General features: G+C 41.4%; 4 protein-coding genes across 7 annotated transcripts in view; 2 read left to right on the top strand and 2 right to left on the bottom strand.

The window, feature by feature from the left end:
* LOC141949061 (ubiquitin carboxyl-terminal hydrolase 12-like) overlaps positions 1–28,046 on the bottom strand; it is a 32,375-nt gene extending 4,329 nt beyond the window's left edge. Inside the window, exons 1-9 of one of the 3 annotated variants that reach the window (XM_074882229.1) lie at positions 27,896–27,923; positions 26,612–26,699; positions 13,918–13,998; positions 9,602–9,675; positions 8,416–8,642; positions 7,091–7,167; positions 6,069–6,152; positions 5,227–5,424; positions 3,111–3,189 (exon numbers count right to left, since the gene is read on the bottom strand). In XM_074882229.1, coding sequence (XP_074738330.1) covers positions 3,111–3,189; positions 5,227–5,424; positions 6,069–6,152; positions 7,091–7,167; positions 8,416–8,642; positions 9,602–9,675; positions 13,918–13,943 — 765 coding nt within the window. In that variant the 5' untranslated portion in view covers positions 13,944–13,998; positions 26,612–26,699; positions 27,896–27,923. Of the gene's footprint in view, positions 1–3,110; positions 3,190–5,226; positions 5,425–6,068; positions 6,153–7,090; positions 7,168–8,415; positions 8,643–9,601; positions 9,816–13,917; positions 13,999–26,611; positions 26,700–27,895 lie in introns of all 3 variants that reach the window. The other 2 variants (XM_074882228.1, XM_074882230.1) reach the window with 2 other exon arrangements.
* Positions 28,047–33,918: 5,872 nt separating this feature from the next.
* On the top strand, positions 33,919–44,951 carry LOC141949178 (ras-like protein family member 11A-like). Its single transcript, XM_074882448.1, has 4 exons — positions 33,919–34,374; positions 35,806–35,862; positions 38,261–38,343; positions 42,307–44,951. Exons 1-4 carry the CDS (start codon positions 34,230–34,232, stop codon positions 42,772–42,774), a joined length of 753 nt encoding a protein of 250 aa, XP_074738549.1. The 5' UTR covers positions 33,919–34,229; the 3' UTR covers positions 42,775–44,951.
* Positions 44,952–81,113: 36,162 nt separating this feature from the next.
* On the top strand, positions 81,114–112,443 carry LOC141949090 (ligand of Numb protein X 2-like). Of its 2 annotated transcripts, XM_074882306.1 has the most exons (11): positions 81,114–81,254; positions 94,050–94,512; positions 97,119–97,345; positions 98,748–98,944; positions 100,296–100,664; positions 102,978–103,157; positions 104,239–104,413; positions 104,583–104,793; positions 107,209–107,367; positions 108,580–108,745; positions 111,437–112,443. In XM_074882306.1, the coding sequence occupies exons 2-10, from the start codon at positions 94,112–94,114 to the stop codon at positions 108,713–108,715; spliced, it is 2,055 nt and encodes a 684-aa protein (XP_074738407.1). In that variant the 5' UTR covers positions 81,114–81,254; positions 94,050–94,111; the 3' UTR covers positions 108,716–108,745; positions 111,437–112,443. The 2 variants fall into 2 exon arrangements, with proteins under 2 accessions (XP_074738407.1, XP_074738405.1); XM_074882304.1 differs by having other exon boundaries at positions 108,580–112,443.
* Positions 112,444–113,715: 1,272 nt separating this feature from the next.
* Positions 113,716–143,134, bottom strand: LOC141949091 (uncharacterized). The gene is made up of 16 exons (XM_074882307.1): positions 142,646–143,134; positions 141,801–141,840; positions 138,722–138,806; positions 137,325–137,431; positions 136,185–136,243; positions 135,016–135,126; positions 132,893–133,023; positions 132,013–132,137; positions 129,873–129,978; positions 128,232–128,430; positions 126,209–126,235; positions 123,653–123,710; positions 121,970–122,025; positions 120,403–120,601; positions 118,832–118,990; positions 113,716–115,034 (listed from the first exon to the last, which is right to left on the bottom strand). Exons 1-16 carry the CDS (start codon positions 142,737–142,739, stop codon positions 114,902–114,904), a joined length of 1,689 nt encoding a protein of 562 aa, XP_074738408.1. The 5' UTR covers positions 142,740–143,134; the 3' UTR covers positions 113,716–114,901.
* Between the last annotated feature and the right edge of the window lie 1,045 nt (positions 143,135–144,179).

Here is a 144,179-nt window from a genome sequence, read left to right as displayed (position 1 = left end):
TCACAACTACTTTTGGGATTTTGCAGTCTCACCTGGCATTAAGATGATTTTTCCTGTTAACTGAGCTTAAGTATCCTTTACTCATTTCCAGACAACTACTCTGGTTCCTCAAACCAAATGCTTTTCTTGCATACCATTCATAGCATTCAACTGAATGCTGCAAATCTCTGGACAAATATTTAAGCAAAGACATTCTCCCCCTTTTCTCAATTTGGAGAGCTCCCTGGATGGACACTTATCCCTCTCTGTTTCAGATAAACATTGTCACTGTGATGTATCACTTAGCTGCTCTAATGACAACATGTCAAATTAGCCAGAGATCATTTACTCAGGTTTCTCAATTAATTTTGCTTGGCGCAGTATACCATTTGGACTGATTTGCCTCCTGGATTTGACGCAGTTGCTTTTCACATATGCTGTAGTATGTTTGATTATCATCTGTCTTCAATTTAATTGGAAGTTGGCCTTCCAAGCAAATCTAAATAGATAAATAAATATGACTTCACCACCTCTGACATTTAGTGGGTAATAAGGATAAACTACTTCCTATTGACAGTTCAGAGCTATTAATTCATATCACTTGCCAAAAATGCAAGAAAGCTTTTTAACTGTATTTGAAGGGAAAAAGCTTTCTCCTGTGTTCTCTTTCAGTTGCAGTATCTGTATACAGGTACAGGGGCTCTGGACTCATCTTCTGAAGTCGGATGACTAATACCTGTTCTGTTATGTAGCCAGTTCACACCTAGAATGTTAAATGTCCAACCTCAAAAACAAAAACAAAAAAAAATAAAAAAACCAACCTGCTTTCAGATTCTTAAGACTCTCTGAAGAGTAGAAGACTCCTGTGGTTAGCCCGAAATCCAGAAACTTACGCAGAATTCACGTTTTAGGGGATTTGGGGCTTTGGGGTTTTTCTGCCACTCCATTTTTGAGGACAACTTCTGTAATGTCATACACAGCAATATATTTGCTGTAGTGTCGCCTTATGGCCAGTCACAAGAAGGTTGAAAACAGTAAGTTCAGAGTAGATATTTAAACCTCTTTAGGCAGCAGATGGAACTGACAAAAGTGGTTGCGGCTTTACTTCACTTTTTCAGTGAATAGCCTACAGCACTAGTAAGGAACTAATTCTCAAGAGCTGATGACTAAGCAGGGAGAGAGAACAGATGAGTAAAACTGCAGCTACTTCTTCCAGCAGCCTGTAGCATCAGGAAAGGAAGAACAGTCTCCACTATCCTGTTCTCCTTGATCACTGAATCACCAGAAATGCAGGTGAGTTCTAGAAGGTTGAGAAAAGAGAAAGGGTGGTACTTCCTAGACAGAGGGAGGTAAGAGGTAAGTTTCATGTTCATCACACTCTTACAAGGCAGGAGCAGCTACAATGGACAGTCAGTGAAGAGATCCTCACGGACAAACCCTGCAGGAATCCTTATGCTACACTCCTCAAAGCAGGTCATCAGAAAGGGCCAATGATCTCAAATAGCTTGTGCAAAACTCATCTGCAAATTTTCATGCCCTCCACCAGCAGAAAAAATAAAGCCTGAATTTCACAGAAAACAAATACCACGTGCAAATGCCAGCCAGGGAGAATCTTCTAGCAGGAAAAGGAGTCTTAAACTTCTGGATCCACAGCTGGGGCAGAGGTAGTGCTACAGGACAGGGTTACACTGCTAATACTAATCAAGACAGTGAAAACTCAAAGAACCATGGAAGACACAAAAAGTAGAAATTTCAGATCAAAGAGCTTTATTTTTACAGCATTTAGATAACCTCTGTAAAAGATGAACTTAAAAAAAAAAGCCATGATTAAAGTTAGAAAAGCAACTTAAAGGAAAAAAAAGCATCCCTCCACGAGAGAGGAACTACATTCTAGCTTACTTGCGACAGCTCCTTGAATTTATTGTCCAATAACAGACAGTGCATATTTAAAAGCTATGTTTTGGCACATCTATAAAAGTGCCAACAGCGTTTGCAGATAAAAAGAAATTCTGCTTTGACCTAAAAGCTAAGATACAACACAGAAGTGACTGAAAGAAAACAAATATAGAACAAGATGGTTATTTCACATCTACTTTTAAAATGTAAAGTTTATCTCCTGGATGGAAAACACAGTGAATACTTGCATTTAAAAATATTGAAGTGAACACTATTTCCAAAATTAGTTGACACAATTATGTACTTCATCCATGACAGAAACAGAGGAAAATAACCCTCAAAAATACAATAACGGGGGAACGGCAACTGTTCATAGTCATACAAGCCATCCAAATCACAAGGAAGTCACCCCTGATGCTCAAAGCTAAGCAAAGATTTAAAAAAATAAAACTGGAGAGCGCACTACATCATCTTTATTTCAACACAAGCAAGGATTTTGCTGTACCTATTTAAACACTTAGCATCAGGCCTTAACCTTGACCATGAGATCTCAGAGGAAAACAGTACGTTTTCATCTTTACAAAAAGCAGTGCTACTGTGGTATTTGTTCTACTGTTTGATATTTGCTTAATTATGTGAAATACATGGATATATAAATATTTTGGATATTAGTCTTTACAAATATGCTAGTAGAAAAGGTAAGGAAAAATTTGCTTGAGCAGACTGTTGAAACGTTAACACAAATAGCCCAAACATCGTTGTACACTCTCAGGACCTTACTACAGTCTCCCAAATCTTTTCTTACAGTGTTTCTACACTTCAGTTTGTTGGGGAAAACTGCCTACAAAAAAAGATTAGAAGTTCTTAAATGCAGCAATGAAATGCAACTAGCACAAAGCAAGTTAGCAACAAAAAGGAGCTCAAAAGGTGGGCTGAAATAAGAGCATTTCAGATCTTGAATAAGACAGTTGTGGTATTTCAGCCTGAACAGGCGTACACCACCACATGTCTGAGGTGTCCAAACAGCCCTCATGTTCCTTTGCCCTTCTCCATACTACTTCTATAACAATGACGCACAAAAATGCTGAAGTTTACTTTTGAAATGTTCAGAATTAGTCTGTGCACAGATTTTGCTGAAATACTTTCACAGGTGCAAAAGCTAATCCCAGACATAAAAACAGAGCTGGAGAGTGATGCTGTCTACACATGTTCTCACCATGTAATAGCATACCCACCTCTACAATGTCATCATCAAACAGCAACCAAAAGCCATGGCTCTTCACAATGGTGATATAGTGTCCACGATTTGGACCACTGCCAGAAAAAAGGATTGAAGACTTATTACTCCTGTGCCTACAAAGGCAGGATCACTGCTCTCCCACACGATTCTAACTATTATTGGCAGAGTTAGATTTCCTGGCTCTTAATGTTGTCTAATACTACTCATAACATTATTTAGGTTCTTAAGACTTTGCCAAATTGCTTTAATTAAAATTTCTGTCTTTGCTACTTGCCAAATACAATATATTCAAAATACAGAATTTCATAAATATTTCACACAGTCATTCATATATTTCAAAAAACAAAATTAAAAGCCAGTTATTTCAATCACTGTTTTGTTATATTCATCACTCCTAAATATTATGACCACTGTTCAAAAATTTTAATAATTGTCTGTCTGATTTTATTTGCACAGGAGATATTTTTTTTAATTCTCAGTGTGGTTTAGCCTATGGCTGACTGCAGACAGGCTTTCTGCAACTGCTGTTCCCACTTTTCGGGTTTCAATTTCCCAGTCCGATTCCATCACGTGTATCCTGAACACTTACCTTGAAGGGAAGGGACAACAAAATGACCTAACTCAAAGGGAGGTGGATTTGCAGAGTAAAGGCAGGCGGATTTGCAGAGTAAAGGCAGGCAGACTGCCCTGAAAAGGTAGCGGTTTGAGATAATAAACTACATGGATGGAAAACGATGAGCTATCAAGCTACTAAGCTCAAATTCTGAGAGAACAGTCCAGGGACGCAGTGAGGGAAAAAAAAAAAAAAATTACCTTCCCCCTGGCTTTAGTTTTTTCTTAGGATCTACATAAGGCTTTAAAACGACCTATATTCATATCAGTTTTAGGCAAAAGAAAGTAATTCTCTAGTCCTTCCAGAATTACTGATACACACTACCTGTCACAAAATGAAACTTCTTCGTTTAGAGCAATTAAATGAAAAGTAAAACTATAAGGGCAAAATGTTTAAAACAAATGATGAGAACTCAAATATTTTAGAAAATACAGTTTATCTTAACCCTTTGGTAAGTTCCTAGTAAGAACTGAAACCAGGAGAGTCACAGGACTCCTAAAAGCCCTGTATAAATCAACAGGTTTGGGAAGAAAAAGCAAATCTATTTAATACATCTGAATTATTAATCACCATTGTTTAAAACATGTAAGTGTAGTTACTGGTATAGCAAATTAAGAATCTACAGAAGAAAATGCATGAGATCTTAAAATGATAAAAAGAAATTAAAAATAGCACAACTATACCACAACAGAAATCACCTAGAATTATATGTACTTTATTTATCCTAAATCTCTGCAATATTAGTGTGCTGATTATACTGTCTTGCTCCTCACAAAGATGTTTCAAACATTTATGTGCTGTAATAACTTATTACTTTAAAACTCAAACTTCCAGAAGGCAGTTATAAATATTTTTTTGCCTTCCATGACTGATTTTTGCCTAAAAGTGCTTAAAAATATTTCCTCTTTGCTTTTAAGAACAGAATTAAAGTCACTCCAACAACAACAACAAAATAATAAAGAGAATAAGGGTATTTTTAAAATTCAGCAGTACACAGTTTATTCCACATGGTGGCACCAGCTTCTAAAAAAACCTTCAACGGTTTAGCAAGTAGGAATATAAGAACTGTGACTTAATTCTATTTTAGTAAGTGTTTTTCCAAGATTTGGTTTTATTTCATTTAGCTTTCCTGGAAAGTAGGGTTGGGGGTGGGGGTTTTTTTGTTGTTGGTTTTGGTTTTTTAAAGACTGCTCTTACTTTGCTACAGCTCAAAGAAACAACTTGTCTGAATTGCCACCATATTTGAAAGCTGATAAAAGAGCAAACCTTAGACTGTGTAGTCAGAAAGCAAAATTTAAAACGGTAAAAAAGTAGTAAAAAAAGACCAAAACACTTTCTCTAGCTCTGACGCTGCTTAGCATGCTCCCATATTACCCGCCATGAGATATATATATATCTCATATGTCTCATATATTTATAAAATGGCATATGGATGACAGACTCCTTTCAAATTTCAAAAAAAGGCATTTAAAGTCCAGAAAGCAGAAAACCAACATACCTGCCACAGTGAACAACTACAGCCACAAGGTCATACATTCTGTCAGGATTTGTAGCATCTCCTGAAGTGTTAAAGAGCCGGAGCTCCAAGGGAAAGACTACACGGTAGGAGAGTTTGGTGTATCGATGCAGCTGGTCCATGTATTTGAACCTTTTTAAGTGCAGAGCTAGAATCATGGGCAACTTTTTCACTCGCATTCTGAACCACAAAAATATGTTAAACAAAGAACAGGTATTAGCAGATCACCTAAAACAAAGCTTTGTTCAAGAACAGTTTCAATATGAGGAAGCTTCTTAAAAAGCATCCAATATGTTGAAGATTTTCAAAAGGCTTCTTTTCTCATGTATATTCATTGCATTTATTCTGAAAGATTAACTACACAACTGACATCTGAATGCAGGACATCGACAGTTTATGTTTAAAACATTAATTTTTCATCACATCAATGGGAAGAAAGATGGAATAAATCTGTCTTGTTGCTCTGCCTGTGACCAAGTATGAGGTGAGAAATAAGATTTTTGTATATAGTAGTCATACTGAAAACAGATGGGATGGTTTTCAGTGGCTTTAAGCTGATTAATGCTAACTGGGGAAAAAGCGAATGTCTGGAAGCACCAGATACAAGCTCTTCAGGGAGGAATACAAAATTAACCTCTTCATTTCTCTCTGATAAGGTTGTTACAAAGTTACTTGGTCTCTCTACTTTTCCTTACTCCCTTCCCCACCAAACACAGACCAAAACAGTCTTACGTTTTCTTTTCACTGAATTCACAAGGTGTATTTTTCCAACAGCTGCCCATTTTAAGAGAATATTTACATTAGCCTGAGCATTTGAACCTCACCTCTTCTGTGCTTCCTGTTTACTGCGGCACTGCTCACAATAGTATTTATATTCACTGCATAGAGTTTCAGTATTACTAAATCCTCTGTGGAAATTAAAGAAAAGTCGATAAGCAGGGATATTCAGTCAGGCCATCCAATTAAAAGTTACTGCTGCTAATGCTGAAAAAAACCCCAAAATACACACAGAAGATTAAATTCCTCTTATTCATATCACTCATACCTTCCCAACACATTTTAGATGTATTTGTCCCAGTCTTGGGATGTAGTATCAATGTTCAATGTTCAGCTGGAAAAATGTGGAAATTACACCCTCAAGTATTAATGGCATACCTTTCTGGGCAGGAGTCAAACACCATAGGTAATAAACAGCGATAAGGTGATTGTGTTTTGTTTCCAGAGGTAGCCACTCCATGTTTTCTTTGGTGGCACACATTAAGTGTTAAGAGCTATAGCCATTAGCCACTGACTAGCCAAAGTCTGGATTATCTTTCAGCTCCTAGCAATTATACATCCATTATCAGCTATTAAAAAGCCAGATGCTATATGCAACTTGCAGTATCCTAGCAGCTGATAAGCCTTGGGCCTAGCAGTCAAATACATGGAACAAATTTCTGTCAGACAAAAAAAAAAAAAAATCTGACCACAAACATCAGGACCAGACAACTGAAATGCAATAACAGTATTAAAATAAACAATAACTTATTACGATACCAAACATACCATGTTTAGTTTTGATAAAACCTGAATATATGATGTAACAAATTAAAATCCCCATAGAAGGAAGTGAAAATCAATCTTACATACCACTAAGAAATCATCGTACTCATTAACTACTAAAAAACACTAAGAAACTAGCAGCTTCAAAAACCCATGATAAAGATAAAATGAACAGCACTCTGAAAAGAACATATTTTACCATAAGTCAAAGCCTACAGTTGTTGCACAACAGAGAAACTAAGCTAGGCTCTTTTCTTCTGACCAAGGGCAGGTATTTGTCCCATTCTCAAATGGTTTCATTTACCTTAGACAGTGTGTAATTGACGTATTTTGTTCCACATCAACCGATAGATCCAGAAAGTCCTCATCTTTGCTACTAACCTTGAAAAAAATAAGAAAAAATATTTCATAACAGTCTAGAACTGGCAGATTTCTTTTAACCATTTCTGGAATGGTGCAATGTCCTCGTTGCAAGGAGAGAGCTTTGTGATAAAAAACAAATACACACACACAGACACACACAGGCCCTTTCTTGAGGTAAACTAAAACTCAAGAAATAATCTGATGTGTTGTTACAATTCAGAGAGGAATATTGAAAAAATCCAAACAAACAAAAAAATTTAAAAAATCAAAACCCAGAAAAACACTCACAAAAAACCAACCCCAAAAATCTTTCTTGCAAAACATCTCTCCCCCTTGAGACTTCAACACACATCTGCTTACTTCACTGGCAAACCCAAGTTTTTAACCACTTGGAGCTCTCAGAGCTGGAGAAGCTTTAACTGTATTCCACTCTGCTTTGTAGACTGATACAGCTTTCTGCTGCACTTCAGAGTTTAACAGTAAATACTTATAGGAAATGCAGAAACAGGCAGATGGGTTTTCAATTAAATGGGTTAGCAGTTAGGAAAACCATCTCTCCATTTGTGGAACAGTCACATTTAATTTCATAATTCTTGAGACAGAATCTTATTAACGAGATTTTTAGAGCTTCTATTCACCACATAGCCATAATTTTAGATTTAAAATGCCAAGAACAGTCATTTCTGTTGTAATCACTTCTCTTTTTTCCTCTCCCCATCTGGGTTTTCATTTTTTTTTAGAAATATTAAATCAGACATAGCACATGACTAACTACAAATTCCTGGTCTGAAGGTGGTGTGGGTCTTCTAATTCTAGACTTTGTGGCACTTCTTTTGCTTTCAAATAGAGTGGCTATGGACCAGCACCAAGCAGCACAGACTTCCAGTTCAAGAAATTCAGTTAATCCCAGAGTTAAATAAATAGTGAGCAACTCTCATGTAGAAACACAACATAAACTATCAATCACTGACACAGGAAATAACATGAAGACAAAAAGCCAGCTTGTATCAGCCAGGTGCAGACTGCCTTGATGGAAACAGGGAGGAGGAACAGAAAAAACACTACGCTTTTTCTGAGAAACATACCTTAATGAGCATTGGTTTGAACATAGAGGTGATACAGTCATAAAATAGGCTATGTTCCATATTTTAATAGAGAGAGTGCAATTTCATCTATCCTAATAAATGAAAAAGTGTGCTTAGTATTAGGGAAAACGATCCAGAACCTGTGAAAAATCTAAGAGGTTTTGTTTTGTTTTAAACGTACAGCCTCACAGTTAAGACATCTGGTTTCATTGGTTAGTGTTCCTTGGAAGATTTCATGGACCCACGTCAGATCAGTCTTGTCTCCTTCTTCACTCTCAATGCTGCCATTCTGGAGTTTGCCATTCTGCTTCTCCTGCTTTTTCTCTTCTTGTAGTAAGTCAGCAATAGTGTTAAGTAGGTAGTTTAGGAATTCGTGTGCATCCTGCTGCATATAATTATCAAATAATTCTGGAAAGGAAGAGATCAAGGAGAATGAAAAAACACAGATACTTCATAATATCAACTTACTATGCTTTTAGCAATCAGTGTGTGCCTTTCCCCCTTCTCTACCCTATTATACAATTGTGGGTTACACTGTGAAGTGTCTTTGAAGAACTGTACTTTGTTGTTCTCACAATGGATGTTAGGTTACCCTCACCTATTCCTCAGGTTGTAAGAAACAGGCAGCTGAAAAATAACATTAAAGAAACTTAGTCTGGACATTTATTGGAACTGAAGAAAACCACGACTGGTTTTATGTTTTTGGTGTTTTTTTTGGAGAGGGAGAGAAATAAAGACATTTAGATGTGTTGCCTTGGGCCATTAGTTCATCAAGTCCAGCATCAAGAGGCAAAAATCCCCTACTATAAATTTGTTATCTTTACAAGTTCAAGCAGAGATGATAAATCAACATACAGAACTTTTCCTCACAAAGCCCTGGGAAACAACCACTAGTTCTCATCATAAGTTATTTACCCCACCGCAAATGTAAAAAAGCAGGCTAAGAGTGGTTAAGTCTCCTTAGAGAGTTCAACTTTGACCAATTCCATGAGGTCTGTTTAGCCCATGACAGTTTCTAGCAACGACCTGAAGTGTGCTGACTTGCAGCAGACCTCTACAGAACATGATGCCAATGTGGAAAAATTGGAATACTGAGTACTTAGACTGAGTACATGCTCTGTACGTGGTATAAGCAAGTACAGAAACAAAGATATCTAGATAATCCTCTTACAACACAGCATGGTTCTGATATAATCTCTGTTCCTATGCTACAGAGGTGGTGAAATTCACACCACAAACAGGAGTTCAAAAATCTTCCAGAAATCTGTTAAAACTTGACAGTTTGGACTCGCTTAAGAAGGAAGTTGTGTTTACATTTTGTATGCTTAAATCTCCAATGCTTAAATCTGCATAAAATTTTCATTTACCATTTTCTTTCCTCAATCGGGAAATAAATTTCTTGGGTGGGATGACTCCCACCTTCTTCTTTTGCGTAGCAATACTGTTGAAGAGATCAGAGAGGCATGTCAGGAGGCTTTCCTTCTTTCGAGGCTGCACTTTGTATGCCAAAACTTTTTCCCGAAATGGACGACAAAAATAAAGTGCCTGTAAGACTGAGTTGCAGTAGCAGGTATTGCCGAACTGGTTAAAACAGAACAAAAGGAAAACAAATGTTTTCATATTAGGTCTGTTAAAAAGTAATAATAGAAAGAGGTTGCTCATTAAGAATGTCACATACTGAAAATGGAAAAGTTATCTGTCAGAGTTAATTTACTGGGGAAATACTAGTAGGCATGCTGTAAGAGACTCATCCTTCTATCATCGCAGCTGGTAACAGCAAGAAAAGGAAGAGAAGACAACAGTCACAGTGACACTGGGCACACAAAAAAAGCAGGGAAACACTAACAAAAAAAGATCCAGTTGAGGGCTCATCATAAAAATCAAAACTTCTGGAGACACAGCACGATTGGGGAGATCCTGCTGATACTGATGTGGAGGGGTGCCAATGATATAGCAGAACAGAGGGACAAGAAAACATAAAAAGGAAGAGACAGCATCCATCAGCAGCATCACTGCGTCTCAACGGTACGATAGTAACAAAAGCTGCCGGTGTCAGATACGCAAAGTACTTTTAAGAGATAGTTAGCAAGGTACATGTTAAATATTTCCTGCTTATAATGAAATATTATGAGAAGTACATGATGCAGGCAAATTCAAAGAGCAGCTGTTTTACATCTGCCACATCTGAAGGCAGCATCATTTTAGAGAAAGGAAGACAGCGATAACAACTTCCAGAGGCAGTGTTCCACACTGCTTAAAAAGAAGAAACGCTCAGATATTAGCATATCATCCACAAGAAATACACCACGGTTTTTTGAGTTTTTTCTTTGCAATTTATTGTGCAACTGTATTGTACAATGCTATTGCTCAAAAAATGTGAAACAAATACTGGGTGTGCCAATCCCCAGATCTTCTGGTAATGAGATTCTGCATCTCAAGAGCATTGAGAGAAAAATATCTTAAATAAACAAAACAAGCATACAAATCTGACTACAGAACACAGTCTATTTTTTTAAGTGGTACTCAGAGAATACGGCCACTACTGTTCACTAAAATTCGGTGTGATTACTGTAGCAGAATGATTTCAAGTTAATAATCAGTTTGCCGACTGAAACAGAAAATTAACAGTTTAATTGATACAGCTAAAAAGGTTACAGAATTATAGTTACATTAATTTATACCATATACAAACAACACGGAACAACATTTAAAACTTACTGACATGAGGAAGACAAATATGCGAGCTGAACAAACACGTGAATTAGGATAGAACCTAACTCATATGTATGTTAGTGACCTAGGAAAACAAATAAGCATCATGCTACTGAATCTGCATACAAGACAAAATAGGCAACAGAAATACCAAATACTATTGTTTTCAGATGAGGTAGCTAATATGTTTGTCTATAATAATCCCAGAAAATTAAGAGACAGAAGAAACTAAAAATTAGTGATTTAAAAAAAAATGGAAGGTCATGGTTCATCTCAAGTCAAAAAAGTTTACAAAGCAAGTAGTTAATGAGATTTCAGGACTGTATTCATAGAGAAATCATGTCAAAAAGCATGAAGTTAACTGGTTATACATGTCCTGCTCTGATGCTACCCACACAGAGACTATTAGAACCAAACTAAATGGAAGAGTTAAAGGAGTTAAAGAATTAAAATTCCATCCAAACAGCTTTAAAAATTCCTGACAGTAAGATGCAAGATGCTCTGCAGTAGTCAAAGTGAAAAATTCACTTTATGACATGCTTTAAGTTTTTAAAATGTCCTTCTAAACAGTATTTCAACTCTGTTTCCTACCACCTTTACACAAATTAATGTAGAAGAACTTTTATTCCTGAAATCAGCATCTCGCATGTTAGCATTTTAGATATTTTCCTGCATGTCAAGTACTTTACAAAAAGACCACGTGATGCATTTTATTTCAGCAATTCTGACTTTTTTTCATGTTAGAATTAAATCCGTCCAACTTTGAGCAATTCAGGGCCTTGGGGAAGTTCTGAATATCTCAATTATTGATCTACACTTCTATATATTAGAGAGAGTTCTCCGCAAATAAATAGTACTACATAGCAGTGTCACATTTTTGAACTGCAGTCGGTTTGCTTTTAGAAGTACAAAGGAGACAGATCTTTCCAATCATGACCTTAACTTGGCTAGAAATTTTGCCTGAAAAAAAAAAAGAGGGCTCTAAGCATTTGTCTTCAACAGAACCCCAAAAACCAGGTTGGCAAGACAGTTCTCAATGGGCTGATGAATATTTCTAAACCTGGAGCTACATGCACAGATCAAATACACAGATACTGTATAAACTCTAATGTGACCTAGAACACAAATGAAGAACAGGTACAAACACGTAGGTTTTAAAATCTTTTTGTCATTGTTTCTCTTGTATAAATATTTTAAATAGATGCCAAAACAGGTTTTTCGGCTTAAACCTGACTTCATAATCACTTGTAAAATTTTACACTTTCAATGTAAAAATAAAATTTGAAGGCTTTTTTTAAGATAGAAGCTTCTTAAAATGAAAAGTGAAATGAAATTCTGGAACGAGAACATTGTTCCATCCCTCTTGCACTTCAGTTCAAAGTTACACGTAATCTATTTTAACAGGCTGTCAGAAGGAGCAGTCAGACCCTTCTCCCATATATGCTGCGGTGGCTTTAGCAATAGTTTGACTGCAGGCAAGATGGTTCAGCTTACTGATCCAAAGAGAAAATAACTAAAATAAAAAAAATTTTAAAGCCTCCATTGTCCACAGGTTCAACACCTGATTCTATTTGCAGTGCAACCACACATTTACTAGTATTGATGCTGAAGCATCAATATTTCAAATTCAATTTCAATTTCAAATCATGAAAGAACTAGAAATAGCTTAGGAAAAAGCTCTGCAGAACAACAGCACGAAAACGATCATCCTAAAGAAATTGGTTGCAAGGAATAAAACACAGCAGTATTAGTCATATTTTGCCCTTCAAAACAGAGAATGGATGTGGTTATAATTCTGGTTATTTTTAGAATGCTATTTTTCCTCTTCACACTATTCATGGCTCTGCTATTTATATTACAATTGGAGATGCCTTCCATTTTTCTCATTATGGTGCAAACCTCAGCAGCTTTGGAATGGCCATTAACACCATACTTAAGGAATATAACTCAATGTGTTTAGATAGTTTGGTGTCTGAGAACACAAACTGCTAGAAACCCACACAAGTCAGTGAAATGCATTTGTAAGGAGCTGCAACAAAGAACACTTTAGTAGTTATGTTAACCTTATTTGGTGTGTCAAAAGATAGATCATGTTTCAGCTTTCAACAAAACGTACCTAGATGACCAGCTAACAGAAGCATACTTATGTTTCTAGTGAGTTTTGCCAAAATTGTATTTTCACATCATAAATGTGATGCCACTGAATTATTGTTTCTATTAACTAACTTCCTATATTCATTGGTAAAAGATGTCATAGGCACAACAGCTGCCTTTCTCCTCCAGAAGCACTGGCAAGATCAACATCAATGCTCCATTCTCTCCATAGTTAATTTAGGTAGACAACTCTGATTGTCCAACAGATCCCAGACAAGTCAGATCTATACAAACTGACAGATACAAAAAAATACATCTTTTTAGAAGGATTCACTGTTACACAAGGTTGTCAAACAATAAAAAAAAAAGGAGTATTACTACATGCAAGAAAATTATGGACCAAGTCAATGTCATTTATCTCCTGGCTATGTCCTTGCATAGAAGAACTTCCACTAATCCCACAAGTAATGTGTTTTTAGAAAAGCAACACATTTTCATTTTAAAACCTCAAGGCTCCCATACACTGCAGCGTCAGTGTAAAATCAAATCTCTCTTCTCTAGAAGAGAATATGAACAATGTACACACTTTAATAATGTCCTCTCCAGCTAAATATTAAAATCCTATAAATAGAAATGTACCTGAGTAGGAAGGTTTCTCTCTTTATGATAAATATACTTATCTTTCTGTATTTAAGATGAAATTTATATCTTGGTTAATAACAAGGCATAGCACCACATTGCAGGATGTGGTGTCTATGCAGTGTCCCACTTTAAGTTAGAAGTGCTCATAGATGAAGTTTTAACAGAGAATCCTGTTAAATTCAAAATTAGGATATGAATTAAAAAACGTGACTTCAATAACAGAAAATTCACTTACATTGACCAAGCCAAAATAATGCTCATTCACAGGGAACTGTTCAGGACCAATCTCTTTCTCCAAAGCAGAGGCATTGGCGCCCTACAAAGAAACATTATGTTTATGTTAGAAAAAAAAAACTTCCTAAAAAAACCCAACAGAATTCATACTACTCCTATAAAAGCAAAGAAGCTAAGAAAATAAGTTACTTCCATTGAGAATTAGCATTTAATGTTACCTATGTTCTTCAAAATGAAATCAATAGGATGCTTTATTATTATAAAAGGTACCATGGTTACACTTACAAACTCAACTTCATCAGCTGCAGTTAGAGCTATCTGATCTAACAGAAGGGGTTTTTGCATTTGAATTTATTTGAAAGTTAACAACAAGAAATTTGTTCTCACTTAAGACTTCAGGTTAGTCACAGTGACCTAGAAACACCAATTTAAATTTAGCCAAGAATGCATTGTAAAAATAAAGAAACTTGTAACACACAGAGAACTTCTAAACCTAGAGGACGGAAACCATACGGGCTACAAATCCCATGAAAGAAAAAAAGTCTTTGTGATGTGGACAGCACAAAAGGTTTGGTGTGGCTGTTTATTATTTGCACCTCACAGAAAGAATTCTTGAAAAAAATCTTGCCTTTACTGACACTTTACATTAGAAATACTATAATTTTCTAACTTTATTTCTGGAAAGTACTATGGACAAGTGAAGCACGATTACAAAAAACCAAAAAGAACAGAAAGGATTTTATCAGACATTCCTCAAACTCGGATCACCTTAAGGTGCTTTGACTTTGCTATCCTTAATTTAAGGATGATGTATTAAGCTTACAGTGCATTGTGATACATCCTTGATTCTCCAGCAATATAATGAGGATAGAACTTACTATTTTAGATACAACTGAAAAATACCACCATATGGTCTTACTTGTCACATAAAACAAGAACTAAAGCATACCAACATTTTAGTTTTAACTTTGTCTACTTCAAATTCAAAGTGGTTTATGCATCTCTTTCCATTTTTTCCTCTTTTTTTTTAATTCACCAATACCTTATAGCTGAGCTCCCACTTGGGATTTGGTACCTTCCCTCATATCTCCATCTTGTTCTCTAATGTTTCTGCTGATCTTCCAACAGTCCTTAGCTGTATCTGTGCTGTTATCTAAGGAGTTACCATCATTCCATGCAGAATCCAAGCACCTTGGATTCTTGACTTCTGTTTTTAATATTAAAGTCACTCCATCTATAACCTTCTGTAAACAGAAATCCTTCTGCACAGGTGAGCCATCTTAAAACACCTCAGAAAAGCACTAAACAAACAAAAATTACAGTCCAGCAAAATTCAATTCATCTATTTCCCTGAAGCTAGTAATGTCTTTTAATTGCTAAGCAAATATTTCAATCATTTCCCTTCGCATCCTGCTATTAATATAAACCACAGACAAGTAGAGACTGTATAGACAATTCCATCTAGATTGTCTTTAACAAAGAAATAACTAAAAATTTTCTAAGAAACAGGAAATAATTTAGTTTAACAGGACAAATGGAAACTCTGTAGTTGGATCTCCCAGATCAGATTTACAGTGAATTACATATATCCAAAAAAGACAGAAAATGAGGAAGGCTCAAAATTGAGTACTATAAAAAACACAAAAACATTCACTAGGTGCTGACAGATTTACAAGCAAGACTCTTCGCAGACAGCAATTACACTGAAATTTTTTGAGGCATCAGTGCCAGTTCAAGCAGCTCCTCTCATTTGTTTCCCTACATCCATTCCCTGCTTCCAAGTAACCTCTTTTCCCCTCCACTATCTCCCCCCCAAAAACCCAAACCAAACCTAGACATAAGAATATCTATCTGTAAGGAAGAACTGCTGATACAGCTCTCTCCAAATGCTACTTCAGCTCTTCACTCGCATTGTTCTGATCAGCCCTAACTTTGGGTACTAGGAGAATAGAAGATTATAACCTATGTGCAATGTAAATGCACAAGAGGTGATGCTGGTTTTGAAAAATTTTCAGTCTTGAAATCAGAACTGACTGCTAACTGAGGTTCCTTTACTTTTATATTCCACATGTTTAGAGATTAAGGGATATGTGTGAAAATCTGCAAGCTTGTGAAGTACAGTTTAAATTTCTCTGAACAGTCTTCTCACCTCCTCCATGATTGTTCTCCAATGCTGCATTAGAGAAACACTGATGAAACAGACAACTAAAGCAAGTCCCACAACTTACAAAACTAGTGAAACCAGACAACCCAAATACTCCTGTCTGTAAAGCAACATATGGAATAAATATCTGAACAAAGAAATAAAAGCATAAGAATTGTAATTTTTAATAAAACTATGCTATAAAGCAGTTAATAATCTACCATAAACCAGTGATGCAATTCAACTAAACCACCAACCTGTATTCCACATGTATCTACCCCATTTAATCTAACAGGTTACATGCGCCTTTTTTTCCAAGCGCTTCTTTGTATCCACTGCCCAAACTTTGTAAATTCAGGTAAATTAGCTGCAGGGGCAGATAAAAAAATTAAGGTTTCCTTAATAAATGAAATGCTAAAGTCAACCAGCCACAGAAGCTAAATTAACCTAACATTTAGTTGCAATGTTTCTGAAGTTTCTTGTCAGAGAAATTTTAAATTAGCATATCAAAGTCATAAAAACCAAAACAGGAATCAAAGTAATTGTGGGAGGAATCAAAACATCACAAACTAGTCATAAATAGTTCTGAAGATGCTAACTTGCAGATTAAATAATATGTAACATGCTGAAGAAACTCTAGAAAATGTACATGCCTAGCATACCACAATAAAATAACTACATTGCAAACAGTATAAAGTGATCATGGGTGTCCACGTCCAGGAGAACTACACTACACAAGGCAACAAATATGTAGGGAAAGAAAAGCACTTTATAGTGACAGTAGAAATTGGCCTTGGTCACATTTCAGATGGAAATACATGACATGTTTGTGAGTAAGGCTGCATAACTGGAGTCAAAAGTTCAGCTACCCACAATGTGTGATCTTTGCAAATAAATTTGCAAATACAAAATTAATCAACTCGAGATCAGATCCAGTGCAGCATGAACTGGGTCTTGCTGCAATGAAGCCTAATAAGCAGCTTTGTCTTCAGACTGATAGGTGTTATACACATTTTCCCACCCCCCTAAAAGATTTTTCCATCTGGATACTTTGGCCTCAGATCACATAAATATTTGCTCATAAGAAACAATACACACTTCATAACTTCGGAAACATAAAAGTCACATTCCTCGTCTAGAAATAAAATATAACCAAAGTGGCAAGTGTTCAAAGTATGAAAATTTATATTTGATTATTTGGGGAATCAAGAGAGATGCATCTCTTCTGGGGTGCCACAGACAAACTATTCTGCATCTTACAGTACTTCACACATCTAAAACATAAGAAAATCAATAGTGTTTTACTAAACTATGACACACATTGTGGGAGCAATAAAAAACGACAAGAAAAAAAAAAATCACTCACACCAATTGAGTTTGCATGGCATACAAAAGCTAAGCAAATAATGTACACTACAATACAGCTAAATATAAAGCTTAATGCACGAGATTAGATTTGACTTCTCATTGCTAGTGCAAGACAAATAAATACATCTTATAAAAACCCCAGAAGTATATCCTTGAGATTTCTAGGAGGTCCAAGAAAATGCTCTCAAGGAACTGCTCTGCTACTCCAATTCAGGAAGAGATGATAAAACTTTCTGTACACAGCTCTGTGAGCAGGAACAAAAGACAAATTTATACAGTCAACACATAATTACCTGACGAGGAAAATATCCCCCTAGTTTAACTAAAGTGGTAATACTGTTTTACTTATATAATTAGACTCTCAGAGAGATGCGAATTTAACACTTCCATATTGGTGGGGGAGGTGACAACTTATAGCAACTTTCAGCAACTTATAATGAGGATTTGTAATTTTCTAGAAATTACTGTGACTTAAAATGTTGTCTCAGAGGTTGGTTGCACTTTTCAAGACCTCCCCTATTCTGTTCACACCCCCACTAGCAGAACTAACTTTGAATCTGGAGAGCGAGCAACCCTAGCTCAGTGGGTTTCTGAAGTTCCAGCACTATTAATCAAAGAGCAAAATGGAAAGCTGCCTGGCCCATCTGAACTATAACCATTTTAGCAGTACAGAATAATAGGTACAGATAACAATGGCCAGGACAATCCCAACAAACCAACAATAAAATACATTCTGTCATAGCTGCAGTAATTTTACTTTATGCATATTAGCTGATTAAAAAAGGGACTTGAATATTGTTAATATTCAAGTTTTCCTCCATTTTTCATACCAACTCAGTGAGGGACAACACACCAACATTAGACATGTATCAGGTATATGGAAGATAGGATTGAGTAAAACTAGTATTCATCCAAAGAATACCAAAAGGTCTCTAATGCAGGTTTCGCTGAGTTTGGTAACGCAAAAAGCAGTGGTAAAAAGAGATGTGACCAGTTTCAAAAACTCTTACCTGAGGTAGCTGTCTAATCAGGTCATCACAGATGGAAGTGATCCCACAGTACACCTGAAATTTTAACTGAATAACCCATCAAAACCAGAATAGAGATCTACCCGGTCTTCCAACTTGTAAGTTGTGAGTCCTTTTTGCTTAGTAGAGAAGTCTTAAAGATTTATTTCCAGTTCAATACACCATGCAAGTGGAAGAAACAGTAACAGACTTCTATTTCTTAACCAGATTACACTGCTAACTCACTGCATCACCAAAATGAGGTAAGAAAAAAGTATGCTTAGGCGCTGGGGTCTCTTACAAGCTCAACAGTCTGCGACTATTGCTACAAAGAAAGCATTTTGCCTCATCTAGATTTAATTGATTTCAGAAACTGGAAATGTATCAACAGTTTCTAGGGGCTTAAATACTTCTATGCCCTTAAAGTCATTTGAATTTGTAATTATTCTTATAGACAAATGGTTTATAGATTGTATTCACTCATCTGACAGGGATCATAAGAAGAAATTATTGTTGGAAGATGAAGAAAAGTTATCGCTTTTCTATTCACTATACATAAGAAGCTTTAAGGTAGAAATTATAATAGGGCCCAAAGCTGAAGATTTTTTCTGAAGCTACTGATGCACAGACAAACTGCTGGGAGTGACCAGTAACAACTACATAGCTCAGAACATAACTACGGTTATGTAGAAGAGAGAAATCCACATGTCCGGCATCCACACAGCTCTTGCTTCAAGTTAGAACCTTTTCCCTTTTTAGTACTATGAATTTTACCAAGTTTCAGTGAAATCCTGACCCTCTGCAAAACTTGGCTGAGAATAAGTGGACTATTATTACAGACTAACCAACATTACCAGTCAAAATTTTTTATCCTGAACTAACACTTTCACACTTGGAAGGAATTCACACTTCCATTTATAAGTATCTACTGTTTGCTGCTATGAAAGTAACTTTGCAGACGTGGGAATGATTATAAAAGCAATGTCGTACTATCTTGATACGCATGCAAGCAGACCTTAGGAGCATGAAGCAGCTGCTGCTATAGCTTCAGTAAGAAAAGGATCAAAATTAGCACAACATTGGGTCAGTACCCTTGCTGTTATTCAGAGCTCTTGTCAAAAATAATCAGGTCAATGCTGTATTGCTGCTTGAGCAAACAGTGAGCAGAGAGGACTGAAGCTATAAAACAAGGGGAAAAAACCCACAAAGACAACAGGAAAGGGTTACAAGTGGGAAGATCCTACTGTCCTCTTTGCAACAGGCTTGAGATTTGGTGAGGGGAAGCTGAGTAGTTTATGGCATTTACTGTTGTTAAACTGCAATTTGATCAAGGATTAAGACAGCACATGAGTAGGGCTCAGGCGGCTGTCCCACATGTTTTGGAGGGTGCTGGTTTCACATCTGCTTTGACTGAATGGTGGAGTGTCTCACATTAACACAATCCACCACCTATTAGCAACTGGGTGTATTTTCTAAACTGTAGAGGTGGATGTGTGACACATTTATGGGATGGACTGGAAGAGAGTAAGTACAGTAGGAAAACGAGAAGAAACTATGGGGAAAGAAGAGGGGTAGTAAGTGAAGCTACAAAAAATATAACCATTAAAATAGTCATTAAAGGTGGCTACAGTGCAAGCAGTATTTCTGACACATTCTAATTATACAGTGTTTTTGAAATTATGCAGGAAAATCCATGCAACAGCAGATTGTCAACAGATTTATAACCATTCTACAACCACTCATTACTAGCTCAACATAATGAGACAAAATACTAAAGACCTGTTTGGTTTCTTAGAAGGACATGGAAATTTAGAGACACCTAAACGAACAGTATGCTTGCCAAAAAAATGCTACCAGAGTTTTTAAATGCTAACAAGGATGAAGCAGTTACTTAAAGTACAAGAAAAGGAAGTAATTAGAATCTTGAAGTCCTTCTCATCTTTTCAAAAAATACAACCACAAAGTTGCAGTTTGTTTCTTTTTTTAATACTAAGGATTCTGACAAAATCTACAAGAAGTCTGAGTAAATCATTGCTGTGCTTATTCTGAAGCACTTCGCCATTTTAGATGCCCATTTACAGCGCATTTGTAGACAGCAGGAAGGAGACTTTCAGAGAACTCTTAAAATCTGGATGTATATGCATTATGGCTCCCAAAGTTCCAGAAAAATTCCTATCTGTACATTGTATAATGTCTAAACTGTAGTTTCTTATGCTTGCCTATATACTTCAGTTGCTTTAGCCCTATCTAAAATACACACAAGGCTAATCTCATCAGCAGATTACGTTTAACAAGCTAGAGAGAATCAGTTAATTTAAAACACTCTCCATAGTCCATGAAAATCTGAAGATACAGCCTTTCTTCAAGGATAAATTACTATTTTTTTAGCTCAGTGCAAAATATTGATTTCCACATTACATGCTTTTTACACAAGCCTTTTATCCCTCTCTCATTGCAATTAATATCATTCAGTTCAAATGAAGTAATCAAAGCACTGCAACGTAGGATATCTCTAAACTTTTATTACAGCTGCATGCACACACAGAAGCCACATAGTATGGCTGGTATAACAGCCTGGTGAAATAAAAATCCCTTATGATATACTAGCTTGGGCTCAACACCATACTAACTCAGCTTCTGGATTGAAACCAGTTTATTCCCACTGAGTGCACAGCATGCACCTGCCTGCAAAAAACATTTCCCTTAAAGAAAGGCAAAAAAGGGAAAGACAGCTAGGAGATATTGCAGTGTCCAGAACATACCTGGTACACAAGTCTTGCTAAAGTCTCTAATTATTCATTTGACCCTTTCTTTTTAACAAATAGAGTAGGATAAGATCTAGCGTTTGAAAAAAGCTGGGAAGCAGCTTTCAAGTTGTGCAGAAAGGCTCCAAGGGACACCATCATGCAGCCCTCCAGATTAGAAAAGCTGGTTAAATACACTGCATGACTAATGGGTAATTTTTAAAAAGTGAACAAACAAACCAAAGGAAAACACAAAAAAAAAAAAAAAAAGTGGGAAAAAAAAGAACAAGTAGGCCAAGCCAGAGCTATTTAAAAGCTTTCAGGAAAGAAATCTGAATGACATGATGCATTTCATAAAGTCTGCCTGCACTTACTTTGCTGTATTAGCTGTGAGAATAGTTCCAGCTTCAGGACTATTACAATAATTATGTGGGGGAGTGCAGAAAGGAGCTGAACTGGGGTTGTATTTCTGAAAATTTACAAAACATACTGTCACAATTTTCTAAACAGAAATTAGATGTTGCTTCCCCATCTTTTAAAACCCCCTGGTTGTGTAGCACTGAAGTCAGATAAAAAGAGTTGTCAGCTAAGCTATCAGTCACTATGTTTTAGGGTTTGAAATTATCTCTTTTCATGCATCCAGGAAGGCTGCTGTTCTAGGCATAACAAATTACAGTAAATTGAACTTTGGATACTTATGCAGGCAAAACAAACTGATAATCTTGAAAGGAGCAGGTATAACAGTGTCACAGACTTTCCAAGACTCCATGCTTCCAAATACTACAGAATCTTCTTAATCTGCACAGTCGTTCAGTGCACACAGGAAAGTCCGGCTTCGTCTACTCTTCAATAGGAAGCAAAGCTTACAGAGCACTCTGGCTACTGGCAATATCATGAAGACCACAGTGAAATTAGAAAATGTTCTATTTAAAAGTAAGTTTACTACTATGAAGTGTTTAAAACCTGAAGTCTTAATTAGAATGTTTTAAAAGAAATTAATACAGAATGCTTTGTAAATTGTTTCATGTAAATGTTTATTCAATTAGGAGCTGCTCTTGCAAGGTCCACAGGATCTATGCCTCACAAAGGTAAAGCAAGTCAAACACACTCGTGAAATCCTGTGATTTTATGCTTTTTAAAATTAGATTGTAAAGCTAGTCTCCAGTAAAAAGAACATACGGAAAGGATGCTGGATTAAGGGTAGGAAGTACAGAAACTACTGCTTAGTCTCAACCTTTGTAACGTGCTACTGTAAGCAACTTCCCCCTTCTTAACCTCTGTCTCCGAGATCACCAAGTGTTCACAGCTAGTTCATCCAGCTGAGAACAGCTCTGCAAGATTTCTCCTGACCTTGAGTTTCTCTCAAATGACCTAGTAACACATGTAAAAGCAAATGTTTAGCTCTCAGTATTTTACAGCTTTCTGGCCCTCTAAAAGAACAAACACAAACAGATCTACAGTTGTACTCAAGGCCCAGTGTTTACCACTACTGTTTTTTGTGAGTTGATAGTAAGATTTTATCATGGCCTTCACACATCAAACAGCAGAGGAACAATACTGTAAAAAGTGAGGAAGTGGATGCTGACAGAAGGCAAAACATAACACTAGATTTATGAACAGGCTGTAACTTCAGATATTACACATGTACAGGTTAAATAGTCACAGAGGCATGGGAGTAAAATTCAGACACAGGGCCCGTCCATGAATCTGAATGTGTATACATTCACAACTCAGTGCACAAGGTTAAGTGGATAGATCATAGAATGGTTTGGGTTGGAAGGGACCTTTAAAGGTTGTCTAGTCCAACCCCCCTGCAATGAGAAGCGACATCTTCAACGAGATCAGGTTGCTCAGAGTTCCATCCAACCTGACCTTGAATGTTTCCAGGAATGGGGCATCCACCACCTTTTTGGGCAACCTGTTCCAGTGCTTAACTACTCTCACTGTAAAAAATTTCTTCCTTGTATTTAGTCTAAATCTACCCTCTTCTGGTTTAAAATCACTACCCCTTGTTCTATTGCAACAGGCCCTACTAAAATGTTTGCTCCCATCTTTCTTATAAGCTCCCTTTTAAGTATTCACTAGGAAAGGAACTGAAAATATAAAATATGACAAGAAACAAGACATAACGATCTACAGTGCAGCCCTTTATTTTGGCTACAAGTCTAGGCATCTCCCAAATTGACATCTATAAGAGCAAATACCGAAAGCCATTTATTTTTTAATAGGAACAAGATACTAAGTGATGTGCATATAAACACAGAAGAATTCAATGTACTAAAAGCATTTGCTCTAAATCCTGATTAAAGAGCAAAATGAGAAAGATTCAATAATATAGAGCACCTCTTGAACTAGCTAGACTCTGTTATTTTAACATCTTTTCCCAGGTATTCATATGTCATTTTTAAATTCTAACAGCTCTGTAGTAGAGGTCCTCTAGTATAATTAATATATAGTTTCAACTAATGAATATACTGCCCATAGTTTCCTCAGTACTCCATGGCATACCACAGTTAGGATCTCTCATTTTCCCAGGGACAGTGAAGTTATGAAATCTTAAAGCTTATAGACAATCTGGGATCAAAACAGACACCAGAACAGCAGAAAAACTCATCCACGTGGTAGTTCAGGACTTCTGTAAAATCCTAAAAATCATTCAAAGGAAACCTGTGTACTATCCACCTGGGCTGGTTGTTAACTGCAGGCTGGCTGGCTGCTTTGCATAGGCTTACAGCTCCAAACTGCTGCGAGTCCAAAATCTGGAGAATGCATCAGTAACTACCCATCACACTCACAGTATTAAGCTAGAGTACAAATGGCATGTGGAAGAACCTTGCACAAGGTGACCTACCAACTAGTTTGTAAAGGGTTACACAAGGTTCTTCCCCTAAAACAAAGCAGATTATTCTCAACCTGGGTTTTACATGCAAAGATGAATATTTGTTTCCTTCAGCTTAACAAGTCAATCAATAAGCAGAGCACTGCTGGGAACAGAAGTCTGCTTGGCTAGATCTACTTTTGTCCTCCCTTGCTTCTACTTCCTCAGTGATACCTTTCCAGCTCTAAATGCTATTTCTCTGATAAAGCTAAAACAAAGTTTTACAAATATAGGTGAAACAGCAGTAGGGCAAACATTATACAGCAGTGACACAAAAGCCCTGCTTGAACTGAATAGTGTAAATTATTGAGGTGGCAAATGGAAATGTATTACTTACAAATGATTCAGTCACCTCTTCTCTAGCACTGAAGTTAATAATTATATCCACGCTGTACTGATTCAGAGGAGTAGAATAGTAGAATTAAGACTACCACCAATTTGTATACTGGATTTGAGTTCTTCAGGCATGTCTTACTGGTTTAGCAAACACTTAGACATGAATCTAGGGGAAGTGTCCCTAATTGGCTTACCAAGAAACACCAATATTTCTGCTAAGAGCTTACTACAGACTCTTCAGAAAATTAGCTGTCAGAGAGTAAAAGATCAGATCTATGCTTCACACCTCGCTCCATTCTAGTGTTCTGTTTTGCTTCTCCAACAAAAAAAAGTTATTGTCAATGGATCAAAAAACCCCAGACGCCTGACTCAAAAACTCAGTTCTGTAACTGACTGTCTCAGCCCCCCCCAAAGCCAGCAGGCATATTCTGGATTCGATGATGCAGTCAGATCCATGGAAATTCAGCAATCCTTGAGCTCTCTCCTCTGTCCATGACCATGCATATGCCACAGAACTACAAAGACTTTAAATATTTTTGAGACAGGAGCTATGCATTTTTCATGAAGGGTAACAAAATGCCTCAATAGTACTTTCTAATTCACCCTCCCAGTTAATTCTGCAGTTGCTTGCAAAAAGAAAACAAAAACTCCTAAAGTTCATGGTAAAGATAAGGGCTAGGAAACAAAATCAAGTCAAAGGGACACAGCAGAGAACCAGAGCTCTAGTCGGTAGCTCCTGGCTATGGATGTGTCTTGCCATATGGTGTCAGCAGCCTTACCAAGCAATGGATCATATTCAAATGACAAGTATTTTCCTGTGAGTTTCCAATCTTCACAATGCTAGAGTTGCCACATGAATGTTATGCAATCGCTGAAAAAGGGATGGTGCTCATATAAAGGAAATGCAATGATGGCAAGGCACAGGAAAGCTGATCTACAGTACAAAAATCTGGAAATTATTTGGGGCGGGGGATATGATGAAAGTTATAACTACACTACTGTCTACTAATGAGATAGGGCATTGACTTTAATTTTTAAAGAGATATTGCAGAAGAGTGGAGTATCTGAGACAGAAAGTCAGAAACACCAGTCCCTGTGATGCTGACTGACTGAGGTGTCTGAGAATGTCATAAACCTGTGTTTCAGTTTTCTAGCCTGAAGCACAGATGATGACTAGAAGTGCTGGTAAAAACTGTGCATTTTACTAAAAAGATGTACTGTACAATCACTACACAGTAACATAATCCTGAAGAAAGTAGTTTCCCAAAGGGACTTTGTTAATGTAATTAAATGTTTTTATACAGAAATCTTAGGTTTTTCATATTTGCATTACAGCAAAGTGAACAGTATTTTTACTTTCTGGACATTCATTGAAGTAGATGCAAATAAACTGATTCAATTTTAAAATACAGTACCCAGACCTTAATTTTCCTGGGCTAGCTGAAGGAAAAAATAGTGAGATTGACAGTAAGTTTAGCCAAGCTATACATGCACCCAAAACACTGATGCTGAAAAACTCCATAGCATTTGATTAAACAGCTATACAAGAAGTTTGGAATCAAGTTTTATACAATTATTTAGTGCTAGCAGCACTGCTCAACATTTTCTGCAGAGAAATTAAACAGTAAGTTCTCCACTTGAAACAAAAACAGTAAGGTGAACCTGCTTCTACAAAGCTGCAATCTTGCAAAAAGTCTCGAAAAAAACCCACAGTACTTCAGAAGGGACATCAGTAGGCTACAAGTATCTGCTTAGCTTTCTTCTATCATCCCAACCAGGATCAAGGTAAGCGCAGGAGCAAAAATGAATTCAAGATTGAGTAGGTATAGCCAAAGTCTCTAAAATCAAATCACTAACACTGGAATGGCTGTATTCAGGTTTGGCTACATACTCATAGAAAAATGCATTGCTTTACATTTGCCCTCTTAATCTTGAGGGTCAGTCAGCTGCTCTCAGGAATGCATCCAAAATATCATATGAGATTGAGTCAATCACTCGCCTTTGGGGTGCAAAACTCCACAATGAAGTCATGGTTCAACTACCTCTCATGATCTTAATTTCACCTGTGTTTGTGATGGGAAGTTAAAAATACAAATTATGTTGACATCAGTGAAGTATGAAGTTCTGGGAAGCCTGCAATACTTAAAACTTTAAGATCTGGTCTCCATTGCCACAAATTAAAAAAAAATAAAATTAATGTCTCTTGTTAAGAGTATTACTATGAAACTCCAAACACGCAGCTCTGTGCAGCACCACTGTGGTTCAGTTCAGCTGGATCTCAAGTTAATCAAAAGCGGTAGTCAGTACCTACGTGGAAAAGAAACAGAAAAACCCTGCACCCTCTACACACATGTGAAATCAGTCTCGGCAAGCTGGTATGCAAGAGCCCCTTTTGCCACTGCAGCCTGCTCTCTGGTTTGCTACTGTTTCAAATGAGATCTACAACTGAAGTTCGACCAGTTGGAGCAATTAGGGACTATGAAAAACAAAATATCAGCCTGATTCTAAGTGGGATTTTGGCAATTCGAACCCCTGTTATAGTTTATACTGATTAAACTTGTTACAGTAAGAATCTTGGTGAAATATTTAGATGGTGTATCATTAACAAGATGCAATATTTTATAATGAGTCAGCTGTGTTTTAGTGCTAGACAAACCACTTGCTGGCCTCTATTTACGCAGCAACATAACTTCATTAAAAATTCTGCATAATCATGCAATTATCAGTCTCGCTCTTGCTAGATTTTCATTGGTAATATGGATGATACCCTGCTATATACATTCATGTGAAATGATTACAGAGCTTTTATAACTAGTATAACCACCTTTAAATTGAGCTTAGTTATCACAACAAATGACTCTGATCTGAGCCAGAGAAAGAATTGATGTTCAATAGTTTGTTTAGTTCCTCCCTCTCTGAAAGAAAGCATCCACCTGCCCTAGACACATTTCTGCCAGCGGGCCGGCAGCTGACACACCCACCACAAGTGAGCGAGTTGTCGTTTCTGGCAGAGGGCTCCGCGCTCCCCCAGCCACCCTTCCCCACCCGGCATTGGGGCCTAATTACTCCAAAACCGTCAAAACAGCGGCGCTGAGCAGCCAGGCTGGCACTCCCTGCTCAGCTACTACCGCCTCGCTTGTCCCTTCCTTGGCACAGCCCCTCCCGCTGCGGCCCCCCCCGGCGCCTCACTCGGCTCCTAGCGCCGCCGCTGCGGCCCGGCCGTGCCTTCCCGCAGGGGTGCGGGCAGCGGGGCGCCCCGCCACCTCCCCCAGACACCCCTCTGCCCGGACAGGCGGCGGTGCCTCCCAGAAACCCTGTTTTTTAACTACTTTTACTGATTCTTATGGCGCCTGGCCGCGGCGGGGCCCTCCTCAGCCCCTCGGCGCGGGGCCGGGGCCGGGGCCGCTCCCGCCCGCCGGGGCCGGCGGCGGGGTCCCCCGCCGGCCGCCCCCGGCGCCCCCCGGGCCCCGGCACAGCGGCGCCCGGCTGGCCGCGGCTCTCACCATGGTACAGATGGAGGCGAGTCTCCGGACCGTCATCAGTATTTCCATCCGCCCGACGCGGCCCCGCGCCCCGCGGCCGCCCCCGCTGCCGCCGGCGCCATGTTGGGACGCAGCCGCCCAACTGACAGCGGCAGCCGGAGCCGCAGGTGGCGCAACCTCCAAACGGGGCCGGGCGCCGGCGGTGCGGCGCCCAAACGGCGCCGGCTGCGCGCCGCGCCGCGCCCCGAGGGGTTCCCCTGTCTTCCCCCCCCCCCCCCCCTCCCCGCAGCCCTCCGCCTTCCCCGCTCGTCTCCCCTCACCCCCGGGCGGCCGGAGCCTGCGGGGCCTCTTCGCTCCAGGGGCCGAGAGGGCGGCGTGTTGCAGGCCGACGTCCCGGCAAGGCCTACCTCAGGGTCACCGCAGGGCTGGGCTGCGGCTTCCCCCTCAGCCGAAACGGGGCCGGGGACACCCTGCTCCGGGCGGCTGTGGGGGTGGCGGGGGCGCGGGATGTGCTTCGGTTCCCTCGGCCCAGGGAGATGGCTGGAGGCCCCGGCGGGATGGCGGTGAAACTGGAGGAAGGCACCGTCCCCACAGGAACGGAGCTGGGGGACGTTGCCAAACCCCCCAGCGAGGGAAACCACGGCCCCCCCAGAGCCCCAAAACGGCTCGAAGGTGCATGCTCAAACTCTGCAATTCCTGAGACTCTTTTTCAGTGGTTGTCAGCACCCACAAATGGGTTCTTACGACAATGCCCAGTGCGATGATGGAGTCAGACGGTGGTTTTGCACCGAGTAATCCTTTGCTGTTCTGTACCATGCGTCCCCGTTTCAGCAAAATCACAAAAAGGGCTCTTTCAGAGCACAGCACTACAAATGACAACAGTGTCTATTGTAAACCCAGGAGGAAAAGGAGTGAAAAATGTTGCCAACTCACCATATAACACTTCACGCAGTGCTTACCAAAAGCAAATACACGTCAGAGGGAAATGTCCCTCATGAAGCCAGGGATGGGTAGAAATGGTTGTCATCTGTCTGATTAAGATCTACGGAATTGTGTCAAACCTGGAAGGAGCCTGGCTCATATTTTGTATTAACTATAAATTGAGTGCTGTTGAAAAGTGCTGATGGAGGTGGCTGGAAGCCCTCTGTTCATGCTGTGCATGAAGTACACCGTCAGTGGTGCTAGGACTGTTTCCACACACCACCCCTGATTCCAGCCGTGACCTTGTGGGAATATCTGTGGGGACTGGAGGATGGTTCAGTTACCAAAGCACAAACTTTTTTACGAGGCCAAGATGTTTCCATTCTATTTGAGTTGCTCGCCCGCAGCGATGTTCTCTTATGCACATTGTACTTTTCATGTCATCTACTACAGGCTCCCGAGGGAGAGTATTCAGCAACCTAAAAAAAAAAATCTTTACAAAATATGCTAAAAGTGAAAAAGGACACGTGCTTCTTACAGGGTTTCCATGAACGGCAACACAACAAAATTAGGGACAGGAAATACAGAAATAGTGAAATTTGTACCATGTTTAACCAAATTGAACTATATATTTAAATGATCGCCTCCCTTACATCCCAAAATAGAATCAAATATGATTTATCACAGCTGTTGCAATAGCATCTGAGGACACTTCCTTTCCCTCTGGCCTCAGGATCCGAAGAACTTTGTGCTGGGTACAATTATGGTACTAAAATGGCAGTCTTGTCCCCAAACAACATCTTCTGAGGTTACTGCTGAAGCAGACCGCCAAAATTTTATTGCATTTTACCCATGATCAGGCTCCACACAAGGTGAAATCCCAAGCACAGCTGGCTCCCCGTGCCCATCACATTCAAGTTCTGTTCCTTTCTCAACTCCTGCAAAGATGCTTTTTATTTGCCTTTCCCAACTATGAGGGTATTTAGTTACTGGGAGCAAAAAGGTGGTTGAAACACTACTTTTGTTTAGTGTGATGTGAGAACTGGCCTTTGGGGCCCAAGTTTGCAACAAAGAACAAAGACGGTCAGACAAAGCTGCAAAGATCAATCTGTTGTTGTTTGGAATACGTTCAGGAGCGGGGGATGTGTACACAAGCCGCCAGCTACAAGTTTTATCACAACATCTGCCAAAGCAACCGGCATTTCCCCAGCACCACATTTAGCATTTCTGCTCAGAAATGAGCCGTACTTCTCCAGCCATGTCGCCATAATGTCAATATACTGTACAAAACCACCTGAGATACACTGGAGGCAAATGTAACTAACCGTTACAAGTAGATGTTTAGAAGAAAGCTCATTTTTGCCAGTGCTAGGCAGAAGAGCAAAGAGTGACAACAATCATCGTTTCCCCAACATGATGGGATCTTAGCAAGATCACTCTGGCTCTGCTCGTCTGTTACTCCTTTTGTAAAATGTATGAGGAATAATTGTATCCAGTTTTAAAAGCAATTTGACATCCTCATATGAAAAGCACTATGGTAATGGCAAATATTTTTATTTTTAGAATGCTTCATCTCTGAAGATGTGTAGGAATGCCAACAACAATAAAAATAGAAAATCTTATAAAAACTATAGCCAAAAGCAACACAGACCAATAAATAAATCTGCAAAAAATTTGGTGTGGAAATAACACAATCTCTGTGCAACATGCAAAGGCACATATCTTTGCATGGAGCAACCCAAGAAGCAGTTAGTGAAATCTCCAGAATCTTACAAATGTTTTCAAAGTTGCTCTGAGTTTTGCAAACATTCTCCCTTTAATTTAAGCTATTGTTTTTCCAAGAGAATTTGAATTTAAAACATAGCTTTCTTAGCTAAATATAAGTCCATTGTGCACAAACAATGAAAGTGTCTTTTAAAAACAATACTTATTCTACATGCCAAGGGTTATATAATCTCAAATAGTGTGAATCCTTCTGCATGGTTTCACTCAGTGAAAAGGCTATTCTGACAATCTAGAAAATCAGATAAGTATCAGATTTGAAAACCTCTGGCTTTGATTCTACATCTTACTTGAATTCTTTCAGAATTAGAGCCTAAAAGTTATGATTTTGGGGTGGTGGGGAATGAGCTTGAGAATAAATTTAAAACTTTTGGAGAATATGCTGCATTTTTTATTTTTACTAAAACCCATTCTCTCCAGACAGAGGTTTCTGCACACAGTGGAAACAGGCTTTGATTCGAAGCTCAAGAAGCCTGGGCTAGTGCATAAGAAATTTAGACTGAACCATATTAGCAAAGGAACTAGAAATTGATTGGTCTGCTTCCAAGATGCATTCTAAAACTGCTTTCACATTTGTTTTAAACAACCAGAAGCCATCACAGCTGCCAAAAGCAGCAGTTCAACATTTCCCCCACCACTGGTCTTTCACTCCTTTCCCCCACACATCTCCTCTCGTGTCAGCACCAGCATCCATACAGGCACATGGTAAACAGCTTTTCCAGTCTTTCCTGATACAGCAGCTGCTCCAGGCCCATGATCAGTTTTGGTGCCCTGCTCTGTGCCGTCGCAGCCGCCACTATGTTTTTGAGATGCAGAGAACTGCATGCCACACTGGCAATGGGGATGCTCTGAGGGTCTACATAAGCAGCAAAATGGTACCCTATGTCTCCTTCTCCATTCCCCTGCCAAGAATACTCAACATTTTGTTGGCTTATTTTGCTGCTGTTGCACACTGAACTGACAAGTGTGGACTGCCAGTGATGACTCTAAGGTCTCTTTCCTAATTTATGAGTGCCACATCCAAGTTCAGCATCGTTTAAGCATAGTTTATATTCTTTTTCTCTAGATTAACTTACATTTATCTAGACTAAAGCTCACCTGCTGACTTTATGAGCACTCACTCACTTTTGTGAGAACCTTCTGGAGTTCCTCAGCACTGGCACAACATTTAGTTATTCAAAAGGACTTCAACTTTTGTTTCTGTGGATTGTGTTGCCTCTCTTTTGGAGCAAGCCAGCAGATCTGTATTATTCTAGGAAAGTCTTTGCTCATATGGTATATTCTCCAGGATCTTGCTTAACTTACCTGGCTTTTTTTTTCTGGGCTGAAACTCTTCTGGCCACCTAGAAGCTGACAGATATATTACTGTTTGTTTTTATAGAAGGACTATTGTGATGAATACTTTTATATTACTCACTAACATATGCTTTTAATAGCAAATGGTAACAAAGGTTCCAACATCATATACTTAGAGAGGTGGACAGTTACAGACTGCTGCTAGCTAATCCCAAAATTTATTATGTGTCCAGCTCAACAACACATTTCAAAGTGTCCTGTTAATTGACCACAAGATTTTGAGCATTTTCCTATTCCTCCTCTCATTTTGCCTGTTCTTACAAAACTTGTGTGAGATTAAAGCACCCTGGTAATGAAATTTCCTGGAAAAGATTTTTCAGTGTTTGGGTGTTTGCAAAAATCTGGAAGCAAATTTACAGAAGATTTGAAAAACATTCACATAGGAGCCATGTCCCAAAAGACACATGATCTGGTGGCTCTCTCCCAGTACCATGAGCTGGGTAGCCCTCCAGACATTTTGTTCCACCTCTTCATCAGCTGACTGTGATGATGGTCAAAGTAATAACACTTGGTGCTTACACAGCAACTCTGCACAAATACTGCTTCAGAAGTAGTTTTTAGAGGGGAAACAGAGCCTTAGAAAAGTGACACATCTATAAATCTGAATCTTGTGCCTATTTCACTGGACTGCTGTGCACTGAAGCTGGATTTTTCTAAAGCCAGTTCACACTTAGCCTGTCCTCTGTGATGCCGGTATGGAAATTGAGATCATTTGACAACCTGGCCTCCAGTGCTTCGGGAAGGTGTAGTCATCTAGAGACCTGACCTGATTTCTCATTCTCTTGTGCCAGTTCACAACCATACCCCCGGCCTCTAAAACCTGCTGGGGAGAACTTATGTGTGTGCTGTGATTGAAAGCAGTGGCGTGAAAGCAACTGGGCAGAAAAAGTCTTTTTGGTGGCTGCAGCCTCTACATAATGAGCCATGCCTACCTTCTGCCTGCTAGGAGTGTACAGAAGACAGGAAAAATCTGCATCCTCAGGTCTCCATGATCTGTGGGTGGATTAGCTTGTGGTGCCACTTTCCGTTAATATCCACGTCTCCCACACAGCGTGACAGAGTACACGTCTCAGAAGTATGCTGCCTGCACCAGGCTTGTCTCTTGCCACTGCTGCCTAAAGCTGCTCCTGCCCCTTGCAGACCTCTTTTGAGAAGTTTTTCAAAGATGAATGCTCTAACTATATTTTCTGTAGTTTAATTTACATCTGGTTTATATTATTTGCAGTTTTGCTTTATCTGGGTCATTCCCTCCCTACTGCTCTTCCCTTTTTCTTCCCTCCCCATTATCCTTGATAACTGAGAGTTGATTGCAGCTAGTGTACGGTTACATGCTGTCATCCCAACAGACCTTGCAGCCGCCAGCTGTCTTAAAACTATGCTGAGTTTTCCTATAGAAGTCATTCTTTCTTCATTCCTTCTCTCTGGCTCGCTCCACTGAAGGATACGGAGTCCTTCGTCAGCCTTCTCAAGTCTGTCGCCAGCCCGAAATTCACTTTTCCATGTTTGGAGAAACTGCAGTGTCCCAACCCAATGCTAACCCACATTCCAGCGGGCCATTAAGACTAACAATGTGTATAAACCAGCAGATCAAATGTATCCTGGAGGATACACGTGAGCTAGTATTTTGGAATAACCCCCAGCTGCCTAAAAACTGTGGGGGGGTGGAAAATGTGTTTGTTTTCCTGAAGGGGAGTGTCCCATCAGCTTCGGCACTCTGAAGGGGCCCAACTGCAGGACACAATAGGACAGGGAGAACAACAGAGCATGGAGTTGGAGACAATTGAAAATGCAAAGAAACTAGACAGGCAGAATGGGATTATTCAAAGTGGAATTAGAGCAGAGCACGAGGGTGACTGTAACTTGCTGAAAATGCTACCGTGATGACTGTGAAACTGAAGAATCTCGTTTTAGTAAAGAGCCAAGGGGCAGCGCATAAACCAGGCAGTGGGGAGAGATAAAGCAGCGAGCGAGTGAGGGAGCGTGGTTGATGGAGGCACCCGCTTGGTGCCCGGCTGGAGGAATGTCATGGTTTCACTTGTGATTGGCTGGGGAATGGAGGAGTCAGTTTTCACGGGGGCTGATCAAAAAGTTCCCTTTTGCTTTCCAAAGTTGCAGTCTGAGCAGAGGCATCGGGAAGAGGAGGCCAGTCACTCTAACATTCCTCAGGAAAGCTACTTAAATGAAATGAGAAGGCTTCTCTATCCAAGGATATACAGCCAACAACAGACACCGAGAAGCTGTTTTCCTTCTTTTCTCCCCCAACTCCTACCGGAGTTGAACAGCTCTCATTTCTGGCATGCGTCTCATCTCTCAGGATACTATGTCACAGTATTCTACTAACTTTCTCTTGCTCCCCATACCAGAGTATCCTGTATTAGACTGCGTGCCCAACAAAATCATCAAGCTCGTGGTATTGGGTGGCAGTAGCGTTGGCAAGACAGGTAAGTCCACAGGTGTAGTTCCATGCTTTTTCTTGCTGCTGTACTTAAGAGCTCATTTGCAGCTCAGATAGAGCCAAGGCTGTTAAAAGCCTTAACTGCTGTAGCTTGAACATTTTAAGTTACTTTTTTTTTGAAAATGCACTGAATAATTTGTGAGGCAGATTTGCGGTAGGTCTGTGTGAGCAGCCAACGGGAGACGGCAGTTACAAGGAGAGGGCACTGTGTTGGTAGCTCTGTACTCACAAATGATTCTACTTAGCCTTGTGCAAATTATTTAACCATGTCTAAATTTCCACACCCCAAAAAAGGGACTACTAGTGGTTTTTATTCTCCTGCTGTAAATGTTTTATGCTCTGCAGACAAATAACTGTACAAGATGTGTCTTCCTGTATTATTCTCCAAAAGAGAGAAGAAAAGAGGGTAAAGCGAGCATTATTGCTTTTGAAAATATTATTGCTTTTGATTTCAGAAATTATTAAGGCCAGATCTGTTTTACTACATCTGAGGTTCCACAGGACTCAGTAAAATGTTTGATTGCTTTGGATTTGAAGCAGTCACATTTTCATATTATTTTTAAAAGTAGTTTGTTGAAGACAGCTGCACAATCAATTTCATTTAAGGGTACTAAAGAGGTGAGCCAGTATCCACTGCGAGAAAAATTATTGTTTTAAATGAAATCTATGATAGAGTTGTTTGCAGAATAAACCCTTTTATTTAACTGTTAACTAAGAGGCTTTGCAAATGATTAGGAATCTGATGAGATGAGAACACTACAAGAATATAAGTTACTGTTGCCATGATGGGATTTTAAGTGTTATAAAGTGATCAAGAAAAAGGAAAATGTTCTAATCCAACAGTGTAAGAAAGCACCGCAGGTTAAGATGGATAAGAAGGCTCAGGGTGCTGCAGCATGACCCATGTGTGCAGAGCACATGCAGTTTGTTTGCTGGATGTGATTAGATATCACTAATGGGTTTCATGAGGAGGACTGAGGATTTTTAAGGCTGGGAAGAACTATTACATCCATCTGCCTCACTTCTTACATGACACAGAAGTCTTAAATGTGGTACTGGGATTAGTTTCAGTTTATTGGCTTGTTACTCTTTTTCTAAATTATTTCAAACCAAAAGTCAGATTGTTATACCTGCAGTACAACAAACAAACCTCCGTATCCTACACTGAATAGCCACACTGAATTTAAGGGTTAAATTCCAATACAAGTTGTGAAAAACTGTGCATTAGGTATCACAGCCTGACCCCAGATCTTTTTCTGTGAGTGTTGAGAGAAACATTTGCAGAATAATATGTGAGCAGTTCAAAGATTAACTTGGTTCCATATATACTAACTCTTCCAGTAAGATATTCCATGTGTTCTGCAAAGATTGGTTTTGGTTCACATTAAAGACCCATATTTTTTTCATTGTTTTACAGCTCTGGTTGTACGCTTTCTCACAAAGAGATTTATTGGAGACTATGAAGCCAATACTGGTGAGTCTGCTTTCTACTGCAGTACTGCAGATAGCCTGAAAAGAAATCTCCTCTGTTTTGTGACTGGTGCATATTACAGGAAAGCCAAGCAGTGTTAGATGTCCATAAGGTGCATATTTTCAGTTAATAGCCTCAAGCTATGAAAGCAATAAATCAAAGGCTCATTATTTATGATCCTTTTAGCTATTTTTTTTTCCAACTTGATGGAAAAGGATCGGAGTAAAAGGTTTGCTTGGGGAAATACCTATACTAAAATGCAGCCTCAAGGAACAACTTGCATATCGACTAAACGGCAGAAACCCAACGCTGCTCTCTCTGCAACCCCAGGGAAGGCAGAGGAATTCCAAAGTGCGTAAAAGGCAGTTCAGAAATTTTTTTGTGTGCTCCCTTTTTTCAGTGGCTTTTATGACAAGGGAGACTTCCAAATTGAAGTCTTCTTTCTATAAGATAAGCAAAGTCACCATGCAAACTGTTTCTACTGCATTTCTTGTTTAATCCTGACACCTCAGAGGATGTGTTCATGTGAACTGTTTAATTCACAGCCTCTGTTCTAAGAAAGTGCCAACTGTATTGGCCCATGTTGTACAAAGGATCTATGTACACCGTGCTCATATCTACTAGCACATTCCACACATAGGCCATCTCACAGTTTTTGGGTGAAGGAGGACAGGATTCAAAGCAGTGATTGCTTCACTTTGGAGGTGCATGCTGAATTTAGAATGATGAGTTAGGAAAGGAGATGGCAGTACAAGGCACCTTTGATCTCTGCCTGTCTGATGAAATACAGTCTGAAAGCTCCTCCTTACAGCTCCCTCTCACTGACCCTAAGTAACCTTGATGGTTGGCTGCACTACTTCTCTTTCTTTTCCTTCATCTCTTCTGTGGGAGACTGTATATCAGTTAGACTTCTGAGCTTTGCAATGGATTGCTGCCAGAGACATTGCTGAGAACCACATGCTTTTCTCATTAAGCTACTAGTCCAACAACCACGCTATAGAAGAAATAAATATGCCAGAAATAAGAAACAGGTGGCAGTGTATTTGTGATCATTCAACCATGCTTCTCCTTCAGTTGGGTATAAGGCAGAGCACAGACAGTGTCTGGAAGTACCTGCTCTTTTTTCTGCAGTGCATTAGAGTAGGAATAATATGTTGTCTCATATTGGTTCAGGGGTGCAGTATCTTCCCACAAAACAGTAACATCTTTTCAGCTTAAAATCTGATATGTTTTCAAAAAAAAAAAAAAAATCCCAGAAGGGCTAGATCACTTCACAGAGTCAATATTAAAACATAATATGATAATGTTGGATTCAGATGCAGCAAACTTTGCCATACTAAATTTCCTTATATTGTAAGTGTTTCTATGAGCTCAGAGACTTTTCCACTGGAATCAAAACACCTGTTTCCTTGAACCAAAGACTATTTTCAGAAGTGATGGCATTATTGTCATTAACTGACCTTCCTGTTAATCTGAATTCCTTACTCTCCGATAGACAGGTTTTCTCTATGTTTGAGATGAAGTACATTGTTTTAGATGCAGCGGTGACAATTGTATTTGGACAAGACTGAAAGGCTGTATACAACAGCTATGGACATAGCATTTCTTCACATATCCATGTGACTGCTATTAAGTCCTAAAGAAAAGTGATAATGGCATCTATCTCTGAAGCTGTCCTTATCACAACCACAGATAGCTTGTAAGATCAAAACTTAAGTTTTCATTGTCACTTAACCCACATTCCAGTAACAAAATCAAGTTAAAGCCCAGAATGGTGATGGTTTTATTAGGGCTGGATCAGTCCTAGATGGTTTGAACTAGCATTTGGCCCTGAATATGTGTCATTCAGATTAACCAAAGTCAGATTCAAGTGTCCAGTCTTTGGGGATTTCAACCAAACTCTGACTGCTAAGGCCAGACAAATTCCAAAGAGTCTCTGGGCAATTTGTATACAGTCACTTCCTCTGTGTCCAAAACTAGAATACTTTCCTTTTTTAAAAACTTTCAGAAAAATGGAATAGGAAACAGCTCACTCCTTTTACAGCAACACCTGGATATCTTGGTTTGAGATATATGCAGTCCACATTTTTAAAAAGTTAACAATATGGATTGGAAACCAGAATGGGATTTATGTGCCCACTTTGACTGATTCAATACAGAACGCCACCTTTCCCAGATACCATCCTAGGTATACATTCAAAACATCTGACCACACAGCAAACACAAAACCAGTTTACTTAAGTAAACAGCCACACAACCGCTCTTGTGCCATTCACTTTTCTATAAGCAGCTACATATCATAAGCCTCAAAAATCTGGATTTTAACAGTTCCATTTTGCCTTTATGTACTCTTTCTTCTTTGTTACAGTCACTGACTCTAATGATCTTACTTTTCCACCAGGCGCTTTGTATTCAAGAAAGTTCACCATAGATGGGGAACAGATCTCTCTACAGGTGCAGGATACTCCCTTTGTTTCATTGGAGGTAAAACATCTGTTCAGTACATTAGTAGTTTACAACAGTTATTGACTCTTGTTTGTTGCCAGCACTTTCATATATAAGCAACTCCATTTAGTCAGCAGAAAAATACCTGGTCTCAAGCCCAAATGAAGACTAATGGGGGTACCTTAAGCCCTACCAAAATGAGCCCTTGAAGTGGTTAAATCAGGCTCCTTTAAGAGTAAGTCAAAATTAAAACAAATCTGTTTCAAACACATTACTGCATCCCAAGCCTAAATAGCAGTAAAATCATAACCTGGCTTGCTCCTGCCAACTCCTTGATTATTTCCTGTAAAATGGTTTCTGTCCCTGTGTGGCAGAAAACTCACCTGTCTGGAGGCCCAGCTGGCTCATCTTAGACCTTTCTGCACACCCAGAATTGCTCTTCTCTAGAAAAGTTTTCTTTCCAAGGGGACAGGCCTCACAACACTTATTCCAACTAGGGTGCTTTTCAGTGGTTTCCTTACTTCTGTGAGTTTTTTTAATTTTACTTTTATTCATTCCTTATTTTTAAGGTGTTAACATTTATCTACATCCCTCTTTCTATCAGTGTTTTAGATATTCTAGATTTAATATTTGACTAGGAACCTGTTTCTAGAAATATTTTTCCAAGCAGGACTTAAGTTTAAGATGTCTTTTTTTGAAGATCTGCTTCACATGCAGAATAAGAGGATGAAAATAGTGTCAAAGCATCAGGAAATGTAATGAAACTTGTCTTTACATGAACGATGGAAATCTCATGAGAGTAATAATTCCTATGCAATAGCTGAGATTTCATGATAAAATGATGTATCCTCTTGCTACCATCAAACCTAAACTTCTAGATTTGACCTTAACCTCAGTTTAAGGTCACACTTGGCCAAATATATTTCTGGATGGGAACACCACCTTCTCTCATCCTCTTTCAGGCTAGCCCTGGACAGCTTTATATACCTTGTTTTGTCTGCACAGACCCATGTGTGCATGGGCTCATTTCTGTGCTGTAGAACTGTTCTATCCTGAGTTTACAGAAAACGATAAGTAAAGTTCCTACAGCCTCAGTTTCCATTTCCATTTCCTCCGATCACTGGAAGTAGATTTAAGCAGAAAGCCTTGACAAAGTTCCACACTCTCTACTGCTGGGGGTGCACAGAGCAGAGGAGAGGACCCCTTATTTACTCTGGACACTAAGAAGCAAACAAAAGCTGCTATGGAAGTTCTCCAAATATTCAAGTGGGACTTAATAGTACAAAGGCCCTGTGCCAGCTTGCTTAGAGAGGACCTGCAAAGAGAAGCTGTGGGTGGTGATTAGGCACAATTGGGACTGCCTGATAAACACTTAACAAAGGGAATCCTCTCTCTGTTCTATCCCATGGAGAAAGGAGGGAGTGAAATAATTTAATGCCCTCTTTCACCAGATATATGTTTATTTTCCAGTTTCCCTGTTTAATTAAGACTGTGCCCTGTAGTTCTGTGACTGTAGCCAGAGCTCCACAAAATTTAGTAATGCCAACAGCTGAGGTTTTTTAGTCAGAAACGATTTTGATTTAGTTAGGAAGGAGTTTCATTTTCTTTGTCCCAGTCAAAGGTCTGCACTGTTTCAACAGTTCCCACAGACACACTTATCTTAGCCTGTATCTCTGTTTGCATCAAATGATGTATATGAAGTAATTTGAAGGGACTGTTCCTGAACAGGACTTGTTAAGACTGAGAATAGGTTGGATTTTCTGTTAAAACCCTTAAGGAAGAGAGTTTTTTGCATTCTGCAGGCCGAGTACAGTGTTTTGGGAGGAAGTCACGTGGAATCACTCAGGATTCTAGCCACACTGGAAATGTTAATGTTTAAGAGAGAAACAGAAGCAAACAGATAACTGGTTTTGTTAGGTGATTCATTGCTGCTTGGTCTATACATGGCAAATGACTGTGTGTTTCAAAATTCATTCTGGAGCAGAGATTTCCATTTAAAAAGTAGCCCATTACCCTTTGATTTTCCTGAATAAAGCATTCCGTTGGGGATTATCCATCCATCTCACTACTGGGTGGGCCTAGCTGGAGTAACTGAGAATTTCTGCTCATTAGGGCTCTCTGAATGTACACCTTCTCCAAAAAACATTTTCAAACGCTTGCCAGAGCAATTAGTTCTTTTTCCCCATGAAAGGAGTTTGCTGGTGAAAAGAAGCTAGCAGGACTTGAAGGGTGGCTAATTATCTACAGATTGGCTACAAACCAGACACCAACAGTGAAAATTGCCCTTCTTCCCACAGCCTGCCCTGTCCTGGCTTAAGTTCACACTCACTGACCTTTTAAACAAGGCTGCTAGTGAGGATCCTTCTGCATTCCATGTGCACTTCTGTTGGGTTTTTGGATTTGAGGATTTTGGGGGGAGAGAGGACTGATAAGAGCATCTGTTAAACAATTTCACTGCTAACAGGATTTAGTGTTACTGTGAGCTGGCAAGGGCAAAGAACTATTAGGTATGATGAGCCAGTGTCTCTATTGGCAATATTGATATATTTACGAAGGGCAATTAGTTAGCAGAACTCCTGTTGAAAGTTGTAAGCCTAATTTATACTCTGAGCCTTCAGAAATTCTGCTTCCTTCTTCTCACAGAAGAGCCTTGTTGGTAGTCCTTTTTTTACTGTCTGATCTACCATAAAAGAACTGATCAGTTTTACTGATTCTTTTCCACTTCTTCTTCCTGAAGTTAGGTTTAAAATTCATATTTAGGTGTCTAAACAAAAGTAATCCGTTTTGGAAGATGGCTGAGCACATGTAAACTCTGCTAAAATTAATGTGAATGGCAGATATATATTCTATAGATAAATAGATAATGGAACATATGTTCTAATAGTCTTACTGAAATTGATGAAGATTTCTTAAATAGAATTTAGCAATAACAATAATAAAAGTTTGGGCTCTATATTCATGATGTTGAACTCCCCCTAAAATACACAAAAGCCTCTAATTCCTACCAACTTCATCAAGAGCTGAATACTGAATATACGTAGTGCTTGTTGGATATGAAAGAAATTCCAAAGTTCCAGAAAGCCTGTAATATTAATGTCAGTTCTTACAAACCAAGCATACCGGCAGTAACTGCAGCAGTGATCTCCCTATCTGGTTGGGCTACGGGCCAGCACGGATAACAAAGAGTAGAGGATTAGCTGAAAATAGCTTCATCTTGAAAAGTGAGTTGATCTCTTTTCAAGCCCCACAGTATTGTATTCAGCTTTATATTCCCAATGCTGGTGATTGTTATGGCTGTCTGAGTAGGAGTGGTGGTGGACTGAACAAATGTGTGACCAGCAAAGCAATAATACAAACCCATTGCTGCTCTACAAATGAGCAGTGAGGTTTCACCTCATTTTCAATTCCGGCAGTTAGTTATTTGTAACCAATTGCTTTTTTGAAGTAACTTTGCCTTTGACTAGCCGGAGACCTACATGGCAGAAAAACCTATCAGGCTTCACCAAACAGAATTAGTGAAAACCCTCATCCATGGAGACACTGAATACAGAATTGGAAAAAGCCCTAAAAAAACACCTTGGGGGACAACCGGCTCACTTGCACTAGTGTGACTAGCCTGCTGAATTTGAACATTCTTACTGTGCCCATCACAATTTTATCCACAATAAAAGAGCAGTTTCTGTCACGCTGGTTTAGTACAATAGAATACGGAACAAACTTTTCAGTATCAGTATTTTGGCTGTTCTCTTGTTTTCAACCAATTTGCTCTGACCCCTCCCCACTCCACATTACTGCTTACCTGTAATATGTTACTGACACAGCGGAAGTTTCTCCTGTCCTTGGTACATTCCCTGGCAGTCAGAGAGGTTTCTGCCTGTACATTGAGAAACAGCCACACATTAAAACAAAGCTCTGAGTAGCTAACAGTGCTGTATGACTGTTTGCTCTGTCTGCTCCCTATTCTCAGTTTTCTAATCTCACACCTCTTGGTTTTGACTGCAGGATGACACTGACAGCATATGCTGCCAAGAGCAGATAAACCGCTCAATCTACTGGGCAGATGGCTTCGTTTTTGTTTACTCCATCACAGACTATGAGAGCTACCGAGTCATCCGTCCCCTACACCAGCACATCCGCAAGATTCACCCGAATGCCAACATTCCCCTGCTCCTGATGGCGAACAAAGGAGACCTCCTGCGAGCCAGGCAGGTGTCCTCCAAAGAAGGACTGCAGCTGGCCAGTGAACTGGGAGGTACTTACTATGAAGTTTCAGCCCGGGAGAACTGTGAGGGAGTGCATGAAGCCTTCCAGCAGCTTTGCCAGGAGGTCAGCAGGATGATTGGGAGCTGCAATGGAGAGAAACGAAGAGGCCTCCACCTTGTCCGACCCAAGTCTCCAAATATGCAGGACTTAAAGAGACGTTTGAAACAGGCTCTGACTTCCAAAGGGAAATCTGCCACTACGCTTTGATGTAGCTGACAGAAATTATTTTCCACAGCCCTGAAAAAAAAGGCAAGAAAATAAGCTGGTAATAAGGGGCATTGCTGAAATTCAGCAATCAGGTTGTGTGAGAGGCTCTTTCATTTTGTCTTTACATCTTCCTTAAAAATCCCGTCCTCATTCAGCAAAGGAACTTACAGAATTTGCTCTTTGGGGCAAAAGAATTTAGAAACTGTGATTTAAAAAATAGATTGTCCCAAATTATTTCCTTTTTGAAAGGGACACAGTCAGATAGTCTAGGCTTAACATGTGGATTTTATTAATAAAGGTAATTAAATCCTACTTTTAAGAGAAGTGACTTATCTTGGGGATGGTTGTATTCCCAAACATAGGCAATAAGCTACAGCAAGACATGAGGAGAGTGATGTGAGCTATACTGAGCAAGCAAAATTTACCAGATTTGCTTAGTCACAAGACTGGAAAATAAAGGCAGAAAGTAAACGAAGAGCATAAATAGTGAAAAGTAGTCATTGAAAGCTTTTAAACTGCAGTTTAGAAAGTGTTCTTAGCAACTTGGGGAGAGATGTGTTCATATGCAAGCTTTAGCCTTACAGTGTCTCTTTAAAGGGAGATTTTATAAAAATCACTATTTTTTCAGATTATTTTCCTTTGAATGCATACTGACTGTTTCTGAAAGTGATTATATGGGCAAAATACATATCTGTACCAGCATTTTGTAGTCAGTTTCTCAGTGGCATACTTCTCATTTTTCTGTAGGTTTCCTACATGGCAATGAGAGGGACAAATAGCACAGTGTGGTTTAAAACCTGCAAAAAAATGGACTCTATTAATCATGAGCAAGGAGGTGACCCAAAACTATTTAACTTTTTTTTTCCCCCAAACTAGTTAGATTTTACCTTCAAAATAGTGTTTTAAAGAAACAAGGTCTTCACATAAAGTATATTTAATTCATTAGGTTCCTTTTTTTTTTAAAGACGAAAAGGTTTTATGATGCCTGAAATTTTTGGCTTTGGGAATTCATCATTATTTGCCTTAAGAACAGACTTTACTCAATACCTCACAACACATCGAAATCACCAGTCTATCAATACATATTTCACTGGCAGCATCTCACTGCATTCTGTCTCAGCAAGTACAAAGGGATTTGAAGCTGTATGCTGTAAGCTGGCCTGTTTCATGGTATCAACAACAACATGAAGCATCCATCATTCTATTCTCAATGAGAGTGGAAAGAAACTGGGTTGGACCATGTAAAAGTCATGATGCAACAATCTCTTCTTTAAACAGACCATATGAGGTCACAGGACCATGAAAAGAAGTAAAGCTCAATGATTTACACTCAGGAACACAGAGGGGAAAACCCTAGTTTAGTGGATATAGAAAAACACTCCCAGCTGCAGTTTCAGCTGGCAATACTGAGCTAAATCAACCTTTTACTCATTTTGAGCAGCAAAAATGTAAATTGAATCTGATGATTATTTATATAGCTCAGGGCTTGAAAATGTATTTTATATTTTTCTTGTCCCTATATTAGACAACTCTTTTCCTTATGACCTGGATTTGCTCTATCTACAGCTCACTTTCTGTTTTATTTATTGTTTTCCACAGCTGGTCATCTGAGAATGTCTTGTGTTCTGATTAATTTAAAATTCTTTTATTCACGTAAAAGAACTGCACTTTTTTTTAAAAAATTAGTTTCAAGTGGTAGTAGACCATCCAAATAGCGACTCAAACAGTAACAGGATTTCTACTTTAGCTTATAGTTAATTAACAATTTGATGTTTGAGCAGTGTCATTATTCATTGCAGGCATTTTTGGTATGGTGTTTATTAACACAGAATTTCAATATCTTAAATTACTAATAGCATAGTTCAAATACCAAATCTAAAGATTCAATAACATGAAATAAAGCAAACAGTTTGTGAGACACACAAACTGAAAATTGTTTAAAGTGGAAAAATTATCACCAATTGTGAATAGCAATTAAATATTTTACCATCCCAGTACTGTATAACAAGGGCTAAATTTGCTGAAGACATTAGGTGCTCTAGCCTGTTACATTTGTTTGTAACTTACTCTCTCAGCTCTAATCCTTTCTTATTTGGGAAGAAAGTTCAATAAATTTCAAACCTGTCAATGTTTTATTTTCAATAGTGAGTAATAAAAACATGCAAGGTCTTTCCTGAGTAGCGTATAAAATGGCTCCTTTATGTCTCACATCTTTAAATGTTCCTTGTTTATTCTAGACTAAAAATATATTTTTTTCCCTTCTTATAACCTAATACACCCTGCTTTGGAAGTATACACAAATATTCCTACATTTGTACTCCTACATAAGTAAGTATTCCCACATTCCTGTGGCACTGGTGGGGAAAAAAAAGTCTATATTTTAGCTAAGGCCAAAAAATACTGAAACATTTAAGTCTTCTCCTAAATACTAACATGTGGCAAACATTTATTCTGCTACAGAAACTTGAGTACAGTATTTCCTTTGTTCATTGACCAGCAATACAAATCCTGTAATAGCTTTGATACTGGTTTTAAGCCAGGACATACCATCTACAGAAGACAATAGAGCTCAGCATTTTTATTAGCAGTACTTAAGCACCAGAACACACGGCTGAAGCTAAGCAAGGCTAAGGAAGGAGAATAGTAGCATGAAAAGCAGAGAGAAGAGAATGCTATAGAAATAAGTGCCTAAAAATAATCATGTAAAATATCAAAGATTAGTCATGTAGAACCTGATCCTGAATTAGAATCCTCAGGCTGACAGGGAAAAACATATATTCTACTGAAGGTTTAAAATTAAGCCTCTAGAGGGAAGGTACTTGACATAAAGTCAAGAGAGAAAAGGAAGAAAATATGAGTGTTTTGGGGTTTTTTTTATATCAAGGCAAATTCTCAGTTATAGTGGTTAAATTCAGATTAACTCAATTGGAAGCAATAGCAACAAGCTGTAGAATTCACCTTCTCTTTTTTTTTTCCCACCCCCTTCATTCTCCTGAGCAGTTTAAATCTTGTGCACCATCTGGTTTTCAAGATGGTTTACAGCTGGGTTTACTTGGGCACAAAGCAGTTGAGTGATTTGCCCCAAGGTTACACAGCTGAGCAAGTACTTGAGAGGAACTCAAAAACTGTGTCCTTTGTAATTAATTCCCAACTCTTTACAACAACTACCAGACCATACCACCTCCCTCAAGGTATGCACAAAGCACAGCGAGTTGTATTACACAAGAACATAATTAAAAGTTGGAAAAAGTTACTTAAATTACAAGCTATGTTAGGAACTGATGGAGCAAAGTATTACTGACATGCTGGGACCATGCACAATTATGGTAATACCAAGACTGACTTATGAGTTATTGAAGATCTTTGTAAATGGTTATTTTCTGCAGTATTTCTGTCAGTTGCATTTCTCACACGTTTCCAGGGGTTCCCCATGGAAATACAGTGTGACTTGGGAGATGGGAAAATCAGGCTCCATTTTTAACTTTTCCTGTGACTTGCTTGATGATCTTGGCCAGACCTCTTAATTGAAGTTACTGTGTCTGTAAGTAAGAGGAAGGATATTCACACATATTTGCCAGGCACTTCAGCATCCAGGGGAGGGAATCGCCAATGAGAAATAAAGGAATTGCCCACATTTGCAGTAAGGATGGCTTAAATCTTAACATCTGAATTTAGATCTTGATTCTGGATTCCTTAAACTCAGAGTTGTTTGGATCCCACATTTACAACTGAAACATAGAAACAAAATGGAAAATTCAGATCTTGGTTTCAAGGAACAGTTCAGACAGAAATATTTGTATCCAGGGTACCTGGCTACTCACAGGATTTATGTCAGGCATACAAATGAAGAGGAAAGAGTAACTTTCTGAAACATCGAAAGAAACTTAGTCTGTACCAGAAAACAGTTGTCTAATTGTTTTACAAGGCAAACTGGAAGGCTGCCAGTTTATTGTTACTGCTGGATTTCCCCCTGCCCACTGGCAAGCTACACGACTTTGGGTCAAAATCACACTGACTCTGCTAGAGCTGCAGCTATGTTTGCAGAGCCAGCACATGACCCTGAAGCAGCAGAACATGACATATTTGCTAGTATTCAGCTGTTCATGTATTTTCTGAGTTCTTGGGAGCTGTCCCTATTCCTTTGGGGCTAACACAGGAAGGCCATGCAATTAAAAATTTAAAAAGATCTCCAGTTTCACTCTAAAAACCTCAAAAGCAGGGACAACAGTGCTAGAAAAGACAATCCAATATATCACCTCTGGAGACAAAGCAAGACTCTTCCTTTGATAACTTTTTACCCCTATTCTCACTGGCTCTGCCCTTCTTTGCCCCTCTCAATTCATGCCCTTGTTCTCATGTAATTTTGCAAGCAAAAACTCCTGTAATTGTTCTTCCTTAGGCTTAGAAATATATATTTTGCTGTTTAGTTTAAAATTTACTTCCAAATATTTATTTTCCAAACATGATTTATAACAAAAGAAGAGTGTCTACCTAGCCTTTTGACCTTATTTACCTAAAGCATTTTAAAGCACATCTAAACGAAGTCGGTACAACTCTGTATTTAGACAAACCTTTGAATTAACGCCATTTCTCCCCAAGTGCTCTCACTGGCTTAGCCCAGTATTCCCTTCCCTTGTTTTGTGCTTACAATGTTGAGCTCATTTGTGTTGCATAGCCATTGCTTACTTAAACCTGTTTAGTTCCTGTAAAGTTTTTCTGCTCTTCTCTGAAATCTCTTCTGTTTAATCAAGCAAGTTCTCTTCTCCAAGCAGCTGTGCAAGTGGTAGATGAGCTCAGAACAGCTGGTGATTTTCTGCTCTGTCAGATTTTTGCCCTTTATTGAAGATTTTGGTATAAACAGGGGCATGTAGAGTGATGCAGAAAACCTAGTTCTAGTCTCTCTTCATCTGTCAACCTTCTTTGGTGACAATAATTTTGTCAATCACATAGTGGACAAAGTTTATCCTAAATGATAGTGTTTCAGCACGGGTTCCTACAGATGGAAAAAACACCAAATATGAAGCAGAGAGATGAGTTGATAGGCTCTGTAAACCCTAGGATCCAATTCATTCAAGAGCTGTCATACCAATCTTCTTTTCTTTAGAAGATACATTTTTTACATTTTCCATTTTATCCAAATGGGTTTCAAGACACAGCCTCTGGATCTCATCACGCAGACACTTACTGTCTCCTCTGTAGCAGGTCAAGGGGAAGCTGCACATTTTCTAAATATGATGGGTGAAAGTATGCATGCCTTGTGCTGTTATTATGGATGATTGTGGAGACTGTTCCTAAGGATAATGTTTTTCTTCTTTCTGGGCAATAATGCAGAATGCTAGCAATCAGCAACTGGTCATTTTGAAAAGATATTAATTTTGTTTGCTGAATCTGGAGACACACTGTACCTTCTCTGCTGGTTAGAAAGCTCACCAGATAAGCAGGGGTTGAGCTTTTTCTGATGCAGCCTTTGAACTCTCACAAAGAGAGTTGAATTATGTCACTTTTTGACTGTGATCCAGGTTTCCAGATGCTTGCAGGAGCCACCACTCTTCACAGTGTTCTGCATTGTATTTCACTTCAAAACTCTCGATATTTTCCTATGCCATGATGAAAAAGCAAAAAAACTTTGGAACATCGCACTGAAGGGCAACAGCCTATTCTCTTGCCTCCGTATTTTTGATGAAGATCATGGGTGTCTGAGCTGGTTTTACATTTGTTGGAGGCTAGAACTCATACTCATGCTCTGTAAGCAATGGCATTCATTTCAAATGAACAAATCTTTTCATTATTTAACTAGCAGAACAAGGTATACTGCTGTATACCTCAGCAGTTCTGTGACTGTCAGTAAAGAGCAGTCAGACAGGGGAATAAAAGAGGCACAAAATCTCTAAATTATGCTCTTGTGTGCATTGGATTCTCAGTAAGAGAGACTGACTCTCCCTCAAGCACTGGGAGAGGTAGTAGGCTGGTGGCAGTGCTGAATATAGAGAAAGCGGTGATGGCAGTTCTGGCTCAAGAGTCTGTGCTCCATTTGGGGATGGTGGGGGAGGTCAAGATTTGTGAGAACCTCCCAAGTGCACAAAAAGGGGTTACTGGGAAACCATGGCTTCTCTGAGGCAGAACCAAAGTGACGTTTCTGTGAACTACACATCTGGAGGTGCTCTGCTGAAATGGAAAACCAAAATCCGGGCCTTGAAGAGTCATTAGCATTTCCCATCTACATCCTTTCAGAGCCCTGGTGAAAACCCCACATCTTTGTCACATTTCAGCCCACGTGGTTACATTATGCCTATGTCAAAGTCACTTCTAAAGGACTACAGTAGTATTGCTGGAGTACAGCCCCAGCAACGAACGGAGGGTTTGTGTTGCCATTCTTATCCACCCTTTTAACTGCCAAGACCACCTATGAAGACCAGAGTCCAAGAGCTAGTACCAAATACCAAATATATCTGACTAGTGTTCATCAGTCTGTGCTGGAGAGCAGTAACTGGCTCTCAGGAGAGTCATAATCTGCCAAAAGAGCAGCTTTTAAAACCCAGAATACATATTTGTGTCAGGACTGTGAAATGATACATTTTATATGTAAGTGCTATTCTGCTAGCATTATTTATTAGGCAGCTTTGGAGAAAGCAAGAAGTTTTGTTTCTAAATCCTGAGTGCTAATCATTGAGATTCCTCATTTTATCTATTTTTGTATTTTTAATTTTAGCCATTTGCACTTATGAACCTCGCACTGAGGAATGAAGCGAAACAAATGGAGCCAAAGGTTCATCTCTTTATATGTTTGGCAATGCACATTTTCCCCATGCTGCAAATATGTCTCCACACTGGAAAAACCAAGACTCATGAATAGGGCTGAGAGAATACATTCAGTTGGCAAATCCCAGACACCCCTCAATCCTTGTGCTGTGGCTACTGGTAAGAGCCACTGGTAAGACAAGAATATACATCGAGAAAGCATCAGTGCTCACCACCTATTTACACATGGTTTGCAAGGAGCTTTGAAAGGGAGGCTTCACAGGATGAGGGGAGAAGGCTGTCAAAGGGTTAAATGTTTCCTGCCTTTAATCTAGAATCACATAATGTGGAATGAATGTTTCAGCTCAAACTGTTTCCTCACTCTGACAGTTTCATGGTGTGAGGTCAAAGTGTGGGAGAGATGGGGAGAAAAGAGGGGGAGCATGGAGTAGTGAGCTAGTAAACCCAGACAAACACACAGACACCCAGAGAAATAAAAAGGATGGTTTCTCAAGCAGCTTCAACCCATCTGGAAGAGCTGTGGTGGAGCCATAGGCAAAGTGTGTATGACTTTAAGGGCTTCCTGCTCTGGGCTGCCTCTGCTTCTCCCATGTGTGCGTGCTTCTGCTCTGGGCACAGTTCCCACGCTACATTGCAAAATGCGCCTTGAGTTTCTCACAGTATCTCTGCCCAGACACAAACTGCAGCTCCAGTCCTTCCTGCACCCTGCAAATTCAGGAGGTGGGACTCTTTTGGGGGTACTGCTTGCTATATTTATTTTTCCTGCCTGTGTGGATCTTTTCCTATGTTACCAGATCTGTTTCATACACCAAAGAGCTCTACCGAATGCAGCAAACTTTAATTTAAAAACTCATCAGATTTCAAATTAATTTGATTTTTTGGACCAGCCTGATCTCAGATCACTTCTTACAGAAAGAGAGACTGGCCTGGTTTGATTTCATTTGCAGGCCTTCCTACAAGGACAAAATAATCACTCATTCATGACTATCACAATGTCAAAATATATTTCTACAGCTCAGTGCATCACATGTTTGTCTGTTTCCCTTGTCAATTTTCACCTCCTCTGCCAGGGGCAAAAGTTTCCATTTGGGGAATTTTTACTTATTTAATTTCTTGCCAATTAACATAAACTTCTAAGCACTGATACAGGGATGAGAAAAAAAGAAAACATAAACTATTACACAAACACTTAAGTAAACACATTTTGTTATCCCTCCTCCTTAAACCAAACACAACAGTCTTGACCTCCCTGTTTTCACCCTGGGTTACACTCAGTCCACCCCAATTGCTTACTTCCCTTTCTTAAACATATCTCTTTCTCTCAAACATATCTGAGCAAGGGGACCACATGCTCCTTTGGCAGGCTGATGTTTTGGCATGCAATGGAGTGTTACATGGGTGTCAGAGCTGCCAGAGACAGGCTCATGGAACTTCATGGTCATCTCCTCCATGACCACTTCAGGGTCACCTCTGTAGCCCCTGGCGTGCACTAACTGGGTGCTTACATATCAGTGCAGTAAACCCTACAACTTATATTTACTCCTCCTAAGTAGAAAAGATAAGGACACCCCCCTCCCCAAATAATGGCAGGAACACAAAGAGATTTGGTAGATCAGCCTACTGCTGAGAATAATAAATTCTGCATCTTCCCACCAAATGATAACAAATGTCTGAAGGGAATCAGCTGACAAATCCTCTTGCTCAACACCACTGGCCTCTAAGCTGCATGAAAAAAACAAACTCCTTTCATGGCAGGAAATCCTCAGGCCAGTTTGTCACCAGGATTCAGAAAGATTTAAATAACAGAGCTGCTAACAGTAGATTTTGACCAGTGAATGATACAGCCAGAAAAGGTGGTCAGCGAGCCTTTCTGTGGGCTGATAGGTACAAATCCTATTTTAAGGCTATCAGGCAAACGTGGGTTCTAATGCTTTCAGGATAAAGATGCAGGCTCCTCCAAGGAGGAGGACTCTACAACTCTTTTTAGGAGTTCTGCATGAAAACAATTTCTTATGGCTTACGAAAAGGTCAAACTCCTGCCCACAGCTCCAAACATTTTATTTCTAAAACAGGCCACATGAAAATTCCCTAGGTCAGACCTACCAGTTTACAGCATGCAGTTTCAGCCTTCAAACTGAAAGATCCTAATTTAAGTCTCTTTTCTAATGCTACTATGTGTATTTTGGAACGTCCTTTGTGGGACACTACCAGTTCCTCTAGTCCCATATCTTCAGACTCCCTGTCTCTTGGGCATGTTTTCCTGCTAGTGCAAGACATAATGTAATCTAAGGGACCAAGAACACTGCAGGGTGTTGCTCAGGTTGTTTTACCCCTGTGCTTCAGTTCCAATAAAATTAAAATTATACTTCCTTCCTTTGTAAAGTGTTTTGAGATCTATTGATTAAAACTCCTGTGTGTAAACCAGGTGTCATACTGTTTTCAATATTCTATTGCTGCTCCCTTGTGTGGAGAAGAGCTTATGGTTTGTTATTAATAGAGCAGGAAATGGGGATTAAACTTTGCTCTCTAATTACAAACAAAAGCTACAAGAGCTGTGTAACTTCTGGGTAAACCTAGGAATGAACAACTATTTCTAAGGAAAGTGAATCCCAGAAGTAGAAACCCAGATTGATGTCTCACAGGGAGCTGAATTAAAACAAGGGCAGGCTTGGCAGCCTGCCTGCTCTTCACCTTGTGAATATTCTCCAAGGGACAGATCTGGAACATAACTGTTTTGACACAGGGTTTCCTGTTGCAAATGGTCTGTGCAGGCTCCACATCAAGCAGCTGAGATTTTTTTTTTATATGTGCCTAAGCCACATTTTCAAGTGGTGTAAATTGCCATAGCACCATGAGAGTCTTGTGGATCAAAAGAAATCCAGCTGTCAGTTTTTATTAGCTGAGGATTCAACCCAGCCTAAAAATCACCCACAGCAAAAACCATTTCTGAAGCTAGGAAGGTGGTTTCACATGTGCAGAGAAAGTAGGGCAGCCATCTTTTCAAAGCCCTCTGCAACTGCGGAGGTAGTAGTTGTGTTTACTGGTTGTCTCCATTAAGTCACACGGAAAAAGTTTTGAGAGTTGTGTAAACAAAAGCTCTGCATGTTTAGTGGTCCTCTGATTTGCTTTAAACTCCTCATGCATATTTGGCATTCACTTTCCAGGAATAGCCACTGAGATACAGTGAGACTCATCCTGGCACAAGAGTTCCTAGTGACTAGGCTTGATGTCTTTAGGATATCAATTACTGTGTTGGGCAGCATGAGAGTACTATGATGCATGTGGGAGTCCTGATCCACCTGTGGGCTACTGGACTATCATAAACCAAATATGTTATTACAGCAACAACCAGATAGATTATTTATTTATGTACCAGCATGGTGCAGAAGGTCATGAGCTACCACTGGCCATGCCAGTACATCCAGATAGCACAGCAAATGCTCCTGCAGCCATGCCAGACCCAGACCTGAAAGCAGCATAGCTCTGTTAGCACAAAGCTGCATTCTAGCTAATAATCCCTGCTTAACTGCAAAAATGTAGCACTATGCTAACACAGCCCTGCTGCTTCCAGTTTTGGAGCTGGTTTGGTCTGCGTTAACTGAGAACTCACTGCCTCACACTCTATTGTGTGATGTGGACATGCCCTTAGAGTTATACAGCTGGGTATTTGTTCTGGAAATGCTCGTATGCTCACCCACTCGGCACAGAAACAATGCAATGTGATTTTTTTTCTAAGAGGTCATAATTAACAAAGCACAACCCATATAATCATACAGCACTGCTCAACATCACTGGAGAAATACACAGAAAAAGAATTACCTCCCCATTGCTTTTGAATAGCATAAAAAGGTAAATAATCTTACCACAAGAATTCAGTGAGCAAAACAAAGCCTAAATTCATCAGCAGTATCATCTCCTTGCCTTTAAAGTTCAAGTAGTGTTTAATAAATGCTCTATGGTATGAGCAGCCTTTACAATTGCTGCACACTTACTGTGCTGTGAATTGGAGATGTGACAGACACAGTGTTCTGTAAACATCTAAGCTCACCAAAGCATGTCAATTTATTATAACATCAATGGTGGCAGTAGCTATGCCACTGCGGTGCATGCCCAGAAATCCAGGTCTAAGAAAGAGCTATCACATAAAAATAAACAGGTCTCTCGTCCGGTTATTTAGCAGGGCATAAAAGCAATTAAAGAGATACTGAGGAAACCAGTCATGGAAAATTGAGGTCATACTATTTAAATTCAGTTTTATGGTTATATTCCTTCTTCAGTGTGTTTCCCTCCCTGTGCTTTACCGTTGTTTCTAATGATGATGGCAGCTACATAAGCATCAAGATCTTCGAGTGTTTTCTGGACTATCGATGCCCAATTTACCTTTCAATGTTCCAGTAAATCCAGATGCCTCAGTGAAGATGTCATCACTACCTGTAAAGTAAGGAGCAGGAAGTAAAATGAATAAAAGGAGCCACTTGGCCTAGGCCCATTACGTGAGTTTTATGAAGTCCAAAAATATTAAAAATTAAACTGAAATTTAGTACCAGCATATTTTAAGCAAATGTAGAGAAAAAAAATAGCCTTGCCACTGTAAACCTGTTTTTCTATTACTAGTACTTCTGTATGCATGAGATTTTTCATTTGATTTCAGTGAATCGGCTTGTTAAATAACTTTTTGCATTGAAATTCTAGCCTCTTTTAAGGAAGATACTTTAACCTCAATTCTAAGAAGCAGGAAAAAGGAGCTGGAACACTGTCTTGCTCTATAGGTGTGGTTCCCAGATCACTGATGGCTTACAAGGCCGTGATAAAAGACTTGCAGTTGCCCCACAAAACCACATTGTCGTTTCCAAATGTTCAACTGAAAATGCTGGGCAGGTGCATGGCAATCTGCAGTCATTTCTTTACGGCTAACAGCACTCTATAGCCCCACAAGTCTGGGCATTGGTAGCCTAGGCTAGATTAGGTTTTAAAGGAAGGATAACAGCAAGGTATTTTTACATTCTACTAAGCTAGTTAATATATTGTATACATATGAGAATAAATGATTATTCTCAGTTCTTCATTCATACCTCATTTCTTTAACATCCTCTCTACATACATATGGAGGCAGTTATGTGGCATTGAAAACTCAGTTTTATATTGTACCACTTCTGAGTGACAGAAGGGCTGTATGGAGGGGTATGCTTTATACCAGACTTTAGGGCCAACGTTTTCCACTACTGAAGTCCCAAACTATGTGCTTTAGCTGCTCCCACTCAGGCACCCAAATAAGCATCTGGGTATTTAATGAAAGAGGATGGCTGTTGACCAGAGGTCCGAGGACAGATAATTGACCTAGGCTATATGGACATCAGTGTAGAATTCAGCAAAATATCACCTGGGAAATTAGTAGTTAAACCACAGAAAACAAGGCTTGGTATAAGGATTTCGCTGTAGATCATAGAAAACTATTTAAAAGAGAAATAATAACAGAATGGACTGAAAAGGATTGGACTGGTATGGGCCAAATACTAGAATTTCTGAAGAATCAGACTTGGAACCAGTCTTGTTAAATATTTTTATGAATGACCCTGGCACAAACTGTCAGAACATGTGAGTAAAACTTGCTGATGATGTAAAGCTGGGAGGCACCATCAATATACAGAAGGATCAGAGTGCCCTACAGGAAGAATGACATTCCTCTGGAGAATTGAATCATAGTAATAGGATGCAAGAGCAAACGCCTAGGGACCGAGAACAAGAACTTCTCCTCTAATCAGTCAGAAGCAACACAGGAGGAGAAAGGCCGAAGTATATTACAGTAGCATTTATGGATATCAATGTGTTGCAGCTATGAAACAGGAAATGTGATCTGAGGATGTGTCGGATAAAATAATTACAGCAAAGGCTGGGCGTATGAGTGGCACTGTACACTGCTGCCTGAGACCTTCCTCTGAGTACTGCACACAGCCCTGGCTACCCATACTCATTATAGGACAGGTGCAGGTAGAGGAATTACTGAGGGTAGGAAACCTGACATATCAAAGGAGGCTGAAGCTGTGATGATATTTTTATATCTCTGACCTCCAAAGATCCTGGAACAGGTTACAAATTTGTTTTTATGTCCACATGGCATAGCACACTGCACACAGAAATATTAGCTCAGATGTGGTTGGATGTTTGGTGATAGGGCTGCATATACAGTTCCTGTGCCCCTGCTGGAGCCTCCAGCTTCTTGTTCTTGCCCCCCAGGCTGCTTCTCTCCACGGTGCTGATACACACTTTTCTGCAGTCACCTGGGAACAGAGTCAGAAAACTGATCCACCCAAAGAACAGTGCAGCAACAATAAAAAGGTCATTTTTCAAGATCAAGTCTCTAGACAGTCAAATACATCTGTTCTTCTTTGAAATCTAAGATCTTCTCAGTCAATGGTGACTTGGGAATCTTGGTGAAATTGCATTTTCATCGTAGAGGCAGGCCTTCACAAAGGTGCCCTATTTGGGCTTGCGGAAAGTATGCTGAGAAGAGACAAAATGACTCGCTACACGCCCATTAGAGCAGTGAAGAAAAAATTGTGAACTAATGAACAACATTGAGCAGGAACTACTGAAGAAAGTGGCCCTGAATTCCCAGTAGTCTGCTAATTAGAAGATGGTTTCTATGCATGGGAGCAGGTGATGTTCTGGAAGAGCCTTCCGGTGGGGAACACTTTAACTGGTTTTAAGAGGAGGTTTGCCCCTTAGGGACTGTACAAGACAGCTTTGCAAGAGTTGGAAGTGTCCAAGGAGGTCCCTTCCAGGGACCTGGCACATACAAAGCAAAAAGTTCCAACAATCTGTGACAGAATACAGTCAAATGTGTGGCAAAGCACATCACATTTCTCTACACAAATAAAAATTCTTGGCCATTTCTCTCCACTTTGTACCTTTGCAATGCAGTATGAATTTTGCAACTATTGTTTATCAGCACTTTTCACTCACATATCTCAAGACAGATCAACCACACAATGTGTAAGACAGGAGAACAAGGCCTGAGACACTTTCTTTCTTCTTGGAAGGAACAAGTCCCAAAGTAAGTGGGAGAAGGTCATATCCTACTCTTTTATGCTGAACTGTTGCACCACATTTATCCCATAGCATTCTTCACTTTAGTATTAAAGTTTTCCATTCTGGGCAGATTGACTGCAAGGGTTTTAAATACACAGAAAAGAGCAGCTGGCCACTATGGCTAAAAAGAAATGGTTGTAATAAGGATGACTGATCCTAAGCAGAGAAAAATTCAACTCAGAATGACAGATGAGGAATAAAACAGGATTTTCTTCTGCACCACCCTGCAGCTGCAGCATAAAGTTGGGATGATGCAGAGGTTTCCCTTAGTGCATGCCTATCCAAGAAGCATGGCCATGGCCTGGGTACATGTCACAAGTGCTGGGGCCCCAATGAATTCCCACTGTCCGCAAACCTGCAATGACACCTACTGGTAACCAATCAAAGATGTTCCTGCTTACAAACAGCGTGAGCCTGCTTGCTTCCAAACTTAAAAGAGATTTATTTTTATATCCTGGCTTTCCATCATCAAGGTTCCCCACGGTGGTTTTGTACATCCTAGCGCAGGAAGCTGGGCTCTGTTTAGCCTGGCTTATTTGCAAACCGCTCATTTACCATTTCTGTCTTCTGCCCTGAGCTGAATAACCAAGCTGGAATACATCAGTGCATGTGCCTAATGTGTGTGGGCACAGGGGCCACGTTACTCCTCTCACCTCGGGCCAGGTCAATCAGGTGTGTATGGCATGGACAAAGCTTTCATGGACCACTCTTATACTTCCACACTAACAGTTCCGTTATCCCGCAGGACAGGAGTTGCCCACAAACTGCAGTCCTTGGTGCCCAGCACCTAATTAACTGCTCTCTGAAGTCCTTGGAAAGTGACCCTCTTTATCTGCAGTTGTCAGCAATAACACCTAGAAGATCACCCATGAACTGGTGAAATGAACCAAACATCACTTCAAATAAAATAGTCCCACTGCAGACAGCAAAGGAAACCAACAGTATTTGATCAAGTCTTGTTTTAAAACCTAACACTGAAAAGTTTCAGAGCCAGAGATAGTACATTTCCTTCAAAAACCTTTGTTACGCTAAGCACTTCACAAACCAAAGGCAGATGTGACCAAACTGTGAAAAGTCTCAGTCCTCAGCTCAGAGTTAGCATTAGGCTTTCTAATTTTGAAGAAATAACATGGAAAAAAGGGAGGAGTGGGGAGGCAGAAACTGAATATATTCTGAAAGCTGGATGGGTTTTAGTATGTATTCTGTCAGTCTGCTGGAACACCACAGAATGATTAACGCTTGTACAGGGTGCCATAAATTACAGGAAAAATACAAGCAAAGTAATTAGACTCAGGAATCCCACATGAGATTTTCTTACTGAATTCCTCAGATTTATCCCAAAGTTTAAATTGTCTCCTTTGTCTTTTTCTAACATATTTCTGGGTGGCACTACAGCCATGCATAAATAATGAAAGTTCCCTGAATTATTTCTAAGACTGTAACAGTTGATTGAGATTACTCATTTGCATTAAAGAAAATCTGCAGCAAGAATGTGCTGTATTTGTAAATAGGTAAAGAGTGGGACAGATGGATTATCTGTTGGCATCCCTGAAGAGTACACAGCCTAGATTAATCTCATTAACTTTGGATATCTACAGAGTAGACATAAATTTCTAAGGGCTAGTTTTCCAACTGCTCTCTACAACTAAGAGAAACAAGTCCTTGAAGGGCACCCTTTGTCTCATCCTAGACATCTGGAAATACCTCTGCCAGGGTGAGATGAATTGTGCCTCAGAGAAAAACCCATTTTTCCCTTATATGGAGACAACGTATATATCAGCTTTATACAATACGTATAAAAGATCCTATAAGGAGAGTCTGGACAACTATCTGGTGTGGCAAATCCCTGGCAATTATCTAGTGTGGAGAGGTGAACTTTCTCACCTCATGTTAAGAGAGAAACCATCTTGCAACAGCCTTTGCTGTACATAGCATGAACTTCTCCTGCAAAGGCATAATGAGAGGCCTTGATAACTCCTTTTATGAAGGGATTACAGTGTTTTTATTAAATTTTCAACTGAAGTAGGTATTGCACTGTGATATCTTACAGTCACATTAGCCCGCTTTTAAGGCTTACCTTTATCTCTTTGATTAACACAAATGTGACAAATAACACCTGTAACAACAGATGGTCCAAGACTGGGGACCCAAAGCCCCCTGTGTCTCTCACAGTGGCACAAAACCACTCAGCCAAGGGTGCACCAATGAGTTGTCACAGTGACAGCGCCAGTGCCTGATGAGCGGTACAACTACTGGAGCCCATTTTGTTTACATCATAGTTGTCTTTTTTTTTCTATCAAATCACCCCATGGTTAAGGGTCTCTTTTGTTTGAGACATCAGGAGCAAAGTCAGCTGCAGGTGTAACTTCCTACAAGTTTTCCCTTACATTAAGCACAGTGCTTCTGGGAGCTATATAGCTAGTCACTGAGGGGCAATTCCTACCCAGCATAGAAAGCCATCACAGACTGCAGAGCATCATTTGAGCCCTTAATTTGGGCATAAGTAGCACTTTGCTCATCCAAAACTTTCTATGGTTAAATAACACATAGAACACATTATCTTTTTATGTGTCTCCACGAAACAATTTAGCTTTCAAATGGACTAGTTTGTCCATGGTTATAACAGACAGAGAGCTAATATAGTATTTACTTAATTTGGCAAATTTTGAAATCTGCCTTTAATTAGAGCTAAATACAGGCTGTTCTTGAAATTCATTTATTTATACTTCTTGGTGTCCCCGCTGATATAATCAAATGAGAACTCTGCCTGCAAATGTTTTTCCTCCTGCATTTAGAGCTCATGACATTCCACAACACTTTGAGGCCAAAGTCTGTGACTTAAGAGAACCAATTCTTTGGCAGAAGTCACTTCTTATGAAAATATTTTTGGCCCAGAATGACAAGGCTTATGTAGCTCCCCACAGTTTCCTATCACTAAAATACCACAAGCTATTATGGAATGAAAAGGAGTCAGGAGGCTAAGCCAATGTCCTCTGGATCACTGAAAATCCGAGAAGCTGATCCAATTTAAGAGTCTGTCCTAAGAAAAGATGGATTTCTTTTTTCTCCAAAATCACATTATCATTAAAACTTGTCTAGACACATGATAGTATCTTCAAGGGTGAAAGAATAGTGGTACTTGTTACCTTATCTGCATGAATTGCCAGGATTCAAATACTTGTTTTCACACCAACAGTTATCTTGAAAACGAGCAGTCACCATCAAAAAACACTCAAGATACACAGCATGATTTGATTAGCTGTACAGAAAGACTGGATTAGCAGCCCTACTGAATTAGCATCTGATGAGCTATTACAGCTTGATCTGCTGCATCCCACTGTGTGTACACTTGAGCTTGAATTCCCCTCTCCAAGAGCCTAGCTGGTGCAAGCTTAAAGGACCAACTAATCTGGACTAGTTTAATGTGGGGACAGGGCTTGGGTTAGTATTATAGCCAGCTCAGGTACCTTCACAAGCCACTACTGTCGCTTCATGGATTGCCGGATAAATGTGAATGAAAACAGAGTATGACAGGGAGCTAGCTGTGTCGGGGGCTGAAAAGATAGTGGGTTTAGTCCTAATGTCACTTCAATAAGAATTGAAGATCTTGAAAAGTTTTTTTCCAGAGATCTACTAGATGTGAATTTAGTGTTCCTAGTGTTTAGGAGACAAATATCCTTCATACAAAACTCATCAGGACAAATGCTGTCAAAGAGTGAAAGCACCTGGGTGAGGGGAAAAACTTGGTTCTTTATAAAACTACTGCAGAGGTGTTTCTCTTGGGATGAGTTCCTTAAGAGCATAAGTGAGAGATACGCAGTTACCATCCCTGCTCATGAGTGGGACAACCAGGAGATGCTAATCTCATGAATTTACACATGGTGCCAGCATTCTCACACATACACAAAGGCTGCAGGGAAAATGAGTATGTTTCTTATTGCGTAATGCCCTGGAATGTGGCAGATACCTCCAAAGAAACTCTGTGAAAAGTCTTATTAGAGGCAATACAGCAAAGCATCCTGAGGCACACTATGAAAACAAACAAGGAAAGGCTGGAAACTGATTCAGGAGAACTGGACATTACTTGGCAAAGGCCAATATTTCACATAGCGCAGCATGTGCCTCCAACCCTTTTCAGGTATTTTTTCCCCTCAAGCCCCAGACCAGAGCATTATTCTTTTGCTTTGTTGTAGGCAGAAGGATGGTGTCCCTGGATGTGGCCATATGCAAAGATATGCAGTTTCTGGACTTTCTCAGGGTGCAAGACTTGACACAGGAAAACCTAATATGCAAAAGTTCCCTTTTCTCCACATTTTATAATTATTTATACCTCTATAAAGAAAGGCGAAACAAATGAAATTTCACCAATACAGCATTGTGGCACTTTACAGTAATGTAAGTAGCAACAGAAAGTTTTGGAAAACAGAGAATCAAAGCTGCTGGATGCCAATATGCAATTAATCTGTTTCAATTTGCTACTTCAGGTTTTATTAATATAACAGAAGAAGAATCAGGGGATCAGAGCTGAACCAAACACTTCACACCAAGAAGATTCAGGATCTTTTTCTAAAATCTTGTTATTTTCAAGCATACAACAGAAACCAAATGTCTCCATCAGGATTAGGCCATAAACCACCCACAAAAAATAAGCATTGCCAAATATAAACTGTCCCAATTTTTTTTTTTCTGTCAGCAAACAAAACACCATCAGCTTGTTTACACAGAACAGTAACCAGCTTTGCAATTAAGTAAGGCAAAAATTCAACAACTGATTTGCATTATTTTCCATGCAAATGGAGCATTTATCAAGCCAGTAGAAAGCCAGGAACAGCCAATTCTCTCCAAGGAACAATGCACGGCAGGTTAAATTGCATTGCTTGTTGATATATAAAGAGGAACCACAATAAAAGAGCAACGCAGTATGAAGGGCCAACCATTTCCATTTTACTCTGAGAAGCTATTAGTATGAATTAGAAACTGTTAGTCACTGCAATGTGTGGGTGCAGGACACTGAGAATAATCAAGATTGCTTTCAGTGAGAGCTTTTCTAAATCCATAAACAAATTTATTAAAAAGTTAGCTCCTTACCCAACACTGGAACTACAGTGCAAAGAATAACTGCTTTGCATGTAATTGACCCTGATACCACCCCTGGGCAAGGCACAGTGACTTACTCACTTCTTAAGCTGCTACCTGCTGAAACCAGGGTTTGTCTCGATTTGTCTCAGAGCACACCAAACACAGTGTTGGTGTTCATATAATAAAGAATGATTGTTAAAATCCAAAAAAACTACTGCAAATATGGGGCAAAACCCATTTGATGTCAGGACAACAGGGTACTCCATCAAAGCTAGATCAGACAATACGGAAAATGACAGCTCAGAGTCAAAGTCTTTTTACTTTTGAACATTTCCAAATGTGATGCATTAGGACTTTGCTTATTATGGAGAGATTTAAACTGCAGGCTAAGATCTAAGCACAGTTTAAATTTGGATCAAACTGTTGGATTAGAAGTTTCAGTTATTTCTAGCCATCTTTTCATAAAGCCTCAGTTCTGTGGTTATTTGTTCTGTGTATTTTTATGTGGAATCAGGACCAGTTTAAGATTATGACATATAGCTAGCTTTGTGGATCTGCATATTAAGGGCATATTGCTATTGTTTGGAGAAATGCTTGTTCATCCAATTTAAAAAAATCCAACACTAAGTAAATCAACATGGTGTTAAGAAAATTTCAGTTTCAAAAGATGAGATCATGTAACCTTAACTTTTCTGTCTGTTATTTACAGTGGGTAGGCAGAATTCTTGCAGTTGTGCTTTTCGACAACCTTCATATATTTAGTCAGAAATCTTTGTTTCTGGAATCTTTCTGTGTTGTCATGGAAATTATCACCATGTCCCTAAGACTAGGATAACAATTTTATGACAAATTACAGGAGATAGAGAAGGAGAATATTTTGGCATAAGACAATACTTACAAGGAAAAAAAATTCACACAACATTTTTGCACCCTTAAAAGGCATCCAATTAAAGATTACTCTCTAATCTCTACCCGTGCTTTGTAACTAGGCAAGTACAAAATCTAGAAATCTGCAGAAGACTTTTTTTTGCAGAGTTCAATATAGAGCAGCCTATGCAGTCCAGGAAAGATTGGCCAGGCCATCTCAGGCTGATTCCAACCATTCGTCCTAAGCATCATACACCAAAATCTAAGAACAAAGCATACCAGAACATAACACTCTCATTAAGATTTCTGACCATTTTAATACCTGAATCTTGCAGACTATACCTGTCATAGATGCCCTGTACAATCACCAGGTCTCTAAGCATTTATAAAATCGTTCCTATATGAAAATCATCTGAATCGCACCCAACATAGATTTTTAACAACAGAGGAAACTCTTACTACATAAGGAAAGGGATGTGGAAACTGATTTTAACAGAGGAGAGAAAGATGCTTTCCCCTCTATTGCTGAACTATAAAATTTGCAGAGGTGTCCAAGGCATATGGCAAGCAAAGAAGAAAGGCCTTCTAGAAGGCAGAGACCTGTTGTTCCAGGCTGTATTCTAGGCCATATATGCTGCCCTGCTAGCTCTAAAGAGCCAAATGCAGGAGGATTCATTAAAGGGGCACTTTCTCAGGGAGGGTGATTCCCCTTCTATGAAGGAACTATGTTCACATGCAGCTTACAAAGCAGAGGGATTTGGCCAGGCATGAAAATTTTTGTCTTGCCACAGTAAGTTAGATAAATAGATCAATCGGGCTGAGAATGGCTTTCTGGCAGCCATTTTGAGTTGCCAGATGTAGAGCAGGTTTCTGCTACTTCACAAATCAGGCAAGCTCCAGAAATCAGCACACAAAGAGAGCTGAGAGCCAGCTTTGCCTTCACCAGGCCTATCAGATATAAGAACCAAAAGGCTGATAAGATACTAAACAATCTATCTCTTTCTAAAATTTCAAACCTGCCACCTTTCATGGTTACCTGGACTCACTGACAAGAATACTAAAGAATGCAAAATTTCTGCTGCTTTCCATTTAGGGCATAACTACTTGACCTACAAATAAAAATAGCAGTTCTGCAACTGTTTAGGAAACAAAAATACCTAAGATGATTTATATAAACAGAATTGATATTTCTGTTATTTTTTAAAGTGAAAAACAAATGGGAAAAATGAAACTTGGATAAATGTCCAGAATTTTTTCTCTCTCTCTCTTTTTTTTTTTTTTGCTTGAGAGACATTGATTATTTTGCTTTTCAGACTATTTTTTAAAATTAAGTTTAATTTTTAAAAATTTTGCAGATAGCACAACACAGCAGTATGTGGAATCTGAGTAAAGGTGTTTCAGCCTTTTGCTGGTTGCACATAGCCAAAGCACAACTTTGTGTTATATGCACTAGAACAGGCTGCCCAGAGAAGTGGTTGAGTCACCATCCCTGGGCATATTTAAAAGATGTGTAGACGTGGCACTACAGTCAGTAGTTAGGTTACTTAGTAGATAGTGTTAGGTTTATGGTTAGACTTGATGATCTTAAGGGTCTTTTCCAACCTAAATTATTCTATGATTCTATGTCTGAGCTGCTTTTAGTCCAGTTCTTGGAAAACCTATATGTAGACCAGATGAATGGGACCCTGGATAAAAAAAGCTCTTAGAAATGAACTGAAAATGTTTTTACTGTTGTTTTTTCTAATATTGATATTAAAAACCGTAACTATTTCAAGAATTTGGAGTTTCAAAATTTTATTTTCCTCCTACTTTCTAATTAGCAAAAGCAAAGATTTTTCACATTAAAAGAGATTTGACAAAGTGAGATGGTCCTAAAATAAAACAAAAAATCCCAGGTGCTTCGAGGGTGTCTCCTTTCAACACGATTTAATATGTTCAAGTAGCAATTTCAACCATTTAGCAGTAGAGGGCAGACGCTGACAACAATTTGAGGATACAGCTCTGAAGCCACAGCAAGCTTTTGGTTAATTAAGGTGCTAAAGCTGAGAAAAGAAGTAGGATGCCTTTTAAGACCATCAGTTACTAATGTGTAAGTATGATAAAAGCTCTCTAAACGGCAATCATTGCAGCTGACATAAAAGAAGGAAGCTCACCGCTGAGGGACGAAACCTCCTGCTTGAAAAACAAAACAAATCCCTTATTTTCTTCCTGTCGGACAGTAACTAATTTCAGTCCAATTATTTCTTTCAAAAGAATAAAGAAACTTCCATGTCTGAAAACCACACAGAAAAGCGGTTCAACACAAAACACACTAGCCCTGGTAATGGTGCCAGTTCCAAAGAAGCTGCACCGCTGGGGTTTGGGCAGCTTTGAAGATTTGAATGGCTGGTTAAAGGCCTGCACAGAAGGACCAGGGAAAGACAAACAAGCCTCAAAGGCACAGCACACCCCCTCAGACCTGATAGCATCCTTTAGCCACTTCAAAAGAGCGCAAGTCTGTTTGATATTCACTTTTCCTCCTTGAATTTGGAAACATGTAAACAGAGAGCTGGGCCAGCAGCCTTGAGCTGAATGCAGGATCCGCAGAGGGAAGTAGGAGGGTCCGTGGCACAGCTGGCCTGGCCTGGCTGTTGTCAAACGGGAAGGTCTATCTGGTGGTGGCCCCTGTAGATCAAACAAAAGATACAGACCCTTTGAGAATATATGACTATACATTTGGGAACTTCCTGGCCTGGCACAAGGTTACCATATAGGATTTCATGCCAGACCTCCTTTGCTAGCTGTCGGGATTTTGTTGCAGCTCTTGAGAGTTGTCCAGCTTCTCTGAATGACCCCCCTCCTGCAATTTGCTGTGCATGTACACAGTCCTCAATCTTCTTAATAAGGAGTACACTTTAAACAGCCAAAGAAGAAAAACCAAAAGCTGTAACCCTAAAGGATGGAAATCCAGGAAGAAAGCAAAAATAACCCAGTGTTTATTATTTTTAGGTTAGCGAGAATTTTATGAACGGTCTCATAGTTGGGTGCCTGACTCATGATACTTAAAAGCTTGAGGATGTTAAACCTATAATTATTTACTACTGGAAAATCAAAGAGAAACACCAATTTTCATAAACCTCAAACTTCAGAACATAAGCCAATCTCTGCTTGCACCAAGAGCCTCTTTTTGAAGTAGGCTATTTTAGAAAGGCTCTTTATGGAAATTCCTCTGAAACACCCTGTTCTGACGTCTGCTGGAGATGGCAAACAACAGTAAATGAGCCACCGGTCAGATGGGTTAGCAGTTCCTTGAGCAGTAAGGTGCCTGCCGACCAAAATATGTGGTCAGCAAAACATGTGAGTAATTCCTCAAGAGGCTCACTGAAGCCACCCCGTCAATCCTGTGGTGTCACTACTTTTGTTGCTACTCTGTTAGAAAATAAGGGGGGAAAAAACCACTTTGCCTGAGCTTCTGTGAGTTGATATTTCTCCCCAGAGCCCCCCACCAAGAGAAATTTCTCATCATGCTATCGATTCTCTCCCTACAGCCCTCATTCAGACTGCCAGCTTGCCTTTAAAGTACAGGTCCCACAGAACTTTTGCAATAGTTCTTGCTCTGCAAAACAAATTCCTTTTGCCCTCCTGTCCTTGCTCTGCTCTCCAATCAGATCCCACCTCTTTCCTTCTCACTTAAGATTGGGGTCATTTTGCCCATTTCCTGATACTGACATTGCAGAGCAGGGCTTGCAAATCCCATCACTGCCACCAAAAAGACTCCAGGGACCAAAAAGCTAAGGAAAAAGCATCTTTGGTTAGTTTTTCCCTTCCCCAAATTTTCAAAATTCAGGTGGGATGAGCTTCAAGGCTCACCTCTGAATGCAGTCACTTGTGCGAACAGGGCTCTACCACAAAGCAAAGGAGCATGATAGAAACAAGAGATCTAAAGGCTCCTGTCTGTACTCTCTCAGGCTTCTTCCCTTTGCTTTATCAGGGTGCCTTACATTAAAAGGAATTTCACAGTTTAAAGGTTGTATCAGTCTGCAGCTGGCTATGAAAGGCTCACCATGAAAATACTTCAACAGTGAGTGAGTGACTGGGTGGAGATGGCCTATGCACAGCCCCTCTGCAGCTATTGTTCGGCATTTTGTCTGAATAGGTTTGGAAGCCTCTTCCATGAAGAGCTGATCTTTTCTCCTCCTCTGCCACTTACTTCTCCCACTTTCATGTTTTGTACTTCAGAGCTGTGCTGCTTTGCTAGCCAGGGTCAGCACAAGGTCATGACTTGTGACATGAGGTTAATGTAGTTGTTAAGTAACAACATGAGTCTTTTCAATGGCATGAATATTCCACCCCACCCTCTCCCAGACACACACACGCTTTCTGTCTCCAGGCTGAAGCCTCAGTTGAATACTTGTTTAATGTAAGGACGATCATGCGAGTCCCTTGGACAATATGCAATGCAGTTATACATATTTCAATTGCCACATAACCTGGCAAAATAAGCTATTTAATAAGTAGCACTGAAAGATTACCAATCACTTTAAAAAGTTGGGCAAATATTGTGACTGCCTTTTGATAGCTGAAAATGAATGATAAATATTGACTGTACTGTTCTATTGTGAACAAGAACAGAAAAGTTCAGGTTGATCCAAATCTCTAAATTTGCTGAACACCTGCAGTAATAATTTACTTTAAGGGGGGCTGCATATGCTTAGGAAACAGTTCAGGTGATCAGGATGAGACTTTTGGAGATGGAGATGTGAAAATCATGGAATTGTATTTCAAGTTTGCAGATCTTTGCAGTCAAAGCACTTTGATGTGAGGGTTGTCTTTGGGAGGATGGGAAGGAAGAGGGAGATGAAAGAAGGTTTTAGAAAGTGTCAAGCCAAGATGCACCAAATTTTTTTCCTACCCTCTTCTGACAAACCGCTAACAAATGCATTATTGGAACAATACCTTAACAGATATTTCCCATTTCTATTTTCTGTACTTCAGATGATCATACTCCATGTAGTGTGTAATTGTCCAACATAAATGACAGCAGGATACTGGATCAGATATTAGCATCATAATATGGTACAAGTCCCCTGTTTGACAACCACATGCAAGTGTGAAAGGGGCAATAGTTAGGGCTGGAGAAGAGAAATCCTACCAACTGTCTGCTTTGCTAATGACACAGCTTTGTCTGTGTCTCTGAATTCTGAAAGGGGTCTCAGAATAGCTATTTACCTACCTCCCTTAATCTGATGGGAACCTTTTGATCTCAGCTGGATCTGGCCACTCAGTTTACAAAGTACAATTAAAGACAGATAAAGCCTCTTGAAAACAAATCATTCAAATCAGAAGACCCTAGAAAAGAAGCCCAATGATCTTAAGTCAAACCCCTGCAACTTTAGTGACTAAGATTTTGAATCCAAGATCACCCCTGAAAGAAGAAAGGGGCTGAGGCAAGCTATACTTGATGTCTGGCTCGAAATATGAATCAGAGCAGCAAGGCAAAGCAAACCAAACAGTACAACTTCCCTCGAAGAAAGAGAAACAAAAATCCAAATCTATTAGTTTGACAGGCTTCTCTAGCTGCAATTATCACATAGCTGCAGACTTGCAAACTCTTACTACTGTGGCAGATTTGTAAACCACCAGGTATTTCACACCTACATTGCACAGTCTGACAGAGCTATCCGGAAAAGAAAGCAGATCTCATTTCTCAAGAAAAGATGTCAAAGCATTTTGAAATGGTTATTATTGTCAGAATTGTGAATACAATGCAATTTTGGGCTGCAGTATAAGTTGCAAAGCTATGGCTTAGCATTCATAGCCAATATGAACCAGTAGAAACACAGCCATTCAGAACTGAATTCCTCTTTGATGCAAGTCCCTCTGAAGAGTGCTGTACTAAAGAACTGGTGTCTCATAAGGTGACACATCCAAGCAGGGCCATGCTTGTCATCAGAGATCCCCCAGGTGTCAAGGACAGGAAAGGAAATCAAGCTGTGCTGTTTCTCTCTTCAGTTCAGTTGTTACCCAATTGATGGGTGCTGTGGTGAAGCTATGGAATGAGTCGCAAAGGACCGGCATCTATCAAGCACTGCCTTACTTCTGTTTCAGACCCCCGAAGGACTAGTTGAGATAAAGACAGAAAATAAAAACATTAATTTACTATTTGGTGTACGGCCTAAAGTGTTATTTCAGAATCTCTTCTGTGTCTCTTGCTCAGTGATGGCTTTACTGTTCTAGATGGGTCTGATGTTTTATGGAAACCAGAGGTACCAGGTTTTGCTTTAGACAATTGTCACTGAAGTAGCTTTAAAAGCAACTGTCATGGTTTTATGTGGGTTTCCATGAACTTACAACAGCTGTCCAGTTATAAAGCAGCCTACAAAACATCTGTGAGAGGCCCCAGAGAAGGAAGTTGGTTCCTATATGCCACAGATGTGTAGACAGCAGGAGAGTTAAACACAGCAGGACAATTAGGGGCCCGAGGGAACTTGGGCTTTTCATTTCTAAAGATGTAGTGAACCCTTTATGAGAGGGAATGGTCAGAACCAGATATGGGGCAAATTACAGTCAGCACAATCTCTGTCTCCTTCTCCCTTGCTCTGCAGGGGATTTCTAATCTTGACTTGCAGCTACTCCTTTCTTTCCAGCTATGCTAACTTTCCATTGTATTCAAGACTCACCAAAGGGCTCATATCCCAGGGTTTCCTCTCTGAATTCCAGCTAAGACTGACTAAACAGGGCCTGGATCCACCAGCCAAATATTACCTCCAGCCCATGACATTTTTTTCTTCCTAGTCTTTTCTGCAGAAGAGTGATTCTTCTTTGCTATTTACTTTCTTGGTAGAAAGTAAGACAATGCTCCTGCCCGCTCCCTTATATTTCCATTGACAGATTCTTCCTCAACACTCTCACCGTTGACCTGTGATCCCAGCAAACTATCAGCATTGAATGTAACATGCATGGTATCAAGTGTATCATACTTAAAACCAAACGGTAATACATTTTGTCCAAGTGCTGATTGTTGTGGAAAATGGATCTACACACCAAGCAGGGAAAGAAATTGCTTACAATGACCTATGTTCATCACACTATGATAAAAAAAAACTAAAATTTAAGTAGAATAGTAAAACTTACTAAAGTGCTATAATGCCTCTGAAGGGACACCTATCCCTAACAGTTTCTGTGTCTGAACACTGATGTTATTTTGAATGGCATCTTTTCATAATGTAATAAGATGTCACCAAACTTTTGAACTAATGCAGTAAGATCTTTTTTTTTTTTTTTTTTTTTTTTATAATGAGGAGAAATGAAGAAAGAGAATACCTTTTCATTGTGAATACTTTATGTAAAGACAAAATTTTGTTACTGCAATAAATTCCAAAATTAATATATATGGAGATAAGGATAACTGGGTAATGTACTGTGCATTAATACAGCCAGACTGAAGAGCTATAGGACCAAGCCTAGTACAAAAACATGCCAGCAGAGGGTACTCATACTTTGAATATCCCAGTGCCGGTGTGCACTGTAATGCTCCTGAGGACTGGAGGGACAGCACTGGAGGACAGTAGGGGACCTTCAAGAGTAAGCAAAGCACTGAAGTGAATGAAAGACTGCCCATTAGCTGCTTACCACTCTCCTGTCACCGAAGAGCTTCATTAGGAGCAGCTGTGAGTAATGTAGCAAGAAAAAGAACATAAATCAAACTCTGAAAATGTTGCCAAAGACAATGATTTATAGGTTGTTTCCAAAAAGCTACTCTTTAACCCTCAGTCTAGGACAAGCAGAAGGTCATAACTACTACAAAACAGCTAGATTGATGAAACTATCATAAACTTATTTGTTATGCTTCCATAGCTAAAATGTTACAGCTAAAGGAATACAAGTCCAAGTGTAAGTAGTATCAGTATATACATGCTCATACCAATACTTGGATTCCTCCTCCCCACCTTTGTTTTGGCTTTGGATTGGAAAAACATGATAGATACACACTGCTCAGTGCTAAGATACATGGAAGCAACATTTTGACACCAAGAATCCCCAGAAAAAGGAGTTTCCTTATGATGTATTTACAACATAGCCTTTTAAGAAGTAAAATTTCATAACCAATATTTAGTAATACAAAATTACTGAGTACCAAGCTGCCTTTTACCTTGCTTTGAACCCTAAGCACCAAATTAACTGCTACTGTAACATCACTACTGCAATTTAGTCATATCAGAGATAAATATAGCATGCCTGTCTTTGACTTGGGGCCTTATCTGGCAAACTCTTCAAAAAATTCCACACATAAGCCTTCCTCTCCCCAGCAGCAAATTAAATGATTAAATGAAAAGAAACTTCCTTTCTGTAGAAAGCAAGACAACTACTGGACCAATTTTCACAATTATCCAAAGAATAAAGAAATATACAGGCTGTCATAAATAAGAATAAAAGCAGTCCCTTGAGTTGTATTAAACATGGACTTTCTTTGTAGTGCTATAGTGACTAAACTTCTACATGCCTCAGTTTCTAAATCAGTAATATGAATTGTAAACTGGGAAACTGCCAGGAGGCAAATCTGCAAATTAATATCTGCAAACTGCTTTTTGATGATTAGTTAAAAAGAAATTAAGAAGGACCAAGTATTATTAGTAAAGAAGGCAAACTTGCTAATGGACTCATCAGCAGAGGGGAACTTCCATGGAAGATGAGGAATGTAGTTAGACCAGAAATCAAAAGATGTCATGTGAGCTGCAAAACTGAAAGAAAAGCATCTTCAACCACAGGAGAGAATTGCTGTATCCATGAGATGGAGCAGCCAGTTGAAAATATTGTTTCTGATAATTAATTTTTTGAGATATATTTCAGTCCTACCATTGAAGAAATTCTTCTTAACTAGCTAAACCCTGGTATACGCATAAATAATTTGGATGTCCCTCACTCAAGCAGGGATGCAGCACTTCCGGTTTGGGCTTTTTTTTTTTTTTTGGTAGTACGAGGATTGTTACTTTGACCATGGAATCTTCTGAAAAACGTAAAAAGGACAGTACTCACAGTGAGTGCTGATTTCTGGTCTTGATAGTTGAATAGATTTAATATCAATTCCCTTCGTGTTAGAAAATACACTAGGATATATACCAGATGATATTTCCAGAGCAGCTGGTTCTTAAATACATCTTCTCTGAGAAGAACCAACAGTGTAGCTATTGCATTTCACAGAATCACAGAATCACAGAATCAACTAGGTTGGAAAGGACCTTGAAGATCATCTAGTCCAACCGTTAACCTAACACTGCCAGTTCCCATCTACACCATATCCCTCAGCGCTATGTCGACCCTACTCTTAAACACCTCCAGGGATGGGGACTCTACCACCTCCCTGGGCAGCCCATTCCAACGCCTAACAACCCGTTCTGTAAAGAAATGCTTCCTAATATCCAGTCTAAACCTTCCCTGGCACAACTTGAGGCCATTACCTCTTGTCCTATCGCTTATTACTTGGTTAAAGAGACTCATCCCCAGTTGTCTGCAACCTCCTTTCAGGTAGCTGTAGAGGGCGATGAGGTCTCCCCTCAGCCTCCTCTTCTCCAGACTAAACAACCCCAGTTCCCTCAGCCGCTCCTCGTACAACATGTGCTCCAGACCCTTCACCAGCTTCATTGCCCTTCTTTGGACACTCTCGAGTAATTCAATGTCCTTTTTGTAGTGAGGGGCCCAAAACTGAACACAGTAATCGAGGTGCGGCCTCACCAGTGCCGAGTACAGGGGTAAGATCCTTTCCCTGTCCCTGCTGGCCACGCTATTTCTGATACAAGCCAGGATGCCATTGGCCTTCTTGGCCACCTGGGCACACTGCTGGCTCATGTTCAGCCGGCTGTCAATCAACACCCCCAGGTCCCTCTCTGACTGGCAACTCTCCAGCTACTCCTCCCCAAGCCTGTAGTGCTGCTGGGGGTTGTTGTGACCCAAGTGGAGCACCCGGCATTTGGCCTTATTGAACGTCATACAGTTGGCCTCAGCCCATCGCTCCAGCCTGTAATGAATTATGAATTCAGAGCAAGGCTCCAGATTTCAAACAAAAGTGAATGTTAAAGTGGGCTATGACCAAAAGAGCATTTTTAGTTTGCATGCAAGGTATGTACTTCAATGAATACTATATGATAGATCTGTGTTCTGTTTCACCTGATGTCTCTTGTGTTTTTATTAAAATGATTATTAAAGGTATTTCTTGAGTATAGGCAGCAAGATCTGTCTTACTGTATGCACTAACGAATCTAATTCAGGAGAGAAGGACTGATACCATCAATTGGCATGGAGCGGCCTCCTTTCAGAGTTAGGTCCATCATAGCAACATGGTGGTCAAAACACAAATGAAAGCTCTTCCAGTGAAGGTCTATTTAAAATATCTGACTGCAGTCACAAACATATTCTATTTCTCAAAGTAACTGCTTCATACCAAAGTCAGATTCCTTCATTTTTCCGGTAAAAATATTTTTAGTTCTTTCAGTATTTTGAGGCTCATACAAGTATGGATGACTGAGCTGGAAGAGTCATGCCTTACCCAAAACTATTTTATTATGTTCAGACTGCAGAGTCTCAATAAATTGAACCAAACAAATTCTTCATAATAAAAAACCCCCTGACTTAGTAGCACTTTTGCTAATATTCTGTGGAAGAGGTGTGTTTTCTTATGTTAACTCACCACTGGAATGTAGTTAACAAGGACCTTCTTCCTAAGTCATGCATAGCTTAAATTCAAGGCAGGCTGCTAAAACTGGTCAGAACAGTCTCTCAGGGCTGCTTACATTGTTCGACAAGATGATCCTATAAAATACTGTTCAATATTCTTGTGTACAGAAACACAAAAAAGTTGGTTTCTGCAGATAGTGACTTGAGTGTTTAGGAAGAGAACTGGCTGGAAGAGAATTAGTATTGGAATATTCTGTGTCAGATGAAGGTACCTTTATTTTTTACTGAACTTGCCACCACCACCCGCATCAGAATTCAGCTTAATGGAGAAGCACAGCAGAGGACTTTCATTACTGCAGAGATTCATAATTATGGTCAAGAAACTTATTTACTACATCCATGAAAACTCTCAGAAAATCTGAGGCATCTGGTCCAGAATTGAAGGTGGCAGAATTATATTTCTCCAGAAAAGAGCCCAAAGTACATGTTACAGAAGCATGTAGGACTTAACAGCTGGGTCCACCAGAAACCAGCCTGGTAACGATTCCAAGTTGTGGCAGAATTATTTAAAAAAATAAAGTGTTCCTAGGACAGGTTTATTCTATTTTCACAGCTGTGTTATTGTTGTGACACTTTAGATTTCTATTCCAGAGTTCACCTAAAAAACAAGAAGTGATCTACAAGTACAAAGATTATGGAAAGCCCTATAGTCAGGGTCGTGGTGTCCTTTCCAAGCTAGCATCTGGGACACAACCACCGAAACTGTGTGTGCTCTCCTTCTCACATTATCTCCAGTGGCCCTGCAACAAGCAGAAGAAAACAGCTAGAGCTGCAGGTCCCCTGGGATGGTCTGCAGAGTTCCTAACTGTCAGCTAAAAAAATGTAACCTCATGATTTGGATATGGAGTAGCTTGGTCTAGGAATGTGAGAAATAACTCATACCAGATGCCACAATGGCATTTTTAGAAAAGTTCTATTAATGGTAAAATTGTACTTTAAGCAGCTATATTGCTTATTTCTCTGATCTCTTTCTCAGTGCTGTGGCAGAATGAATTCTTGTAGATTAGCTTGTTGATGGGTAATCCTATTTAGTGGGTATCTTTGCTGCAAGGCAGTCCTGGCTTCCCACCCATTCAGTCAGGAATGTTTATATTTAGCTATTTTCTGGAAACAGAGCTCCAGCTGCAGCACATAGCAATTACTTTGGATGGATCTTGTTTTTCCTCAGGACATGTCTTTTTCTTGGTGTAGACTGAACAGTCTCACTAGAAATGTCACTTTGCCTGAACAGAGTTTTGAAGAACAAGTACGTTTAACTAGTATGGGTCCAGATCTGTGTTAGAACTTGATGAGACTTGCAGCCATCTCACATTCCTCTATTCAACCCTTTTGGGTGTATATTGCTGTTATTAAAAATTGATTGTTGTAAATACCAAAGGTATTATAGGGCAATTTTAGTAACTAAAAGCTCCAGGGAGAAAAAAAATTCCAAGGTGTCTCAGTACATTTTGCCTCTCTAACATCCATATGTGGAGAGTCTTCTTCACTCTCTTGTAGGAGGGTGCTATATACTATTAAATAGATGGACATTGAGTCTCAACTTAAATCAGGCAGCAATGCAGTAATCCCTACAGAGGTATTTTCTACATACATATTTAAATTGCTTTGGCACCTGCTGTGCTGAACGGCTTGCAGCAAGCTCTTGGTAGAGAGATGATGAATGTAACCTGCCAGTTTTTATGAGTTTTAGGATCTTAATTTTTATTCTTTAACATTCTTTGCATAGCTATCAAAGTACATTGTCCCACTGATGATGGGTAGTTTGACATGTAGGACTGATGCAGTAATTTCTTGAATGCAGGTGTAGGTTGCACCTGTATGGCTGGATGAAATACAACCAAAAATAGACACTTTGAAAGATACTGCTCTTGAAAAATGCTTGAAAGATGTTGTGGTGGCATGAACAAAGGGGATCTCTGGTTTAGTTTTCCAAATGTAGATGTCTTCCTAGCAAAGAACATTGTATGACCAAGCAGAATACAGCCTTTGTCCTAGAAGTAACCTTGTTAAAGCAGACAGCACTCCTTGTAAGACTGGAAGGGGACTGGCCCTATGGTCATCCAAAGAGTACCCACTGGCAGACAATTCAAAATGAAAGGTGATTAAAATCCCAAAACTCCTATCTACCGAGTATTTTACACTTATGCCAGAGAAATAAAGGTGTTCCGTCTATTACCTTGATATAAATAATGAACAAGACCTGAACATACTCCAGAAACTCCACACTACGCTCTATATTCCATAACCCAGACATACTCATTGCTGTTGCTACTAAATCCTTGTGGCAGGGAGTTTACGTACACTAGGAGTAGTGCTGCAGACTTCCTGTGACTCCTGCTTCTCCAGGAAGACGGCAGCAAGCTGCCACAGGCTCACTTGGGACTTTAAGGGGAAGAGTTTCCTGTTAGGGACAGGATAATACCTCTTGTCATACACAGCCTTTTCCTCTGACCCAACTGTCCAACAAGCGCTGTTCACAAACACAGACAGCAGAAAGTCAGCATTTGTTTTTAAACAGTTAACAGGACAAAAGTGGCTAGAGGTCAAACTCTGAACCCTGCAGAAACACCTTATTTAGTTAATACTCTATATCAGGGAGCAGCAGTACTTCCCAGGCACAAAATTATACAGATAATATTCCTGAATTGGATCAAGTCTACCTAGTATCTGTTATCAGTTTTAACTAAGAGAACAGTGTTGCAATTACAGGCTATAAAGTAAATTGACCATCATAGTTGCTTTATAAAAAATAATTGCTAGAAACTTGATGGTACCTTATCTCTTTTCTTCAAGAAGTTAAGAAGGGAAGGGAGTCAAGGCATTTGGGCTCAGCATTGCAAAAGATCAAATCCAATCCTGTAAAATAATAACAGAAATTCAGTGGGACCTGAAATTGGCGTAGTGAAATGTTATTTTATCTATTGCTACAATATCTTTCTTGACAGGTGTTATATTTCTGAAGTCTCATTTAAAATACTGCAACAGAAGCATCGTGATAAAAAGGAATCTGTGTTGGTTACAAAGCAGCTGCAATATTTCAACATTATCATTTAAAAATTATGAAATAGCCATCAATATTATTCTCAACACAGCAAATCAGGAAAGCAATTTGCTTCATGTACCTTTTTTTTTTTTTTTTTTTTACATTATCATATCTGCTCCACTGTAAAAAGCCAGATGGGTTATTCCCCTCCTAAGAAAAGCCAGATGCCCTCTTTATATCTGCTAACACACACTTTTCTATAAGCAGAGAATCAAGCTGTTTACTTCTAATGAAAACACTCTACAGATCCATCAAATAAAGTACTCCAGCATTGTTAATAACTGACCACTGTTAACAAAACACCACAAGGAAAGATGTAAAATAGTCCTAAGTCATTACTAACATATACAAGATTCTTATGCTGTATTTCTTAATATTCTGTTGGCTCCCATTTATAAATTTCAAACACTGGGACTCTGACTACTTCCTATAAATATACAGCATGCAATTCATATGTGGGAATAATTTGCAGCAAACATAAAAAAATACTGCAAAAAGAACAACAGTACTATAGAATCTGGCAGAACGAATCCAATGTGCTTAGGGCCTTGGATTTACCAGAATCCACTGTGTCTTCATGCACGCGTACTTCCATTGCTCTGCTTTCCACAAAAGGGAGATTCCAGGCCATTTAATCATAAATTCCTGGGATGACTCTCTCTCCTTGTTTGTGGGATTTGTTTTTTAATTGTGTTTACATTCTTGTGTGTGGGTTGGGAATTTAGGTTTGTTTGTGATGAAACATCAAAGTTGAGTCTCAAATTAATACTGTGCAGTCATATATTCTTTGCACCTTCCCACAAGAGGACGACAGAAACAACACAGTTACCAAGTTTTATGCAACATTAATGGGATTAAACCAATCCATAAACCTTTGGGTCTTGTGATTCTGCTACCCCATTCAATTTTCCTAGTTATTTTTCCTATTGATTGTCTATTTTTCTTTTCAGATTTTACAGAGAAACCTTTCTAAATCTTCATGTGAAATAGAAAAAAATAATATTCCGTAAACATGCAAGTATATTAAAAAAAATAATATTCTGTAAACACACAAGTACATTAAATTGATATATCTATATCTAATTCTGTTTTCAGAAAGTGGCATTTTAATCCTGACATATGCATTGCACAGGTATGTGGCCTATAATCTCTCTCCACATAGCATCACAGCGGTTACTGTACAAATTACACCATCACACGCAGGAAATTATCAGCAGTTAGAGCAGATAAAAGCTTGAACTGAGATTTCTCTCTTTTTTCATAGAGAGTCCTCTCGGTTATCAAAATGTACACAAGTAATTTAGCAGAACTGCTAGTAAATAAAAAGTTGTCCAGTTCTGCAGAAGAACTTTGGTGTTTCAAAATCAACAGAGAGTGAAAACCAACAGATTGTGGGGTTTGCAAGAGGTGCCAGTGAAGAGACAGCAGACTGAGATTCTCATCAACATAAGGTTAACCAAAGTTATAATTTGAGTGTTACTGGAGAAAGTATTTCTCTCCCAAATGTTGCGATGTTTCTCAGGCAAAATGTTTACATCTGAAACTGTATGGGCTGCTCTTCAGATTTACATAATATATTAACGGCTAGCACAACAATCCAGTGGAGCAATCCATCTATGCTTTGCAGACTGAATCGTCAGCTGTGGTTTGGGATGCTTCTTCACCAGGATCAGTTTCATTTAGCCACTTTGCTCTGCTAACTTGTTGCTTCTGTACTAGTAGGGAAGAATATCATCCACCTATAACCTCTGAATTATAAACTAGATTGGGGAACTGATCTATCTGGCTTTAAAAATATATGCATCTATTTTAAATATGTTTATGTATTTTAAATAAAATATATTTCTAGAGATTTTCACCTGATTTATTTTTCAGATCAGTCAGTATCCTGATCTGGTTCACAGTTCAGCCACACAAAGAGCTGCAGACACAGCTAAGGGTCGGTGTGCTCTGTTGCAAGGGCAATAACTAGGAGTGGGTAGGAACCAGTAATACAGCAAAGGCTTCATGTCATCAAGCCACAGCCTTATTTACGATGTGGCTGCTTTTGTCTGGACTAGGAAAGAAATTAATTTCAGTTCCTTACATTTGTGTTAGCTCTGCAGAAGAGACCTGTATCCTCCATGAGTCCATTTAGTAACCATGACTCAGTGTGATTCCTTTATTACAAAGCCAAACCAAAATTCCAGCACACTTATACAATAAACTTTCACCATATCTTAATTATAAATGGGCACACTGTCCACTCAGAAAAACAGGTCATCATACATGATAAAAATCTCCAGCGAGTGCTAACTAGACAGAATTCCTAATTTTAAAGATTTGCATCCATTTGAAATTTTCTTGGGGTTTGTCTTTCTAATACCCCAAGTTCACCCACACATTTCCTGCCCTCACCGACTCAGCTGCAGGCTGCACAAAGGAGAGATTGGTTCTGTGCTGAGGTTTAAACCTCTCCCCTCGAGAGTGCTCCAGCTCCATAGAGCTTAGCTTCAACCTTTACCTGTTTACATGCAAGCCAGTGTTCCATATAAATGAATTCCGGCTTAATGAGTACTGGCTCTGGTGTGAGGTTGGCTGACAGTGCAGACACAGCCTGATGTCTCTGCACCAGGCTCCAACACTTGTGTCTGAGCTGGCAATGCACTTCCAGCTGTCACACAGCTCCGGCCTGCTACTGACTGGTGTTCCTTCCCCAAACAAGAGCTTAATTGCATGGAGTCTCAGACCAGTCAAACGCTTTATTGCCAAAATACTTTTTTGTTCAGAATGGTTGAAAGATGTGATGCTATCCAATCAGCCATCTCAGCCTTGGTGCTTCAAAGGAAATCCTGACAAACAGTTAATTTAGTCTAACCAAAATCAATGGTTTTGCAAATCTAGATCACAGTTCTCAGCCAAGCTCTACAAAAATACCTTACACTTCATGTCCTGTGGTGACATGGACCAGCAAAGATGTGTTGCTGGTGTGCCTTGGTTCCATTAGATTTCCAACAGTGATCTAAATTAAAAGGGTCTTGTTGCATTTCCAGTGCATGGTGCATCTCCCTACTGTCTCACCTTTGCAACACAAAGATCCTCTTGCACACTAACAAGCATAGCTCACAGCCCCTCATTCAAAGACTTCAACAGACAAAAACAGGGAACATAAGGATTTAGTTAGGTAGCAAAGAACCAAAATGATTACACAGAAAATTTAACAGAAGATGGGTAAATTGAGCCAAATCAGTCCATGTCTGAAATAAAAGGCAATCTCTTCTCTGTACCACCATTTCTTGAATAGTACTTGAATAACACAGATCCCTAACCCTACTAAAGCAAAGAAATTATTTTCAGGGCCTTGAAAGCACTTACTCCTCTCTCCATTTAAGTCTGCTTCAGCAACTATGGGACATGCCTAAATGATCAAATGCAGACAGCTGTGTGCTAGTACCACCTGCACTGCATATTACCTATGTTAATGTACAAAGCTTTCCTTCCTAATAGATCTTCCTCTAAAACTGTGGCTTGATGTTCTATATTTTTGTTCTTTATTGGCAGAAATGTCATCTTCTTATTTACTCATGACCCTCTTGACTGCAGTAAGAGTATTTCCAAAGCTGTGTGATGAACAAGAGAAAGAAATTATAACCCACAAAATACTATGGGTTGGGGGTTGGTTTTTGGTTTGTTGTTGTTTTGGGTTTTTTTTTGGCTTGAAACAGTTCTAATTCACTGTGTGGACTTGAGTGTGATCTGGTACAAAGAAACAGATGATACACATCCAGGAAGGTCTCTTCCTCTGGGATGAATTCCTAGCTTGGACATAGTGCTAACACAGCTTGACAACTTTTAGGCCCCACCTGGTTTGGCACTTTGCTGGTTTGAAGCATGAGGGCTACAGGGAGCTGCCTAAATAGGAGTGCTGGAAGCTGGACCTATTTCCTGTTCACACTAACAGCACAGAAATGAGCACTCCGTTGTCTCCAGTGCCATCCTTTCCCTGGCTCTTACCAGCCCCAAAGCAGCACGAAGTGCCCCACAACCCCATGGCTTCCTCCCACAGCACGACAGCTGCTCAGCAACCAGCTCACTAACTTCCTAGGCTGTTACGATTTGCCTTGCCAGCAAATTAAATGCAAGTGCAAGCCAAATACTTCTGAATTGTCAGTATTTCTGTTTATCGCTAAGAGCAGGCAGAATGCAAATGCAAAAAATAATTTCTCCTCAAATTCTGTGCTTTTTTCAGCTGGCTGAACTACAGTTTGCTCCTTGCACTCAGAACAGCATCAGGTTTTGCTCTTTATTCTATTTTACAGGGTTTTTTTTGTAAGGCAGAGGCTTGAGGGCACTGCTAGGGGTGTGTGGAATCACTTCAGCAGGCAAGCAGAGATGTCCCTAGACGAGGGGAGAGGCCCTTCCCCACAGAGCCGGGGTACCCGGGACGGGTCCTGCCCTGAGGTGAGCCCCCAGCCCGTCCTCCACGGCCGTGTCACCTGCTCACCGCGACCGGACAGCGGGGCAGAGCCGCCCCAGCCGCCCGCCGCGGCGGCCCCACCAACCCCGGGGCAGGGCAGAGCCTGAGGGGAGCGGGAGAGCCCGGCGCAGGCGGCAGAGGACAACAACGTGCCCCACGTCGGCCCGGCGCTCTCTGGCGGGGCGGGAGCGGGGCTGCTGGGGCTGTGGGCGGCCCGGGCCGGCCCGAGGAGGAGGGGAGCGCGGCGGCGGGGAGGGGAGGGGAGGGCAGGGCTGAGCCGTGCCGGGCGGGCGACACCTGGGCGGCTGCGCTGCCTCCTCCTCTCACGTAGGTTTCGACTTTCTTCCCCGCCCGGAAACTTGGTGGAGGAGCCGCGCTTGCCGCCGTCGCAGGCCGAGTTGGCGCTGGGTTTCCTTCGCCTTCTCCCTCCCCTTCCCGGGGGCGAGCGAGCCCCCTTCCCGCCCCCGGCGCCTGCAGGTGAGGGTGCGGCGGTGGGGGGATGGGCGCGTGAGGGGCGCGGGGTTCCCGCCGCGGCTGAGGGGCGGGAGGCCGCGGGGGGTCGCGGATCCGCCGTGGAAGCGGCGGAGGGCGGCAGCTCCTGCCCAGGCGCCCAGTTCTCCTGGCCGAGGGTTTCCCAGCCATGACCGAGCGAGGGGGGAGAGTCAACGTAGGGCTCCTATCATTACAGCGCGCGGTAAGTACGGCCGGGGCTGGGCAGTGCAGGTGACGGCTGCCCGCCTGCCCTGAGGGTTTAACTCTTCAAAGGTCGGTCTGGCAGACAAGCAGTACTCGGGCCTGTGCAGGACACCCCAAACTCGGCGTTCTGGCCGCTTGTGTGGGTCGGAGGGGGACAGTAGGGCAAAATTCCTTTGCTAGCAGATGGAGAGGTACTAAGTTGGCAAGTTTCTGGTGCCATGCTGGTAATTAATGCAGAAAAAGCCTATAAATAGAAGCTGAGATAACAGGCAAAGGAGAGCAATGTGACGATGTGGACGTTTTGGAAATGCCTTAAAGGTAAGAAATACAGGTGACATTAAATATGAAGTAGTGCTCTGGAGAGGTTTGTAAGAGGCTTGGAAAGAAACGTTTAAGGGATGCTACATGACTGGAATGCTTTTTATTTAATTTAGAAGTTTTTCGTGGGGGATTTAAAGCGGGGTGGGGCTGTGTGCTGCTAAAAGGGACGATCCCACTCTGCTTCACTGCTCGGTTGTGTGCACTTGACATCTCTCTACTTCTGACATTAGCCTCGTTATCTGATTGAAAACGAACAGAACAGGCAGCTGCCAGCTGATGCCAGCATAGGAGGTGGCAGGGAGAGCGGGACTGCCCCTTTCGGTGGCAGTGTAGGCTTAGTTTGCTTTAAGCCGTGCTTGAAATAGCACTTTCAATTCCTTGAGCGATGTTTTTGGTCCTACTTTACCTTGGTATAGTAAGGAATGCAAAATTAGTATTTCCCTGTTGTTTAACAAACCAAAAAGGGTCATATTTTCACTTTCTGCTCCAATCTTTTAGCCAAGGCGAAATGACCAGAAGTGTATAAAGACTCCATATGAAACACTATTCCAGCTCAAGTGCAGATAATAAGTGTTGGGGGGGGGTCTCTGCAGCGGAAGGGGTATGTCAGGGCAGGGTCACAGTGTACAAGCTTATGGAGATAATAAGCAGCCCTGGGAAGTTTCTGTCACTGACACACAGCCCCAGAGTTGTCCAGTCTAATCCTTTAGCCCCTGGAGACTCCAGAGCAGCCCAAGGTTTGGGTGGTGGTGTGTAGTTTATAGAACTGTAGTTATCCTCCTGCAGCAATGCCAGTTGTGTGCTGTGCCTTTGAGGGATGGCACTGACGTTTGTCCTTGATGCTTGAAGGCCAGAGCTCTTTTGGCAGTTCTCCAGCAAAGAGAAAGCAGATTGTGCACATGGCTCCTTCAAAACAAAACTTCTTTCTCTTAAATTACACACTCAAACTCTTCTTTTACAATGTGACTAAGCAGATGTAGTGTGTCTGCTGTGGAAAGGGTCTAAGGCAGAGGTAATATTTATCCCCTCCCCCAAAGAGATTTGCTCCCTGAACCAGCTCATGAAGTGAGAACAGCACCAGTGCTTGTGCAGGGAAAAACAAAGGACTCGTGGCTGAGGATGGTGCAGAGAAATGATAAACAGGAGGCCAACTTTATGTGGGGTTCACTAGCTGTTGGAAAACTCAGCTGTGCTGTAAATCCACACCTTCATTCACCTTATTTATGTTTCCACTCTAGTATGCAAGCTTGATGTATATGTAACTCATTTAAATAACGGAGATGCACTAGCATAAAACCCCAATGAAATGAAACAGGGAGAAGGACCTGTGATGTGCAGCAAAAAGGAACCTTGTCTGTTGAAGACAAGTTTCTTTTAAAGTTTCTAACCAAATGAATAGTGAGGGAAGTGAGAAAGAGTTAAGAAACAAACCCAACCATATGGCCTGGGAATGAGAGCTGTAAAAGGTGGAAGAAACAACTCCAGAAGGGACCTGGCAGCTAAAAGACCTCCAAAAACCCCCATGAAGTTCAAAGATACTGGATGAAGCAGGTTGAGGACTATTCTGGATAACATTAGTGCTACCTGAATGTTGATTCCAGTAACTTCAATTAGAAATTGTAATTAATGGTTTTGTAAACCATTGTATTGCTGTACTTCCCTAAGTATGACTAATAGATCAATCTACACATGCTTATGAGATTGTAGAGTCTTAGACTTAATAGTATAATAGGAATAAATTTAAAAGAATAAATATAATCGCAGAATAAAATATCTGTAGTTCACAAAGCACCCCTGCTGTATTTTGTTACTTTTCCTTGTGCATTGCCATATATTTCTCATTTTCTGCATTAAAAAAAAAACCTTCCTGCAACTGCTGTATTGATTTCACTTTGAAAATTAAGCTGCATCATTTCATTCTGATCGTGTATATCTTGCCAGAGTAGATGCAGCTGTTGTCTTACTCACAGGCCTGTGTATGTTTTGCTGGTTTAATACAAAACCCTCTTGTTTGGCTTTTGCTTCTCAGCTTACTTTAGTGGTGCTGTTCATACAGTTGTTAGGAATTGTATTTGACAGTCCCTTGTCAGTTTATGTTCCCTGATTTATAACACATAAAATGTTGCTCTTGGCTTATAAATTTCTTGACATGAATTGAGTTTGAAAATATCTGGCAATTTTTTTGATACTTTGGGTAAGAAATTGCCCATAAGCCCATCTCACGAACCATCTGAAGTGTTAGAGGGGATTTAGATGAACATGAGTAGTAGGAATTACTATGCTGGTCCAGGAAAAAACACTCAGGGCTGGAAGGAGGGAAATGGAATAAAGCTGGAGGAATTTGGAGAGACAGTCATCAGTTTACAGGGGAAGGCTGGTCTTATGTTTATATAGTGGTCCCCTGAGTTTAGAGGGTCTCTATGCAAATTTTGTTTGAAGACTGTAGTGTTGCTTATTTGGAATATTCTGGAAGGGAAGTACTGGAAGTGATTATGTATTTAAAAAACTATGTTGTCTAGCTTTGTCTACTCTTTGGCTGGGCCTTAACTTATGCAAGTTTTGTAAACAGCTGCAGCAGACTCTCTTTAAAAGCTGATTTTCTGACACTTCTTAAAAGGGGTTGAGATAAAATTTGACCTGTTCCTCTGAGAGTTTAAGGAGCTCACCTGTGACATCAGTTGTGTTGCAGTTGTTGAAAGTCCAGTAAATCATGATCAGCCTTATTTGTAAAGTTCTCAGACTTATTAACCTCCCACCCCTAGACTAATAAATAACAGATAAATTCTTCTCAACTAGTAAGTGCTATTGCTGGTCTCTAAATAGAAAATAAATAAGTAAAGCAGTGCCTGCCCTGGGAACCTTAGATCTGAGGATATCCTCTTTTACATGATCTCAACTGGTAGTGAACAAAAATTGCTGTATGATTATTTCAAGTAGGATACATAAAAATAAACGTAATAGGTCTGCTGGGCCTTTTTGTACTTAGAATAAAAAAAAAAGTTCCCTGTGAGGTTAACACCTGGGGCTACTTGGCTACTTTACTTGTAATCTCAACAGGCTGAAAACTGGACGAAGGAGGTTGCTTCCCCATTCCTATGTATACCCGGACGGTGGCTAAGGAAGAATGTGGTTGCTGCATTGATTTGTGGATAGTGGAAGGACTTTGGTCTGTTGTTCCAGCTCTCTTAGCTGGTGACACAGCCATGCCCATTTTTAAATTATTTTTAGAACAAGGGAAACTATAACATAATTACCAATTTACGTATACTGTAAATATGTGCCCAGTAAGGTAAGATAACAATGGTTGTTAAAGACCTGTTTCTGATACTAGCTTGGTCACAGCTTTAAATCAGGATAGGATTTGAAAAAAAAAAAAGCCAAAAGTAAATAAAAAATGCCTCTTGCAGTTTTGTTTCCCCCTAGCTGTGAGAGTTGTTTAAGTCTGAAGTCAACAAGATACACCAGGAGAAATTGTATGGTAAAAAGGCATCTTAAATTACACATGCAACTGTACTTAAACTCATGAACCTGAAATACAGATGTCTTTTGCAGCAGAATGTGACTCAGGTCTTTTAAAAATGAGCCATAATATTGTTCTGTAAATCTCTAGGGGAATGTAACTTTTTTTTTTACTTCTGCTATAGTGCTTATTTACTTCTGAGCTGCCATCTGTGGTGAAGGCCGTTTCAGCTACTGGTTGCAGCAGCTCTGCCTGCCCACAGGCACTGGCGCGAGTTTAAACTAACTTCAAATTTAGCTGTATGCCACCCTGAGGAGCCACAGTCTAAGAAGATGTGGTCTACGGAATTAGGTGTTGGGTTTTTTTGTTTAAATGAAGATAACTTGTTTTCTTTCTTTTCCCTTTACCATGATCTGATGGTAAGATGGAATGTAAAGGGGAATTACAGACTTAATTATCTTTTAATTCAGCTTTTTTAGTTAGTGGGAACAAGCTTGGGCTGGAAAGTACTTTGCACTGGTTTTGATAAAATGCCCTCTTACCCTGTGAAAGGAAGTCTGGGGTGTTGTATACTGAGCAGGGTGATCTGCCCTGCTGTTGCTGATGGCATCAAGCACAGGCTGGGGCAGTCCGGAGCCGTTGAGAAAAAAGAGTGAGGACCGAGAGAAACTTGATGGTCCCTCTAGGATAGCGCTCTCAGCCATGCTGCATGTTTGTTGCTGATCATTGGGTTTATTTTGCAGAGTTTAGATTCCAAGTGCCTATTGCTATGAAGGGATGCTGTCCTAGATTGTGCCAAATGCTCTAACTTAAAACAGAACACCATAAAAAAAAGAGTGCTACTGTAACTGAGACTGGAATTTGACTTTGTGTGGGTAATGAAAAGTTCTGTGCTACTTTATCCTGCAGTAAAGCCCTAATCTGATGTTTCTGATGTTAACAACTGTAGCTAGCTGTCTGTTGATAGGAAATATTTCATCACCAGGTGCAAAACTGCTTTCATGCTGCTGGATTGCCTATGGTAAAGTTATGTAGAAAACAATATTTGCAAAAGCATATTTTTTTTAACTAACCTAGAAAACAAATGATTTCATGCTCAAGGTTGAGAATAGCCAAGATTAGTTTCTTTAAACTGAAATTATTTTTATTTAATTTTAAAGTAACACTTGACAGAGTGTGATTAGATTAAAGCTTTGTAGGACTTTCTCACAAGACAGGCAAGGCTTAGAGCTATAGAAATACAGTATGTCTACCCAATGCAACAGTCTCTCTTCCCCCCTCCCCCTACTCACATTACTTTTAAATATATATGGTGATGACTGCCTTGGTAAGGATATTCAAACAGTGACTTTTAAAAACATGCAGTTATATAATGATCAGTCTGCTTCTTCCCTTGTATGCTTCAGAAATTCTGATAAGAAAGCATCTGCTTTTTTCTGACCTATATTGCAAATACACCCCCCAGATTACAAACGGACAACATTGTACAGGTTTTCTTTTGTCAGGCTACTGCAAGAGTAGTAGATATCAGGGCTGGCTAGTTATCAAGGCTTATACCCAAGACAAGCCGCGGCGCATTACATGCTTATTTCAGATTCTGAAAAGCATGGTGCTGTTTTCTTTCTATATACAAGGAATTTACAGGTAGACACACAGAGACTGATGTGGTAAGAGTATCTGGTATTCATATATAGCCAATAGACACAGGATCTTTACCTCCTGTCCTCAGACCTAACTCTCTGGAAAGTAAGTGTGCTACCAGATATTTAGATAAACCTAAATTTTAGCAGCAAATCTCCTAATCCCTCTTTGTTTTGGTTTTGGTCTTTTTGCTTTAATTGAAAGAGAAGCCTTGGTTATTAATTACAGATTAGGTCCTTTATCCTTAAATTATAGCATTGGATTCCTTCTTTCTTTGTCTATAGAAAACTTCTCCCACAAACGTCAAACTGATTTTTAGGCATGGAATTGCAGATAGCTGCCAAATTCAAAAGGTAGGTGAGGTGAGGGTGGAGGTGGGGGTATTTAATTTCCTAGAGAGAGATGATTAGACACAATAGAAAAAAATAAAGAACACACAAAGAAAATCCATGTATGCTGCCAGTGGAGAAATTTCCATAGGAGTCTTTGGGTCAAATTCTGCAAAGAAGCAAATTGATTTCAGTGGTATAAGAGAAGACTTTCTGTGAGCATAAAACGAGCAACTTGCACATTTGCATGGAAGACAGGGTGTAGAAAGAACGGTGGATATAGCGGATGCATCTAGCAAGGTGAGAAAGCAGGAAGAAATATAAATAAAGTAGATTTTTCTGCAGCACTTGTCTTCTATTTGATGGCATTTAAATTATTCCTTTTTCAGAGCAGTGTGTTAAAATAGTCACTGTTTAATCCCCTTGGAAGAAAAGTGTAGGTAGAAAGCATTTTACACTACTAATTAATTCCTTAAGAAGAAGGGAGGAGAGAGGAAATGTATTGGTTCTTGTTACCCAGATAACACTAAATGAATGATAATTCCAGAATCTCCTGTTCTGTAGAAAGGATTGGTATTAACTGTTGAAATTACATTTGTGTAGTCCCACTATTTTAGCATGCTGGGTCCCTGGTGAGATAGTTACTGTACTGTGGTGGTATTAACTGAGCTGAGAAGCAAATGTTAAGAGCATATGGTAAGGAGAGAAATTAATTATAAGTGCCAGCTTTTAATTTTTCATGTCAGCTTTTCCTCCTTCTAAAATTAGGTGTGTGTTTGCAATTTAAGATGTTGATTGCTAATAAGATTTTTAAAATAAGTAATACAAAGCTAAGCCATTTTATGTTGAACTTTCAAGTATACTAACAAAACAGGGTTTTTTTTTAAAAAAAAAATCTGTCTTGAAGTGCGTTATGTTAAAAATTTAAATCCATGTACCATGCTGGAGAGCTGATACTGCAAAGTTGCTCAGGAGAAAACTCCCTGGGATAGTCTTGCTCGAGTCAACAAAGCCTTTTAGCACATCTCTCAGAATAGAGTTTCCTGGAATAATAAGTCTTTTCTAGTCTAACAGGATAATGATTCTGACTATAATTAATGAAAACACAATTGGTTTTCTGTGTTCTGGTTGAGAAACCAGATACTTGCCCAGAAGTTCAAGCAGATTAAATACAAAATTGTCCAAAGAGCAGAGAAACACCAGGGAGTCAGAATACAACTTATTTTCAGATTTATGGTTAAAGAATGGACATAAATAATGGGGACAATGAAAACTTTTTAAATTGTTGATCTTCCTTTATAATGAATACAGTAAAGCAGCTTTGATTTAGAGTTTCTTAATCAAAGTGTTCGTATATGTGCTGAGCAGTCACTCTTGGAGGTGATTTATTAGAAACCCTTTGGCTTGAAGGCAAGGTTAATTAGTGAAAGGGTTGCTTCTTATTTAGCTGTATAAATTTACCATTTACAGAAGCTTTGACTTCCTACTTTTACATTTAGTGGCCTGATCTTCAGCAATATCATAAAATAACAAAGATAGATAATAGGACATTGTGTCATGACTTGAAACTATTCTTGGGTTTAGTATTGTGGTTTTTGTAAAAGTTGACCTACTTTAAGTATGGCTTATAAAAAATCTGATATTTCAACACTATTTTCTGTGCCTCTACGGTACACTAAGGACAGTACTCATGGTTGTGAAACACTGCAGCATGAAACACTGGAAGTGTTCAGTCAGGACAGCAGTGCATTTCATATCAAACCTGTTGTTTTTCACATATGTGAAATCCTCATTCAAAGTAGAGATGAAATTGAGCAAGAAAAACCCTTTTACAGAACATGTTCACAATGTATGTCTCTGTCTCTAGAATGAAAAAAATTGCCTTTCTGTGAAACACAAAACTTCTTAACTGAGTAAAAACTGTTTGAATAACATCTAGAAAAAGTTCTGCCACTTTTTCTTATGGTTTCTTGCTAGAACGGTGGGTTTGCTGTTTTAGAATCCATCTTGAACTTGCTTTTATGTAAGCAGATGGTTTTTGGGTTAGTGCCCTGCTGGTGTGTGCCCTCAGCCATCTTAATCCAGAATGTGCTGGCTTTGTTTTGTCCACCCCAAAAATAATTAATTAATTGTTTAGCCTTCAGTTGGAATGTTGCATTTCCAGTCTCCCAGGGAAATGTAGTTATAAATATAATAACTGGCATAATTATTGCAGTGAACTATTACATAGCAGTATACGTAGGGCACGCGCCCTGCAATCTCAAAGCCAACTTTTATATTGGGGCTTTCAATAACAATCTGTATCAGCATTTAAGTGCTAACCTACAAGTGCATAAAAGCGAAAACCCGTTGTATTTCCAAAATATTTGCCATGGTACAAGTAGTTTTTTAATATTGAGAACTAGTTATTTGCCAGATTTTTTAAAAATTATTTTTTAACTAAAGCAGTATGAGACATTCCTCTAGTCATCCTAATCTGTTAGGAAAAATTTTACGCTTCTGTTTTGTGTCCTTACTGCAGACTGGCTGCATGTTTCTTTATTTTGCAATATGGAATGTGGTCGGACTCACTCACCATACTTATGGTTTTATAAATCAGTTAGTTAATAGTTCGTTAATAGAAACAGGCTAGATTTTCTTTTTTTTTTTTTTACCCCAGGAGCTTTCTATGTGATCTTAGGTAGGTCACTTGAGATCCTATTCAGAGACATACTAAAGTGTTAAATTCCCAAGAGTTGATGCCTCTGTGGGTCTGTATTTTAGCCTCTCCTGATGTAATTTCTCAGTCTTTAAATGGGAATAGTAATAATATTATACCTCACAGAGATGTCATTAAGGTAAATATATTAATGAAATATGCTCATGACTGTATCAAATGCTAGAATTGTATGAGCAGACAGGCCTGGACTGAGTTGTGCCATAATCTGTGCTCCACACTAGCAGTGGTGGAGTGAAATGCCTTAAAAACAAGGAGAAAGAGCTGCATTTGGAAATGCTGAGCCTTCAAATGGTAAGATTGGAAGCAGGGATGTTGCTCTTGGGGTGGCCAGGTGCCACATCCCCTTTTCAGTCACTGTAGTGCAAGTGGAGGGGTGACAAGATTTGTTAGATAATTATGCTTTTTTAAAAGGATTGTTTTTTAAAAAATCTGTAGAAATAATTCATTGGTTCTATTTACATGTCTGGGGTGCTTTGGAGAACTGAACCGGGTTTGTCCATCAGGAATGGTGCTGAGTGGCTCGCTGTCAGTGTGGTTCTTGGCATACTCCCTACTAGAGCTATTAACAGTGTTGTAGATGTGCAGAGGGGGTGTATATCTGTGCCCTAACAGAGTTAAAACAAGAATAGGCAATGTGCTAATATTGTCAGGAATAGTCTTGCTTTGGCAGGGAAATAGATTAGACAACCTGATAAGTCTTCCTTTAAAAAAAAAAAAAAGTCTATTCTTTGAGTCAGTTACAGTACAAGAAATCCTTAAAAAAAAAAGCTAACAGTGATTTTTAAAAAAATACAGTAAAGATAAAGATGATACCAAATAAATCTTTTCTCTAGCCCACAGAGGGTAAGAAATGGGGAAGTATAAAGAGATTTCTGCTGGTTTGTTTCCTTCAATTCTTTGTCGTGTATAGGAATGGGGTGTATTACTTTCTAAATAATTCAGACTCCAGAGGCATTATATTGTTACAGCAGAGTCCATCAGAGCAGCGACATATGTATATGTCAGGCTTTACCATTTTCATGTAGTCAGTAAGTAGTAACTTGGGACCAAGCTAGATCCTGATTTTATGATTCCCTCATATTATGTGCATTGTGTGTAAGCTAAAACACATGTGAGGCCTAGGGAGAGAGCCCAGTGCTACAGAGATGGGCAGGAGCAGGGAACATGCCATTCATGGTGACATTGTTGGGAGGAAGCTGGAGGGGGTGAACAGTATAACAAAAAGAGCAACACAAGGATGAAGGGGGTTGTTGGGTTTGGTCTGACCTTCACAGGTTAGAACGAGTAACTGAAATTTGATGGAAACTGCAAAAGATTGAGTATATCTCAAACTTCACCTCTAAAGCTAGAATCCTGGGGACTCTATAGACGGACTCTCTTGAAACTGGACTGTTTAAATGGAGGGGAACTATGCCTGTTATGTTGAAACAGTGCATTCTCTAGACACTTAAAATCTGTCTTGTGCTGAAGTAGTCATCTTTGCTGAACAAGATGTTAGCAATTTTCCTCTTACAGAACATCTGCTTTCTGACTGAATCACTGAACAAGCGGTAGGCTTGTTTGAGCCTGCTGTCCTCTCTGCACTGCTCACTAACTCCTGCCTTGCCGAAGGGTGTGGGCTGGGTTTCATCACAGAGGTGTCAGGCCTAGGTTCCCTGGTGTCTGCAGGAGTGTCCTCCTTATTGAAAGGACAGTGGTGTAAAAGTAAAATTTACTTTGACACTTTTGAATGAAATCTTCACACCTTGTTTTCGAGGATCTAGAATTGAAAGAGCAGAACAGCTTAGATTTACAGGGAAGAAAAAAGCAGCAAGATTGTGCTGATAGTTTTATCTTCCACAAGTTTTTAAGTGACTCATAAATGGGATTCATCTTGTATAACCTTTAAACACAGAGAACAGAGAATGAATTTGGTAAATAATCTGAAAAATCCCCATATAAAAGTAGTTTATCAGCAAAATTACCATGGGGTTTGTTTTCACTGAGAAAGTAGATTTGTTTAATCACCTGCCAAAGTTTTATGCAAATAGTAGAACCCGAAGCACAAGTATTTCTTATTGGTAGATGTTTGCCTTGGAAGCTTGGTGTTTCGTTGACTGCTGGTGCTGAGCTGATTGATTAGAATTGGAGGGTGATGTTAAGTGATTGTCTGATGTTGAAATATTTCCTTTTCAGTTGTAAGATAATTTAAGATCAAATGAAGACATTTTATAAGGCAAACAGTAGGGATGCCTGTTTCAGATGGAGGTAAATACCAAAGAACAGGGATATTTCTAAGAGAGAGGACATGGATACATCTGACTGAATTTGCTTGTGTGCTGTCTGTGAACTGTGCTTTCTCTTTTGGGGAGCACTGAGCCAGTCATGCAAGAGTTAAGGAGTAAATGCAAACAGAAGAGCTAGGTATGTACATCCAGCCTAAGTGCTTTCCTCAAGGGGAAGATGCTTTCTGGCACTGCAGCAGCAGGAGAAGCAAACAACTCATGCCCTGTACCCACCTGGAACCATGACAGTAATGTTTTAATCTTTTGAAGTGAACAAGTTTCTATGGCTAGGTAAAAAATCGCCTGTAAAATGGCTTGATTCTGTTGGTGATACGTTATCCCTTTAATTAAATAGCTGACTTACACTTGACAATTAATTGGAGTGATGTATGATTTTTATTAGAAACCCATGACTAATTTTTTCTTGCCGTTCTTGCTATCTTATTGTTCTTGCCTACCCTCCTCCAAAGTTGCTGCTCTGTGCCAGCCATGTCCTCCAGGCACTGGTGCAGACCAGTGTTCACTCTTGCTTAGGCTTTTACCTGTTCCAGATAAAGCAATTGTTTTCAGATATTTTCCATGTTGTCTCTCAGAAATTTTCCATTTCATCACAGTTCTGCAATTTTTTTTGTTTTAGAAGACTTTGGGATTTTTTTACATAAATTTTTTTTAAAAAAACCCACCCCCAAAAACCTCACCACCATTACCACAACAACAAAACTCCCCACTGTGTAATACAGTGTTATCTTCATCTGGTACCACATTTCCTACTTCATTAAAATAACTGCCAGGTTAAAAAAAATCCTTCCTGCAGTAGTCTCTGTAGAGTAATCTGCTAGTAAACTCAAGGGAATTTTATATTTAATTACAATAGACAAGATTCAAAATGGATGTGACTGGAGACATCTCTATTAAAATCAGTAGAGTGGCAGCTACAAAGAACTGAGTTTGCCCCTTATCTTGTTGTCCCTAACTGTAAGAAGCTGAAGCTCAAGCCTTTCTGTAATGTTACAACAAATTGTGATTTGGACAATTCTTTACGTTTTTTCCACTTAGGAAGTTTTAGTCTTTGTATAGGAAATCTGTTTCCATGGGTGAATTTAGGCATGGATGAGTGGGGAACAATGCGTTGTTTGTTAAAATGAACTTTTTTGAAGGGAGTGGGCTTAAAAGGAAGGAAATGTGGTTTAGATTTAAGTTTCTTTTGAAATTTCTTCCTCTTCTTTTTTGTCATCCACCCGCAAAACAGAAAACAAACGTCCGAACAACTAGAAGTCCTCAGACTGATGTTTCCACCATACATATCTTTAAAATATTTGGTATAATCTGGAAATCCAGAGAGAAGAATTGTCAGTTTAAAAATCATTATCTTGGTTATCCTTTCTTCCCCTTCCCCTTCCCCTTCCCCTTCCCCTTCCCCTTCCCCTTCCCCTTCCCCTTCCCCTTCCCCTTCCCCTTCCCCTTCCCCTTCCCCTTCCCCTTCCCCTTCCCCTTCCCTCTCTGGGTTGTTCTCCCTCAAGAACATGCGGCTTTTGTCTCAGGTTTTCTAGTTCATGTGTTTGGCAGGGTTTTATCTAGTCTGTGTCACTGGTGTGTGTAAAATAATTTGAGCTTCAATTTATCAAATGTGCTTAAGCATTTTACTGAAGGAGGTCCTTGCATTCTCTGGTCCCTGGGTTGATCATTCACAGGGTCGATCTGGAAGGAAGAACCCTCAGAGGGGGTAGGTGGGGGTGAAGATACTGGGGAGAAACTTAAGGCAGAAGTACAATTTAATTTTTAATTGGCTAGATCTAGAGCAGACAGTTCGCTGGAAATCTGTCTCTCTCTCCCTTTCACTAGAGGTCCTCTCTCAGACAGCTACTACGTGACAAGTTTCCTTGCTGCTGGGCCGAGAGTGCCTGATGCTGGCTATCATGGCTGATCCTGTAGCAGAAGAACACACCTCCCAAGTTAGTGAACTCTGCTGTGAATGTGGTCAGTTCCACCTCTTGCTGGACAATCATCTCTACAACTTCCAGGATGAAGTGGACGATGAACTCATCTGCCATATCTGCCTTCAGCCTCTGCTCCAACCTATGGACACCCCCTGTGGACATACGTACTGTTTTAAGTGCCTTGAAAACTTCATGCAGGAGTATAACTTTTGTCCTATGGATCGGAAAAAGCTCTCTTTCCAGCAGTGCCACAAGTCCAGCCTTCTAGTACGAAACCTGTTGGATAAGCTGATTGTCTTCTGTCCTTTCAAGGCAGAGTGTCAGCAGACAATGCAGCGGTGTGAACTAGAAGCTCATCTGCAGAACAGGTGCGTTCCCATTTACTTTATATTATTGCTCCTTGTATAATGCCATCTGTCTGTTGTGCTTCCGACCAGGAAGAACAGTTCTTAATCTGGGGCGAAATGGGACACCAGAAGTGACAGAGGGTGAGGCCAGAGAGGTGTGTGGGTGAAGGCAGTGTCATTGAGTGTGTTACGGAGGCCAGCTCCAATGTGCTTCAGAGGCGAAGGGTGAGGCGCTTGCCTGCTTGCATGCAAGTTGTCTGCAGACACAAACCCTATCAAATGTATATAAATCTGTGTGTCCTGATCTGGGGCACCTGACTCAAAATTATTATAAACATGCTTATTCTTGTTTCACTTGCGCAGAGAAGACAGACAGGCGCAAAGTCAACACTCTGGAAGCAAGGGATCGTGCAGTGTTGCCAGTTTAATTGGTCCAGTTAAGACGTGCAATACATAAGTCTTTGATCCAAATAATGTAAGTCCCTCCAAGCTGCACATTATGTAGTTGCTGAATCACCTACTTATAATTTCATTATCTTCTCTTATTCTTTTACTAAGAAAGAGAAGCAAATGAAAAATAGGGGTTTTTTCTTCTTTCCCCCTTGTCTAGAGGAAGGGAGACTTTTTTTTCTTGTGCTTGTCAGCAGAGATGTGTTTTGGTGCTTTCACTGCTGGTTGAGCTGGTGGCTAGCAGAATATTGTAGCTTTAAAAGAAGAGCAGGTGACAAAGAGCTCTTGCCATGACTCTTGAAGAACACTTGGTCCTACCTAGTTAATGATTGCAGGAAAGGGATCTAAGTACAAGCCCTACTGCAGGTGGAAGCAGACCTTCATTGGCAGTGTGTATTTTGTCAGTGGGCAATGAGAAATGCAACAGGCTTGTTGCCCTTTAGCTGTCTCGTAGCTTTTTGTGGCAGTGACATGTTTAAAAATAAGTCAACCAGTGTGAAGGGAACAGTTATGCTTAGGATACCTTTACAGTTCCAGACAAGGATGTATCCCTGCAGTTCTTGCTCGTCTTTGGTACCCATGAGCTGAGAGCTGGTGTTACAGCCAGGAGAAGTGAGGGAAGATGCTCTTGTGTCCCTTTCCCTCAATCTCTGAAAGCTTAGCATCTCCTTTTTCTTGAAATAACTCTTCGTACTGCTTGCTTGTTATCAGGCAGGGCTGAATGCTTAGACCGCAGGGACAGGGCTGCCCAGCTGATGTATATCTGGGGCCACGGCCTGTACCAGGGCTGGGCCTTCCTCCCTGCTCTGTAAATCTACCCTGGTATCAGTAAACTTCTGTCGCTTATTAATCGCTTTGGCACAGGAGTTAAATGCAGAAGAGGGAGGCACCCTTAAACGTTTACATTAGAGACCTGTCTGGAAACTGTATCACTCTTACACATTTCATAGTTCTTTGTATCTTTCTTGGGGAGGGTGTGTTCTAAAAATCGAGGCTCTTTCACCTGGGCTGTAAGCATAATTAGACTGAAAAATGAAGGGGGGGGAAAAAAAGGAAAGAAATTATACTGTGATTTGCATGTTCGTGTTGCTTAGTTTTAAGTGAGATTAATTGATAGCAGGAGATTTAAGGGAATAAGAAGCATCTGGCAACTTTTTTTCATGAGGGATTTCTCTGCCCTTTGTAAAATGAATTTGTTTTCTTGACATCTTAAGAGGGACATGTGCACAAGGATCAATCAGCTTCTGTCTTTAAGTTTCAGCATCATCTTACTGCATGGAGAATAAATGACTAGGAATAAACCAGAGAAAGGAATACTGGGATGAGATTTATTTAGCCAGAATGTGAATAGTTAAGTTTAATTTGAAAAGTGATTCTGGTAAACACCCAATACTACTCATGTCTCTGAAAGTGAAGCTTTTGCATTCATCACCCTCCTTACGTGCCACCTTTTTTATAAGTAGTCTTGATAAAAGAGCTTGTTTTTCCTCACTCGTTTTTGCTGAGATAGGCTGGCTGTGGTGTGACTGTATACAGAGCGCATTTTGTTGAATGTATAATTACTTCTTGAACCTCTGTGTGGGGAGCAGTTGGTGGGATTATAAACTCCTCTAAATTGCTCCCATTCAAGTAGAGCCATCACCTGCGTGGACTGGAGGTGGACTGCTGTCTGAGAGTCAGGTCTCATTCAGGAAAAAAAAAAAAAAAGCAGGCCCTGCTTGCATGTTACTGATTTGTTAAGAATGAAGCTTAATTCAAGGCTGAGCTTGAAACTTGAGACACTTCCTTTGCATAAAGATACAGTTCATAGTCATCTCTAAAAGGTCAGAGCTAATTATTTGCTTGTATTTTAAGTGGTATTGTTTTCTTCACTGAGTGTTTGCCAGGTAAATATTTAGCAAGGGAGACTCCCGTTCCTATTACAGTCTCCTTTTTAAAATAATTTGCTTAATTTTGAAAGTAATAAAATAACAAGCCCGCTCTTAAACTGATCCTAGTACAAGTAGAATCTGAAGGTCAAATGAGAATAAATTTTAGCATCTGTGATACAATCTTTGCAGCTGATGAGATCTTGAACATGCTTCTTCATGTACCTTTGTCAGTCAGAGCTTGTATGTGCTAGGTTGGCCACACAGGCAAAGACTAGCCACTTACAGTCACTGGCACTCTCTCTCTAGGTGTCCTGGTTTCAAGAAATACAAATCCGAACTACAGCGGAAAAAGAATCCCGTTTCCAAAGGGAAGGAAGATCCTCCTACCAAGGTAGAGACAAGCACACCCAAGGACCCAGAGGTACCAAGTGGAGGATCGTCACTTGTGGCAGAAAGCTCTGCAGCTGCTGTGGTATCGCTCGGGACTGCAGAGCCTGGACTGGTTAATCCAGCTTTTGAGGAGACTGAAGAAGGTGAGAGTTTGATACAGAAATGTAATTATGTAATTACCTTTTATAATATAAAAATGAGGTAATTATCTCATACAATTCCATTTTTAAAGTGTCTTCAACATTCTTAGATATCCTCAATGCTATTCAGCCACTAGTAGCCATTGGAGTAATCTCTTTCCTCAGCTTGTCCTTGAGCAGAAGGGAGATGCATTCATGTGCATCAGGTGTGGCAGGATCTGCTGACAAGCACAAAACTGTCTGTGCAAAACAATTTGGAGAATCCTTGTTAGACTGCAGTGAATATTTGCAGTATTCTTTGCAAACAAAGGCAGTCCCAGTCCATGGGAACATGCAGCACTTAATGCACTTGCAGAAGCCAAATAATTAGTAATTAGGAAATGTTCTAGCTTCTTAATCTCGTTAAGAAAGTTAAATATACAGTTTTCTGGAGTGGTCAGTGCCTCCCTAAATGTATGCAGCAAGTATGTTTTTTATAGCATAACTTAGTCAGTTATGAAAACCTTGCAGATAAAAGTAACCATCTCCACTTCAGTACAGAACTGCTTGTCTCAAACCCTGTTAGAAGACAGCAGCGTGGAAATCTCTGTGCCTCATTTCAAAGTTAGTCTCAGTTTCCAAGAGCGCAGGTGCTGGAGCTGGCAACTGCTGTGCCTGTGCCAGAGTTAATACACAGGTCAGTTTACTTTGTTGGCTTTTTCTGAAGTACACCTGGGGCAGGTTTTGCATCTCTTGTGTGACAACTGCAGTTCACCTTGACAGGCAGTGTGCTTGGCTTCATTGGAGTGTTGGGCTTGCCTAAATGTTGCAGTGCTGGTAGATTTAATACAACTTGCTAACAACAACTTTCATCTTCAAAGTGTCTGAGAAGCATTGCTTAGTCTTCAGTATGCTGTAAATAGGTAAACATTACTCCTGTTTTAAAGGGGGATGGGAAAAGAGGAGGAAAGGAAATTAGAGGAGGGAAGTTGCAGTGAGCTGCCTGTGGTAAAGTCACCGCAAGGGCAGACCAGTAATTACAGCTCAGTAGTCCCCTTTTCTAATGGGCATTGTGGAAATTGGCATTTGTTACGTGTGTGCTTCTAGTAGGCCAGCTGTCACAGTAGAAAAATAAATCTCTAAATAGTAAGTGAAACATACTGAATGCCCTTTAATAAAACTGAAGAAATAATAATGAAAGAGTGTAAATTTGCCATAAGCTAGGAGATTGGAAACGTTCTGGAGAAACTGTAAAGAAATAGGGGCCATTAAAGTTTTTAATCTGACCTATCGTTCCCTCTCCTGATAACTGCTTTCCCTCCAGAACCACTTTGGACATGACCTGCCAGTGTTACAAATCTTATGGTGCTATGTGAAGGAAAATTCTATTACTATCTTGTTTTTTCTCTTCAATTTCTACAATCAGACCTTCCTCAGAGGACTAGTCTTGTGGCTGAAACGACCACAATTGAAATTCATCGAGAAGACCCAGAGGAAGAGCTGGGAATGAGGATAGTTGGGGGTAAAGACACCCCTCTAGGAAACATCGTTGTTCAGGAAGTCTTGCGGGATTCTGTCATTGCTGCAGATGGAAGAATAGCACCTGGGGACCATATTCTTGAGGTATGTAACACCCCACTCGTAGTCCCATTGCTTTTCTTGACTTGAGATTTGAAGGCTGGGGGAGGAGAGTTGTTTAGAAAAACTGGGACAGCTCTACAGCTGAGGGTTTAAAAGCACTGATCAGACTTGTGTGTCAGTCATGCTGTGTATCTGCTGGGGCTGAGAAGCAGACTTCTGAGGTTCCTTCCAGTCGTACTCATACTTACCTTGCATTTTTTTATAGCTTTTTGAAATTTAGACCATTTTGGATAAATTAAAAAGCTCTCTATCTGATACAAATTTCACCCAGTAGCACCATTTTTCTCCAAAGGACTGTGCTCTAGTTAGGAAGTCTTATAATTGCTTGCTCTACTATGTTGCTTAAGCTGCATATTCTCAATGGGCAGGTCCAGAGTTTAAGACCTTACAATTTGAAGTAGGCATCAGATATGTATTGTGAGTAATAAAGAGCACCAATCTCATACCGTGCTGACCCATGACCAGATTCAGTTTCTGGATTAATCACGCTGCGTGGCAGTGGGCTAATCAATGAGCCAGAAGCTTGTATGCAGCAGTGGAGGGTACATGTGGCCACAACTGTTAGCACCTCCTGGCTATGGCTGCCCCATCATTTGACAAGCCATAAAGACCTACTTACCCTGTTGGACTGTGGACTTCAGTAAGGACTGGCAGCAGCCCCACATGTACAAGTGGCCGATAGGATCTCTGAGTTGGTTTCTTAGACCAATAGAGTAACTTCTGTTTTATCCAAGTTGAATTGTACATGTCTCAGTCTTGGCTGGGCTGTAAATCAGGCAGGTCCCCACACTTAGTAGCCCTATTAGCATCCTAAAAGAAGACTGCACAGTGTCTTTATGTGACAGCAGACAAAGCAAAAAGTAGCTTCTCAGAGTTACCATGGTAAAACCATGATTAGACTGATGATTCCGGAAGCTTGTAGACTATGGACCACTCCTCAACTTAAAAGTGAGGATGGGTAGTCTCCAATTTGAGTCTTCTCCAAGTGTGTATTGAACACTGGAAGTTCAGGGAAAGCAGTTCTGCATTGCCATGGGATGGATGTTATGATTTAATATTTTGCAGTTTCAGATTTGTTAGTTATGTGAGTTGTCCTGTCTTGTCCCTGTCCTTAGCTATGCACCATCAATTATGGTCTAATTTCATCTGCTTTCTTCTGCATTCTTTTTTAGAAAACTCGGCTCTCTAATGTGCATCAGAAGCAGCTGCTTCAGTCACGACATTGCACAGGGAGTTGTACATCCTGTCTCAAACTCTGTGATGTTCCGCACTGTGGACAGTGCCTAAATTATGTAGGTTCTGATTAGTGACTCTGGTTTGTTTGTCTTTCTAGGTGAATGGCGTCAACATCAGCAGTGTGACTCACTGCCAAGCTGTCTCCTTCCTGCGCCACCCAGGTCCTGTTCTCCACCTCATGGTCCTGCAGGAGAAGGGTTTTTCCAATAAGACTGCACAGCAGGATTCTGCTTCTGCTACAAATCGGGAAGTGATCCACGTTACCTTGATAAAGAGAGACCGATCCGAACCCTTGGGAATCAAACTGATCAGGAAGACAGATGAGGCAGGGATTTTTATTCTAGATCTGTTAGAGGGAGGTTTGGCAGCCAAAAATGGAAAGCTGAGTCGGAATGACAGAGTCCTGTCAATAAATGGCCAGGATTTGAGGCAAGGAACACCTGAGGCTGCTGCACAGATAATCCAGGTAATTTATGACATGGTGAGGTTGTATGGCTAATGACTCTGCATCTGTCTGCGTTGATGGCAGGGCTCCTGCTCTGACCCAAGGGCTAACAGAACACACTAGAGCAAACTTCATTCCGTGAAATATCTCTTTGGGAAAGTGACCTCCCTGCGGATGTGTGGGAAGCACCGCTTCCAAATGAAGATAAACACGAAGAGTGGGAATCCATCATGAGTCATCACTGACAAGTCTGAAGCGAGGCAGTTGCTCGTAGCACTTCAGTTCAGCTCAGGCGACTGGATCTCCTTTGTGGTGCGGTGTTTGGAGCCTCCCTTGCAGAGTGGATATTTGTATGCACTGTGTAGATGCACGCAGCAGAGACAAGGAGAGATTAGGACAGCCTCTCGTGCTTCGAACAGTCAAACTGAAGGTGTTTGGGAGATGTGATAGGCTGGCAGAAAGAACAGAACCCTTTTGACAGATCTGAAGCCCTCCCCATTTTACCTGTATTTGGGAAGGGAGTCTAGAAAACAACATGAGGCACCTCAGGCTAAAACCATTCTAAAATACTAAATGTGTAGAAGGGAGGTGGTCTTTCCCTGCACAATAGGAATGCACTTCTGTTGCAGCATACCAAATGTTTTGGTGAATGGGCAAGGAATTTTGGTTAAGGATTAAGGATTGCTACGTGTACAGCAGATACCATGTGGATCAGTTTAAATTCTTTATCTCCCTAGGCAATGACCTTCAGTTTCTGTTTTTATCTAAAGATCCTGACACAATACATCTCATCACATACTGTTTATATCCCAGAAAGGATCTGAGGTCAGCAGTGAGAGGGAGCCAGTTCTCTTCCTGGTAATCAGCAGAGGAGTGCAGTGGCATGGGAGAAAAGAGGAAGGGCAGAGCTCCAGTACTGAGATCCTTTTTTATGTTATATACGTGATTCCATTCTATGGCCTCTTAGAATTTGTTTGCATCCCACAAGTGCTGCTGTATTTCTGTTATAATGTGCAAACATAACTCTCATATGTGGAACTCTTTCTTGATCCCACTGAAATCAGTAACCAAAGTCTCAGAAAAAGCTTCATTAGGTTTGGGGAATGAATTCCTTTTGAAGTGACATTTGTGTAAAACTGTGACGGTCTTCCAAACATTATCCGTTCTTCTGAGGGCTAATTCAAATTTTTGGTTAAATGTAATTTTAATTTTGATTGCAAATCATTTGCAGAAAAGAGTCCTTCTACCTGTATTGTAAAGTATCATTTACAGCTGTATATATGCACATACTGTACATAATCTGGTACTCCTGGTTGAAGGGGAGGGCAAATCCCCGTCTTAGGACATGATGTTTATAATAGATTTTATAAAGACATGTATGCGTTTCAGCTTGTCTGGAAAAAATTACACTATCTGAAGTGACTTTGGAGGCAAGAGCCATTTAAATTCTGTTTCAGAAAACAAAAGTCTCCTATACAAGTTTAAAAAGAGAAAACCCAAACCAGTTGATGCAGCCCCTCTTCCAGGGCCGGGGAATTCACTGCTGCCAGGGTGCTGCGGCACCAGGGAAACAGGGTCCCATGTCACGAAGTCAGAGTGGCAACTGTACTTCTCTCCTCCATTGCAGGAAATGCCCCGAGTAAGCATATACGCCTTACCCCAATGGAGTCCTTCACAATAAGGTTTTGTCAAATTATCTGAAAGAACAAACCAAATTAGAAGAGCAGTAACAATAGTGAATACTTTCCCTGTAATTCTGCCAAGGCCAGACATACAGCTGGTTAAGTGTTTAATTGGCAGCAATCTTAGACAAAAGGTCATGTCTTCAGGTACTCTGGGAAAAAAATGGGTGGGAGATGTTGAACAATAGATGTGGTACATAAGCTGCGAGGGAAAGAGCTTTAACGAGTTTCTTTACAATAAAAGAAAAATCATCCAGTACTCGTATCATGGTCATCCATTGTGTGGACCAGTCAGTGTTCAAGCTCTGTTCATTTTGTATCACAACACAATATGCTATTTTGGTTATTTGTACTAAGTGGAGCAATTAATCATCCCTTTCTACTTGTTTGGCATTTGTGGGGGAGGGAGGCATGAGTGAAGCCTGCCTCTACTCCTCTTCCTTCTGACTAACATTTGCTAATTCCTTCTCACCATGGGATTCTGTGGCTCTTCACAAAAAACATTGCATCCTGTTGCATAGTTTTGTTTCAGACCCTTTGTAGAAACTGATGCCAACCCTTCTCTCTTCCCCAAGAAAATGATGGGCTGTCCCTAATTTCTAATTTATTTTTCTGTCTATTTTATTTACACTCTTGTTGTTTCTCCTGGCAGACCACTGAATCAAAAGTGAACTTTGTCATCCTGAGGCAGCCAGGTGTACAGCTGTCGGACGCGGTAGAAGATGGCAGCACATCAAATAACAGCAGCAGCAGCAGCAATGGAGGAAGCCCGGTGCACCACCGGAGACGACTAGAGCAGAATCACTATAGACGAAAATCTAACTACCAGAAGGTAAATTTTGTAGATAATGGCAAAAGCACTGGTTATTCTTGTTCTAGCAGATCTATTATGTTTGCTCTGTGATGGCAATTTATCATACAAGTCTGATCAGTAGCTCCATTTCTTCTTGAGCTATTAAAAAGCAGCGGATTTGTGGCTTTTAGTACTGGATGACATACATTTGTCATCTACTGGGAAACACACTTTTTAGGGAAAAACATGTCAAAATTTCTTCAGATGTCTCTAATGTTAATGCAGAACCAGTGTTTAATCCTTTCGTGTTAGGAAAGGGCAATGGGAAACTTACCATGCATGGGTATGGGTGTTGAGAAGCTTGGGACCTGCTTCTTGACATCTGTCAAGCACAACACATTCACAGTATTGCAGGATGACACTCAGGTGTGCTGCTGGTGTGGAGCTAGAGGGGTTATGGTACAGGAGAAACTACATAAATTACACTGTAGTGCTCCTGGGACTTGAGTGACTTCAGTGTTGCATCTGCCATCCATTTGCATGTTCTAAGAAACAGTATGAGCAAGAGGAGATTCGCTGGCCTGTTGTACAGAGATTTACTCTGTTTAGAACTTCCATTTGAATAAGAAAACTTGGTACAACTGCTTAGACTTATGTGTTTAAATGTCTCTGGAGTTCAGTAAGTAGCTGTCATAAACGGCTGGAGTGTGGTTCCTTGATTTAAATCCTAACATATAATTTACATATTGTTTCTACAGCATATGCTATAATGTGTGCTTTTACTTTTAGCAGTAGTCAGAGAGAGGTTGACTGCTTGATAAGAATGGCCTTGAAATTAGTTTGTGGCTTGTTCCTCAGTGCAAAATTGTTCTCCTTAGAGTGAGCATCTCTTGACAGCAAATGAATGTGGGATCGCTAGGAGAGCTGTGGTGGTATCACTTTGGAAATACGGGATAGTATTTCTACCCAGAACGAGTACCTGAGAAGCTGACTTTGCTGTCCAGCAACATTGCTGAAATGTTCTGGATTAAAGATACAAGATGTTATTTTCTTCTAGATGTGGGCTTCTCATGCTAATTGCATTAATGAAGCTGCATTTTTGTCTGTCATTCCTTTGTAGGATTTACCTCAGGGGTATGCAAGTCATGAAAAGACAGTTGCAATAAAAAAGGAACCAAAGGAATCTTTAGGAATAACAATTGGAGGCGGAAGGGATAACAAAAACAAACTCCCTATATATGTAACAAGTGTGCAGCCCATCGGATGCCTCTTCAGGGATGGCAGAATCAAGCGAGGTAAGGAGGCTCTCAGATCCTTGATCCTTTAGGAACTGGGGGTTTTTCAGTGAAAGTTGGACTTGGACACTAAAGTGAGGCTGGAAATAGGGTTCCACATGAGATCTTGAGGCAGCAATGACGTCCATAGCAAAAGGTCTGTAATAATCCTATCTTATTTAATCAACAGGAGATGTACTTTTGAGCATAAATGGCATTGACTTGACTCATCTGAACTACTATGAAGCTGTCTCAGCACTGAAATCTAATGCAGCTTCCCACTCAGTCATACTGAAAGCCTTGGAAATCCTTTCATTGAACTCGATAGAGCCATCTCTGGACATCAAGGAGCAAGGATTCAGCTGGTCTCCCCTCTGGATCACATGGCTCGGATTGCCCAGGTACGTTTGTTCGGTGACTGTATAGAGGTCTGTTCAGTTAGTGAGTTGACTTTCACTCAAACGCTAGAAGTTAATTGCTTTGTTGGTTGACTTGGAAGCATTATTGGTATTCTCATTTAGCTCTAAGGCAGTGAAAAGTCTTGCCAACAAGATCACAGTATAATGAATGCATGAGAAACTTCCACTGCTTTTTATGGTGTGACCCATCATTCCCCTACTTCTGTTGGACAGTAACCGTATTTCAGAAGTTCCTGAAAACCCTTTTTTTTTCCCCAAGAGAACTAACAGAGAAAATGGGAAGTATATATTCTGTCATTTGAGGCACTGAGTTGACATACAGTCAACATAGACACAGTCCCTGCTAAAATACGTGCTGAAATCACTCTGTGGCTCTTTTCTGGACCATATAATAGGAGCCAACAGCTACCTGTGCTATTTTATAGTTTCTGATCTGATCATCTCAGGGGCAGGCATTCTTTTGGTCTAATTCTTTTTGGCTGTCATCATTGTGTCATCTTTAGCATGAAGCAGAAATGATTCTGAATAGTTGAGTTTTCCTGCTGTAAAGTTTTGGACCATAGACAGCACAGATTTTAGCAACAACACGGTAAATTCCAGCTGACAGGGTTGGGGCTTTGAAAGCTTGAATTTGTCTCCATCCTGGAGAGGTGAACCTCTGGTGTGCTCACCCTTGCAGTTTCATAAAAATACATTCAGCTGTAAGAGTCTGTTGTCATTCCAGCTGACTGGAGGAGGATTGTGCAGGAGATGCACGTGGAACAGTAAAGCCAAACCCTTCTGTGGGAAGCCCAGATTATTTACAGCCTTGTTTCTTGAGGCATCTGGAAGAAGAAATACTAACAAAGCCTCTGCTACGTTACCCTTGTGTTACTTAGCAGCCTGTAAATGCTAAACAAAACAGCCCAAGGAAGGTAGCTTTTGTGTCTCGAGTGACTGTAACTTGGCTTGTACTCAGCACCATCCTACCCACTTCCTCTGCTCTCCCAGGGCATCGGCCTGTCTGTTCTGTGCAGGCCCTGAGCTGCACCTGGACAGCCCAAGCCTGAGTGCAAACCCTCACTCAGATGCACATTACACATCTTCCTAAAAACCCTTTCTCATATGGAAAACTGATTTCTAGCAATCAGCCTTTTCCAAGTCTTGGACAATGTGTCTAATATTTTTATTTATGTTCTATGCTGGCACAGTGCCTACCACTCTTGCTCTCTGGGCTACTTACTTGCACTAGCTGCCACTTCTCATAGCCGTGTTTCTACACTTGTGTGGTAGGTACCAGCAGAAGAAAACCATGGAGGCATCAGTAGGCTAGAGCTGGATCTTCCAGCATTTATGTGTGAAGAACTCGTACAAAAGTAAATTACAGTTTTAAAGTAGATAATTGGATATTTCTCCCAGTGAGAAGTTAATGGAGAAGGCTTTTGAAATCTGAAACTCATCTGCAAACTGCTCAAGCAAAGCCCTTGAGGCAAAAACGTTTATTAGGAAAAGTTTAGCTGCTGGAATACCTCAGTGGGGTGATCAGCAGCAGTTTCACACAGTGTAGCTCTGGCAGTGCCTTGGTGCCAGAATGTAACCTGACTGTGAGCCAGCGCACACGGCTGCTTGCCTGCGCTCCTGCCACACCTTCTGAGACGCCTCGCAAAGGCTTTGCGTGTCTTTGTGCTGCAAACTCAAGGAGCAAGTGCTGTTAGCACTTACAGATCACTCCCTCCAAGGCAGCCCTAGCACTGCAGCATACCCCAGCCTTACCGATGTGTACCTCATGGCTGCCATTCAGAAACAGTGACCCGTGATCTCCCTCTGAGGAGTCCAGTATCTTAACTGTACACAGCAATCCTGGGCACAGGTCCTGCAGCGCAGACCTGTCATACTCTGATGTGGTGGTTAGTGGAAGAAAGGCTGCCATACCTCCTATGTTTGCTTTCCATCAGTGATACAGAGCTGCTGAATGCCTTCATTGTACCAAACATGTAGTATACAGATGGAATAAAAAGAGCTGGAATCTCATTAATTGCATGGGTGTAACTGCTGTTCACGATTAATCTGGTTTTGTCACTTAGTACTGTGCCTGTTCATGAGTAGAATTCATGAAGTTATTCATGAATCTTTCAGGTCACAAACCCCTTTAGAGAATGATAATTTTCTGTTAACTCTGAAACTAGCACTGACAATACTAAGGAAAGATTTCTAAAGGACTGGCACCTTCAGATTTGAGAATTATCCCTGTAACATGCCCTCCAAAGGCATTACCTCAAATCCTTAGAAAAATAAAATAAATATAAGGCTGTTACATAGCTGTGCTTTCTACAAGGGAAAACAAGTTTCTGGTCAGGCAGTTTTCCTTGAAACACACTCATAAGCTTTCTCTGGTTTTGACTGTCCTTGTCTTCACAGCTACCTTCACTGCTGTCAAGATATCGTCCTCAGTAAAGGTAACCTGGAAAGCTGGGGCTTCAGCATCGTTGGAGGCTTTGAGGAAAGCAAAGGAAACCAGCCATTCTTCATCAAAACCATAGTGCCCGGGACTCCTGCCTTCCGAGACAGGAAACTGAAGTACGTACAAGCTACCCTGCGGGTCTCTGGTGTTTGTATCAGAAACACTATCAATACTTGTGTCAGTGTGCACTGTTTTACTGAGGGGCTGTCTGTCTTTTACCCTTTTAGCTAGCTGAGCTAAAAGTTAATGACTTCTAATTCTTAGACAGTCCTTTGTGCAGTTAATAGTTACCACAGTTGAAACAAACTAAGTCCTATATTAATGAGCGTTTTGGTTTCTCTGTAAAGGTGCAACTAAAAGGAATTAACAGTTCTGTTTTAAAAGGCTGTAAAGGTTTTAATTGAGTAATTGGATAAAAGTAGAAAGAGGATGTTTGAGGTGAATCTTGGAGGTTCCAGAGTATAAAATCTCCTGGATTAGGAAAAGTATCCCAGTGGAAGCAACAGGAGCCCTTCTGTGCTGGAAACTGAAGCAGAGCTTTGCTGCCTTGTTTGTCAGTAATCAGGGCGAGTGGAGGAGTGAGTAGTGGAGCTGGAGGACCCCACAGAACTCTTACGGTGTTCTCTCTGGGAAGCAACAGAGCTGGCTTCTCAGCACACGTGCAGCAGGCTGCAAGTGCAGTACTGTAAAAGAGAGAAGTGAGGCTGCTGTCTTGCCGGGGACATCGTTTTGCTGTAGGGAGCTGAGCTTTGCTCCCTTGAAAATGGTGTGAAAGACCAGAGCTGGGTGAGCCTTGGTGGGAGGACTGGGGTCAGATGGGTTCCTAGGTGAGTGCTAGGACAGCCATGTGCTTCCCACCCAGACACAAGGAAGGGAGCTGGCTGGCTTCAGCACCTCAGCACCACTGCTGTGCCATGGAGCGGGCAGGTCAAGCAGGACTCTCAAACCTCAGTTGTATTGAGCTACAACGTGACAGCTTGCTTCCGCCTCATTGAGCACTTCACCTGAGCAAGTGCTAGTCAAGTAGCTGTAGGAGTGACCTTGGTGACGAGTGTGTTTATCAGCCAGATTTGTTTTCTATTATCTTTTTCCCTCCATTGACTGGCCAGCTGGTCACGCTCTTGGTGACTTTCACTGCTGTGTCAAGTACCAGCAGTGTCCTCCTTTTCCCTTGGGCTCTTTGACTCAAAAGTGAAAATGTTGTTTCAAAAAGGAATTGATGGTCTTGTCTTAGGGTGGGCTAGATGACCTTGGGGGTCCTAGGGTGCACTGTTAATTAATTTATTATTGTTAAGTCCTGACAAGCATGTTTCCTGTCTTCTGATTAGGTGTGGAGATGAAATAGTGGCAGTAAATGGAGTGCCAGCAATAGGAATGAGCAACTCAGAACTAATCCCAATGCTGAAGGAGCAAAGGAACAAAGTCACACTGACTGTGGTGTCCTGGCCGGGAAGCCTCGTGTGAAAGCTCAAACAAAACCCACAACACTTTCAGGTATCGGGTAGCAGCTGGCCGTCACCCAAAGCTAAATGTGTCACAGATAAATCAAGGGAATGCTGAACTCCTGCTCCACACTGTATCACCATGGAAGACTTTTACCCTCCTTTTTGCAGAGAATATTTCTTTACTGTGCTGAGGTTATCAACAAATCTGGTTTTTGGATGCAAAGTAACAGTTAATGCAAACAGTTGTTGTAGCTTCCTGGGCACATTAAAGCGCTGTAGGATTGGTGTTGCAGAGAAAACTCTTTTTCCCAGTGTTTCTCTACAAATTGCCTTTGAGGCGCTTTCCTCCATTTTAGAGCTCTGCTTTCCATTTAAGATTTTGAACAGGTTAAAACAGACATGAGTGTCCGATTTCCCCTGCTAGTTTAAGACAGTCCTGCTGCTGATCTCTGACTGCAGTTCTTGGACACTGAGTCATTTTATACAGGCTTTTAAAAGCCACTAATAAAACTGTAAGGATGGAGACCCAATTATGCAGTTCCTATAGCCCCCAGTCTTGATATTTTCAGGTTCCTGAAACCTAATGAATGTGTTTATTACATGAAAAAAAAATTGTAAGTGTCATAGGTGACAGGTGAATTGCTGCTAGGTTAGCATGGTAGAGCTGTGGTGACCTGTATGAAGGTCCTACCACCAGGCAGCTGTCATGAATCCTGCCAAATATGCCAATTTGTCATGAATCCTGATTTAAGATCCTGCTGACTACACCAGTTTGTCACAAATGGGCAATTCAGACTGCTTAAAGAACCACTGTCAAAGGTATCAGCAAAAGTGGCTTCATTGAAATATGTTGTAAAAGTGCAACTTTAACAAAGTTCAAGGGCAAGGTTCACTCACTGCACAAAGAAAATAATGATTCAAAGTTATCAAGACACAAATCAAATTTACTGTAATACAAAGTTATGTGCAATGTTGGTCGCTTACCAAAGATCTGCTGTTGGTGAAAGGCCCAGCAGCCGTGAGAGGTGTCCCAGCTCTAGGGGAGATCACCGCTGCAGCCAGGCTGCTTACCAGGAAGAGCTCAAAGGCTCTCACATTTATGGAATAATGTGGCTGGCTTGCAGTAAATTACAAGCAATGGAAAAGGTATGCACAGGACTCCTTGTACCCACAACTTTGTTCCTCTGCAGCGTCTACCAGACTACCGCTAGTTTGGGTAAGGAGTTGAGTGCATTCGTCACAGTAGCCAGAGATAAGGAATCTGTTTAATTTTCATCCCCTTCCTCAGCCTGGTTTCCCTGATCTTATGACTTGGCAAAATGGCCAGCTTTTCCCACAGAAGGTAGATGATTAAGTGAACAGGCTTGTTACAAGAAACCTCTGTCCCAGGCTGCTGTCTTATTTTTATCAGTTTCCCAGTGATCAGATGCAGAGTTAAGGCAGGGGGGAGGAGGCTGTCCCTGTACTGTCAGGCAGGTGCGAGGAGCTCCTGCACTTCTGTTCACGTCCCTCTTGCAGCAGGAGCAAACTGTCACTGCACTGGCTCAGGGTAAGCTCAGAGGGTTGTTGGCTGCCTCAGCCACATCGTACCAACCGTAGGAAATAAGCTACCTCCAGAAGGTCAGCACGCCCGGTCTGGCTTCAGTTCAAATCCACTGCATAGTTAAAACTTGGGATAAAACAACTGAAGCCAAGGCAGGTTGGTTGGACTTATGACACCTCATGAAGTTCCTACCTGCAAACAATTCCCCCCTTTTTTAGGAGGCTGTTAATCAGCAGTAGAAATAACAGACCTTTCCCAAACCAGGTCGCACTGATCAAGATCTTTCCTCTCATGCTGTTTCTGCTGTGCCCTTTACAGGGCCAGCTCACACTGTAAGAATCAAAGGAGCTTCTCTCCCCTGTAAAAATGCTACCTAGGATGAATGTTTAATTTGTGTAGGGAACTGCCTGCAGGTAAGTGCCCATCATCATCTTAGGGCTGGCTACTTCATAATTAGCTATTACTGCAGAGCAGAATTGTTCCTTGCTACATGACACAGTTTGCATACAGAGTGACTTCTCTTCCTTTGGCTGTTAGCTTAAGGCAGTATAGAGCAGGGCCTGTTACCAGAGTCTATTACACAGAAATAGTTTACAATTGTCTCAAAAGCTTCCCTGGGTCCCTTTGGTTGGTTGATAAATACCGCTGAGGATTTTGACAGCAGGAACAGTGTGTGGCCAGCTGGGCTCTGGGACCTTTTTTTCCTGTTGTTCCTACTGAATGCTGAGAGCAAAATAATTCAGAAGTCAGAAAGGTGCCTGTGGAGAACTGGTCACTCGATCTCTGTCTGACACAGAGGAACAGAAAAACCTGAAGCAATTTTTGTCTCTTTCCAATCAATGTGCAGAATCTGTGCCTGGTATGGAACAGTAAATATTTATGTAGATAGAGAGAGGGCGATTCCTGCTGAGTAGTACCAAATGTCACTTGTATAAAGTACAGTAGGAAAAAGCCATGCAGCTGGTGGTCAGACAGTTTAAGTGAAGAGGATGCTGCAGAAGGCAGCATGATTTTTACTATTACTCCATCGCGTTTCAAGGTGCCTTCAACTTCACCAAAATGTCCTAGTAATTTATGTATTGTTTCCAAGATCTGCTTGTTAATAGATGTTGAATTTGTTTTGATGCCTTTATAAATTATTGTAATATTACTGAAAAACATGGATTATAGATGGGTTTTTTTAACCTTTCTTTCCAGTGTATCAGCTAACACCCAACACCCCCAGAATAGGTCACCTCAACAACAGACACTTCACCAAGAAACTGACCTTATGAGGCAGGAGACAAGTGTAATTGTCTTCTGCTGTTCCCAGGAAAGGAACTGGACTATCCTGAACTATCCTGCGACTGGGAAAAAAACCTGAACAAAAGTAAATCCCACATACCCTTCCCCTCAGCTGTGCCCCTGGTCCTGCCTGTGAGGCTGGCTGCAGCCCACTAGTGCCTGTGGGGCTCAGAATTGACTGGACTGTAAAGCTAACCCAGGGAATAAATAAAGCTTTATTTAATGAGGCTTAACTCCCTGATTCGGCGTGCCGCACAGCTCAGCAACTACGTGGCAAGGCTGGGGCTGCCGCTCCCAGAGGACCTGCGTGCCCAGGCTGAGGGCTGGCTTAGCTTTTGGTGTGATTGCTGCTGCCACAGCACAAAACAGCCCTGAGGGGAAGGGCAGCCTCCGAGGGTCTGGCGGAAAGACATCATTGCCATTAACTATATGCTGCACCACTGTAATGGAGTGAGCTTCTCTCCTCCTTCACACTGTGCCTGTTTCATACTGTCGGGAGCTGCAGGACCTGGCCCAGGTTCCCCAAGCATGGTTCCCTTACACCATCTCTCCACACAAAGCTGGCTGGCACTTGTGTAATAAGGTTTGTGCAAGTGTTTCTCGCTGGTCGTGAAGTTCACCCTCTCAGCAATACTCAGCACCTGGGGCATTCTGCACTCAGTAACACACAGGCCCATCTCTCATCTCCAGCTTCGGTCCGGAACAAGTCCCGATGCCACCAGCCCAAGGACTGGCCTCTTTTCTGAGAGCTGTTGGAGTTACCATTCTGTATCTCCAGGGAACACGACCATGAAACCTGCAGTAGTTACCTGATGCAAGTAAAGGTTACTTCCAAAGCCCCAACTTTAGACTTCCCTAATACATTAAAGGCAAACATTTCACCTCTATTTATTTCATAAAAATAAAACCATTTCAAACTATTTTCCTTAAATTCACAGCTGCTTCTGGCAACATAAGCCTGCTAACATCAGTGAAGGACTTGGGTCCATCTGTAAAAACATTCAAAAAACACAAGAGGAAGTTGCAGTACTGCCTTGTCAGTACAAGATGCTCCATCCCCTCTCCCACACCACCATCAGTAAGTCCAGGTGCAGAGGGCTGTGGACTAGATGTGATCACCATTAATTACACCTATTTACAGGTTGAGTAGCTACTATCATCTTCATAAACAGAGCAAGAGACTGGAGGAGTGAATGTAGAACAGCTCTATCCACCCATGGATAGGCACCACGTACACCTTAGCATGCAAAAATGGAAGAAATATGAACTGGGGGCCAAACCTGAGACCTAGCTTAGCGTAAAACTCTATTGCCAGCATTTCCCCCTGATTCAAGAGAGGCAAAAACCAGCTCAGACTGGTCTGGGGGTACTGCCTGGCCCTCCCCTTGGTGCCAGCTGCCCTAGCAATTTCAGAGTTCATGTTCTAGGAAAAAAAAAAAAAAAAAAAAATCAGATTTCAGAATTACAGAATACAGGCTCTTCGTGGAGGCACAGGGAAGATGCTTGGCCCCTCTCCCACCTGACACTCCCACGTGCACTGGATGTGGAGGGCAGGCACACCTGTCGCTGCACTGCAGACAGGGCACCCGTACCAAGCACTCCTGGATCCTTCTCACCAGTTCCGTTTTGATTTCTCCTCCGCCCACACCATGCCACAACTGGATAAAAGCAAGTTCACCCGAAGTTCCTGAAAGCCATCAGGTAATCACGGCTGAAACCCACCACCCTGACCCCACCCAGGAGCCAGGGCTGCTGCAGCTCACCTCTCGGCGAGGCACCGCTGCCCTCGGCTGGCACCCAAAGAGGTGACCACCGAGAGGTGCCCTGTTCCTAAATGCTGTGTCCTACCAGAGCTCTGACAGGGCTGCAGAGGGAGGAACACTTGGAAGCCTGATCCAGGCCCTGCCCTTGAACTCTGGTTCAGTGCACACACCTCCCCCCTGCACACACATTTCCCATGATCTCAAAACATGTTTAAAAAGCTACATTAAAAACAAAAAACAAACAAAACCCCTCACTTTTTTCTTCTCCCCACAGGATTTGCAGTTAATGACTCATCAAATGCACTGTTATAGCATATAAACTATTATCATAGTGCTACACTGGCTCAAGGCTCCAAGGCTGTAAGCTTCACATGACATTCAGACTTGCACGATTACAATACAAAAAAAAAAGAACATTTCAGAACCATATTATTTTAGGGCAAAGATTTAAGACAGTTTTAAATAACAAGTCAAAGTAGTGGAAAATACTTAAAAATGAGACTTGTGGACTTACATGAACAGAAGTGCAGTATCCTAAGTACTAGACATACCAAACCCCCTCAAAATTAGTTCCCCTGTTCTTCCCACCCAGAACCATCTCTGTTGCCACCCTCCGCAACCAATACTAAGTCCAAACAAACTTTGGAATTTGACTGAATTTATTTTGAGCTCTAGGGGGAAGGAATGCGTTGCACAGGAGTGTTGAGATAACCAAATAGAAATAAGCCAACCCCATGAGGGCAAACTGCTAGATGGGACTTCACGTTCTCTACTGAGCTAAATTATTCAGGTCAAGTCTTAGTTTAAAAAAAAAAAAAAAGTTAGTCAAAACTAATTAAAGAGAAATGCATGCTCTTGCTATGGGTCTTTCGTTGATTTCCCACTTAGAGGTGTAATATATGACAGAACTATTTTTGCAATGGATAAAAAAAAAAGCTAGGTTTGAAGTCTTTGCACACCCTGTGTACACACACACAACGCTTCTCAAAGCTGTCAGACCAAAGCAGGATCTTGTGACCCACCAGTAAAAGCAGTTCTTCCTCACATGCTGCCCGGCTGGCCACAGAGAAATCGGAAGATATTTTTGTAGCTATAAAGAAATTTATTTGGGGATGAGACTTTTCACTACTAGAAGCCAGACTCTAAGCTGGCTCTCAGGGTCTAAATCACACTTTTCTTTGGACAATAAATTTCAAGTCGCACTTACTGTCCTAGTTTTCAAAAAGGAATGATGATGACAAAAAATAAAACAAAAACTATTACCTAAATGCGTTAGTTTCAGCTGAAGCCATCTTCCATCAGAAACCATAGGATCTGATACAACAAAGTTCTCCCTAGGGATGTTTATGAGTAGAGTAGCTCAGTGCTTTGTATACTAGTACTGCTGTATTTTGTCTTGTATCAAAAAAAAAGAAGTTTTAACCGCATGTGCAGCCTCAGCTCTCAAACCACTGCAACATGCTTCACTGCTCACCCAGAGTCAGCCTCTCTTCCCTTGGGAAAAAATAAAAATTTAAAAAAAAAAAAATCATCAAACCCCCAAACCAAAACATCACCAATGCCACGCTGGTTCAAAAGGAGCGAGTTCCTCCTGAGGGCTGACGGTGGGCCTGCGTCACTCCTTGGCATCCTGCTCCTCTCCCTCCTGGGCGCCATCTTCACTGGCCTCCTTCTCCTCTTTGCTACGCTTGTTCTTTTTGTGCTTGTGACGCCGATGACTCTCCCCCTCCTCACTCTCATGTTGCTTGCTGTGGTGGGGAAGAAAGGGGAGAAGAAATTACATCAGAGCCTGCATCAGCACAGCTCCACCACAGAAGAGACCCAAACGCAGCACGCGCAGGGACAGGGCGCTTTGATCTCGAATAAACAGGAGACAGATCACAAGTGCTGAGGGCATCACGGTGCCACTGAAAGGCTTCTTCGTGTTTATTTGGGACGATCTGATATCACATGTGGCTGAACCGAGGGCAGGTTACGCAAACTGCTGGAGATGGTGCTTTACACCACACGCTGCATCAGCACACGGTCTAGGCAGGCAGCACAGTATAGAATCAGAGAGTCACAGAAGGGTTTGGGCTGGAAGGGACCTTAAGATCACCTAGTTCCACTCCCCTGCCATGGGCAGGGACACCTTCCACCAGACCAGGTTGCTCAAAGCCCCGTCCAACCTGGCCTTGAACACTGCCAGGGAGGGGGCAGCCACAGCTTCTCTGGGCAACCTGTGCCAGTGTCTCAGCACCCTCACAGGGAAGAATTTCTTCTTTACATCTAATCTAAATCTGCCCTCTGTCAGTTTAAAACCGTTACCCCTCATCCTACCCCCCCCCCCCCCCCGATCAAGAGTCCCTCCCCACCTTTCCTGTAGCCCCTTTAAGCACTGGGAGGCCACTCTAAGGTCTCCCCGGAGCCTTCTCTTCTCCAGGCTGAGCACCCCCAACTCTCTCAGCCTGTCCTCACAGGGGACATGCTCCAGCCCCCTGAGCATCTTCGTGGCCTCCTCTGGACCCACTTGACCAGGTCCATGTCCTTTTTATGTTGGGGGCCCCAGAGCTGGACACAGAACTGCAGGTGAGGTCTCACAAAAGCGGAGTAGAGGGGGAGAATCCCCTCCTCAACCTGCTGGTCACACTTCTCTTATGCAGCCCAGGACATGGTTGGCTTTCTGGGCTGCAAGTGCACATTGCCAGGTTATGCTGAGCTTCTCGTCAACAAACACCCCCAAGTCCTTCTCCGCAGGGCTGCTCTCAATCCACTCCTCTCCCAGCCTGGATTTGTGCTTGGGATTGCCCTGACCCATGGGCAGGACCTTGCCCTTGGCCTTGTTGAACTTCATGAGGTTCACACGGGCCCCCCTCTCCAGCTTGTCCAGGTCCCTCTGGATGGCACATCCCTTCCCTCCAGCGTGTGACCGCACCACACAGCTTGGTGTTGTCAGTGAACTTGCTGAGGGTGCCTCAATCCCACTGTCCATGTCAGGGACAAAGATGTTGTACAGCACTGGTCCTAACACCAACCCCTGCAGGAACACCACACGTCACTGCTCTCCACTTGGACATCGAGCCATAGTGGACAGACTGCTGTCAGAGTAATTTTTGGCTAGTTTTTATAAGCAGTATGTCTGTGTCCTTCCTACTCCTAAGGGAGCTGTAACAATTTTGACACATCTCAAGCTTCAGTGTGAAGCACTGAGGCTGCCGAGAGAAAGAACAGTCCTAAATCTGAGAGGAGTTTGAAACTTTCACTCCTCTGAACATCCTGGGGAAATCCCTGGACTAGAGGCAAGAAAGGGATCGGTGTAGCTAGAGAAACATGCATTTCCTAATGGGAGACAGGATCCTGATTCTACTTCTGCTTACACATAAATGACCTGGCACTAGCTTTGTGCTTTAAAACTCTTCTATCTCCCAACCAGAACTTTTTTCCAGATGCAGCTGGATAGCTGTGGATGTTCATACAGGTTGTCTGTGATGTGGGAGAAATCCCAGCCAGAAGTAACTCTGACTAGGTTGTGTGTGGCTCCAAGCCCAGTGCCACTGACCACAGCCAGCTGCACCGCGTGCCTGACAACCCCCACGTCCCGAGATCAGCCTCTGTCTCCATCAGGGAAAGTGGGAGCTCTGGTTTTGCCCACTCTGATTCTTGGCCCTTCCTGGGAGGAGAGTTTCTGCTGCTTCTCAAATATGCAATTATTTCTCCTCACAGGTTGAAAACCAAGTGAGCTCTCTAGAGCTGATCTTGGTGTGAAGGTGGCAGAATTAAAACAGAGCACAGAGTACAGGAAAAAGCAGATAAATTTATCACAGGAAGATGTATGGCTACACAGTACAGACACACAGCTTGAGTGGGGACGGTCAGGTGTAGAGACAAATTCTTACCATGGTTGGAATACCAGTCTAGCAGCAGAGACACCTAACTGGCTGAACCACTGAAGCCCTGGCTGAAAAGCTCCTGGCTTCGAGTAATTTTCTGACTTGTTTAATAAATGGTTTCACAGTCATTAAAATGGGAAAAAAAAAAGAAAGAAAAAAAAAAGGCTGCTGCCTCTCCCCAACACATCTTCAGCCACCTTGTGGACAGCAACATGGCAGTGGCTTATGCTTGAACAATGTGACTGTCCTTTAATATTTAAACAAGCATCAGCAATTTCCTTCAGACTGGTCAATTTTCAGTAAACTGGAAACTACAACAAAACCCCTTCCTCTTCCTGCAAATGCCTTAAACAGGCTCAAATCTCAAAGTGCCTCAAGCAGGGACTCTGATATGCACTCAAAGTGCCCTTAAATAAAAAATATTCCTCCTTAGGTAACGAACACTTCCCATCCTACCACTTTGAGCAAGACAGAAAGCATCTGTGTGTGGTTTAAGAAGCAGAAGACAGTCACCTCATTCCCAGCTTGTGCCGCAGCCCCGTTCTGTAAATCGAGATCTCAAGTAGATTCTGACACTGCTGTGGTGAATTCCATCCTGTTCAGGCAGTCAGGTATCTAACACTAGATTTCAATTCTGAGTAGAGGAAGCTGAGAAATAACCCTTAAAGCTCTTGGCTCATTAGTGTGGTATCAGCTCAGCTTCAATTTGCTTTGTATCCAATTTTGATTATGGTCCTGGCCTTTCTTCCCATCACTATGTTTCCAACCGTTCAGCAGTCAGTCCTTCCTTGAAAACTTATTCATTTCCTTAAGGATAAGAACAGCCTTTTGCCTCCAGTCACTATGTAGGAGTTTTTCTGATACAAATTTCAAAATAAGGATAATTACCTACAGAGCTGACATTAATTTAATCTAAAAGAAGGAAGTTGAAGCACAAAAAAAAAAAAGAGCAAGTCTGCTCAAGTCATTACCAGGATGTGAACTGACACACCAACAGAGCATTGCCTCACACCAGAGACCAGACTTTGCTAGAAGAATGCTCTCACAGAAAGATCATCTGTAGCAAATACATTTTCTCCAGAAAAGCTGGGATTTTAAGACATCCTGCTCTGCTCCAAAAGTGTTTCACCTTTGTCCAGATCATCACTGACCTCACTATCAGAAGCACGGGGCGCAGAGCTCTGACCATGCAGTGCTCAGCCTCCTGCTCCAAGAGAAAATTTCCTATTACAGGCTGAAGCAAGTTCTTCTCTTCTGCACAAGAACACAAACTACTGAAAGCTGATGCTTCCGTTATGGCTTTGCATTTACTTTGTGCGTCCTTTCTAACAGTGGGAGCTATGCTGTTCGGATGTGATGTTTAGCACAGGTTAACCTCTCTTTTGTCAACCAGTGCCACCATTTTGTTGGCAGTGATTCGACATCCTGCCAGCTGCCTTACTGAGAAGGTACAAGCACCAAGGACTCCTCTCCCTGTTACAGACAGCTCTGCCTCCCACCCAGATACTGCCCAAGAGCGCTTCCTCTTGCCTGGACATCATGTCTCAGGATGTTAGCAGGTCACAGGAAGCCAGCATGACCCAGGGTGACAGTTCACTCTGAGAACATCAGACTTCTTGTCTGCAGCTAAGGTGTGTTCCCATCAACAGCCCAGTTCAACCCCAGCCAGTTCTTACCGTCTTGAAGACTTATGCTTGCTGCTCTCCTCTTTGTCTCTGTGCCTGCGCTCTCGGTGACGATCCTCTCGCTCCCTGCTGCGATCTCGACTCCGGCGGTAGTCACGCTCAAAGTCGTAGCTGCGCTCTCGGCTGTAGTAGCGGTATCGTTCATCATCACTTAAGAAGAGAAAGGAGAAGTGAGGCAGAGGAACACACCACTTGTGGACCTGAAAGTCAGGAGCCATGTTTACAGGCCTGTAGAATCCCATCCTCACCAACAAAATCTGTCACCTGTTACTCTACCAACAGGCTGAGGTATTTGTATATTCCCTCTACATCTCATAGTCCCCATACAAATTCTAAAAGCCAAAATCTAGAGGGTTGATAAGTCCCACTGTGGGAAACAATATTCAGACTCTGAGTGAAAGGAGGTCTGAAACATTGTGCTAACACGCACAGAAATAAGCTAGAGAAATAAATGTCCAGTATCAATCACCTGGGAGTGCTCCAAAGGACTCCACTGCGCAGTTACCTGCCCTGCTTTGGCAAACATGATCTTAGAGGTCAGCATGCTCGAAAGCACCCAGAAATGCTAACAATGTGCTCAGGAGTGCTGATCACAGGACTCAGCTGCAGCATGAACCTGCTCAGGAAGCGTGGGAGTCTGAGCTCTTCAAACTGTAGCACATTTGTCTCTGTTCCGTTCTTCCCCCTTCCACCCACAGTGCCCACAAGCTTGTAAGGGGGAAAAAAGAGGAGAGAAGAAAAAAAGGTGTTGCCCTACTTGCTCACCCCCTGGGCCAGGAAGTTCCTGGGCAGACAGCACCCCTCTGCCAGGAATGCACATTCTGATCACGTTCTGAATGACTATTGCTATTTCTGAGCCTGCAGCCTTCAAAACACTGACACTGCCTGTGACAGAACAAAAAAGTGATGGGTGTAGAAAGAGGCTTTGCAGCCTAGCCTTCACTTTAGCTCTCCAGACCAGCAGCGGGAGGCTGAAAGCCTCCTTTCCCAAGTACTCCCAGCACTGCCATTGCCAGAGATCACACACCAGCTCCCACCAAGGTGGGTGGTTGTCTCCAGTGCTGCTCACAGAAACACCTGGTTAAGGATTAACATTTCATGGTTGACTCCTGGTGAACAGCACTCCTTGGCCCTGAAAGCCTCTACAGGAGAGCTGAGCAAAGTAGGGGTGGTTTTTCCTTTTATCTAACAGTTACATTTAGAAAACAAGAAGCAGCAGCTTCTATGGCCAATGTTTCACACTGAGCTGTGAAATACCTAGTAAGGAAAGAGGGGCTATTTCATCTACTGACCTCACATTACAGGTGGGAGAGCAAGCGTAACTGGTTCTGCTGGATTTAAACAAAACACAGACACAGGAAATCAGCCAGTGACATTGGCTCCTAGTTTGTCCTCTAGTTATTGATCCAAAGTATCTCTTACCCAGACATTTCAGAAAATTACAAAACCGGTATAAATCTGTAATCCCATCCCTGGGCCAAACACCTTCTTGTGCTCCAGAGCAAGGCCAGAGCTCCGTACTGGGAAGCTGGGAGCAGAAGCTGCCAAAAACCAGCACTCACTTGTTGTATTCACTAGTGGTCGGAGTGCGGTCTCTGTCTCTCTCCCTCTCCCGTTCCCGCTCACGCTCCCGCTCCCTCTCGCGCCTCGAGCCAGAGTACTCCCAATGGCTGCTGCTGGAACTGCTTGTGCCTTTGTCCACAGTTGTCACCCAGGGCGTGTGGGACGTGGAGATGGGTGGGTAGCTGATGAAACCTGAATCTGTAGTGAGAGAGCAGAATCCTTGTTCATCTGAAGCATTAACAGCAGCCTCTCTGTCTCTCCTTTTCCAAAGACACCCTCGGGAGGTACAGCTGAATCCAAGGAGACAACAATGGCCCAGCTCCTGTCTGGCCTCACTCTCTTTTTACTTTCAGGAGTTTGCCAAGAACACGTGAACACCTTTTCCCCGAGGAAGATGCAAGCAAGACCAGATATTTACAGATGTTGCTGAAAAATCTCCCCAGCCCCTTACACAGCACATTACTGTGAGGACTATGCACTCCCCCAACTCCTGCTCTCTGCAGGACCTGCTACATAGGGCAGGCTACAAGGTCTCCGCTGAAAAAAGTTTCAATCCACCCCTCCCAGACAGCCCGACTTAGAGGGCCAAGGTGCCTTCGATGCTGAGGCACCCTCTCCTGCTGCTGAGCCAGCTGAGCTTAGTTAGCCCTAGGCTCTTGGTCACCCTTACAAGGTCTCACTTGTCACCAGGTACATTCTCACCTAAGGTGGCACCTGGGGAGGACGAGGGGCACCAGCTATTAATGAAGGATGGCACCTGATGAGCCACCAGCACTTCCCCATCCAGACGCTGGCCTGCTGGAGCCTGCTCAGCTGGACCAGCAAGGTCATACCCCAAAGCAGCACCAGCTGCTGAAAAGCTGCACATACAACAGTGCTTGAGGCTCCCGTTTCTTGGGAAGGCCTCGCACTGCCCACTCCTCCAACCACCTCCTGCAGAGGTGACAGCGTGGTGCTGCCTGTGACCTGGCTCAGCACAGCCAGGAGGTGCCACTCCAAGTGCAGGTCACTAAGGAAATGGGAAAGATCATGGACATTGCTGGCAGGGCTGCAACAGGGAAGGAAATCCACGGAAATTCTGGCACTGCCTCTTCCATTACAAAACAAAAGGAGACAGACAGATGCCTGCATGTGCCTGTAGGCAAAGAAGATGATAAAGTGGGGGAGGAGGGCATTAGAGAGCTCAGGGAGGAGATGCAAAGCTGAAGGTGGGGGAAAAGGAAGAGTGTGAGCAAGTGTGTGTGCCAACAAGCACAAGAGCGTGTTGCTGAGGCACGTGGGGAAGCTCCTCTGTTGCTGGGAACCTGCACTGAAAACAGTGATCTGAGACTTAGCACTCAACAACAAAATTGCATTCACCACTGCTGCAAAACATTCAGCTTTCCAAACACCTTATGGTGTAGTCAAACTCAGCAGATGTGTCTAGTAACTGGGATGGTTTGGGGCACAAGCAAGACCCTAAAGTTAAAGCAAGCATGATTTCCATCAGCTTAAGAAAAGCCTAAACTACCAAATACCTGAGAACAGATATAAGCAGTTTGACTGACTGTTATCTTCAGTGCTCACCTGCAGAGTTGTAACCAAATGGAGGAGGCTGTCTGTTATTGTAGCTGGCTGGTTGGCTTTGGAGAGAGAGAAAAGGATGCAAGTTACTAACATCAGTGACCCCTTGCAGGTATGTCTCTGCTGCAAGTTTATCTGATTTTCTTCTGAAGGTCTGTACAACATCCTCATGGGAAACCCATCGTTTCAGTGGATCTCTTTCACTTTGCACTGCAACCTATCAGAAATGCACAAAGGTGCAGCTGCTTTGCCACAGCTTCTGAAACAGCTGTAACTCAAGTGCTTACCCTGCTTTACCCCTCCCTTCTGTAAATCAGGCAGGCTTCCTGGGCAATACCCAGGGCTTACAAAGTACCTGGAGAATCTTTACAGAAAATATCTGGAGTAATGTAACATTCTATCAGCTACTCTGAACTAGACCTAAGCACATGCCTAGATTTTACTGACTTCTTCCTGTGTCATGAATATGACACATCACAATAAACGCACAAAGGATTCATAGAATGGTTTGGGGTGGAAATGACCTTAAAGATCACCTAGTTCCACCCCCCCTGCCATGGGCAGGGACACCTTCCACTAGACCAGGTTGTTCAAAGCCCCATCCAACCTGGCCTTGAACACTGCCAGGGAGGGGGCAGCCACAGCTTCTCTGGGCAACCTGTGCCAGTGTCTCACCACCCTCACAGGAAAGAATATCTTCTTTACGTCTAATCTAAATCTGCCCTCTGTCAGTGTAAAACCATTACCTCTCATCCTATCCCTACCCACCCCCACCCTGCCCGCCCCCCCCCCCCCCCCCCCCCCCCCCCCCAATAAAGAGTCCCTCCCCGCTTTCCTGCCTTTCCTGTAGCCCCTTTAAGCACTGGGAGGCTGCTCTTCTCCAGGCTGAACACCCCCCAACTCTCTCAGCCTGTCCTCACAGAGGAGGTGCTCCAGCCCCCTGATCATCTTTGTGGTATCCTCTGGCCCCACTCGAGCAGGTCCATGTCCTTCTGATGTTGGTGCCCCCAGAGCTGGACACAGCACTGCACGGGGGGTCTCACGAGAGCAGAGTAGAGGTGGAGAATCCCCTCCCTCGACCTGCTGGCCACACTTCTCTTGATGCAGCCCAGGACACGGTTGGCTTTCTGGGCTGTGAGCGCACATTGCTGGCTCACAGTCAGTTTTCCATACACCAATACCCCCAAGTCCTTCTCCGCAGGGCTGCTCTCAATCCACTCCTTGCCCAGCCTGTACTTGCGCTTGGGATTGCCCCGACCCATGTGCAGGACCTTGCCCTTGGCCTTGTTGAACTTCATGAGGTTCGCATGGGCCCCCTTCTCCAGCCTGTCCAGGTCCCTCTGGATGACACATCCCTTCCCTCCAGCGTGTGACCGCACCACACAGCTTGGTGTTGTCAGTGAACTTGCTGAGGGTGCACTCAAATCCACTGTCCATGTCACCAAGAATGATGCTAAACAGCACCAATCCCCACACCAACCCCTGAGGAACGGCATTTGGACATCGAGCTGTTGATCGCAACTCTCTGAGTGCGACCATCCAGCCATTCCCTACAGACTCTGCTCTCACCCCTCACCCTGATCCAAGACTAGCCTAAGAACTACTGCCATTAATTTTAGAGCTATTCTCCTCCCCGCGTCCCTATGGAGGAGCTGTACCGATGGCTCAGCCCAGGTGTGGTCTTACCCATCCAAGGTTGGAATGAGAAGAGCTGGTGGTGGTGCCAGAGGAGGCGGGAACAACCCTAGAGACAGAAGCGCAAGTCATCACAAAGATCTCACAGCTTGCCATGAGGGAACAAGACTTCATTGCTGTTTACAGTTAAACGCACTTGAAGCATCTTTTTAATCCAAACAAGGCCCTCTTTGAAATGGAATAATTTTCCTTCAGGGTTGTATCTCCTACCAAAGTCCTACAGCAGTGTTAGTTCTGTAGGGGTATGGAAAGAAAAATAAAGGAAGAACTACCTTCTATTTTGGCTTATTCATTTTAAATGCAAGGTTTATTAAGTAGTAAACATTAACCCTTACCATTACGTGGAAGACAAAAAAAGCCTGGTTCTTGGGACGCAGACATGTTGCAACTACAGCAAAGGTTTTATTGCTTCATTGATTAAAATGCGTAACTTTGTCTGTTACAAAGTACGTAACATAGAATTTACCTGGTTTTGTTTGTTTTTGAAGAAAGCCAATTTTCTGAGCACATATACATGTAAAAATCATGAAAAGACATAGCACCAATGATGCAGAGAGTTGTCTGAAAGGTCTAACACTTTAAAATGGGCCCAATGTCAAACACATTTAGAGTTGTTATACAAAATCACAAGGCAGTATCTTCAAGAAAGCAGAATTAAGCACAAGTTTATGAAGGCCACTTCTAGAAGTGACATAAGCTTGTAAGCCAAAGTCCTCAATCTTGACCAATTTGAAAGCGAGAGGGACGTGCTGAGTGCTCCTAAGGGAACTTCTTAAACTTGTCTCCACAACTACAAGAAACTATTATTTCTATAGGCAGTTACTAATGCCAACAAGAACAGACTAACCACCCATTGGCTTGACTTTGCATAAAAACTCCTCTGTTTATTATTAAACAAAAAAAGGAGCAAACTGTACTCATACAAAGGCTCGGAGTCATCTGACTAACTGCAGTCATTTACATTGAAGCTAGCAGCTCCAGGTTCCTTTTCAAGTCAATGGAGACTGAGCCAGCATAGTCAATGAAACCGTGGGACAATTCATCACCTCTTATTGTGAACACCTAAAATGGGTCAGGAGAACCTCTCCCTAGAAGCGCCTCCCTGTAAGAAGAGGTAGCCTGAAGTCTCCAGCTCACCTAGTGGAGATCTATGCTGCAAACAAGTTGGGGGACATGTTTCACTTTAAGATGCTTCCCCCTGCCCCTTTTCCTAAGATCTTCCAATAAAATGCAATGCCTAGAGCATTTCAATCATACATGCTCACCAAGTGCAAGTACTTCCAAGTACTACTGTTATAAGGAACTAACTCCAATGGTGGTGGATCATCATCATCATCACCACCATAATTAGCAGGTATTCTCCCTCATCTCCCTTTCCAATCCAGTTACCTGAAGTGGAAGTTCTTTGCAACAGCCTGGCCATTTCGTCCACCTCACCCTTCCTAAACAACTTTAATCTAAATGTACTTGACTAGCAACTGGGTGCTGCAATGTCTACAGTCAAGACCAATTTGCATCCAGTTTCACTACAATATCGTTCTTCTAAATCCAAGCTTACTATGAGCAGGTTCCTTCTAGCACAACAATGAAAACCAGCTCTGTAGTATTAATGTACATTGAAAGGAGTAAGAAAAGTGACATTTTAACAAACAGGAATTTTCTCAGTCTGAGGGACAACCCAACTAGTGTAGGTTTTCCATATTTCCACTTGGAAAGCCCAGGGCAGAGCATGAATACAAAAGCACGGACACAAAAGCTGCGAATCAAGTCCAACATGTCTGACACATAGTGAGGACAAGCACATCAAGTCCAAAGTCCTTTGGGTGCAGACCTTTTGCAGGTACATGAATCAAATGTAATACTGAGGGAGCAGCCTGACTGCATATACCCAGTCACTGTCAGCCTTGGATTTTCAGATGTATGGCATCCCCTCAGAACTATCACTCTGAATGGACAAACAGCTAAATTTGTTTTTCCTGGACTAGGCAAAATTTCCAGTAGGAAAAAAAAAATTACAGCTAGAGCAAACTCAGTTTTATAGTAGCTCTGAATTAGTGGGGTTCTTAACTTAAGCACAAGATTGGTTGTTACATTTTTTTATTAGTATTCACCATCTCTACTGCACACCAGGGAGCCAAGGCTTCTGATGGAAATTGCATTTGTTCTGCTCAGTTTCACACTCCAAATTCCTATACAAAGCAGCAATTTGTCACTCACACTTTTGCTGTGCAAATGCCATAATGAGAACTAAACCATTTCAAATCTAAGTGGCTTTTGCCATCTAAAGCTCTCCATTTCACTTTCTAGATTGGTCTTCAGAAAAAACAAGATAGTATTAAGAAGCCCTACAGATTATTATTTAGGTCCAGAATATAAGATAAGCAGCTGGAGTTCAAGGCTGCATTGGAGTTTATTAGCATTAAAATAATTGTTCTTTACAATGAGTCTTGGTGTCATCCTAGCTCGTGTAACTCAATGCAAATGCTCAGACAGGGCCATTGGTGTGTTCAGAATCACTGCTGTTATTAAGAGCAAGTTAACACCTACCTGGAATAGGACCGGGTGGTGGCAGACCTATGGAAATAAACAAGCAAGCAAAACAAGTGAGGACAGCAGGTAAAAAATCTGATCTCTGTACCTCAAGCTAAACCTAAAAGCACACTTTGAATAATTTTCACATATTTGAGCAAACAGACCAGTAGAAAAATTGGTGCTGTTAAGCAGTAACTAACCTACAAACTACAGCGTTTTCCCAAACGATGATCTCTTTAACTTTATATTATAATTTTAAATGTTGCTGCTCTCTTCACTGGAGAATTCCTTTTTCCAAGTGTTAACACACAACTGATTTGGCCTTCAGAACAACTGAAGGAGCTGGAGAGGAGAAGCTGCTGCAGATGCCAGTGTGTTCTTTTGCTTGTTTGTTACTGTTTGTTGTTGGGGTTTTTTTTTTGTTTTGTTTTGTTTGTTGTTTTTTTTTTTTTTTTTTAATTCAATCATAACTGCATAGTGAAATCCGACACCCTGGTCGATAACCAAAAGAAAGAATGAACAATTTATCTTGATTTTGCCAATCATTTTAATGAAAGGCAGTAGGAAAAGCTACCACGGTCCACCAGTGAGTACTGCAGTTACAATCCTCCTCGGATTAAAAGCTTTGACTGTTATTTTTTGTTCTGTATCTTCTGAACGTGAAGCCAGTGCAAAACATAGGAGTTACTGCACAATGTGCTCCTGGTGACTCCTCAGAAGTCTGGCTGCTGGTTTCACCAAGGAAAGCCTGAGTACAGCCTTCCTTTCAACCTCGATGCACTGTTTAAGGCAGAAGCAACAGGGGCACAGACATGACTCAAGCTGGATCAGAAGATGCACAGACTTAGTAGGAACTGAAGACAGAAAAATGTGTCTTAGGCCGTGGCCAGTATGTTTGTAAACTTGCACTGAAAAGGGTCAACAGAAAAACAACTCTATGTCCCCTGAAAAATGCTGCATGAGTATGCTTATTTGGCCTTTTCAGCTGCAAAGTTTGTTGTTCTCTCCACCAGTATTGCTCTATTTTGCCCAGAAAGAGCACTCCTGGTCTCCACATTGCAGATGCATTAAGAAAGTGGAAACTGAGTTATTACGTGCACAGAAGAGACAGCGAAACTGTTCTGTACCATGGTGCTCTGGACAACAAAGTACACAAAAGTTAGAAATTTTACCTCTGCTATCTCAATAGGCTTCAGGACTCAGTCTGTAACTGCAGGGGCAAAGGGCACTCCTGCAGACACAGGACTTATCTCGACAGTGTCTTCTCAAGTGCCAAGTGCTCTTAGCACAGTGCAAACCTATCTGGTTATTGATAAGAATTTGCCAATGCTGAGGACTGACCACACCCAATGGGCTAGAAAACCATGGTAAAGACCTCATTTATATTATTTATATTTTGCTTTTAAAATGAAGCACGGCTCTAATGTCTGCACTGGACACTAGACTCTTGTAGCAGTAAGAATCATCCTGCAGTGACAGCTGGTACAGTAAAATGCATAGAAACAAACACAGAAAGATACAAATCTTGGTATCTCAAGGCATAAATCAACCAAGAACTGACCTGGATTAGGAGGAAAGCTGTTTGTTAGAGCTGCTGTTGAAGAATTGCCAATTCCAGAATCACCCTTGAAACATCTGGAATTGGTCACTGCCAGATAGGATCCTGAACTAAACAGCCTGATGATCTGACACAGGATAGCCATTCCTATGTTCTTAACATCCTCCACACATAAACAGGAATCCATTTCTTCACATTTATCAATAAAGCAAATGGATTGGTAGCATCCAAAGGCACTCTCAAGGAAACAAAGCCTAGATTTTGTTCTCAAGGAACAGCTGCCATTTTTTAAGTATTCAAGGACAAATGTTAAATAGGCTGATGGAGACACTGAACAAAGATTGGCCAGGTCTAAGGACCTGGTACCTGATTGCTCAACTGTCCCATAGCATTTAACGATTAAACCTTTGATTTGCTCCAAGCCCGGGACGTCCTAACTTGCAGCCTCAGACTGCCACATACTGCTGTGTGAACACCTACCTGGAGGATGCAGGGGAGGTGGAACAGAAGTAACTGGTGGAGGAGGGTGGAGGAAGTGTGGTGGAGGTGGCCCAGCGAGCGGGGGAGGCGGTGGGCCTGCTGGTGGTGCAAACGGCTGTTGCTGAGGTGGCTGTTGGGGCTGTGATGGCTGCTGGGGCTGCTGTGGGGGTTGTGGCTTACTTCCGTGGTCTCCAAGGACCTTAGAAGGCAGAGGAATGAGAAGAGAGCATTTTAATCTCTTTGCTCCTGCAGCTAGGACCTCACTGTGCTGGCATAAAGGAAGCGTAGCACCAAAACAGGCAGCACTGTGATACCTGGAAAGACCAGGCTGTGCTATACCGGGGGGATAACCTCTTCTGAGGAGGAAGGAAGGGTGATCAAAGCACTCAATATGCTTAGCAAGGTATGTTCTCTTATGCAGAACAGCAGCGAGACTAGATTCTAGCTGTATTCACAACTGTGCAGGACAGTTGACATTTCAGCGTTATGAACAACTTCTATTCACAGGAACTGCCACTGTTAGAAGCTTCAGATTAAAAGCTGTCATATTTGAGGGTGACACAGTAGTGTTTGGGTTTTTTTTTAAACTCAATTTATCTTTCCTGAGGGCAGCAAGAGGTCAAATTCTGCTCTACATTGTGCCCACGTAGGTCAAAAGAAGACTGGATTCACGTCTGTCAGACAAGAGCAGGTCACCTACCCACTATTGCTGAAGGAATGATCAATACACAGAGATACCAGAATGACCTGGAAATACAGGTATCAATGCTTGTAAGTGGGAACAACAACAACCATTTCCCAGCAAATTCTTTCTCTCAGGCAAACTCTTTTTTGGACCATTGTTGGCAAAATTTGGAAAACTGACCACTAAAAAAAAAAATAAACAGACCACAAACACACATGTAAAAACAAAACCAGGAATTATGTCTAGACAGGGGAAAGGTTTCCTATTTGTTTGGGGTTTTTTTTTGTGAGTTAGGAGTGGCTGGTAAGAGAAAAGCGGTTAAGAGAAGTGCTTGGCAGATGGTCCTCAAACACTACACGTCACGTAGCACCTTCCTACCTAGAAGCCAACCAGAACATTATGGTCACACACTGAACACGCAAGGTCAGAACTGTGTCCAGTTTTAAAGTCCAGACTTTTATTTCTTATAAGGGACAAGATCCAGTAACAAAGGCCCACCCTAAGTCTGAAGTGTAGGCTGCATCTAATGATGCTTAGACCAAATGTTACTTCAAAGTAAAAAGAAACACAAGCCCCAAGTAGAAGTCCTCCCCTGCAGAACTGGAGATTCCAACCCGACAGTGGAGGGGAAGGGAATAATCCACGTAAGAGCCTCCTAGCTACACACCCCAAGGAATACTGCAGGAGAGCTGATGAGAAAAGAAACTGGGAAGGCAAGTCTTTAAAGGACGATCCCTAGCTCCTAGCAAGATAAAGCTTTTAACACAGAAGTTAATTCAACGTGCAGAAGGGACTGATACACGCATATGCCTCACCTCGACAGGGCTCATGTACTACCTACTGCTTTGCAGACAGAAATAGTGACGTGGGAGGTCAGGAATGCACAGACATTTGCTCAGGGTTCACTAGAAGTGTAATAAAATCAGAAAATTGTCAAGACGCTGCAAGACATTTACCTGAATTGGGTTTTCCTCGGAGGCATGCTTATCACGTCGTCTTCCTTCTACTCTCCGAATTGTGCCTGCCTGGCCACCGATCACATCAATTGTCCCACCCAGCTTCCTGGTACAAAGCAGATGCATCTTTTTAAGCAAAAAGACATTAGAAGGACCAGTTTTTCCCACTATTAGACAGAATTCTCTTGTACATTCTTTTCCACCAGCAAATGTCTCTACAGGCAGCACTCACATTGGACAAGAGGTGAATGAGAAGTCCTTTTTCATTTTTGAGCAATTGGAGCTCTGCTTGCAAGGGTGAGTTACGTCTCTCTGAACGCCCTGAAACATGATGCGAAGAATCACCATGTATAGGTGTAGTAACACTGATTGCACAGTCTGGTTCAGAGCTGAAATCCTTTACACACTCTCCAGATTTGAATAATCATTCCCAGATCAGGCTCAGAGAAAGCAGAGAATATTTATTGGAAGCCTTTAATGTTACCAGCCCAGATTTTTCCTACTTTCTGTCCAATATTTCAAGTGTTGCTGATACCACTGAAGCTATTTACAGATCAGATTCTCAGACACTTTCTAGCTCACCTCCCTAAGATCTACTCTGTTTCTATTAAAGTCAAAAGTTTTGCCACTGCCTTCAATGAAGTCAAGGGTAGATCCTTGAAAAAAAAAAAAAGAATACATCAATGTATCCAAGAAACAGTGCTGTCTATGCACCAGTGGAAATCAGTCACAGAACCTACAGTTTTCCATGTTCTTTTATCTCCATACCCAGGTCACTCTTAGGGGAAGAACATTTTTAGAGGAGCTCGTTGTACCGCAACTGAAGTTTAAGAATCCCTTGTCTTATATTCATGCAACAATTGATTTGTGTAAGTATGGCCTTAGACATGCTTTCCTGAAGTTAGGACAGAAAAGCATCAGCAATTTTTCAAGTCAGATTGCAGAATTTTCTCAGTAGGAAAAAGTGGATATAAAAATGCTGGCTAGTTGGAGAGAAAGTTCTCTCACTGAAATCTGCTCACTTTGTTTAAGGAAAAAAACCCCAAACAACTCATTGCTAAGACCATGGTTCTGATGCTGATGCGGTGTATGAAGATACTTGTTCTGGTCCTGACCAAAAGCTCTGCTGCAGGAACAGAATCTTCTGTGTCAGTACTTTCAAAACCAGACTGCAAGTTAAAATGGACAAAAATACTGTATAGTTACAATAGCATCAGCTTATCTTGCAGTGGTGTAAATTTTCAAAAACCTCATAAGTTACACTAAGAGCTGGAAACAAACCTGATTGCATTCGATGCACTATGAAGGGGGACAGAAATGCCACCAAAGTGCTTAAACGCAAACAGACAAACTAGAGTTTTAAAGCTTAAACTTGAAGTATATACTTGTTTCTTAGACAAAGTGTAAAGTTGGAATGTAAGACTGATTTCTGCAAAACAGGTGTGCAAAAGATGTAATGTGAATAAAGCGCTAGAAACACAAAGATCCCAAAACTCTGGCTCTTCTGGTTTCACATAGCTTTGTTTTTCTGAAGCTTTTGATAAAAACTCATCAACCTCAAAGTCAAAGCAGTTTTCCCAGCAGTGGCTGCCAATCAAAACGACTCAACTGTTTTGCTTTGTCCAGCCTTGCGGATCCTCTCTCTCATTGGAGAGAATAACTAATCAGCACGCATCAAGCAGTGTAGCATACAGGTTCAGAAACCAATAGCTCCTCTTATCAGCTGCCAAACATGTAATCCACTTCCACTTAAGGAGGCAAAGATTAACATCGTGGGAGTAAGAATAAGCCAAGTAAGCACAAGCAGTCAGCAGTGTAAACCCTGAAAGCTGAAGTATTTGCCTTGTTTTTTTCACTCCCAGAGATGCGTCCCTTCAGCTGCGATACAGGTTTCCCTCCCTGTGTGGAACTATACTGAGAATATTGCCAAGAGACGTAAATGTGTAGGTAGGGGTTGCACAACCCCCAGGAGCGCACTGCTGAAGACGATAGTTAATGAGTGACCACAGTAGCTTCCTATAAAGTTTAAAAGCTTCTTCTGTTTCAAGCTTGAGGAGATTCAGATGTGGCCCAGGTAGATCCCAGCCACTCCTACGAAGAACATTGTGCACCCAGGCTTTACGTCTCCATCATCTCTTACCTATTAGGAGGAGGCCCAGCCTTCATGCGTCCTCCCACCAGAGCCAAGAAGTCTGTTTTGAATTCTGTTTTGATGATGTTGTTTTCCACTTCTTTTTCAGCATTTCCTGTTCTTCCTTGCTGAACCTGTGGAAGGCAATAGGTAACACACAGGTTTAATGCCCTTACTTTCAACTGAATGTAGCAATAGAGATTAGCCCTCAGCAAAGGAAAAGGGCTCCCTTGAGAAACAATCACAGGGCTCTTGCAAACAAGCAACCTATTCTTCGGTCAAGGCAACAGACACTTCTGTAAACTAGCTGACTCTTCCAGCCTCAGCCTGCTGTCCACTCTCTCCTGTCAGAAGTCCAAAAGTTTAATAATCTCACATCCTTTTTCATGTAGTCCTTAAGTCAAAATTGGAAGTAACAATACTTGCTGTATGACTCTTTGGCTGAAGTTCTCATTAACAGATGTTGGCCACCTGATAGATTTCTGATGGTCAAAGCAGTCTCCAAACACAAAAGGCAGCCACACAATGGCAACAGTCAACAGCAACAAGCAAAACAGCCCTGGATGCCCAGCTCCCCTCTCCACACTTCTCACATCCACAGGATCTTCCAACCAGACACCCTATAGCTGGGTAGCCTCACAGTCAACTGGAAATTCACTTGCTACTGTAGTGGTTCAGACCTGCCAGGCAGCTGGAACTGTTCACTCCATAGAGAAAAGATTTTTTTGTAAAGAAATCTAATCTTTAAAGATTGTATTTCTCATCACTGAAAGGAACACAGAACAGTTAAATATTAAAGTACTTTCTGCTCTTATACTCTCATCTATGTGATTACAAAAACAAGTCCCAGTTTTATGGTAGCCATATGCAGGAGTAACATGTCACCTACCGTGATCTTATTTTCAGTGCTGATGGGAGGAGCAGGATCCAGTCCAAGCTGAAGCCGCCGCTGCTTTTCACAATAAGCTTTCCATGTTTCTTCATTGAATCCATAATTAAAGTAATCAGAAAGATCAGCACCTGACAAAGGGAGTAGCAGTTAACATAGGGATTCAAGCAGACTTGTGTTCCCAAATTGTCCTTTAACTGCTTAAATGAAGAGTTAAGAAAACAAAAATCTTTTAGAGAGCACAGCTTACTCTCCATTTCATTCTGTCAGAAAGCTGCTGTGTACCACAGCGAAGATGGCTGCATCTTTCATTGGGAGGGGGACTACAGCCTGAACAGCAGTGGGACCGTTCGGTACATAGAATACAGCGTGTATGCAGGCTATTAAAAGCGATGCTTGCAACCATTTATTCACCAACTGGATTTTTTCAGAGTGGTTTCTTGCAATTGTCCAAATGAGCTGAGTGCTGGGGAGAGCACAGGAATGACAGTTCCAGCTACCACCACAAAAATGGGACGGTGCCACAGAACCTTTTTCTTGGTAGAGCTAAGCCAATGCATTCCGCTCCTGACCATCACTGCCTTTGCTGTTTTGAGAAGAGATTCTGGGACTCACCCATTGTGTGAAACAGGGCTAAAGTGGAAGTTTTTTATTGATACGTCTCAGACCACACAAGTAATTACAGTTCAGTCATGATCCTAACTACAGCCTCCCAAGATTGTTATCTTTCTTGACAGTCTTCTGTGAAAAGTGCCAATTCAGCATGAGCACTTCTGAGTAAGAGAGGTGGCCACAAACTGCTTGCCAAGAAAATGTAGATGCAGAGGGACAAACAGCTGCAACTAACTCTTTAGGGCATACCTCACAACTGGAAGCACTACAAAGCAACTCCAAGCCCTGCTGAGGTGTCCCTCAAACATCTCCCTTTCAAAGGTATTCCTAGACAGATCAATTCTAAAACAAGGAGCCAATACATAAGGGCTAAGCAAAGGACTTTGACCATGCTGAGCTTGGATCTATATAACAAGGTTTAAGTTTATCTTCTAGGTAGGTCGCTCTTCCTGTTGTACCACCCAAATATGCAGATCGCACGAACACAGACTCAGCAACATGACATCAACATTATCTGTTTTATCAGCCTATATTTCAGCCCTCTATCAGTTCTTCCACACCGTATTTCTTCTTCCTCTCCCTCACTTTGAGATACCAACTTGCTGAACAATTAAAGGATATAAAACTGAAAGGCTGTTGAGTAATAAGCTACTTGCCATCTAAAATAAACTCACAGGTTACATGCCTCTCCAGACACCTTCCCTCTGTTTGTACTTCAACACTGTTTTAAGGCTATCTGGCTTCATTTTGGTCCAGGGATGTCAGCACGACCACAACGATTTCCATGCTTCATCTCTGAACTTCACTTTATTGTTTCCTTCTAACTTATTTTCTTCCTAGCCCCCTTTCTCACTTCACAATCAACAGAAAATCCCCTGCAGAAGAAAGGCTACGTTTTCTGTTACGTCTGTACTAGCCTTATTCATCACAGAGCGATTCAGTGCCGGTTTGATACCAATGTGGTTATTAGCACTGTTATGTACTCAGTAACTCCCACCACCGCTGCCCTGTGCAAGGGGTACTTTCCTGCAGAAGCGTGGACATCCCCAGGACCCAAATGAGAAGGGTACATGGGGGTGACTGGGCTTGGCCATGGTGAGACAGAATAAGCAAGCTGTTGCACATGAAAAGGAAACCACACATCATCAACAGCCAAATCTTGATCCTACTCAATTGACTCTAAGGCCAACAAATGTTATTGTATTGATATCAGTGCAATATTTTATTAATTCCCTAGTTCCAGAAACCAGAACATTAAAAAAAAAAAGTTGCTCCCCTTAGGAAAGTTAAATTAATAAAGTAAATGCAACCCAATTTTAGGTAGAAGCATGGCTTCATCAATCAGTAAATGTCACTGATTGTCTAGACAGGCATCAGAGGCTGAGCAATACACATTGTTCCAACTTCCCTGTTGCCTGGCAGCAATAAATGGACAGAAATTAAATGTGAAATTAAAGAGAGACAACTAAAACTGCAGAAAATATTTACCACAAGAAACTGTGAGGCCCCACCTGGTTTCCTCCACGGCTTATCTTCAAATGAATCTAAATCCACTTCTATAACAGGCAATCCATTTATATTCCCTGCAGCATCTAAGTCAATACCTTTGGGCTGCAACTTGGCTTTGGAGAAAGAGAAACCGTTACTACTTTTAATGCAATGCCTTTAATCCACTAATTTTCTGAGTGAATTACTCCAGTCAAAAATAAAGCACTACTGTGAATTCATTGCTGACTTTATAGCACATAGGGAACCATAATCAACTTTTTAATAAAAATTATTTCAATCATTCTATAAATAAACAGCCAGGGTGTACATCCCTTTCAGTTGAACAGCAGAGAAGCAAATTCAACCCAGACTGGTACTACAGAGAAACAGAGTAAATTGTTAGAGCATGCAAGAAATTTACCCCAATGAAAAAAATTTCTTTTTCTCCCCAGGCAAAATACTTATTTTTCCCTCCCAAGATACACACATTTTCTCATAAGAAGAAGCTTTCAGTATCAGTCTTAAGTGGACTGTGTACTAATTGGAGACAGCAAAAATCTGTCAGGTACAGAATCTTCAAGGGTAATTTGTTATTATTTTCTCAATCAGAAGATAAGTCATTTGCAGAAAGAAATTAGTGGAAGGAGGCATATGAAGTCTATGAAAGGATGGTCTCACATGTGAGGAAGGACAGTCTCAATATACAGTATAAACTAAACCGAATGGTGGGGAAGATTTCGTCTGCAGAAATATGCATAGCTGATACCCAAGGCCAGTTTGTTTCTCTCAGTATCTTGCACTGCAAGTAGCTCAGTATACTGACCACAGAGTTAAAGTTCTTCTCTGGGCAATTAGACTGGCTCCAGTGCAACAATATAGATTAGAAATATTCTGTTTTGTTGTTGGTTTTTTTTTAACTACAGAAGTAACAATGTATTTTTTTTCTACTTTAAATAGAATTATAATCAGCTTGTTCAGTTATGAGTAATTAAATCATTCCATTGCACACTGGACCCTCAGACTGTCCTAGGAGTGCTTATCTTTAGGAAACACACTTATTATTCCTACTTTAAAAAGATGCACTAATTTTATATCCTTCCAAACAGAGACCAAGATTTGCAGCTGCTGCAACTGTCACTGCCATATAAGTGAAATATTGCAAAAGGTGAAGGACTAAAAATAACAGCAATACCTGAAGCAGATGCTCCATAGCCTCTACCCGTTTTTAAGTTTAGATTCATAGGAGTTCCCCTATATGGAAAAGAATCACCACATTGGTATTTGAATAAATTACTTGGTTGAAGATTTTCACGCAAAATATATTCAAACCCTGACATCCTTCAGAAGACACTTAGTTCACTTGGGTTTAATTCATGCCTTGCTACAATTTTTAGTACTAAGTCTCAACACCTTAAAAATGAGATTCATTTGCCATGTAAGTTCCTCTAACCCTACCGAAATCCAGCAAACATACTTGCTGACCAGCAACAGAAGAGAACACAAGAGAACTGTCTTGAACATGAAGGGAGAAGTTCTTTCAGAGAGCAGTAGTTACCATTCTGCCCAGGAAAATACTTAGTAGTTAAATAGAACTGAAGAACATGGAAATAATAGCTGCACACAGATCACAGAACGAAGAGAGAAAGGTAGAGGCAGATTTTGAAAAGGATGTCTGCACAATCTAGTGAGCTGCTAACGGATGGAGCATTGCTATTCAGAGTGATGCATCACACTGAAACCACCTCTACAAGAGAAAGAAATTATCCATAAAGTGGAAGAATTAGAATATGCTGCAAAGCACATGTAAGACATTCACTTTATAGAAAGGCTGTTAGCAGCAAGCAAAAACACTGCCTTATTATTTTTATTCAATGCAAATTAGGTAGAATTTTAAGTCAGTGACATAATTTCCTGGTTCGCCAATCCAGCCTCACCATTTCTAAATCATTAAAAAAAACAGACAGCTGAAAATCAGTAAATTCACAGTTTATGCAAATTCTTATCAATTCAGATTTTGTTTTTTGAAGTTTTCACAGATGATGAGTTAAATTTAACTTCCCACCTTTGATTTTGCCTGATGAAGCACAGTAATTATTTGGTTAATTTTCCAACAGCAGACCCGTGAATTATCATTCCTATTTTATAGACAGATTCTCCAACAAGCAACTGCAGGACAGAGCTGCCCATCGGCTTCTAATCCCATTTTGGGGTTCTGGCCATTACTCGCATGTCTCCCAGAAGACAGATCAGCTCTCATCCCCACTTTCAATCCCAATCAACATGCCAGAGCTACCTCAGATCACAAATCGACACCTTAATCAGCAATACATACATGTACGATGGTGCTCCTGTTTTAATGTTGCCAATAGTAACTTTCACATCATCATCATCACTGTCGCTATCACTGTCATCTTCATCATCTTCACCACTTGGTAGGGCCTAGCAACAACAAAAGCACAAAGGAGGTCATTAATACATAAAACTGATAAATTCCCTGGGACAGTAAGCCAAATCTTACAAAGCTTGTATGATGGAAGGACTATTGGAAAGAATGGTCCTGATATAAAGACATAGCTTTCTACTGCACTCCAAGGCTATACAAAGCTGTGTCTGGAGGCAAAAACCATGGAAGCACCCAGCCTTCAACATAAACGGACAGGTGCCCACAAAGAAACTGTTATGTCTTTTGAAGAAGTGACCCTACAAGAGAATTGGGATGAGATTTCTGAAGGTGGGGAAGTTTAGCTCGGTTCTAAGAATTTCATCATGTCCCACAGTTCCTCTCCCCTACTCTTTTTGAAAGAGCAAGGGCTTTTCTGACACATCTCCTTCACCAGATCCATGGTGAAAGTATACAATCACAAATAAAAATCACCAAAATACATTCACCAAGCTTCATTTAGGAACCTTGGAGCAAATATTCTCTCACCACGACTTCTGCAGTAGGAAGCTGCTGAGGAGCTCAGTTTGGCTTATTTGCCACAATCAGTCCACAGTTCACTTAACTTTACATAAGAACTTTACAGCTGCCAATTTGACTCCAGTGACACACCACTGCTGGGGCACAAAAGCAAAGGAAGTCTTCCAGATACCCAGCAGTGCAGCTGTGCAAAATGCACAAGCTGAATTAACACCTCACCACTACAAAAGAGCATGAGGAAGGTGTTCCTAACCATTCCTCCTTTTCCAGGGCACACAGGTTTGTCAGAACTGCGTGTGAGCCCTCTTGACAGACCACAGTGGAAGAAAACAAACCTGTCAAAAAGACTAGAGGAAGAGGGGGGTGAAGAAGCAAGCCTCCTCCTCCTCTTTCAACCTGAGTCACTAGATTGAATTCTAGGAGGTCTGAGCCTGAATCAAAACTGATTCCCAGCACTTTGGGTTTTCTATCCCAGTGTTTCCAATATATTACTGACCCTCGAGAAGTCATGCTAAACATTGAGCTGGAGGTAACATCGTGTTCTGCTTTTCCTGCCAGACTGCAGCATCAAAGGCCCTCATCTGCCTCTTGGGCGAGCATAAGCAATACTTAGATCAGGGTTCACTACCCACAGTAGGCTGAGAAGCCTGTTGCTGTAGTTAGCATTGGGAATTGACTACCAGTACACTCCTACAGTACAAATGTAATGTATTAGGCAGTACCAGCGTCTTTACACTTACATCTTTTTATCCATGAGTATTGATAAGCACAAAAATAACTATGTCTACCATTTGCAGCAGAACACATACATGTTGTGACATCTCTCGGTCTTCATTGCTGACAGGCCGGTTCTCCTGAGGAGCGTCTTGCAAAGGATGAGAAGATTCTGCATGTCTAGTAAATGTGACAGATAAAAGAAAGTGGACAAACCCAATCTAGAGGTTCACCTATAAACATTTTTAAAGCATTCATCCAGGTGACTTTCATATAATGGCTTTATTCATGTAGTGTGTTTATTCTGCTGGCAGTTAGCTCAACTATACAACAAAAAATTAATCATCCTTGCTTGGCTTCCCTTTCGCTGGAAAGAATTAGTTTAGCGCTTCCAGAGAGCGCCCGACAGACAGCCAAACACCACTCAACAGCTAATATATGTGGCAGCTATAACAGCTTTCAGCTTTGGTCCAGCACAATCACAACTGATAGGAATAAGACCATAATAAGCAAAATTTCACTTTGTTCTTAAGAATGCTAATAATTATACCTATATTTAGTAAGCAGCAAGGGCATCTGTCCCGTAGAAATTAAGGAAAATGTGATTTTAGTGTTTCTACAAATAGCTTACATTAACAAGTAGTTAAAATTCAAAGAAGAAAAGACAGATAATTATCCACCCAATCTTCTCATTCATTACAAATTAGTCCTAATGCAACAATGGGCAGGTTCAGATTTATCTCCAATTAAAGAGTTCATATGAATGTTAACATTGTTTATTGCATTAGCCAAGCAAGAAAGTCAAGTTGGTATACACATGCTAGAAAAGAGTACGGTAAGTGTTACAAAACTAAAATACAAAGAGAGACCATTTTTCTCTAATGTCATAGGTAAAACCTAGTAGAACTTCAAAATAATTCTGGCTTTTCAAAAGAGACAATTAGAATAGCCCAGGCCCAGGCAACTCAATTCTCCACCAGTACTTTGTGGAGACATTGCTATTAAGTTAAAACCCCATGTCGGATAATAAACATACACAAGATTATCTTTAAAAAGAAATGTACGTAACACCTAACAGAATCCAAACACTGGTCAGATTAAAGCCATTTCAGAGGCAGCAGGAAAGGAGGCACCAAACAAGGAAGCCAAAAGATCACACTAACGCAACTCAGAAAGCAGTAACTGAACATAAAAAAAAGACCAAACGAACAAGAACAATTTGAGCAGTTACTGAAGTTCCCATCTTAGAAAAGCCCCATATACAAAGAAATTCAACAATCAAGCCAAGATCAAAAAGAAGGGATGAAGGTTCAGCAGCTAACCAAGGAAGCATAGGTCCCATTTTCGCCAAGTTCCTGGGGTGACAGCTGAAGACACTTCAAGTTATAAAAAGCAGCCAAGATGTCTAGGGGAAAATCAGCCTCTAAAAGTATTTCAAAGCTGCAGACATAGGCTATTACATAAGGACCAAAAGAGGTACCACTGGAGAAAATCTCACAGATGGCTCTGAAACCTTTTGCGTCTTGTTTGTCAAATCCAAGCAACTCATAACATTGACCTCAACCCCAGAATTTTTCTTAAGAATCCAAGATGACTGAATTAAGGAAGAGCGACAAGTATTACCTTCAGCTTCAAGTCACATGAAGTATCTGTGGGTGTGCATTAAAATTTATGAATTGGAGTTCAAATAAACATTTGCTAAGTAACAGTCATTCCCTAACCTGTTTGCTTCCCAGGAATGACCAATCTGACAGGTCCACAGCCATCATCTGCATGCAAAAAAACGTTGCAGCTATTTAATCTCCCCAGAATGCCAACATAACCCCGTGCACTGCCGATTTAACAGCATCCTGCACAGACTGCTGGTATTTAATGCATCCTTTAGGCTAAGGAATGTTAATGGATACTGCATCCAGCACTACACTGATTTCTGCTTCACGGGTAGAGACAAATACTCTCAACAAGGCAGCAATGTATCCCCTGGAGCTGCAGCCGTTGACAACATAGCAAACAAAGAGTCATTTTTCTTAAACCACCCCACAGCTCTTCATTTAGGAAGACTCTCATTGTGCAACAAAGAAAATTTAAAAAAAGGAGAAAAAAAGGAGCGCTAGCATGATCACTAATACTTTTCCTTCACACATCTTGCAGTTATTGGAGACAGTTGCTGGAAATTCAGATTTTTAATTCTGCTTATAAAGTAAAATTACATTCAGATAAAAGTAGCAAGGAACAACAGAAATTTACCGCTAACTTGTGTAAATCTATCTAAACTAAAAGTTGTTCATTCTCTCAAAGCTCATTTGATGTTTTTAGGTACCAATTTACCAAGTCTGCCTAAAACTTGTTTTTGAAAAAGCTTTCATATTCCCTAAGCACAGGATACTTCACTACAGAAGTAGGACAGTATCCGTACCAAACTCAGAAATTCCAGATACTGAATACACAATGACCTTAAAGGACAATAAATATTAAGTTGAACTTTTGAAGGTGCTGAGCACAGACAAGTCCAGTGAAGATCAAGTCTTCCAAAAACCATGTTACATTTAAAAATAGCAAACAGATAATACTTCTGCTGAAAGAAAACCCTTCTGGTGCAAAACACACTGCTACAAATATAGGGGAGTTATGATCAAGGACAGACAATACTTTCCATACACAGAAAGTAAAACTGATCATTGAGTTGTCCCCAGTGTTTTTATCTGAAAGTCTTACCCAAACCACATACTTCACAAATTTCATGTAATTTGCTGATTTGATCATGACAAGATTTTAACCTAGGCTCAAGGTTTTTAGCTTTTCCAGGCTAAAGCACAGGCCACAGTTTTACCAATGCCAGGCCAGCACAAAGGCCAATCCTCAAGGCACCATTTTTCCCAGGGAATTAAACTGGAAAACAGATCTGATTTAAAACTAATTGAGGAGGGTGAAATAAGGAGTTAAAAGTTGGTTTTAAGTCAAATCAGTTGCCTCATCCACTTCACCTTCCAAATCCATAAATGCTGTGCCAGCCCAAGTCTGGTGGCTGGGGATGACCCCATGGGGTGGGAAAAGGAGAAGCTGCTGTTTCTGGCAACAGTGATGGCCTAAAGCATTCATGAAGCTAGGCTTAACATGGATTCATCTTCTTTGCAGTATATATTGTTATAATGAATAAACAGTCTCTGGACTCACCCAGAAATTGGTCCATCTTCTTGCTTACCAGTGGTGTCATCTGCAAAAACAATAATAATAATAAAAAATTATTCAAGTGAAAGAAAAAATGCTAAATCCAAGCATAAAATGCATCACAGCTACATAAACACCTAGTAGTGCCAAAGCACTATAACCTCAATGTTCTCTTTTCAGAGTTCAACTAGAAATGGAGCAACTGAAAAAAAACCCAACCCAAACAAAACCCGTCTGCAGATGTGAAGTCTCACACCACTGCAACATATCACAATATTACATATTCAAAATACATATCCAAAGTCTCCAAGCAAGAGTAAAGGCAAACATCACATAAGTAACTGAAGTCAACTATGAAGATCTTTATAGAGACTTTTAACATGCCAGGGAAGAAGAACGATAAAAGTATCCAGCTAGGAAGTCCAAGGAGGACAAAGACGTTTAAATAAAGTCCTACACTTTTTCCCAGACACACACACCCACCAGTCCCCTCTTAACCCAGGGGTTCACCTGCATCAATCAGGTTAATAAAATTTGGATGATTAGGAAACTGAAAGTGCAACAAAGCATCACGTTAACCTCTTTGCATCACGGTGTTATTGTTAAAAGGACAATAACACACCCACACACGCCCCCAAAACCCCCAAAACCAGAGCAGCTGAAGCGCCTGCCCCCAGAGGGAGGCTCGCCCGGGGGGCGCAGAGGGACCACCCATCCCCCATCCCGGGGGAGGCCCGTAAGGCGGGGTCGGTGGAGGTCCTGGGGGCGGCCGGGTGCTTTGCGTTGCCCCCCACCCCCCACCCCGGGCCGGGGCGAGGCCTGGCTGCGCGGCCGGGGGCGGTGGTACCTACCCCCGTAGAGCCAGTGCTCCTCATCCTCCTCCGCCTCCAGCGGCGCCGCGCCCGGCACGGCGCCAGCCGCCGGCGGCTCCAGCTCGGTGGCCATGGCCGCCGCGCCGCGGGGCTGAGGGGAGCGGGGCGCCCCGAGCTGCCCGTCCTCCCCCGCGCCCGCAGCAGCAGGGGGAGGAGGCGGCGGCGGCGAAGGAGGAGGCGGAGGAGGAGGAGAAGCGGCGACGGCCGCCGGGGCCCCGCTAGGCTCCCGCCGGGGCCTGAAGCGAGGCGCGCATCCGCTGCGGTCGGCACGGGGCGGGGGGGGGGGGGTCCGCAGCCGCCGGGCCGCGCCGAGGCCGCCTCGCTAACGCGCCGCCATTGCCCTTTCTTTGGCTCCTGCGGGCGGGGAGGGGGCAGGGAGGCGCGGAGGAGGGCGAGACCCCCCGGCGCGGGCGCGGGCGCGGAGGCCGCCGCGGGGCCTTAGCGCCGCCCGCTCCGCTGTTACAAAAGCCGCCGGGCCCTGGGCAAGAGCCTCGGCGCAGGACGGGCCAGGGAGGGCGCATGCGCGGCGCGAGGGCGCATGCGCCGAGGGGAGCGGCGGCGGCGCCCGAGGCGCGCGGGAAAGGCGGGAGCGCGGCCCGGCGGCCTCGGCCTCCCTCAGCCGGCGCTTGGCGGGAAGGGGCGGCCGCGGTACCGCACCCCGGCAGGCAGGAGCGGCGGGGGCGGGTACCGCGGTTCGCTGCCCCGCAGCCGCAGCAGACGCTGGCCAGCTGAACAAGCTGGTTTGCGTCTCCCAGTCAGACTCGAGCCCTGAGAGCCCCACAGCGCGTGAACAGCACGGGGTTTCGTCGTCACCAACCCCATCAGTGGGTCTTTCATCTTCACATCATAAATCTCCCTGACAAGGTCTGGTGTAGTGCTCTGCGGCCACAGCCCTTGTAGGATCTGACATACACCACAGGCTGGGTTTAACAACTGCTTCCCAAGCACAGCCAAGCGCCAGCACTTTACAACAGCACTGTCTGGCAATGGGGATGTCACATTGAAAGTTTTCTAAAATACAAAAATTTTCTTCAACCTTTCACAATGTGTCTGGTAAGATTAAGGCTCCAGAGAGTTTCAGCTACTGAAATTAGCTCACCGTTGAGAGCAGAAGAGCACAAACAGCCATTGTGACTCTTGTGCCTGATGCTAGGAGCTCCTCCAACAGATCGACGAGTCCAGCACAATTCCCAAAGAGATTGTTAGGAGTGACCAGAGGCAAATGCTGCTGCTATGTGTGTTCATTTCACAAGTCCTAACAGCTGTTCTGTCAATATAGTGGTATTCACAGTTGGTGACACTATGAAAGACCTGAGTACTTTTTGGATAGGATTTACATGACCCATTTCTGGCTTTGCAGCTTATAAGTGAATTTCACATTTTACACCCTGAAGATGTAGTGCTTGATACTCTCTTCTGCAATTCAAAGCCATCTCGCAGCTTCTGCTTTAGAGTAGCCGTACCAAGTTAGTATCACCCTCTGAGTTTCAAAGCTCTTTAATTCCATCAGTAC

The sequence above is a fragment of the Strix uralensis genome, chromosome 13 (assembly GCF_047716275.1).
Source record: "Strix uralensis isolate ZFMK-TIS-50842 chromosome 13, bStrUra1, whole genome shotgun sequence".
Lineage (NCBI taxonomy): Eukaryota > Metazoa > Chordata > Aves > Strigiformes > Strigidae > Strix > Strix uralensis.
The sequence above is the reverse complement of the archived record's forward strand: the minus strand, read 5'-3'. Positions and strand labels throughout refer to the sequence as shown.

Excerpts from the sequence above, each read along its gene's own strand:
- LOC141949090 (XM_074882306.1), top strand. The coding sequence starts at position 94,112 with ATGCTGGCTATCATGGCTGATCCTGTAGCAGAAGAACACACCTCCCAA. Across the intron at positions 100,665-102,977 it reads CTGCTGCACAGATAATCCAG|ACCACTGAATCAAAAGTGAA; the intron begins GTAATTTATGAC and ends TTCTCCTGGCAG. Across the intron at positions 107,368-108,579 it reads TTCCGAGACAGGAAACTGAA|GTGTGGAGATGAAATAGTGG; the intron begins GTACGTACAAGC and ends TCTTCTGATTAG.
- LOC141949091 (XM_074882307.1), bottom strand. The coding sequence starts at position 142,739 with ATGGCCACCGAGCTGGAGCCGCCGGCGGCTGGCGCCGTGCCGGGCGCG. Across the intron at positions 141,841-142,645 it reads GGAGCACTGGCTCTACGGGG|ATGACACCACTGGTAAGCAA; the intron begins GTAGGTACCACC and ends TTGTTTTTGCAG. Across the intron at positions 123,711-126,208 it reads ACCACCCGGTCCTATTCCAG|GGTTGTTCCCGCCTCCTCTG; the intron begins GTAGGTGTTAAC and ends TTCTGTCTCTAG.
- LOC141949178 (XM_074882448.1), top strand. The coding sequence starts at position 34,230 with ATGCGTCTCATCTCTCAGGATACTATGTCACAGTATTCTACTAACTTT. Across the intron at positions 34,375-35,805 it reads CAGTAGCGTTGGCAAGACAG|CTCTGGTTGTACGCTTTCTC; the intron begins GTAAGTCCACAG and ends ATTGTTTTACAG. Across the intron at positions 35,863-38,260 it reads AGACTATGAAGCCAATACTG|GCGCTTTGTATTCAAGAAAG; the intron begins GTGAGTCTGCTT and ends CTTTTCCACCAG.